Raw genomic sequence first — 129,347 nt, forward strand, 5'->3', positions numbered from 1 at the left:
TCCCGGTCTCCTCCTGTCCCCCAGGCCCCACCCTAGTCCAAACTACAGGAGGAAGAGGCGGGACAGCGGACCCTCCCTACAGCCCCAGAGGCCCAGGCTTACTCCTCCAGGAAACCTGCACTTCCCAAAGCAAGGTCTTGTGGCCGCAAAGGCAGCCCCTCTTTGTGGGTGGTCCTGGGCATCCTTCACGCTGCGCGGCAGCCTGGCTAGAGGTGCGACCATGGGCCCTGGGCTCAAATCCCACCTGTGCCGTTTGCCTGCTCTGTGACCTACCTCGACAAGTCAAGCTCTCTAAGCCCCCAATTTCCTTACAAGATTGTTGCAAAACTTATTAATAACAATAGCAAAGAGAAGGGAGGGAGGGAGGAAAAGGAAAAGAGGATGCACATGAATGGGAGCTGTCTGACAACCAGCTATTTCTAGGATCGTTCGTCCCCATTTTCTGGGCCAGGTAACTGAGGCTCAGGTTAACTGCCCTTCTGGGAATCCCGCAGCTAGAAGCAGATGCTGTGCATAGAGCTGCATCTTGGAGCGCTCATTTCCCTCCCCCAATACTCAGGCTGCACCTGGCATCTGGACCAGGAGTGTGCCCTGCCCTTGTTTCTTCCCGCTCCTCCCAAGACTCTCCCTTAATCCTGACTGCTTTGGCCCCGGTCGGGTGAGGTGGCTCAAGATCTGAGGTCCAGAGGAAGGGCTGGGGAGGTGCTAGGTCAAGTGCCTCAGCCTGCCTCACTGAGATGAGGGGCAGGCAGGGGGCTGAGCCCCTCGCCTCTACTGGCAAGAGAAGCGGGAGACCCCACTGTAAACCTGGATGAACCTTGAGGAAGACCAGGCTTACTGTCTGTGTCCATTTCCTATGGCTGCTGCAACAAATTACCACAAATTCGGTAGCTGAACAATACAAATTAATTATGGTTCTGGAGGTCAGTCAGAATTCCAACTTGGATCTCTCACTGGGCTGAAGTCAAAGAGTCAGCAGGGCTGTGTTCCTTTTAGGAGGCTCTGGGGGAGAATCCATCTCCTTGCCTTTTCCAGCTTCTAGAGCCCTGCCCCCTCCACCTCCTTTGGCCTAGAGCCCGCTTCCTCCAGTCTCAAAGTCAACAATGTTGCTTCCCTCTGATCCTTCTTCATAGTCATGTCTGCCTCTGACCACTGCTGGGAAAGGTTCTCTTCCTTTAAGGATTCGTGTGATTAGATCTGGCCCACTTGGATAATCCACGATGATCTCCTCATCTCAAATTCCTTACCCGTATCACACCTGCAAAGTTCAATTTGCCCAGTTCACACCTTTCAAGGATTAGGACATGGGCATCTTTAGTGGGCCATTATTCTGCCTAGCACAGAGAGGTTAAGCAACCTGTCCCAAATCACACAGCTTAGAAACAGAAGAGTCAGGATTTGAACCCAAGCCCCCAATTGCAGTGACCTCTCCCACCATGCTTCTCTGCCATTCTGGTTCTAACTTCTGTTGAGTGGGTAAGGGTTCACTTGAAGGTTGCAGGAAACTTCTACATTAATAAATCATTTTACAAACCAAGATATCTCAGTAGGTACTTTATAGATATGTTTAGTTAGAGGACAGAAATGCCAAAGATAGGATGGAGAAGTTGGACTACACAAGTGTCACTGCTGCCCACAGAAAGTCTGTCTTTCTCCCAGGGTTGGCCAAAAGACAGGCATTTGTTTGTGAAGGAGGTGTGGCTCCTTTCAGATGGAAGTGGGGAGACGGGCTGGCTTCAGCCAGTGTCCTCCACTGCAGGTGCTTTAGCTCCACCTCCACACTTACCCAGCAGACTTTGGGGCTTCACCCCAGACTTGCATTTGGGGGTATAACCTTGAGGTCATTAATTAGCAAAATCATGGAGAAGTGGCAATATGATGGTGCTTGAGGATGAGTAGCCAGCCCCACTTCCTGCTCTCCTAAAATCTACTCTAATAATAAGTGGGGTCATGAGACCCCTATTAAAACAATCACTGTATTTATCATCATGACCTTGTTGAAACTTTATATTTGTGAGGATGCTTTTCAACAGATACAAGTTGTGGAAAACCCAACTCAACTAATAAAGGGGACAGATTGGCTCATGGTACTGAAAAGCCAGCAGCAGGGTGGCCTTCAGGTACAGCTTGATCCAGCAGCTCATAGCTGCTCAGTTTTGTAGCCTCGATATTAGCTCCATCCTCAGTCAGACTCTCCTCTTGTGTTCCTAAGATAGCTGCAGGATTTGCAGCCTCAATATTAGCTCCATCCTCAGTCAGACTCTGCTCTTGTGTTCCTAAGATAGCTGCAGGAAGCTTCTGGGACTCTGCTTCTAGATTCAAATGCAGTAGAAAAGAAAAAGCTTACCTTATATCTTGAAAAAGTTCTGGAATGGAGTCTTGTTGGATCTGAGTGGCCTGCCTTGGCGCAACCGTCCATTTCCAAATCAATAACTGTGGCCAGGAGGATGGGACATGCCGATTTGCTTCAGCCAATTGGTGCCTGCCTCTGAAGCAGAGGGTGGGTCAGTTTCTCCCAAAGCACGAGGTCGGGGTCCTGTTAAGAAGGAGGATTGAGTGCAGGGGAGTCTCTGGCATTGTCCTTCCAGTCACCATTCACATTCCTTTTGTGAGGACACACAGCTTTACTCTTTCTGAGCAATGGGCATGTTTTGCTGACCATGACTCTCATACAGTGTGTGTATATGTATGGGGAGGGACATAGAAATTAAAGTCACAAACTTGTACTTTGTCTCTGCCTCTCTGAGCCTTAGTTCCCTTACCTATAAAATGGAGATGCTAATCTCAGCATCATGAAAGTAAATAAGAGGAGGTTTATAAAAGTTTGTGTAAATAAAAAGAGCCATTCAATCACTCAACAATCATTTATTAAGCACCCACTATGTGCCAGGCCCTGTGCTGGGGATCTAATGATGGGCAAGACAGACATGATCCCTGATCCAAAGGGACCAGAGGTTTCCGAGTACAAGAAGCTATTGTCATTATTATTAAAAGATGTTAAAGCCAGAGGGGCCTCCGCAACCAGTCATGGATGGGTAGTTCCCAAGGCCACGTGGTGGTGGGGTTGGGACTTGCAGAATCTTCCAGCTCTCTCTGCTGCATCTCACGGCCCCCGCCCTCCCCACACAGTAGCTGCCTCCTGGTTAATGGGCCAGACTTCCCTGTGGCACACTTAGGAATCGTGTTTGATGTTGCTCTTCCTGGTTTCAGGAGGGAACAGGCCCTTCCCAAATGACTGCTGGCAATTAGGGTGGAGAATTAATCACAGCTCTGTGGTTCCACTTTCCCCAGTGGCAGCCCTGCACTGCTGCCCAGAGAGGGAGGCAGAGCATGAGAGCCAGGTAATGATTTTTGAGTTCTGGGATGAAGCCACAGGGAGGAGGTCAGGCCAACTCTGCTCTGTGTACACACATGCCTGGGTGCACAGGCACATTTGGGTGAGCACTTGTGAGTGTGGGGGCAGGGGGTCTGTGAGTGTCGGGAGTATTGCTGGACAGGGTGGGGCCCACCCAAGAGGAGACCTTGGTCTAGACCTTGTTCCATCATCCCTAGCTGAGTCACTAAGGACAAATCATCTCTCCCCTCTGGGCCTCAGTTTCCTTCACTCTAAAATAGAGGTAATCCTTGCCCCACTCCTTGCCTTTCTTATGAGATGTCTATGAACATCAAATAAGACCATGAGGACAAAACTGTAAAGGGCAGGACACCCCACAGAGGCAGAACTGCCTTGTGGTTAGGGTGTAGGCACAGCTTCCCTGTTTATTTAGTTTCCTCATCTGTAAAATGGGGAGAATATTAGAAGCTCCCAAAGCTGATCAAATCTAAGAGTCCATCAATTGTCAGGATGCCAGAGCAGAGGGTCTGGGAGGCCCAATAGCTAGCCTCAGCCCGCCTTGTCCTCTTACCAGTGTCTGTCACAGGAAAGAATTCAAGAGCAGGGTCACGGCAGAAAATGAAAACAGGTTTAATGTAACAGATAAGAGATACAGACTTCACAGAGAAAGACGGGCCTAGCTCCAGAGACTGAGCAGGTGCCACACCAAGTTTAACACAAAAGTAAGAAATACACACTTAAAATTCAGTACGGAGTGCAGGCTGGGTCAAGAGAGTGAGCAGCTGCTTGCTGAAAGTAAGCTTGACACACAAAAAAGAAATTTACACTCCACAGGCAGAGTGCGGGCTGGTCCCAGAGAGAGTGAGCCACAGCCCTGCCTGCTGCTGGGTTTAGCTTTTATAGTTTTGCTATCTAACACATAGTCATGATATCTAATGAATATTCAATGGGGGGGTGGTTCCCTGTTATGTCACATAGGCTTGCACATGCTCAGTCAGTCTCTTTTTGGAGCATGTTCATGTGTCAAATTCTATCACATGCACTGAACATATTTAAGAATATTCTGTGCTCTTTAGCACACTGGTGGAAGGTTATTCAAAGGATAAACTGTACTTTACTGAGCTTGCTTGGCTATTAGGGTGATATAATCTCTCTCTACTGAGCATGCTCAGCCACTGGATTTGCATAAGGCAACCCCTTATGGTCTCAATTTCCCCTGTTGGTGCCAAAAATAGGTCCAAAAAGCAACAGTAGCTCTTCCCTAGGGGAGGGCCTAAAGGAAGGGCTTGAGACCTTGGGGAGTGGCTTGAAACCCAGAGGCGTGTCCTGAAATCCAAACCCAGGGAAACTGAGCACCTCCTTTTGCAGTCAGACACCGATATTTTAAGTACCAGGAATAGAGAAGAAAGACTACCAATTGGCATCTTCTTAAGTTCTCTGATTTCAGATGGGGTGTAGAGAAGCTGTGACTTCCAAGGAAGGTATGCAGTGGTGCTGTGGGATCATGACAAGATGACACTGGGCCAAGTCAGCTGAGACCCCATAGCTGGGAACCAGGTACAGCTTCCTCAAAGGAAGGGTCACAAACCACATGCCATGATTCTATGTGAATGCCAGATGGCCCCAGCCTCAGTCAGCCTCATTGCGAAGCTATATTTAAATCATCAACTAGAACTTAAATGCTACTGGGAAAGGAGGAAGGGGTGGGGGACAGGGAGGAAAAACCCTCAATTGATGGAATTTGCCCTGGTTTTCTCAAAGGCAGACAAATTCTAATAGACTGAAATTAATCTGAAATGACCATGGTTGCTCATTGGCTGGTTCAAATTTCCACCACCAGGGAACAAGGAGCTTGAGACATAAACTACGTTTGGTTGCAGAAAAACAAAATTGTGTTTCTTGCCTACCTGTGTTTGTAAAATCCACTGCATATTCAAATGCACATGCCCTTATAAATAGATGAGCGTTCACGCATATATTGATATATGATATACCTAGAAAAAAGAATCAGACGAGAGACATCAAATGTTAACAGGTCCCTTCTTGGTGGGGCTCCCCTGGTTTGTATCAGTTGGCACACAGGTTTGGCTGCCATCGCAAAGGTCAGAACAGCAGTGGTTTTAACAAGAGGAGAGGAAAGGGAGGAATGTGTGCAGTTCAGGGCTGCCGAGGGAGCTGACTGATGTGGTGGGGACCCGGGTTCCTTCCGTCTTGTTGCTCCACACTCCGTAACACTTGGTTTCCACCTCATGATCTAAGCTGGCTGCCACAGGCCCCTCCATCACATGTGCATCCTACCTCTTGAGAGGGGAGAAAGAGGAAAAGGAGGGTAGGTTTCTTTCTCTTTTTTTTAAAGGACACAATGGAAACGTTGTGCTCACTGCTTCCCCTCCCATGACTTGGACATTTCCTGTTTATGTGGTCACACTGGCTGCAAGGGATGCTGGGAAATGAGTCTTTAGCTGGGCAGCCATGAGCCTCCATGCAGGACATCACTGAAGGATTTGAGCCCTGGAACCTCCTTGGCTTGGCTGAGGTCTTTGCTGGAGTCCACCACAGCCCAGCTCCTCTGTCCACCCCATCCAGTTCCCTCACCCTGCCCTCCAAGTGTTGATCCTGAGAACACAGATCAATTAATCCCCTGCGTGTGAATCTCCTTCTCAGAGCCTACTTCCCAGGGAATCCAACCTAAAACGCACTCTAAGCCAGTTTTCTCCGACTGTAAAATGGAAACAATATTGTCATAAGGATTAAATGTAATATTCTAAGTGGAACGTCCAGCACAGAGTAGGTGCTCAGTAAATAATGATAGTAGCGAACACCTGGGCAGACGGCACTGACTCTCTTCACACGTGTAACGTCATTTGCTCTTCACCTCAAGCCTCTGAGAGAGGTACTGCTATTGCCCCCATTTTACAGATGAGAACACTGAGGCTCAGAGAGCTTAAGAAACATGCTCCAGGCACCCAGATGTAGCAAAGATACCTGTCAGCTGGTGGATCAGGATGACGAAGCCAAGGCCAGGAGGACCCTGGGCCCTTGTGGCCTCCACTGAGAACCTCCATCCATGTCACTTCACGGTTCCTTTGGGGCTCCAGTGCGACCACAGAGGGAAGTGCTTTGTAAACTGTAGCGCTCAGAGCTCCTCTGAGGAGTGGCCATCTCTCGTGATTCTTTTGATAACGATGATAATAATGCCCATTTGAGGTGCACTCACCATGTGCCGGGCCCCGCATTAAACACCTGACAAACATTAGGTCACTGACTTCTCACCAGCCCCACGAGGCCGGCGGCTATCACTGCCTGGGCTTTATAGATGAGGTCACAGAGACTCTGGGAACATAAGTAAATTGCCTGAGGTCCCACGGCTGGCAACTTGTGAGACAGGACTCGAACCCAGGTCGGTGTGAGTCTGGAGGTTGTCCCTCACCTCAAGGCCTTCAGCAGGCTGAGGCCCTGAAGCAGCTGCCCTCAAAGAGCCACTTTTCACATTCTGTTTTACCGGCCAGCTTACCAGGGCCCAGGACAGAGGAAGCAGTGAGGGGCCGAGGAAGGGCAGCAGCTAGAGCGGGGAGTTGGCCGGAGGCCAAGGCTGGGGCCGTCTCTCCTACCTTTTCCCTCCCCCGTCTGCCTGGGCCTCCCTAACGAGCCTGTGAGTAACTGCCCTGCAGCTGAGCGGCCAGTCATGAAGATGTGATGCGGCCTCCTGAGAAAGCCACACAGGCCCTGGTGCGAGGGACCCGGTGACTCAGGAGCTACCCAGCAGGGTTGTACCCTGGGCCAGCTCTGCCATCCTCCCCTGCTGCCCTTGCCGTGTGGCCCCAGGCCACTCCTCCTCTGTGGGCCCTGGTTTCTCCATCTACTAATTGGGGGAATGGCCCTGGACAGTCTCTGTCCTTCCATGGCTCAGTCACCTTGGGCCACAGATCCACCAGAAGTGTCTGGGAAACACAGTCCTGAAGACCCGCCACCTCTGATTCCTGTCCTGGCTGACACCCTTCCTCATACCTTCTTAGCCCCGGGTCCCCCAGAGCTCCTTCTGAGGATGTCCTTGCTGCCAAAGCCAATGGTCAGCCCTTGACTGCACAGCTCTGGCTTCATGACCTCCCGGGGCTGGGTGGTGTGACAGGTTCCTGATTCCTCTATGTCACCTCCACCTCCCCCATCATGTTGGTGGGGTGCAGAAGATGGGGGGGCACTCAGCAAGATTCAGCTGTCCCTCTGTGAGATCAGCTCCCAGGGTGCACGTCCAGCTTCCCAGAGGGCTTTCCCTCTGGGGTGTCCCCAGGGCAACCCAACAGGATAAGTCATTGAGATGCTCCCTGCAGTTCCTGTGCTCTGCTCTGGGTGTGCTGAGTTATTTTTCCCTGCCCTACCCTCAGTAATTAGTGAGGCCTTTGTATCCCCGCCAGGGGTTCTTGGCTGGGAACCAAAGCCAGGCACTCCCCCCCCTGCCCCAAGAGAATGCTCTAAAGAGCTGGGATTGTGAATATCTCACACATTTTTGTACCCCAGTTCTGGGCTGCAGGCCTGGCACATAGTAGGTGTTCAATAAGTATTTGTAGACTCAGTGGGTGACTGGATGGTGGAATAAATGCTGGGTTCTTCTGGCCCTTGATTCAGATTCCTGCTCATGGCCTTTCAGATGAGTCCAGGCAAGCATCTGTCAGAGGAACTCAGAACCTCTGAAGTCTCAGCCCCGAGCCCCCGAGGAATTGTGGGGCCACTCAGATGCCAGTGTTGTGTTGGCCGTAACTGCGATGGCAGCCATCGACCCTTCAAGAGGGTCCTGTCTGAAAGAACAGAGCCAAGGCAGGACAGCACACAGAGGGTGACTTCTGGGGCTGGACCAGTGTTTGGCTCAGTCTTGGCGTTTCTACTGAGCACCTGCTGTGTGCCTCACCTGGGATCTGGGTAAGGGAGGAGAGGCAACTGCTTACAGAGTTTGGAGTCAGGCAGCTGTAAAGCCAAATCCTAACTGGGTGACTGTGGAGAAATACCTTCACTTCTCTGAGGCTCAGTTTCCTCAAGTTGCAAGATGGCCACGAGGACTAAGGGAGGTGACGCACACTGGAGCCCAGAGACATAGGAATGGTCACGTTGCCAGGCACAGGAGTAGCATCCAGAAAACAGCACCTTTCACACTTAATTGTAGGGTGCAGCCTTGGCCTGTAAGGACCGTCCATTCCAGCTGAGGAGGTGGGACTGGTGAGATGAAAGCTTGTCATTTCCTCCATCATGTGGGTCGCAAGTGATGTGTGACTGGAAAGAGCCCAGATGGACGCTTGTCTGGGTTTCGAGTGACCACGGAGGCCTTTCTGGAGGAGGGAATCCCTGAGCCATGCCCATGTGGACAGGTGGATGGGAGAACAGAGGGCATGTGGGCGTGGGGACAAGGTGCAGGGGGTGTGGCAGTAGGACAGAACCCATATGCTGAACCTGGGTACAGTTTTAAGGGGTGGCAATGGGGTGGCCAGAGGGCTGCCAAGGACAATTTGGGGTATGACAAAAACGGGGTGGGAGGCAGGGCCCACAGTCCACCAAGGAGAAGGTGGGGGCTGCTGTGTGGGTCTGATTTAAGGAAGGTTTATCTCTTCAGCAGCCAGCAGGGTTGACAGCAAGTCTTGGCATTTCTGGGGAGAGATGAGGGGGCTACAGCTTCCATTGCCTTCAGGATAATGTCCAGGACCCTCAGCCTGACCCACAGGGCCCTTTGGGATGTGGCCACCTCTCTGGCCTGAGTGTTCTCACTCCAACCCTATAGCCATGCTGAACCATGTCCAGTTCCCTAAACACGCCTCTGGGTCTTTGCTCCACTGATCCTTCTTCCTGGAATGTCCTTTCCCTCGTGCCCACCTGGCAAACCCCTGCTAATCCCTTACGACTTGTTTTAAAGTCACCTCCTCCACGACATCTCCCTTGATCTGCCCAGGAGAATGGACTCCTTCCTCCTCCGTGTCCCACAGCACTTGCTATCTACATCCAACAAAGCCAATGCATTTTGCTCTGCTAACTGCTGTGTGACCTTGGGCAAGTTGTTAAACTTCTCTGTGCCTCAGTTTCTTCATCTGTAAAATAGGGGCAATAATAGTACCTGCCTTAAATGAGTTAACACTTGCAAAGCACTTAGAAGAGTGCCTGACACTTAGTAAGTGCTAAATGTTACTTATTAAAATAATTACTCTTACCTCATAGGGATGTTATGAGGATTAGATGTCAAGTACTTGGTACCTTGCTTAACACATAATGAGCCCTCAACAAATGGGAGCTATGATCCCCACCCTCCCCACCCTCCCCACTGCCATCCCCACCACCTCCACCAACCCCACCATGACCATCTGTTTGCCCATCTGCCTCCCCCAAACTGTGAGCCCCTGCGGCACAGCTGTGCCTTGGCCATCTTTGATCCCAGTGGCCAGCTAGAAGCAGGCACATAGTGGGTGATCAGTAAGTGTTTTGTTTTCAGAGAATGAAGGAAGCAGGACCCTGGCCTGGGGGAAGTTGAGGGGAGAGATGTGAGTGAGGTTTTAGAGGGAGAGTTGTCAGGACTGGGCCTCGGTGGCTGCAGGTGGGGACAGGGGAGAAGTCTGGCACTAATCTGGGAGCAGCCAGGACTAGGAGGCTCCATCCTCTGCAAAAGGACTCAAAACCCCTTTGGATCCAGAGCTGCAGCCTCTGTTGCAGAAGGAGGGCATTAGAGAGATTTGGGGAAAAACAGGTCCCTTCTAAAGTCAGCTCCCTCTAAGCCTCTGGTCTCAGGGACTGTCCCCAGCCTTGTACTTTACCCTCAGCTATAGCTGTCGATCTATAGTTGTGAGGGGTGGCTCTGGGTGACAAGAGTGTGCATAGCTCCAGGAGAGTCTTCTCGATAACCAGAGATATGGATTGGGGAAAGGGGGGACCGGGGTGCAGGCTGAGGGGTAGGAGAATTAAGGAGGGCTTCCTGGGAGAGGTGTTTGGAGCTAGAAAATAAATTCAGAGAAGGCATGGGTGGCACCAGGGGACAGCAGAGAGTTAGAGAAGAATGAGCCCTGGATCCTCAGGAGCCCAAGAAGAGTCCCCCTCTTGCCACCTCACTGCCTTTGCTCTGGTCCTGGCTCCCATCAGCCCTCCCTCACCTTCCTGGCCACAGAGGTCACCTTGCACATCCCTAAACCCTCAGAATAGTTTTCCACCCCAGGGCGTTTGCACAAGCTCTTCCGCCCATCTGGAACATCTATTCCTGACAACGTCTGGCGCCTTCTCATCCCTGAGGTTTCAGCTTAAATGTTGCTTCATCTGTGAGGCTTTCTCAGACCTCTGTATTTGCTTTCTTCATATTCCTAATCACAATGAATTAATTAACTTTGCTGTTTTAAAACCTGTTTATTATCCCTCCCCTCTGCTAGAATGTCAGGTCCACGAGAACAGTGCCCTGCCTTCACTGCCGCATTCCCAGAGCATCTGGCAGCACCTGGCATCTAGCAGGCCCTCAATAAACGAAGTGGAATTCTGTGCTGTGGGACGAGGAAGGCGGGGGAATCAAGGAAGGCTTCTTGGAGGAGGTGTTTAGAGCTGTGAACCAAATACAGAGAAGGGAATGGGTAGTTAACAGTGAGGACAAGGGTACAGGTGCTCAGAGCTGGGTGGAATGGGTTCAGGGGAGCCACTTTGCCCTCCTTAGAATATTTTGAGTCCTCTCTGAGGCCTGGAAACTTCTGTCTAAGTTTGGCCTTGCTCCAGGTGGGCCATTCTGTGAAGCTTTAGAATGAGGCATGCCTAATTTTGTAATCTAGTAGCTGTGTGACTGCGGACGAGTCCCTTAACAGCACTGGGCCTCAGTTACTTCATCTGTTAAATGGAGGTGAGAATGGCCAGCATTTGTTGAGTGGCAGAGATGGTGCTAAGTGCTTTGCACATTGTAACTAACTGAATTCTCACAGCTGCCCCATGAGACAGGTACTATTAAAGCAGAGATCCAGGGAGGATTCCAGGTGGTCAATCAGGCTGGTAAAGGGCTTGGTTCCATGTCTGGTTCCAGTGAGCACTCAGCACTAGGAGTTGCCAGTGAAATAGATGCTCTGGGGATTTGTTTCCCTTGTGGAGGGAGTACATGCCCTGAGTCCCTCTGGATGCTGACTAGGACTGAGTCCCTTTGGATGCTGACTGGGTCAGAGTCCCTGACCCTACATCTGTGGATCTGCAGGTCTCTCTGGGAGCCTGTTCTGGCTCCCTGTCCCTCTGGACCTGCCCTGCTGTTGCCCAGAGCAGTGTTGTGAGTCACACAGTGCCGCCTCCCTGGCTGTGAGCCCAGCCAGCTGCCTCTTGTGCATCACATTTTTATGCCAGTTAATTACAGCCATTACCATCATTATGAAAAAGTTATGTGATCCCAGACAGGTCCAGGAAGCCCTGAATTGCCTGGGGGAGCGGCTATCCATGGATGTTTGGGAGGAAGCTCCCGCTTGCCTACCTGTTCTATCTTTCTCCATTGGACTAAGACCCTTTGAGGTTAACGATGGTGTTTACCTCATTAGGCTGGAGCTCTGGACAAAAGCTCTAGAAGAACCTTTTAAAAATGCATTATTGAGGGGCTGGCTGGTTAGCGCAGTTGGTTAGAGCGCCGTGTTACAACAACAGGGTCAAGGGTTCAGATCGCCGTCCCAGCCAGCTGCCAAAAAAACAAAAACAAAAACAAAAACAAAAACAAAAACACCCTAAAAAACTACAACTAAGCTGGCAAGAAAGTAGAGAAAGCACCCAAAAGCAAAACTAAATAAACAAAAATAAAAAAGGAATGTGTACACAAATCAGGAGAGCCCTGAACTAGCAGCGGCCTTAAGAGATTCCTCTGAACTAGAGCTCTGTTGTTTTTTAAAATTGTGGTCAAATTTACATAGAGTCACATTCACTCTTTTTCGTGTAAAGTTCTTTGAGTTTTGACAAATGCATGTAGTGGTGTCCCCACGAACACAATCTAGGTATAGAACCGTTTCATCCTCCTGTGATTTCCCTGGGTCCCTTTGTAGTCAACTCCTTTCCTTGTCTTTGGCCCCTGGCAAACTCTCATCTGTTTTCTCTCCCTGTCTGTTTGCCTTTCCCAGGATGTCGCATAAATGGAGTCACATCGTGTGTCACCTTTGGGGTCTGTTTTCACTTAGCATAACGCATTGGAGATTCATCCATGCTGTGTGTTTAAGTGCGTGTTGGTATTACTTGCATGCGGTACAGTTGATCCATTCACTTGCTGAAGAATAGCTGGGTTGTCTTACATATGAACAAAGACGCTACAAACATTCGTGCACAGGTTGTGGTATACATGTAGGTTTTTATTTCACTGGGGTAAATAGGTAGGGGTAAGATTGCTGGGTTTTATGGTTAGGGTTTGTTTGACTTGATTAGAAACTGCCAAACGGTTTTCCAAAGTGGTTGTACCATTTTGTCCCTCTCCTCCCACTACAAGGCAAAGCTTTGCTTTTAACAGATGCATGTGAGACAGGAGACCCGACCAAGTAGAAAGTGGGACCTGAGATCCTGCATAAAGTCAAAACCTCTGCAGGCATCATCTTTAGTGAAAGGGCAAACCTGAGAAATATCTAGAGATAGCAAGAAAAATGGTTGGCCTTGGCTTTGACTCAGAATAGAGGGAGAAATAAACTCTTCCCTGAGCCATCCCTCAGGTGACAGCATAGCACAAATTCCTACTTCTTGCTTGGTCCAGAAACATCCAGTTGAGAATTTGATTTAAAGGAGTCCATGGTGAGTAATACTCCCAGGTGTCCAGCAAAAACACTAAAATCCTTTCTAGAAAAAATCATAGCCATTCAGACCTCATAAAATTCCTACAGTTAGAGTCCTAATGATCATGAATTCACAGTGAAACATTTTAAAAACACACAAAAACCAAGATTTTGTGAACAAGTTTTAATAGAGACCACAGCAGCAGAAGGAGACCGGCAAACACTTCAGGTATTGGAATCAGAGTATTCATTTTCAGAAATAAGGGTGCTAAGTAATCTAAATAACTAAAAGAAAGTATCAAAAGTTTGAGCACAGAAAAAGAAACTATTTAAAAATGACTAGGCACTGTATCTTACAAAATTAAACATACATTTACTATATGAGCAACACCTAGATATTTTCCAAAGAGAAATGGAAACGTGTCCGTGAAAAGGTTTGTAACGCATAGGAAAGCTTATAAAAGTTTATAATAGCCCAAAACTGGAAACAACATGAATGTCCATCAACAGTGAATGGATAAGAAAATTCTAGTGTATAACAGAATACTACTTAAATTAAAAAAAATGAACTATGGATACTTTCCACAACATGGATTAATCTCAAAAACATTATGTGGAGAGAAAGAAGTTAGGTACAAAACAGTACAAACCTTATGATTTCATTTGTATTAACCTATGGAGAAGGCAAAAACTAGTCTACAGTGACAGAATACAGATTAGTGTTTGCTTGGGGCCAAGGGTTGAGAAAGGGATTAACTGCAAAGGGACAGAAATTTGGGGGGGGGGGAATGAAAAAGTTACATATCTTGATTGTGGTGTTGGTTACATGAGTGTATTCATTTGTCAAAACTCATCAAACCGTATGCTTAAAATGGATGCTTTTATTGTATGTAAATTATATACAATATGGAAATTATACCTGAGTAAAGTTAATTTTAAAACTAAAAAGACAAAAAAAAAAAATCTAAAAAGGCAATTATCAGGTTGGGAGGTCTGGCTGGGGTCAATTTTTAGGCCTTTGTCTTTCACAGCTGACCCTGCCCCTTCTTGAGACACTTTCTCTTCTGGGACACTCCACTCTCTCTTGGTTTTCCTTCTACCTCCCTGGCTGTTCTTTCTCAGGCTCCTTTCCAACCTCTAAACATTGGGGGACACCAGGGCTCAGTCCTGGGGCCTCATTTCTCTTCTACCTACACTCCCTCCCCAGGAGATCTCATCCAGTCTTCTGGCTTTGAAATTGCCTGTTGAGTCCCACGTTCATCTCTCCAGCGCAGACCTTGTGTCTGATATCCAGTGGGATTATCCAGTCCTGTCCCATGCATCACCTCTTGAAGGTCTGATAGGTACTTCAGTCTTAACAACCGCTAAACCATCCTCCTGACATCCATTCCATAAACCCGCCCCTCCCCAAGACTTCCCCATCTCAGTCATGGTGGTTCCGTGCTTCCGGGAGCTTACACCAAAACCTTGGAGTCATTGTTGACTCCTCTGTTTCTCTCACACCCCACATTTGATCTATCAGTGAACCTTGTTGGATCTGCGTCTGTGGGGAAAATAGGATAATTTAGTCAGGCTCCTTGGACATTTCTTGTAAACAAGCTGTGTGTGGGTGGAGTTAGTGCCCATGTGCACCCATGTATCTTTTTAGTTAATTGCTATTGTGGGTTCTTGAGTTTGTGAAGCAGAGCTGGCCAGCAGAGCTTGTGTCTAAAGATAGAGCACGTTTGCTCTGCCGGCAGCTGCTCAGTTTTTCTTTGGACTTTGCAGGTAGCAGTTGAGTTTCTGAGTTTCTCTTGGTACTGCCTAGCTCCTAGACATGTGTGTGCTGAATAAAGACTATTCCTACTTCAGCCAAGGCTCCAAGGACTGTTTTGTCCAGTTACCTAGCTCAGAGACCTGCGTGTAAAGGGTTTGTGAACGAGCTTGAGGGGTCTGTGAGCTCCAGACCCTAGCTCTAGCTCTACAGCATCCAAAACATAGTCTCTCTGTGATCACTTGTTACCTGCTCCACCACTTCCTCCCTGGTCCAAGCCACCATTGTTTCTCGCAAGGATTATCATCGCGTCTCTGACCAGTCTCTCTGCTTCTAGCCTTGCCTCCCTATAATCTGTGGTTGTGAAGTTATGTCTCTCCTTTGCTTTAACCCTTCAAATGATTCCTCATATCACTCAAAGTAAACATTCCTACTCTCATGGTGCCAGTAGAGGCCATATAGGGAGGAGTAGCAAAGGATCCCTGTCCCTCCAAGCCTGATGGGGAGCCTGAGCTCCCATTTCCATCCAGCAGTAATCAGCAAGCCCTCCCACCCAAGTGTTAATGGAAAGTGAATGGGCAACTTAGGTTTCCACTCCCACCTGACAGCAACAAGGTGGCACCCCTCTGTCCCCACTAGAGCAGTGTCAGAGGAGGCCTGCTAGAACATAAGATTTAAATAAGATCCAGAGTTTCATAACACACCCAAATGTCCAGGTTTCAAAAGAAAAACATTTGTTATAACAGGAGCTAGGAAAAATTCCAACTTTTTTTTCAAGGTGGTGGAGGCAGAGAGAGCAGAGCTCAAAAAAATCGCAACTTGAATGAGAAAAGAACATCAACAGACACCAACACTGAGATGAAACAAATGGTAGCATTATCTGATAAAGACTTTAAAGCAGCCATTATAAAAATGCTTCAAAGAGCAATTGCAAACACTCTTGAAATAAATGGAAAAGTAGAAAGACTCGGTAAAGAAGTAAAAGATATACAGAAGAACCAAATGGAAATTTTAGAACTTAAGATACAATAGCTGAAATAAAAACTTAGTGCATGGGCTCAACAGCAGAATGGAGAAGACACAGGAAAGAATCAGTGAACTTGAAGATAGTACGATGTAAAGTACCCAATCGGAACAACAGAGAGCAAGAGACTGAAAAAAAGTGAACAGAACTTCAGGGACCTGTGGTTAATAATAAAACAGACCTAACATTCAGTCACTGGAATTTCAGAAGAAAAGGAGAAAGAGGGTGGAGCAGAAAAAGTACTCAAAGAAATAATGAAAAAAATCCTCCAAATTTGGCAAAGACATAAACCTCTAAATTTAAAAGCTGAGTAAACCCTAAACAGGATAAACCCAAAGAAATCTATTCTAAGACATGGCATAGTCAAACTTCTTTTTTTTTTTTTTTTTTGTCTTTTAGGTGACCGGTACTCAGCCAGAGAGTGCACTGGCCATTCCTATATAGGATCCGAACCTGTGGCGGGAGTGTCGCTGCGCTCCCAGCGCCGCACTCTCCCGAGCGTGTCACAGGCTCGGCCCCAAACTTCTGAAAAATAAACAAAGAAAAAAATCTTTTCTTTTTTAAATTAAAAAAAAAATTATTTTACCATTATACAATGTAAACGTTTTTTGTGGCCCTTTACCAATTTCTCCCTAACTCTCCCTTCCCCTCCCCCTTTCCTACCATTGTTGTTCTCAATTCTGTTTTCTCCTTTTGAGAGTTCAAGGAATTATTGTGATTGCTGTGTCTTTCTTTCTTTTTATTTTTCAGCTCCCACTTATGAGTGAGGACGAGCAGTATTTCTCTTTCTGTGCCTGGCTTACTTCACTTTCCATAATTTTCTCTAAGTTCATCCATGTTGCTGTGAATGGCAGAGTTTCATTCCTTTTTATCACAGAGTAGTATTCCATTGTGTATATATACTCATTTTCCTTATCCACTTGTCCATCCGTGGACATTTGGGTTGGTTCCATATTTTGGCTATTGTAAACAGAGCTGCAATAAACATGGGAGGGCAGGTATCCCTTTGACATGATGATTTCCATTCCTTTGGGTATACACCCAGCAGCAGGATTGCTGGATCATATGGCAGGACTATCTGCAGTTGTTTGATTCAGAAACTCCATACTGTTTTCCATAATAGCTGCACTATTTTACAGTCCCACCAACAGTGCAAGAGTGTTCCACTTTCTCGACATCTTGCCAGAATTTGTTATTCTCTGTCTTTTTGATACTGGCCAGTGTAACTGGTATGAAATAACATCTCAGTGTGGCTTTGATTTGCATTTCTCTGATGCTTACTGATGCTGAGCATTTTTTCATGTATCTATTGGCCATTTGTATGCCTTCCTTTGAGAAATGCCTATTCAGTTCCTTTGTCCATTTTTTAGTTGGTTACTTGTTTTTTTTTTGTTTTTTTTTTTTTACTGTTAAGTTGTGTTCCTTGTACATTCTGGATATTAATCCCTAGTCGGATGCATAGTTTGCAAATATTTTCTCCCATTTTGTAGGCTGTCTTTTTAGTCTGTTAATTGTTTCTTTTGCTATGCTGAAGGTTTTTAGTTTGATATAATCCCATTTGTTTATTTTTCCTTTGGTTGTCTGTGCTTTTGGAGTCTTGTTCTTAAAGTCTTTGCCAGTCCTACTTTCTGAAGTGTTTCCCCTGTTTCTTTTAGAAGTTTTATAGTTTCAGAACTTTAATCCATTTTGAGTTGATTTTGTTATATAGTGAGAAGTACAGGTCTAGTTTCATTCTTCTACATATGGATGCCCAGTTTTCCCAGAACCACTTATTGAAGAGGCTGTCCTTTCCCTAATATCTGCTCCTGTTGTCCTTGTGAAAGACCAGTTGGCTGTAAGTATGTTGGTTGATTTCTGGATTCTCTATTCTGTTCCATTGGTCCCGTTGTTTTTATGCCAGTACCATGCTTTTCTGGTTACTATAGCTTTGTAGTATAATTAGAAGTCAGGTAGTATAATGCTTCCATTTTAATTTTCTTGCTCAGGATTGCTTTGGGTCTTTTGTTGTTCCATATGACTGTTAGGATTGTTTTTTCTATTTCCATGAAGAATGTCATTGGTATTTTGATGGGGATTGCATTGAATCTGTAGATTGCTTTGGGTATATGGACATTTTCACAATGTTAATTCTTCCAGTCCAAGAGCATGGAATGTTTTTCTATCTTTTTGTGTCCTCTTTAATTTCTTTCAGCAGTGATTTGTAGTTCTCATTGTAGAGATCTTTCACCTCCTTGATTAAATTGATTCCTAGGTATTTTTATTTTTATTTTTTTGGTGGCTATTGTAAATGGGCTTGCTTTCTTGATTTCTTTTTTCTGCTAGTTTGTTGTTAGAGAAAAAATCTTGAGCATAGCAAAGGAGAAATGATATCTCACCTACTGAGAAAACCATTTGAATGGCAACAGATTTGTCATCAGAAACCATAGAAGCCAGAGGATGTGGCACAACATTTTTCAAGTGCTGAAAGAAAAAAACTGTTAATGCAGAATTCTATATACAGCAAAAATACCTTTCAGGAATGAAGAAGAAATCAAAACACTCTCGGATGAGAGAAAACTAAGAATTTGTCACCAGCAGACCTACCCTAAAAGACATTTTCTAAATATAAAGGAAATGATAAAAGAAGAAAGTTTGGAATATTAGGAAGGAAGAAAGAATAATAGAAAGAGCAAAATTATAATGAATATAATAGACTTTCTTTCTCCTCTTGAGTTTTCTAAATTATGTCTGAAGGTTGAAGCAAAAATTGTAATTGTCTGATATGATTCTCAATGTATGTAGATAAAATATTTAAGAAATTATAAATGGAGAGAATAAAGAGATGTAAAGCGAGGTAGGGCTTCTATACTTCACCCAAACAGGTAAAATAATGACACCAGTAGACTGTGATCAGTTATGTATATATAATATAATACCTAGAGCAACCACTAAAAAAATTTATACACGGACAAGTGTAATATGGTTAAATTAAAATTGAATTCTAAAAAATGTTCAGGTAACCCACAGGAAGGCAGGAAAAGAAAACAGAGAAAGTAAAGTAGCAGACCTAAGCCCTAACATATCAATAATTACATTAAATATAAATGGTGTATATAGACCAGTTACAACATAGAAATTGATGGAGTGGATAAACTCATGAACCAACTTTATGCTGTCTATAAGATACTCATGTCAAATATAATGATATAAGTAAGTTGAAAATAAAAGGATGGAGGTTCCAGTCAAGATGGTAGAATAGACAGTCCCCAGTGTCACTCTCACCTACAAATCAACCAATTTACAACTATAAAAATGTAACATCAGCCAAGCTGGGGCCACTGGAGCTCAGGGGAAGAGGAGGAGAGACCTACAGAGTTCATGAAGGTGGAAGAAACCACAATGAGAGAAAGAAAAAACTGCCTTGAGTGTTTTGGGCTGTAGCCACTTTAATGCTGGAACTGCTGAGTGCATGGAGCAGGAGCCAGCAGAAGCTGCAGCTGTGCCCTTCAGATGGAGTTACTTAGAGGTGGCAGGGGAGAAGAGGACCTTATTGGCCCCCAGGACAGCAAGACCACTAATAGGGTTCCCATGGACCCATGCAGGAGAGAGGAGCCAGAACAGCTGAAAAAGGGGAGCCATTCAGAGGCCAGTGAGTCAACGCAAGGACCGGCACAGGGCCTGTCCCATGGGAAGTGTTTGGAGCATGGGTGGTGGGGGAGACAAACTCACCAGGAGAACACTGCGGCACAGCAAGGACAGCCAATCTGTCCCCCAATCAGTGCAGGAGCACTCAGAGGAGACTGGTTGGGAATGCAGAATTGCATGGGTGCAGTTTGATGAAAAAACTGAGGCCCAGATCAGAGTTTCTACACAACCCAGGTGCACCAAGTCTCTGGAGAGCTGGAAGTACTTATAAGGTCAACCATTAAACCCTGAGCTGCACAGAAAGCCTTCCCTAGGGAAATAGCAGCAAAGCAGCAATTTAGTTCAACCACATGGCTCAAGTGCTGGTTCCTACAGGAAGTTCCCCTGTGTTAGAAGTAAGCAAAGGACAAAAAATTATTTCCGGCACAGGCACAACACCAGCGCCTTGGGGCCTGCCAGGAGACAGGAGGCATGGAGCTAGGGACAGGACCCCAGCCCACAATCACTCACACCGCCAGCACCTCGGGGCCTACCCAAGGACCCCAGGTATGGAGCCAGGGACTGGACCTCCCTCCCATAACCAGGCATACCATGCCGGCGCCTCAGGGCCCACCCAGGGACCCGAGGCATGGAGAAGAGGACCGGACCTCCCTCCCACAACCAGGCACACCATGCCAGCACCTTGGGGCCCACCTGGGGACCTGAGGATGGAGCTGGGGACCGGGCACTCCCCACAACCAGGCACACCGACAGCACCAAGGAGCATGCCAAAAACATCACCTCCATGTGGGTGGCCCACTATAGCCACCACAATAACCATGGCTGCTGCAAAAGCAGCTAGACGCCACATTCACCATGCAGATGGTCCGCCAGCCACTGGAGTGCATTGACACAAGGAGAGTCACCAGCAGAGATAAAGAAAAGAAGAGGATGTCTCTCTCCACAAAGCCCATTTCAGAGTGACAGAAGAAGCATCTGCTCTATGATAATAGTGGGGGACCTGATCACACGTCTCAGCACTGGACAGATCATCTAGGCAACAAATCAACAGAGTAACCATTATTCTTTTGAGAGAAGAAATCTAGGGCAATTGGCTGGGGGGAGTGGGAGGGGGATGGGGAGAGATTGGACAAGGGGCATAAAGAATAATTATGATTTGTAACAATACATATGCTAGTAATATTGATTTGATCAAGGTTTCTCAATGTTGAACCCCCAAAATATGTACAATCAATTTTGATTTAATAAAAATTAAAAAAATAATAGAAAAAAAAAAGAAAAGGGTGAAAAATGATATACCATCCCCACATTAAGCAAAATGAAGCAGGAGTGGCTATATTAATATCAGACAACATAGCCTTCAGAGCAAGGAAATTACAAGGGACAGAGAGAGCCATTACATAACAATAAGAGTCAGTTCACCGAAGAGACACAGAAATTCTGACTGTGTGTGCACCAAACAATGGAGCTAAAAATATACAAAGCAAAAACTGCTGGAACTGAAAAGAGAAATAGACAAATCCATAATTATGGTTGAAAAATTTGATACTCTCTCAATGATCGATAGAGCAACTAGACAGAAATCAGCAAAGTTGTAGAAAAACTCAATAGCACCTTCAACCAACAATGTCTAATCTATTTATAGAATACCCCACCCAACCACAGCAGAATACACATTCTTTTTCAAGGACCTATGGGACATAAACCAAGATAAAATATATCCTGGGTCATAAAACAAATCTCAAAAAATTAAAAAGAAATAAGATCATACAGAGTGTGCTCTCTGACCACAATGGAATTAAAATAAAAATCAGTAAGATAACAGAAAAATATCCAGATGCTTGGAAACTAAGTAACACACTTCTGAATAATACATGGGTCAAAAAGTAAGTTTCAAAAGAAATTAAAAAATACTTTGAACTGAATGAAAAGTTAAATACAACATATCAAAATTTATAGGACATAGAAAAAGTATTGCCAAGAGAGAAATCATAGCACTCAATGCCTACAATAGAGAAGAAGAAACATTTCAAATCAATAATCTAAGCTCCATAGCACTCAATGCTTACAATAGAGAAGAAGAAACGTTTCAAATCAATAATCTAAGCTCCCACCTTAAGGAATCAGAAAAAGAAGAGCAAAAGAAACTCAAAGCAATTAGAAGGAAGGAAATAAGAAAGATAGAGCAGAAATAAAGAAATTGAAAACAGAAAACTAAGAGAGAAAATCAATGAAACAAAAATCTGATTCTTTGCAAAGATTAATAGAATTTGCAAAAGTCTAGCAAGACTGACCAAAAAAAAAAAAAAAATGAGGACACAAATTACTGATACCAGGAATAAAACTGGATATATCTATACAGACCCTGTAGACATTAAAAAAGAGAAAGACAATACTACAAACAACTTTACAAACATAAATTTGACAACTTAGATAAAATGGACTACTTGAAAAACACAGCCCAAACTCACCCAATATGAAATAAGTAATTTGAACATCCCTATAGCTATTAAAGAAATTGAATTAATAATTTTAAAACTCCTGAAAAACAAATCTCCTGGCTCAGATGGTTTCACTGGAGAATCCTACCAAATTTTTTAAAGAATTAACACCAATTCTACACAATCTCTTCCAGAAAACAGAAAAGGATATTTTTCAATTCATATTATGAAGCTAGTATTACTCCAATATCAAAATGTATGAAGCTAAAATTGATTGAACTCCAAGAACTGGACAAATCTGCTAGTATGTGGAAGATTTTAACACATCTCAATAACTGATAAATAAAGCACACAAAAAAATCAGTAATCAATAGAAGATTTGCTTAACACAAACAAGCTCCATCCGTTCCACATATAGGTGACCCTGCATGAACCAGGGGCAAACACACATTCTTCTCAAGCACATGGAACATATATAAAAACTGACTTATCTGGGTACTGGCAAAAGCAAGTCTCAACAAAATTGAAATAAGTTGTATCATCCAGACCACAGCCTCTGATTATAAAGCAATTAACTTAGAACTCAGTAAGAATTAGAAGAAAACCTCATTCATTTGGAAAATTAAAAAAACAGTCTTAAAGAACTCATCGATCAAAGGAGATGTTGTGATGGAAATTATAAACTGAGTAATAGTAAAAAGACAACATACAAAAACTCATGAACTCAGCTAATGCTTATGGTAGAAAAGAAGAAAGGCAGAAAATTAATGAATTAAATACCCAATTTACGAAATTAAAAAAGTAGCAAGATTAACCCAAAGAAGGGAAAGACAAATGTAAATGTGGGAATTGGTATTAAAAGAAAAAAAGATTTAAAATATCCAAAAGCTGGTTCTTGGAAAAGGTTAATTAAACTGATGAACTTCTGGCAAGGTTCCTGGGAGAAAAGGGAAAAGGCATAAATAAAGGAACTTAAGGAGAGAAGGCACGGGAGAGTATAAAGATATACAATAGAAAGCCGAGGGAACCACCTTGGTGGTTCTCAGATCTGTTGGCTATAGAGGGACCCCAAGACAAAGGACACTCACCCCCTGCCATGTTTTGGGGGAGCCAAGCTTTTGTCTCAGGGAGCTTTGTGCTTCCACCTGCAAACACACAGAGCCCAGCCTCCAGAGAAGTGGCAGCGTCCTTCCAGAAGGAAGCCCCCAGGGCAGCAGCCCTTTCCTTTTACACCCTCCTCTTGAGAGGTAGAAAAGCTGTCAAACCCCCACAGCAGCCAGTGCTCCAAAGTGGCTGCGCCACCGGACGTTTCCCATCAGCAGTGGACGAGGGTTCCAGCTTCTCTGCGTCCTTGCCAATACGTGTGGTCATCTGTCTTTTTGACGATCCTAGTGGGTGGGAGGTGGTATCTCATTGTGGTTTTGATTTGCATTTCCCTACTGACTAATGATATCGAGCATATTTCATGTGCTTATTGGACATTTGTATCTCTTCTTTGGGGAAATGTCTATTCAGATCTTTTGTCCGTTTTTTTAACTGGGTTGTCCTTTTATTGCTGAGTTGTAAGAGTTCTTTACATATTCTTAATATTAGACGCTTATCAGATATATGATTTGCAAATATTTTCTCCCTATCTGGAGGGTGTCTTTTCACTTTCTCAATATTGTGCTTTGAAACACAAAAGTTCTTAATTTTGATGAAGTCCAATTTATGTATTTTTTCTTCAGCTGCTAAAATTAAATTTAAATTTAAAAAAATATGCTGACAAATGTGAAAACTTAGATAAATGTACTAGAAAAATGTAACTTATCCAGACAACCAGTGATGTTTCAGTAAATGTTTAACAATTCCAAACCAAACAACCAAACACACACAAAAATAAAACCCCCTTATGATTGTTTACCAATTTCCGTGGTGTAAATATTCCCAATGTGGCCAGTTTCAAGCTACCAATGTGACATTACTGGGTGTGGAGTTGGGAGAAGTTGCGCACAAGCAGCTTTCCAGAGCCACAAGAAATGGAGAACCCAAGCAATTCTATAACACAAGATGAGCTGAATCCGTGGTCCAGTCGTCTTGTCTTGCAGCGCATGAACTTCAGGACCTGCATGTCTTTCTGCAAAAGAGGCACCACCCTGGTGGAGTCACTGACACTGCAGCTAATGATGGATGCCATTGGCAGAGTCCCACCAGAGAGGCACATCCCAGGAGGTCCTGCCTGCTCCTGGCTCAGCTCCCTTCCCTCTTCTTCCCTCCTCCCTGAGCAAATGTCCTGCCTGACCCTTTGGAATAATGTGGTACATGCAGATTCATGAATCATAGGATGTCAGTGACCAGCTCCTGACAACTGAGGCTCAGAGAGGACCAGCAATGAGCCCAAGGTCACAGAGCAGGGCATGGCAAAGTTCAGCTGGAGCCCAAGCCACTGACCTTCCATCCCAGCCTTGGAACCTTACACACTTGAGTCTGGCTTATGAATCCTCTTCAATGGAGTCCTCTTCCCTGGCCCCTTGTGCAGCCCTGAGCTAGCCTGGGAATCTCAATGGGCTCCAAAGTACCCCAAGGCCAAGTCTGGCTATGTCTGCTCCATTGCTTCTCCTCTGGCAGCTGGGGGAGCCCCACAGCCAGGGCTACAGCTGGAGGATGGGGGCAGCAAGGCTAGCCCTGAGCCAATGGCAGAGGCCAGTCCCCGCAGGACCAGGTCAGTAGGCTGAGGTGACAGGATGCTCCAGGTACTCCCTAGAGGAGGTGGGCATCCCCTGGGGCCATTCCAGAGGCTGTGGGTACAATGGAGAAACAAAGCATGGGCTTTGGAAGCAGACAGAGCCGGCTGGTCTTCTAGCTCCTGACACGGGTGCTGCGTGACCTTGGGCAAAGCAGCTCAACTTCTTCGAACCTCTGTTTCCTCTCATAAAGGTGCCCGGACACATGGCGGTCGTGAGACTTGAATGGGGTAATGTTACACGCCAGCACTCTGCCCTGGGCAGGCACGGAGGTGCTCAATAAACAGTAAGTTCCTCTCCTTCCCCAAGGCCGGGCAGCTTGGCTGACTCAGCAGGGTCTTTCCCCTATTTAGGGGATCTTGGAGGCTGATAGCGGTGTGGGTGGGGAGAAGGGGTGATGTGACCCTCTATGCCCCATGAACCCCATCTTGGCAAATTTGCACCATGGCCAGGTCATGGGTTGGTCCTCTTGGGGGATGCTCGGTAGTAAGCGGGGGGATGCAGAGCCAGGAGTACAGCCCCACAAAAGGAAAACCTCCAAATATCCCCAACATAGAAGATCTTTCTGACATCTTGAGCTGGCCCCACAAGGACATCTTGGGGTGAAGAGCTAGCCCCACTGCTGATAAAACCCCTGGCTGGAAGTCAGGGGGCCAGCATCTGGTCCAAGCTCTGCTGCTGGTGTGCTGTGTGACTGTGGGTAAGTCACTGCCCTTCTCTGGTCCCTTCTGTAAAAGACAGGGTTTGGGTCAACTCATCCCTGGGGTCCCTTTTGGCTTTGATCATTGGGGACTTTCAGCCCCTTCCCAGCCTTGATTTTCAGAGAATTGTGATCTGTGCCAGGGCTGCACCTCCATATATGTTTCCTTTGGCTCTCGCAGAAGCTGTGCCCTGGGCTCCCTGGGTCAGACCAATAAACCAGACTCATAAATGCCTGGCGCGGCAGTAGACCTCCCTCAAATAAAAGCGTTTTCCAGGCAGGATTCAGAAAGACCAGCTCCAGGCAGCCCTAAGACAGGCCATCCTAGGGGCACTGGGGCAGAGGGTAACTGGCTACCTAAGCCTTCCCGGGCTAAGGGCATGGGGAACCAGCTCCCTTAGTCATCCACCCTTCCTCCTCACCTTCCTTCCTTCCCTCCTACCCTCTGGAGATAAACCTGGGCTCTAGTCCTGACTTGCTGTGTGGCCTGGGTCTTGTCACTTCTTCTGGGCCTCAGTTTCCCCATCTACCAAACAGGGAGCCCAGTCTCTGGCTGGCCTGGCTCCTGGTCTGTGAAGAGGCTCATGGGAGAGGGCGTGTAAAAGTACTTTGCCAGAAGTGAGCAAGTGTGTAGTTTAAGCGTGACCCTCGGTCCCTGAGAATACCCTCTCCACCCCAGCCTCTCATCTCTGCTCTGGTCTCCTACCCTGCCCCATACCCCATGCCCAGAGGGAGCCTTGCACACATGGGCAGGGGAGGCCCCGGGACCTGGTTGCTGTGTGTGCTGCCTCCCCCATCAGACAGGGAGGGGCTTCGTCCTCAGAATCAGACTGGAGGCCTCCCGGGGAGCAGAGATGCATCTCATGCTTCAGACCAGGAGCCCTGGGGGCAGCAGGGGCTTTGTCTCCACCATGAGGAAGAGGTGGGTCTTGAAGGCAGCAATGGGTCCCTTCCACCACCAGGAAAAAGTTTCCTGAGGGTTCCTCCATCAAACTGGGGACTCCAGGACAGGCTGTGTCTCCCCCATCAGACTAGGTGATCCGTGTGGTCAGGGGCTATGCCTCCCTATCAGATTGGAAGCCTCCAAGGGCCAGGGCCACGCCTCCCCCATCAGACAGGAGACTGCTGAGGAATGGCAGTTTGTACATTCAGTCTGGGGGCCCCACTGAGCACAGGCTGTACCTCCTCCTTCAGACTGGGGGTCCCCCACTGTCCTTCAGAGCCAGCACCCAGGAGGACTGTGCTGTGGGCAGCTGCTGTGTGTGTGGCTGGCATGTGGGGACCAGTGCAGGGTGTCTGGGAGGAAGGAGGACACACATGGACTCACGGGGAAGTGGAGCAGGAAGCATGCATTAGGGCACAGCAGTGGCTTGGAACAAGGTGTCCACCCTGCCAGGCTACGCTGGCACCTCGAGCTCCCGGGGCAGAGGGCCAGGGTCAGGCTGGGTGATTCAGGCCTGCATTGGGGCTAGTTGGCTCTCAGAATCAGCCCAACCCTGACTGGTCTCACTGTGGGACCCTTAGGGGTTGGGGGCACTGAGGCTGGGGGCACTGGGATACTGTTGGGGAGATGGTGAGGGAAGGGGCTGTAGGAAGTGTGAACCTCACCCAGTCTCACTGAGTCAGAGCTGGACAGGCCTCTGAGCATCAGCTACCCAGTCCCCTGTTTGCAGATGCAGAGACTGCAGCCATGGAGAGGGTGCCCGAAGTCACTCAGCCAGGCTGCAGGGTGTTAGGACTGGGACCCCGGGCTCCTGACTCCTGCTCCTTCCAGTCTGCCTGGCTACCTTTTGGGGAGACCTAGGTGCGCTCTTAGGGAGCCTCCCTCCCATCTGATGGTAGATAGAACACCCCTGGCCACCCAACTGTTAGCACTGAGCCCAGATAACCCAAGGGGCAGGGCGGGGGCCTGTCTGGGAGGGCTTCCTTCTCCTGTATCCTTTTTTCTGGCATAATTCATCTTCTTCCTTTTACCACTCTCCTCTGGCTCTGCAAGACCGCCTCTCGTACCAAGGGCACTTTCCATGAGACTTTCCATAATTTAAGGTCTGGTAAAGGCATGAGTGGATACATTCTCTAGAGGAGCCCAGGGGTGGCAGTCAGGGAAGCTGGCTGTAAGCACAGGACCTCCTTGAAGGCTCCTGCTTAGTATCTGTGCACATGTGAGTTTTGAGTTCCACTCCACGATACAGGGCTGCTGCGAATGGTTGAGTAGGTTGTCCGCTGCACATGGACATCCAAGGAGAAGTTGGAGCTGACTTCCTGTCTGAGCCTGTGCCGTGTCTGAGCCTTCCTTGCCAAGATTTGTGCCCTGATGTGGGGCTGCGTCTGTCCGAAGGAAGGGGCACTTTCCCCCCTACTTTGCACAAAGGTGCCTCATGGGACTGCTTTGGGGTATGTTTTCACTAAATATTTGTTTATTGAAGTATCACATACACTCAATAAAGTATAAAAATTTTAAATATATTGCACAATGTATGTTCACATATAATTACAGCAGTATAACCATCACTGTGATCAAGACATAGAACATTTCCTATACCCCAGAAGGCTTGCTTCTTCATGCCTATTGCTAGTCAGTACCATCCCCAAAAGGTAAGTACTTTTCTGACCTCCATCACTATAGACTAGTTTTACCTGTTCTTGAATTCATGTAAACGGAATCACGTATAGCCGTCTTTTGTGTCTGGGTTCTGCTCATTATGCCTGTGAGATTTATTCCTGCTGCTGCAGGGAGCTGTGCTGTGTTCTTTTTCATTGCTCTATAGTATTTTATTGTATGAACATACTACGATTTATGAATCCATTTCTCTGTTGATGGACATTTGGGTTGTTTCCAATCTGTAGTTGCTATAAGTAACGTTTCTCTGAAAGTTTCTTGTACAGATCTTTTGGTAAAAAATGCTCCCATTCTTCTGGAATGTTTAGGAGTGGAAAAGTATGTGTTTTGCTCTAACAGATACTGCCAGTTTTCCTGCATTTACAATTTACATTCTCATGAGCGGTTTGAGAGCTTTAGTTGCTCACGGTCCTTGATATTGTCAGACTTTTTTTTTTTGGTGGCTGGTGGGGAAAGAGGATCCAAACCCTTGGCCTTGGGGTTATTAGTACCACATTCTAACCAAGTGAGCTAACTGGCCAGCGCTTGTCAGACTTTTTAACTTTAGCCATTCTGGTGAAAGTGTAGTGGAGTCTCCTTTTGGTTTTAATTCCCATTTCCCTGGTAACTAGGTAAGCTGAGCATCTTTTCATATGTTTATTGGCCATCTGGGTATCTTCTTTTTTTTTTTTTTTTTCCTTAAATGAAGTGTCTGTTCATTTTTTTTGCTCATTAAAAAAATCAGGAGGTGTGTCTTTTTCATGCTGATTTGTAGGCATTCCTGATAAATTCCGGACGTGAGTCCTTTGTCAGATGTTTGGATTATGAGGATCTCCTCCATATGGAAATGGAGCACATCTGTTCATTCCAAGAGCATCAATTATGAATGGGCCAGGCCCTGCCCCGAGTGCTGGAGGTACTGAAATGCATGTAATATGGGCCTTGTCCTTAAAGAGAGCTGCCTGTGGTGGAGGAGACAGGCATTTAGAATGAGCGAGGAATAAAGGTGGTTGTTAAGGGACCAGCTCCCCTCCTCGAGCTAACGTAATTTACTTTACACAAGTTTTCTTAAGGAGTTTTCTTCAGAACCCAAGGAAGGTGAAAAGCAAGGTTTTCTTATGTTTGTTTTCTGCACTGGATCTTTAAATCCCTTGCAGCGTGTGCTGCTTCTAGAAGTTTCCTTGACTCCACAAGCCTCACCAGCTGAACGTGTGTTCACCTGCTGACTTCACTCTTGGTTTCCGCCCTGGTTTTCGGGATGTTAGGCTGGACTCATGAAGACACGGTCAAATTCTCGGCCCCAGAACCTGGTTCCTTGTGCTCGGTGGAGGTGAGTCAGGGAGGGAGGAGGCTTTGGCAGGTCTCGGAGGTGGGGTTGGCCTGGGGAACGCTGCAAACCTGGGTCCAGTGTAGAAGTCCTCACCTGTCCTGGGCAAACCTGCCTGTCAGGCAAAGCCAGACTCCCCCTCCTACCCCTCGAGCTGCCAACCCTGAAGGGGACTCAGGTGGCTGTGTGCAGGACGGGGGACAGAGGCCAACACGTTGGAGGGAAGGGGCCTTGCTGAGGCCAGATGGGATGGGCCTGCATCAGCCAGTGAGTGCATGGATAGTGAAGGCTGGTTTGGCAGGCTTGGGGGGCAACACGTCCAGGAGTCTGAGATCGGGCAATTCAGAGGGTGCTGGGCAGGGAGAAGGGCCTTGGGTTCTAGCTTGGGCCCAGCTCCTGGCCTGCCATGTTCCAAGTCCCTTTTCAGGACCTCAGTTTTCTGAGTGGCCTCCTCAGTGGCCCACGTGTCATTTAAGGCCGGGACAGCTCTGACATTCTCTGTGGCTCATCTAGGAAAGAAGCCCACAGGGACGACAGGGAAGGAGGGACATGCTTGACCTGGGGGCCTCAAATCCAGTCCCTCCCTTATGCTCCTGCTCCAGGGTCACCTCCTAGAGGAAGGCTCCCGAGCCCAGGCTGGACCTGGAGCCCGTGTTATTTGGGGGCCTCTTTTTATGCTTGTCTGTGATGAGCCGTCTTGTAATCTCTGCATCTGATTAGACTCCCCCAGCTCTGGGAGGACACGGACCGTGTCTCACCCCAGCTATAGCATGAGGTGTGGGGGGCAGCAATGTGGGGACATGTGACGCAGCTGTGAGCAGCCCCTGGGCTCCTAGGGCAGGGGGCTGGGGCAGGGGGCCAGGTAGAGCACAGCACCCATTCCTGGACACCCTCTTTCATGGGCACTGTCCCCCAGAGGCTCTGGAAGCCTGGGATCAGCCTAGGAGGCGTCACAGCCATCTTGGAGGGTGGAAAGGAGGACCACCCCCCGAGGGAATTCGGGCAGGGTCCGGTTCCTGTACCTTGTGAGATGCAAGAGACCACGGGAGCTAAGGCATGTGCTAAGAGCTGCTTAGAGCTGCCCTTCTGAATGGCCACCCTCCCTCCCTTCCTCCAGGGGGGCCTAGGACTTTAGGGGGAGCCTGAGGACATGCTTTGCTGATGCCACAGTTGGGAATGTACTAACGGCCACATGCCTCTTGTCAGTTCTGCGTGGGAGTCCAGGTTGAGGGCAGGGGGTGGGGAGGTGGAGATGCCATGGGCAGGGGCCTGGCTCCCAGGACGGAGGACGAGTTTGAGCAGTCTCAGGGCTGCCCTTCCTGGAAAAGAGAGCGGGAAGTGGGAGGCAGGCAAGGAGCATGTGGTGGGGGTGTTGACAGCTTCTAGAGTGTTGCCACAGCCCGTCTGATAAGGCCCGGAGGCTCGTTGCCAAAGACTTAAAGAGATTTACTTTGTTTTCTTTGGAGCCAGGCGAGGTGCCAGAGAAGCTGGCTTCCAGCCCTGGGCTCCGCAGCTGGCTGCTGCTCCAGCCACTGCTCCTCTCTGGCCCTCGGTCTCCCTAGCCACGACCTTCTTGGCAGGACCCTAGCAGTGGGGGATCCAGTTTAATTGTCTGAGTCACCTGATGACTCCCAGCCTCAGGTTCTTCATCTGTGCAGTGGGGATAAGCACAGACTCCCGCCTGGGAGGTGTCAAGGGGGCGTGGCCCTAGTATCCAGGCCAGGCAGAAAGTGGGTGATCGGTACCAGTCCCCCCAGCCCTGCCTGAGTGCTGGGAGCAGGAGGCTGGGGAAGGGGAGACTCAGGGAAGTAGGACGTGGGGAGGGGACCGCACAGGCTCTGGGGCCTCATGGAGCTCCTGGGCTCTGTCCTGCCTTGCCTGTGGGGCTCTCTCCTGCTCTCCCTCACACAGTGTCTCCGTCTCTGTTTCTGTCCCTCCCTCAGTCTCTCAGCTTGTCTCTTTACATCTCATTCTCTAGCTGTCTCTGTCGCTGCCCTTCTCTCTGTCTCCCTTCTTTTCTCACACTCTATTTTCTGTTTGGGGCTTTCTTTGTCTCTGTTTTTCAGCCTGTTTCTTTCTGTGTCTGTTTCTCCACGTGCCTCTGTTCCTCCTCTCTCTCTCCTTTCTCTCTCTGCTCTCTCGTGACTCTTCTGGCTTCATTGAGCCCAGGTAGGGATGGAGAAAAAGCAGCAGCTCTGCTCCCGGCTGAAGCTGAGCTCCCCGAGGCTGCCAGCCAAGCGCCCCAGTCAAGGAGATGAAGCCAGACGGACTAAGAGCTCTGTCGAGGGGCAGCTGAAACCTCTTCCTGGGGAGCATGGGGGCTACTGACCAGCTGTGGGATGGAGGGCCGAGAGCTCTTGTACCACTAGGAGTCTAGACTTTTTTCACTTAGGCCAGCTTCCTGAACCCCCCAGAGCTGAAGGCCTGGATGGTCCTTGTCCCTGTCCCTCTGGAATGTGCAGTCTTGCCAGAGTGACAAGGGGAATGGGCTGAAGCCAATAGTTTCTTAGGGCAGAGGTTGTGGGGCCGCTTAGAGAACAAAACACTCCCTGGGAGCCAGAGCCATCTGGAAGGGCTTCCTGGAGCAGGTGGACCGTGAGGGATCAGGAGGGGGACTAACATGCACTGAGTGCCCCCCTGCGGCCTGGCCCGTGCTGGATGCTTTATAAACATTTGCAGAGAAGGGATAAGCACAGCTACCTCCCTGGGAGGTGTCAAGAGGAGCATGTTGTAAAGCCCCAGCACCTGGACCAGGTGTGCAGTAGGTGCTCATAAGAAGCCCCACTGTGCAGATGAACCCTCAGCAGCCCCAGAGGTGTAAAGCAGCTGCCCGTGGTCACCCAGCCAATGAGTGGCAGAGCCAGGGTCGGGCCAGCCCCCTGCGCCCAGGCTCTGTCCCCTGTTGACACGGCCTGCCCAACTACTGACCGTCATTCCTCCCTCCATCCTGCTGCCTGTTCCTCCCTCCCTGGGAATGGGGGAAAGAGAATGGGCTGTGTGGCCTTGGATCAATCGCTGGCCCACTTTGGGCCTCCTCAGTGGTGACAAATCAGGCTGGTGGGTTTCAGAGAGGATCTGTGGGGCCCCAGGCTCCTACACAGGGCTACAGGGACTGCTGGAGGGGGAAGGGTGGTCAGGTGGGCTTTGAATCCCTACGCTACTTGGTCCTGAGAATGTCTTTTATCTGTTTTAAATGGGAAGCACCTGAACTTCTTGGTTATCGCTAAAGCTCCCTCTTCTGATTTTCTCTGTGTGCGCCCCCTACTCCCCCACCCCAGACATCCCTCTCTGAGCGAGGCGTTTTTCCTGCTCCCAGGCTGGCCCCCTGACCCCTGACTCAGGCCAGGCCAAGGTCGGCAGGGACTAGAAGGCCTGGGCCCACATCCTAGGAGGCTCCAGGGCTCCAAGGGATGCTGGAGTGATGGAATGGGACAGCTGGTGCCCCAAGGACCTTAATGATGTGAGACAGCTGGGGATTGGGTGTATCTTGAACCCTCCTGCTAGCAGGCCCCTGGCACAGGAGAGTCACGCCTTTCACATGGCTGAAGCTGGGGGTGTGTGTGGTGCAACAGGAGGGGCTGAGGCCATTGGGCCCTGCAGCCTATAAGTGCCAATAACACACAAGGTGCCGCAAGAGCCCCCTGGCTTTGTCCGCTTTGGAGCCAGCGGAGTGTAGTAATTAAAACGCAAGCTCCGGAGTCCCGTGGACTGGAGTTGCATCTCTGCTTCTGTCCTCATTAGTGGGGGAGCTTGGACACAGTGCTTAAACTCTCTGAGACTGGATTTTCCCCCTCTGTAAAGCAGAGACAATAGCACAGCTCCCCTCCTGGGCTTGTTGCAAGGATTAAGGATTACGTCTGCAAAGTTGCTTCACAGAGCTAGCATACTAAAAGTGCTCAATAAATGCTGGCTCCCATTATTATCATCCCTTCCCTCCATGCATGAGTCCCTGGCCCTCAGCACAGCCCTTTATTATGGCACTTACAAAACTTCCTGGTAACAATGCAGTCACACCCCCACATTCCCCATAAACCATGTGCTCCTACAAGACAGGCTGCAACCAGCTCTTTTTCGTCTGCTGATTGTGTGGCCTGTCGTGGGTGCCTAAGAAATGTCTGTGAGTGATTTGGGGAAAGGTGCTGAACCCTTGTATACAATGAGGGTCTTGAGAGATGATGACTCACCGGCAACGTAGATAGAACAGCAGTCAGACAGGCCAGACCTAGATGCAGGGTCTCCGTGGGGCAGAGCTGCCCCAGTGGAACAAAGAGAAAAATTTTCCAAGGAACCATAGCAGGTGACCCAAGAATCCAAGTCTTTTTTACCTGGCATTGTCTCTACCTGGCTGTGTGTTTTAAGGCCAGTCACTCCCCCTCTCTGTTTCCATGTGTTCAACAAAGCAGGTGGACCAAGCTTTAGGGAAGGGCCCCTGAGATGTGAAGCCCTGTGTTAGGTGATGTCCAGGAGAGAGACTGTCCTCCACCCCCTTTCTGGGAATGATTCCCTAGCTCTGAGTGACTCGGTAGTAGCTGTTGGACCCGGCTGATTCTCTCAATGGGATCTCAAGTCTAACCCCAAGTTGGCTGTCATTAGAAGACATTAGGTCTCTGCTCCAGCAGCTGCAAGGAAGAGCCAACATTAAGAGGGAACCCCCAAATTCTCTGCCACTCGCTGTTTAATCAAAAGTTTGGTTAAAACAAACAATTCTCATGAAAGAAAGTCTGACGGATACAAAGCACATATTTCTATAGAGACCTCACCCCCAAATAAACCTGTGGATCAAGCCAGACCCAACTATAAGGACGCCATGGACCACGTGGTTTGATGTCCCACCCTCGCTCCATTTATTAAACCCCACCCAGCGGCGGGGAGAGGGGAGGATTTTCCCCAGTTCTCAGGGCGTGGGAGAGCTGGGCTTCTCTTCCTCGACCTGTTTGGTAATATCTTGTGAGCACCATGATTTATAAAATCAATTTATTTCCCTTTTTTCCTGGGCCACTAGGAAACTCACAGCTAAATCTACCAATCAGATAGGATGCCTGTACCTGTCTTTTTCTTTCTTTCCTCTTTGACTTAATTTCTTCACTTGAAAAAAAAAAAATCTTATCTAGGGTGTATTTCGTAGACTGTCTCATATGCTTTTTTTTTTTAGGATGTGGGATATAAATCCATAAAAGCAGTGGAAGTGCTGAGTCTTCCTGTGGAGTGGGTGCTGGTGGGAGAGAGGTGGAAGTGCAGAAGGGGAGCGGAGAGCAGGGAGGCTGGTGATGGGCAGAGATTTACGGAGACCTCCAGGTCAGGGTGCGAGGCCTTAGTGGGGGCAGCAGGAGTGTCCAGAGGAATTTTGATCAGGGCAAGCATCAGGCACTGACTGAGGAGGGGTCGTCGGGGGCTCAGTCTTGGGGGCTTTGAATGCCAGGCTAACCCTTCTTTTCTTAAGCATCAGCTCTATGCCAGGCACTCTTCATATATATTCTTTCTAACATCTACATTATTCCAGATTTTACAGCTTAGGAGACTGAGCCTTGGAGAAATTAATTCATTTTCCCAGGGTCCTGAAATCAAAGAAATGGCCAAGCCCTGATTGGATCCCCAGGCGGTAGGGCCCCAAAGTCTGGGCTTTTTTCACTTGGCCACGCTTCTCTATTCTGGGGGCCATGGGGAGCTGGGGAAGGCTTTTCAGCAGGGGAATGACATGGTCAGATGTGTGTTCCAGACAGATCACTGCTTCCTATGGCATGGAATGTGGTGAGCCTGGGGCCAGGGAGCCCGGGAGCTGCTGAGGTCTCAGCTGAGAGAGAGGGTGGTGACTGGGACCAGCGTGGTGGTGGTGGTGTGAGGGTGGGCGAAGAGGAAGGGTTGGGGCCAAGAGCTGTTTGGGAGGCAGAGCTGGGGTGTCACGAGGTGTGACTGGATTCTGGGGGTGAGGGAGAGGCAAGACCGAAGAGGTTGCCTGGGTTATGGGCTTGGGCGACTAGGGTGGAGGCAGCACCCTCTGCTGAGATGGAGAAAAGGCAGCTGGGGGCAGGGAAGGTGCCGATGTGCTTGGGAGGCTGCTGAGTCAGCCCAGCTGACCACGAGCCCCCCAGGGCCGAGTCCACGTGCCTGCTCAGCTGGGGCCTGTACCGTGCCCTGCCCTGCCCCAAGAACAGTGTCATTAGCGCTACTGATGCTGCTGCATGGAACCTTGGATTTCCCCAGAGCCGAGGAGGGAGTTGTTGATTTCTGCAGGTCCACAGTGCCCAGCAGAGACCCGGGTCTGGGTTTTGGTCTCTGAGGGGACAGTGTGGATTGACTTGGGTGATTCATGGTCCTCATCACTTCCTGCCATTACAGCCACTGGCCTCAGGCTTTCTGGGTCTGTGTGAATTGGTGGGTACCCTGCTTTCTCATGATGGCCAAATCAGAGCCCCTGAGATTCCGTCTCCACCCACCGGGAGGTCCGGGATCCTGCTCTGGGTACCAGGGGCACAGGAAGGGTTTGGAGTTAGCTGGGGAGACCCAAGAAGCACAACTCAATATAAGGAGCTGAGAAGACTCAGTAGGTGTCTAGAACTCTGACTTCTAGAACGCCACCTGTATGCAGAAAGTTCCTAATAGACGTTTGTTGAATGAATGAATGAATGAATGAATGAATGAATAATGAGTGAAAATTTTGGATCCAAGCTTGGCTTTCTGTGACTTTACTGTGTCACCTTGGGTCAGTAATTGCTCCTCTCCGAGCCTTGGTTTATCCAGCTGGAAAATGAAGGGGCTGAACTGATGGTCTCTGAGGGCCCTTTCAGCTTGAAGTTGGAGGATTCTGGAGAGCAGGTGGGACTGTCCCTATGGGGCCCACAGGTGCTGGGAGTGGAGAATGGCCACAGAGCAGGAGGTCCAGAGAACTGGGCTCTGCTGATCCTTCCTACCTTCCTCCATGGCTGTCTTAGGTAAGCTGAGGCACAGGCAGTGGGGGTGTGTGTGTGTGTGTGTGTTGGAAGGGGGTTCTCCCAGAATGGAAGAGCCCACAACTGGTGTCACAGGAACAGCCCCAGAACCCACTCTGACTGGTCACAAGGCCTAAGGCAGGTGACTTCCATGGCTCGATGGTGCCAAGGCTTACCTGGGCCCAAGTAGCTCATTCTCATGTGCATTAAATAACTTCCCCAATCAGAGTTAGTCCCTTCCCCACCCTCCTTCCCCACCAGTCCATAATAATCATGCTGGGGTCTCAAACTAAAGGCCCAAGGGCTAGGGCTAGACTAGAGATGGGTTTTGTTTGTTCTTAAAACAGTGTTCTGTTTTTAAGAAACGTTGATTTCAGTGCATTAGCCAAAGCAAGCTCTACTCCCTTTGCCACAGTTGCCACCCCTCCCTATTGTCTCACACACGGCAGCTTCAAACATGTGTATTATCTGCCTGGCCCCTGAAGGCATCTAAATTTGGAAACTGATCTGCTCAGTACCCCATTTTGTGAATAGGGAGACTTGGGGGTAGGGGACACCTAGGATAATGGGATCCTAGATTATCTGAGGTTAGAAGAGCCCTTGAGATCACCAAGGTTTTGAGATCTCTGTTTCAACATCACTTCTTCGGACAGGCTTTGTCTGGTCACCCTACTTAAAACAGCACCCCCATCCACCCTTCCCCATTTTCTTATCTGTCCTCATCCCTTCCTGACATCGTAGTCTCTATCCTGCCAGTTTCTTACCTGTCTCTCTTGCTACTCTGCATACCCCATGAGGGCAGGCGCTTGGTTTGTCTTATTCACGGTTGAATCCCAAAGGCCAAGAATAATGCCTGGCACATGGCAGGTGCTCCAAAGAATTGTTGAAGAAGGGGGAAAATGAAGCCCAAGATATTGTAGCCCCAGCACCAGATGCCCTGCCTCCTACAGTTTCCCTGGGTTGTTTTAGGGACATCCTGGAGTTGTGTTAGAGTCCCACAGTCACTGGGCAGCTGGGCACCTGCCCCTGCACGGGGCTGCGTTTCAGGCTAGCTGGGGTGGGCCTCCCAGTCGTATGTTCGACCTGCCAAAGCGGAGAGGGGCAGTGATGTCATACAGCTCCCCCACCCCATCCTCCCAAATCTGACCGGAATCCCAAGTTCAAACAGACCACAGCATGGGTGTGCAGGATGTGCCCTGTGCTGGTTGTGGCAGGGCAGGAACTCAGGCTAGTCACGGTGACTTTAAAGAAATATTCTTGGTGCTGAAAAAAAGAGGTGGGAGGCAGGAGAGAATAGCAGAGGGGTGGACAGAGAGGTGGAGAGGAGGAAACACTTCTTGTTTTTTCTCAGATAATAAGGGTGACTTTGTTTTTTCCAATAGTAAAAATATTGTTTGCTCTCGAAAGCTATTTAAACAATAACACCCAAGTATGAGGAAGAAGGTGAAAAAGACCTGTGTCCTACCTCCCAGGGATCTAGTTGCCAGCAAGCTCACCTAGGGTCGCCGAGGAGCCTGGACTTGGATCCTAACTGGACCAATTTCTAGCCCCGAACCTTGGGAGGGTCCCTTGTCTTCTCTGTGCCTCAGTTTCTTCAACTATAAAATGAGATGTACCAATCCTCCTCTCGGCCTCTCTGCCCACCCCTCTGCTACTACCTGTCTGCCTCCCTGCTTCTTTCCTCCAGCTCTAAGAGCATTTCTTTGAAGATGCCATGACCTGCCCGGGCCCCTGCCTTGCCCACATCCCACAAAGGGCACGTCCTGCACACTCATGTGGTCTGTTTGAACTTGGGATTCCAGGCTTGATCGGTATCCACCACCTGGTATTGTTGTGAGGATTAAATAAATGAATATATGGAAGGGTCTTAGAGCAGTGACTGGCACATGACGAGGGCTGTGTACGTGTTCGCTAGCATCATTGTCATCGTCGTCATCGTCGTCCCATCACCATCATCTTTGCAACAGCTCTTTGTGCACCTACCTGTTTTCCTTCCTTCCTCCTTGCCATCACTCTGTTCATCCATGCATGTGTTCACCCATCCATCCATCCATTTAATCTTCTCTAATGGGAACACACCCATGTGCTTTTTACACCGCATGTTACATTCCATATGAAATAGACATGTTTGTGTCAATAAATGTTGTTTAAAAAAAATGGCTCGGGTCCTGATTACTCGGGGTTTCAGGTGGGGGTGATGGAAAACCATCCCTAAAGTGCTGTTTGCTGGGTTCTGTATCCATGGGGTAAACCTAGACTTTGTCTTAGTGCCTTTGGGTGTAATGAACTTTGCAGATCAGTTATATTTGCAATTAGATGTGTTGGTGATAAGAAAGATCGTTCCCAAAAGATCTTCAAAATCAAAAGTAGCCAAATAAAGGTTTATGCTATTTTTTATATGGCCTGTTTCCCTAGCCAGGCTGGGGGTTCCTGGACTCAGGGACCAAGCGTTCCCCACCCCTCTTGTCAGACCGGCGGTTCCCCAGGCAAGGGGTGTCACCTCTGTCTTTGCTGCCCTCCCACCCCAGGCCTGTGGACGGGGCAGTTCTGGTCTGTGTGTCCTTGTTCCAGTGTGTACAGCAGCTGCCAGGAGCGGCTCAGGAGGGATGTCCTGTGATTCCAGGGAGCCACCCTTCTCATCGCCCCTGATGCCCACTGTGAGGGGAAAGGTCACCTTGCAATTCGCCATCTCTACTCAAAGGTCTAACAGACATCTCATCAGACAACAAGTTCAGCACAGAATGGCCGACCCCCTGCCCAACTCGCTCACCCCCAGCCTTCCCCATCTCTCTGATGCCAACTCTCTCCTTCTGGTTGCTCGGCCCCCAAACACTCTGGTTATCCCTGAGCATTCTTTCTCACACCTGCATCCAATTCATCAGCAAATCTTGTCAGCTCTATGTTCAAGATACATTCTGAGGCCACCACTCTCACCACCCTCACTGTCACCCCTAGGACCAAGCCGCCATCATCTCCCGCCTGGGTGATGGGAAGAGCCTTGCGACACCGTCTAACGTTATGCACGTTTTACTTAACTTTGCTTATTGTCCATCTCCCCTGGAATATAAATGTCATCAGAGCAGGGATCACGGTCTGTTTTGTTCATAGTTGTATCGCCACTGCCTAAAGGAGTGCCTAACACATAGGAGCTGCTCAAGAAACACTTGCCAAATGAATAAAAGAAATGCCAAACATCCTCAGGACAGGTTGGAGCTGGAACTTGCAGTTCTGAGCTGAAAGGAGAGGGATGTTCAGAAACAAATCAGAGCTCTCCAGCCCATTGCTCTGAGCACCTTTTCAAGTTCTCTTTCCTTTGGCTGGCCGATAATGCTCACACAGAGTGGCTTCTGCCATCTCTGGAGTCTGGGCACAAGGGCATAACTTTACTTGTTGTGGGGTGGTATAGTGTGCTGAGTCCAGCGGACCTGCATGCAGGTTACAGCTCTACCACTCGCCAGCAGCGTGACCTGCAGCCATGGTTTTCTTACTTGCAAGATGAGGACACGAGTAATAGTTGCTAGCATTTTTTTTTAGTAAATGCTAGGCACCAGGTACTGTGCTAAACCTCTACACATAGCTCATGTCATCCCCACATCAACCCAATGGAACGGGTACTATTGTGACAGCTGCCATCTTGCACACGGGGAAATGGAGCTACAGGAAAGTAATTTAACAACGACCATAGGTGGTGAGAAGCGGAGCCAGGATTTGAACCCAGGCAGTCTGACCCCACTGTGCTTTAGATGCCACCTGATCTCTGAGCACATAAGATTTGCAAACTGCTTAGCTGGTACCTGGCACATAGTCAGCCCTCAGAAACACTGACTTTGTTACAGTATGGGTTCAGGCACCAAGAGTCTGGGGACAGGGGTAGACTGGAAGAGGGGAGGGCAGGGGCTGCTGGGGAGTTCTATAGTGTCTCCTGTTGGCAGGTGAGTCCTGCTCCACCAGGGCCCCCAGCTGAATGTCCCCTTCTCTATTTCCCAGAGGGACCTCAGGTGCCTCCTTCCCTGGCCTCCTAGATTGACAGTCCATCTGAGAAGGACTGGGCGTGGAGCCAGGAGGTGGGGACCAGGCTCAGGCAGGCTAATCAGGTTGCGGGATGAAATTAAAAGGGAGGAGGACAGCATCAGCCCATCAGAATTCGTGCTCCTTCCTGGCGACAAAGTGCCCAGGAGAGGAGCTGGGGAGCCAGGGTGAGTGGCCACCGGGGTGCTGGAGCTGATCTTGGAGGTCAGGAGCCTGGGGACAGGATGGCCCCACAGAGAACTGTGCAGCTGTCCCTGAAGAAGCCCACCTATGCTGTGTGCGTGGTGGGAGTTGAGACACTTGTGGATGTTCACAGGTGAGAGCTGGGAGACACCCACCTGGCTGCAGAGAGCTGGACTAGCGTGGAGGACTCCAAGGCAGTGGGGTGGGGGCCTGGTGGACAGCTTGGGCACATTGGAGGAGGCTGGTAGGAAGTTGTTTTGACAGCCAAGAAGGTGCAGTTGGCTGCAGAGCCTGGGAGGGAGAGACTAGGGTCTGGTCAGTCACCCTAGTCACCCTGGGACTTTGGCTCCTGGGCTTCAGGGTCAGGACATTGTCAAGCCCTTGGATAAGAAAGAGTCTGGCCTCAGGATTCTAACTCTGAGCCCTGGGGCCAGGCTTTGGGGTTCGGGCTCTGGATCCTGACCTCTGAGCAGAACTTGTGTGTAACAGCGGAACGAATTGTTGGTCAAGATGAAGAAAGGTCTTCGCCTCCCCTCCCTCAATTTCTTGCCCACCCCCCATCTCTCTGAGGTGGAGAGATGTGTGTGGCAGCTTGGTCCTTGGAGGCCAGCCAACAACTAGGGTGATTGGGATCAGGAGGGAGTGGTTAGGGGATGACTCAACGAGTTAAAATTAAGAAGAGAACCTGGAGCAAGGCCTGGGTCTTGTGTTTGCCATGAGATGATGATGTTGATGGTGATGATGATAATGATGATGATGGCAGTGAGGGTGGCCGTGATGGGTGGCAATGATGGCATCTGAGAGGGCAGCAGTAGCATCAACTTCTCCTCTTGGCCCAAATCCTCCCTGTCCTGGCTCTGCCCAGGTGGGGACCCACGGACTTGGCCCAGCCTCAGTTTCCCCACCTGGTCACTGAAGGAGTTGGACTTGGTGATCTTGGGGGGCATTTCCATCTCTGACAGACTGTCTATGGACTCCACCCCTGCTGGACCAGGTGGTGCTGGACTGCTGCAGATGGGGTGCCCAGGGTGGGAGTTCTCTTCAAAGAGGAGCTGGAAAAAGAGGGGCTGCTATGAGGTGGGATCTGAGCTCCCACCACCCTCTTGGGTCTCAGCACCTGTGCTTGCCCAGGCTGGTTACTGTATGCTAAACCCAGCTGCCCCCCTGGCCTCAGGTGATCCTCTGCCCCAGAGGCCCTCCCTGCTGCTCTCTTGGGCAGTAGCCTGGGCTCCAGTGGCATGGCAGGACAGGAAGAGCCAGGAGCCCTGGAGGCCAGACCTTGACTCTGAATCTCTGCTGGGAACCTGAAGTGGGGTTTGGTTCTCTTGGATCTAGGTGGCCAGTGGATACCCTATTTTCTCCTGCCCTTTTAACATAGAGTTGCTAGACTTAGCAAACAAAAATACAGGATGCCCAATCAAGTTTGAATTTCAGATAAACAACAAACCATTTTTTTAGTATATTGCATGGGACATGCTTATATTTTAAAAGCCTGCCATTTAGCTGAAATCCAAATTTAGCTAGGCATCCTATATTTTATGTGGCAATCATACTTTAACACCGAGATCAGAGAAGAGGCCCCTAGTGGGCCCCCTTCCTGTTTCCAGGCCCCTGCTCTCATCCAACGGCATGACTAAGGCCGGAAGCATTTGATGGGGAGCCAGGAGACCTGGGTCTGGTGTTAGCTCTGCTGTAGACTTAGTGCCTGGTGGGAGCCAAGTCACTGGCCCTCTCTGGGCTTCATTTCCTCATCTGAGCCCTGACGAGTTGAGCCGAATCCCTTCTACAGTTCCCCGTAGAGGTAAAGTGCCCAGATCTTGGAGCTGGACAGATGGGTTTTCATGCTGGCTCTGTCTGTGGCTGTGTGACCCGAGGCAAGCTGCTGCCCTTCTGAGCCTGAGTTTCTGCACCTGAGAAGTGGGGAAACAAGAACACCCACCTTAATGGGTCTGGGGGGAGGATAAATGAGACCACGTGTGTACTGGGCCCTTGCTCGGAGCGTGCCCTGACTATGGGAGGTGCTCACATCTCTCAGCTCTGTGGGCTCCCTTTTCTCCTGTATCAGTTCTCCCTATCACATCTCAGAGGGTGGGAGGAGGAAAGCACAGACCTGGGCGTGTGTGCTGGGAGCATAGACAGTGCTGTCTGCAAAGCTCCTTTGGGAACACTAAGTGCCTTAGAATCCTCCAGTGCGGGCCCGGCCCAGCTGGGGGCAGGAGGAAGCTTCCAGGCTTCTTCCAGCTGCTGTCCTCTGGCTGATTCTGGGAGGGAGAGGCTGCTTTGGGGTCCTGAAGTGAGCACACGGGAGACCTCCACCCAGAAACCCTTCAGGAACTTTCATCCCAGGCGTCTGTGGTGATGAGGTCTCTAAACTAGAACACAGAAGTTTACTCTGTAACAGTGACAAAGAACTTCCTGCTGGCGAGGTCTGCAAAAGGCAGAGGAAGGGGGGCATGGAATTGTCAAGCTGGGAAGGTTTTTAAGTGGAGCCTGTAGCTCACTCCGGGGGCTGAGCAGGCCGGGAGGAAAGGCTACCCCTGATAATGAAGGATGAACTTGGGGCTCCCTCTGGCTCCAGCTGAGGCCAAGCAATGGGTTTCTTGCTGGAAGGAGAGGGAAGACCCCCAGAAGATGAGGCATGCCAGTCACCTGAGCTGCCCAGAGTTGGAGCCCTCCAGGAGATGGGTGTGTAGTGGTGAATCACGGGAAGTGATTAATGCCCGTAGGGGCTGCATGGACTGGTTATTTGGAGAAATATTTGTGTTTGGGGTAATTGTGTGCCTCGGGGTGTCTCAGCCTGAGGAAGCCTTAGCAATCCCCCAACTCAGCATGTACTGCAGATCCTACCCTTACACCCCAGTGGGCTAGCTTACTACCCTGACCCTCGTACCTCCGTGGGCTAGCTCACTGTCCTGATTCCCACAGTGCAGTGGGTCAGATCACCACCCTGACCCCTGTACCCCAGCGGGCTAGCTCACCACTCTGACTCACTGGAACTGGCCAGACTTCCCTGGCTGTTCTTGTCTTTGCCTGGGAACTTGAGGTGGCTCCCATGCCAATATGGGAGGGCTCATGCCAATAGAGAGGGGGTGGGCAGCATGGGGAATCCATTAGTGGTCCAGCACAGCCCTCCTTGTCTTCAGAGGCCAGAATCAGAGTCCCACACTGGAGGCCATAATGAACGTTTATTCTTTGGGACGGAGAAGACTGGCTGGGCAGGGGACGGGGACCTTCTCCTGGACTTTCCTCTAGCCTTCCCCACCCATTTTGCTTTAAAGCCTTAAAGCAAAAGAGCCTCTTCAGATGAGAGAGTGGTAGCATTTGAGGAGTACACGGAGGAGGGATGCTGTGGGCCTCTCACATGCATTTTCTGGGGTTCCCAGTATTTCAGAAAATGAACATGCCAAAACAGAGCTATACACCTTGTCGTATACTTAATGTTGGCACCTAGTCAATGAGTGCTTTTAACTTTGCAGAAGAACAATGGAGCATAATTGTGCTCCTATCAGGTAATTACAGGATTGGTATGACAGTAGCTCACAGCGGCTGCCAGGCTGTGGGCGCCGGGCTGGGACACCTGCCCCTCCTTGCTTGTCGCCACGGCAGCAGGACACCCTTAATTGGAAGTGACATGAAAAGTTTGAGAGTTCCTGGAGAATATGAGGCTGGGTTCCTCCGTCAGTTCCATGGGGCCCTGACAGGCCCAGCAGTTGCAGGATCCGGACTTGGAACGGTAGAGTGTGGGCATTCTCGAAACGTTAAATAGTGGCATCAGAAAGGGTCTTGGCCACCCCTCAGTTCTACTGACATCCCTGCTTTCTTGGGTCCCTGCTGCCACCTGCCATTCTGAGACTGGCTGGGAATCCCTCCCTGTGACCCCGGCCCCCTCGGGCCCCCGCTTTCTACCTCTCTGCCCCTTTCTGTCATCTCTTGGGTTCCAGTCCTGGAATCTCCCCTCATTCTGCACCTTCTCCTCTCCCCTTCTCAGCTCCTGTCACTTTCAACCTCCAGGTCCTCTTCTCTTCCCTGGTCCCCACCCTTCCCCTCTGTGGACAAGGGGCTGGCAGGAGCTGGGAGCAGCCAAGATAAGCCCAATGCAGGGCCCGTTCTGAGCCGGTGGACCTTGAGAGACGATTCCAGATGCAAGGAATCGTGTTGGGGGGGTGTTCACTTGTAGGTTGTAGATTCCTCCTTGACCCCCCAAAATGCTTTCCCTTCAAGCCGTTGTCCTCTCCTTTGCTCTGTTCAGAGAAGCTTCACCCTCATCTCTGTGGTTCTAAGCAGCTACTCAGCTCTATCAAGTGGTCCCATTCCTTGAGGGGACAGGGGGTGGGATGTGGGGCTGGAAGGAACTGGAAAATTCACACCCAGCTGAGGACAGCAGCCACCTGGGGAGGCCCAGGATGTGGTGAGCTTCAGCTATGAGATGGAAAGGCCAGGGGATTTCAAATGCTTCCATCCAGGTGGGCAACCAGGCCCTCAGGGCTGGTGCTGAGGAAGCTGGGACCTGCAGGGTCTTGGCTGGAGCCTTCCCTCTCACGTGGTAGAGACCTATAAAAACGGGACCTCCAGATGTGCCCTGAGCCCCAGAACAGAGAACCCCATCACCCTGCATTTGAGTCCAAGGCCACCTGAAGCCCTGCCAAGGGCTTCTCCATCACGGCTTCCCAGCCACACTTATGACCCTGGCTGCCCCCACCTGGGTCCCAGGCATCATGCTGGGAGAGGTGGGCAGAGCGAAGGTCAAAAACTCCACAGTGGGATCCTGCAGAGGGTGCAGCTGGTGTGGTCTGAGCCAGGCTGGGTGCCAAGGCTGCTGGACATAGGGAAGAGTGGGCTGGGACTTCTGGACTCGAGGAGAAGGAGGGCTGTGCCCCTCAACCCAGAGGCACCATCTTGACTGGGCTCCATAGAAGGAAGCCCCACGGGGGTGGGGCCATCTGAGAGCCAAGTCAGTGACTGCTGAGAAGGGGATGGCAGGAAGTCATGACCATTGCTGGGGGGCAGGCTGGTCATTGCAGGTTGTGTGACCTTGGGCCAGTCACTCAGCCTCTCTGAGCCTGTTTCCTCCCATGTCAGGTGGGAATGATATCACTTATTGTTTGTATCTGTGACATCGGCAACTTTATTGTTCCCATTTTACAGATGGGGAATTCCATAACCCACAGAGTGCAGGCACGTTTTGGGGAGGGGAGAAGTGGCTCATGACCCTGACTCTAAATTCAGGGCCTTTCTCTCAGGGACATTCTGGTCCCCAGCCCCTGGCTGCCTCTACTGGGAAGACCAGTGACTGAAAGCTCCCCCCATCTCCAGCCCCCATTCCTGGGTGGGCAGGGGTCCACTTGAGAGAGGGCCTGTCCAGCCAGGCCCCTCCTCCTGGGCTCTCTGGGTGTGCCCCCCTGACCCCCAGCAATGACAAGGCGTAAGGAACCCGGGAAGGAGGGAAAGGAGAGGACATAGCCATGCCACGTGTGATTCTAGACTTCCAAGAAAATGCCTGAGCATGGTGTGGGGTCTGTAGGGTCAGCTGTAGCCTGTGTCAGCCACGGCCAGCCCTGCGGAAAGGTCAAGGGGAAAGTCAAAGCCAGAGGTGGGGGCCTGGAGGGGGTTGTCTGAGCTGCCCTCTCACTGCCTAGCACCCACACCTCCCCATTTCAAAGACCTTCCTGTGGTTTCACCCAACTGCAGTCGTTTGATAAATGCTCCTGGGCACCTGCTCTGTGCCTGGCTGTGTTGGTCTGGGCACTTGAGGGTGGTATGGCCCATGCCCACCTGTGAGGAGCCCCCATCTGTCAGGGAGCTAAGCAAATTTCAGGATGCGGGTTTTAACAATCGCACACTGAATCCGTTTTCTTGATCAGGTAGGAGAGTGAAGAAGGTGCAGGAGTCCTCTTATCCACAAGCCCCCATGTCCTCTCCTCCCCAGGTCTGTTCACGCCTCCACACCTTTCAGACGCCCTTTGCGACAGTAATGACGATAGTCACACCGTGTGACTGTGATGTGCTCACTGCACTATCTCACTTAAATCTCACAAAAAGCCTGGGAGGTAGGGACAACGCTGATCCCCGTTTTGCAAACAATGAAATTGAGACACAGAGAAGTCGAGAGACTTTTCTGAAGTCACGCAGCTCACAAATGCCAGATCTGGGACTCGAGCCCAGGTCTGCCTAATTCTGAATTCTGTGAGCTCAATCTGAGACTGCCCATAACCTGGGAATCTTCTAAGTTGCTGGGTCAGTGTGAGGGGTGGAGTGGGGCAGGGCAGTCAATGAATTTTGTAGACAGACCCTAGGGAGGTCAAATCCCAGCTCTGCTACTGTCATCCTCTGTGTGACCTCTCTCTGTATTTCAGTTCATCTTCTGTAAAATGGGCAGAAGAATAACTTCCCTGCCCAGCATGAAGGGGCCGGGGGGATGGAGTCAGAGAATGGACACTTTGTAGTCCTGGTGTTCCTGCCCTGTGTGGACCCCATGAGGGCAGGGCCAGGGGTGAGTCATCTCCACTTTCCTGGTGCCGGGCGTGGAGCCTGACGCACCCAGTAGGTTCTCAGGACGGTGTGTTGAGGCAGAGTCGCTGGCAGCCATCAGAGCTCCATGTGCGCCTGGGGAGCAGCTGGCCTTTAGCACTGGAGCCCGTGCGGGGCCAGCCAGTGCTGTGGGGCTCTCAGCTGTGCAGCCAGATCCTCTGTTCCCTGCAGAACCACCCATGGAGTGGCTGCACCAGAGGTGCAGGTCCTGCCGGCTGGGCTATGGCATTTCTTGCGGTTTCAGTCCCTGAAAGTTCAAGTCCAGGACACCTGAGGGTTGGTGCTTCTGGGGCTCCTGGTGGGCGGGGCCTGGCCAGGTGTGCTGGGAGCCATAGGCTTGGCAGGCCTGGTCTGCTTGAGGGTCGCCCTCTGAGTACTCTTTAGCATTTTCATCTGATTCAGCATAATTCTCCTCTTCATGCCCTGCCACTCACCCAGCACAGTGTTGGGACAACCTCCAAGGACACAGTGGTCCCTACATCCCTGCCCATCCAGCTCCTGTCCCCAGGAGCTGCTGACATCGGAGCTGCATGGTAGGGTGGATGGATGGCATGGGAAGGATTTCTCTGTGACTGCTGTTTCTTCTCTCCCTAGAGACCAGGTGGCAAACTTCCGAGTTGTTGAGATAAGGTGTGGTCTGTGGAGCCCCAGTAGGTGGAAGCTTCTGGGAGGCAGGTTGTAGCCAAGCAAAAGGAAATACTTTCTAATTACCCGAGCTGTCAAAGCAGAGAGGTGTGTGAGGTAATGAGCCATCTGTCACGGGAAGTGTCCCCAGCACGCAGTCCTGCACTGGGCAGGGGGCTGGCCAGGATGACCCCCCTCTGACCCAGGGCCTATGCACATGCTCTCCAGTCTCGCCATCCTAGGACAGAAAATCCTTCCGGTCTGTACCGACCTCGCCCCTGCAAGGTTTGGTGCATGGGTGGGGACGGGTAGGGAGATGGCTTTCCTGCCTCTGTGCCACCAACCTGCCTTAGGCTCCTGAGGAACGACATTGAAGAGCTTGTGTTGCAAAGTTTCCACACTTTCCTGTTTCCTTCTTACATCCTCCTGACTGTCTCCTCCTCCAGTCCATGATAAGAGCATGCTCAGGGCACACACTCTCATATTAGTGTCAGCCAGGACAGCACAGGAGAGAAGACAAACCTGTTGCTCCCTCCTCCCTTTGCCATCTGTGTGACCCGAGGAAAGTTACTTAACCTCTCTGAGAAGATATCTTCATCTGCTAATGGAAACAGCAACACCTCCCTGGGGAGCTGTTGTGAAGTGTAGATGAGATCATGGGTATGGAAATCTCAGCGTGTGCCTGGCATGTAGCAGGTGCTTGAAACTGGGGGCTCTTTCTTCACCCCAATATTACCTATGAGACATGCTACCCTGACACTGTGACCAGTGGGTGGGTGCATACCTGGCCAAGCAAGCAGACACGGCTGGGGATGACCCGTGGGCTTTGCTCTGCTCATCCTGCCTTCTGCACCTCCTTTTGTGAGTGTCCCTAAGGGTTTGCCCCATTCTCCTTGTAGCCTTTCTATTGAACCTGGTGCAACTGGCCCTGCTCTGGGCAAGGGGTGGGGACGTCACAGGGTGAGTCAGGCTGATGCTTCCTGGTGGCACAGATGGAATGTGAAGGGGCCCCAAAGAAGGTCTGCACCAGTGCCGTAGGGGACACAGGTTCTGGCCAGAGTGGGCTGTGTTGTTGGGGGGCTCTGAGAAGACTGATAGCGACGGACATGACAGCGTTGAACACTAAGTGTTACTCTTTAAATATGTCCGCTCACGGAATCCCCCCAACGGCCCCAGGAAGTAGCTCTTTGGATTATGTCCATTTTACAGAAGAGGAAAATGGAGGCTGAGAGCAGTTGAGTGACAAGATTTGAGGCCACACTGCACACAGAGCCCACACTCTGCTCTATGGAAGACGTGGCATTTGAAGTAGGTCTTGAAGAATACAAATGATTGTCCCCTCCCACTCCTGCTCCTGCTCCTGTTCCTGTCCCAGCAGAGACTGGTGCAGACGCATCAGCATTACAGTGGAAATGAGGCTGAAGATAACAATGATGACAAGGACACTGATGGGGTGACTCCTGCAGTACTAATGATTATGGTCCCTTTCATTGAAAGGGGTGCTTTCAAGCCCATTAGTTCACCTGACTGTGAGTTTGGGGACACTCTAGGACTGCAGACCTGAGGTTTGGTTGGTCTGGGGGCTGCACCATGAGTCAAATCCCACTGCCTGGGGCCTGGAGCTCACTCCAACTTGCACATCTGCCTGTCACACCTTCCAAGAGCAACCCTTAATCCATGGCCACGCCATGGATCTGGGAACCTGAGAGATGAGGAAAGGCAGTTCGAGCCCCATGTCTGAGGGGCAGGAGTGGGGGTGGCATGCCAAAAGAATGAGGATCTGTGGCAGCCAAGCACCTGCCTGCCATAACCTACCTGCCCCCTCCCCCACCCCCTATCTATCGTCTTCAAAGCTCCTGCTGGGACACCCATAGCTCTCCTGCACCTGAGACCTACCTGGATGGGGGTGATGGTGAACCCAGTTTTGAAGACAGAGGGGTCTGGACTAGGACAGACCTCTCCCAGACCCCTCCCAGGTGAGGAGACCTGCAGGGTGGCCCTGGGCCTCAGGCTGCCCAGCATGTGCCTTCTGCAGGAAGTCACATTTTCCCCAAGGCCCTCCCCTTGAAGGCACTGTCCACTCACCTGGCACCTGCAGGGGAGCGAGAAGCTGAGACCAGGAGCCCAGCACCCAGAGAGGGGCAAAGTGAGGCGTGAGTTACTGAGCAAGTTTGGGGTGGGGAGGAGGCAGGTCTAGACTGTGCAGGATGCCACACTGGGCTCAGAAGGCTCTGACAGCACCAGAGGAACTGTCCTACGTCCTTTCTTCTCCCTTCTTTCATTATTATTTTTATTATTATATTTCCTACCAAGACTCCAAATAGGGGATTGTGTGGCCAGGGCTGTGACTCAAAGATGTCAACGTTTGCCCAAAGCTGGGGATTGGCTCCGTGGAGCCATGTTCCCCTTGAAAGGGCTGCATCTGGCAGTGGCAGTCCCTGGGTGGGGGAAGCTGGGATCTCTCATGAGCTGGAAATCCTGACACTAGCTGGGTGTTCTGGGCTCATGTCTACTTGCTTACTGGATGCATGGGCCAGGGCTTTGGGGCCAGGCAGACAGGATTCATCCCAGCTCAGCTACTGCCCAGCTGGGCAGTCCCGAGAAAGCCACTCTACGGCTCTGGTTTGCTGTCCTCATCCATAATGCGTGTGTTGTGCTCCTGGTCCACACCTGGCTGAGCTGGACGCTGAGATAACAGCAGTGTGGCCAAGAGAATAAACCAGAAAAAGGCCCTGCATTCTAGAGGGAGAGATGGGCAATGAGCAGATATGTAATGTGTCGGGTGACAGGTGCCATGGCTGGAATGAACCTGGGGTTAGGGGGCATGGGTCACAGTGTCATTCATGTCACACTGTCTGCAATAGGGTGGTCAAGGAAGACCCCTCTGAGAAGGAAATGAGGGGCTGGGTGTACAGTGGGTATCTGGGAGCACAACATTCCGGACAAAGAACTGCAGGCTTGAGGAAGAGCAAGGACCTGAGCGTGAGGGAGTGAATGGGGTCTGGAAGGTGGCTTGGGCAGACCACACAGGCTCCGTGAAACGTTCTGGGCAGGAGGGGTCCCTGTGGCTGCTGTGTTGAGGACAGACTGTGGGAAGTAAAGAGAGGAAGTGGGGAGACCAGCTTCTTGTAAAAATCCACAGGAAAGAAATCTGTGGCTTGGCGCAGGGTGTGAGCCACGGTGGAGGGGAGGGGTCGGCCTCCGGAGCTGCTGTGGAGGTGGGGCTGATGGGATTCATGGAGGGACTGGCTGTGAGAGTGAAGGAAGGCGGGAGACAAGGATGACTCTGGGGATGGAGTTGCTGTGGACTGACTTGGGGAGGGCCGGGGCAGGTGCATGTCTGGACGGGGAGGGGCAGGGAGCAGGAGTTTGGTTTTGGACGTGTGAAATGTAAAATGCCTGGAAGTCACCAGGGAGATATTCACAAGACAGCTCTAAGAGTCTTGGGGTGGAGGTCTGGGATTGCTAAGCATATGGATGTGGCAGGTGGAAGTCACCAAGGGGTGGGTGTCAACAGAGAAGAGAAGAGGACCAAGGACTGAGCCCTGGGGCCAGGCAGGCTGGCCAGCTACCTCCCAAGAATAGCAATGCGGGGACTCTGCCAGTTGCTGAATGTGCCTATTCCAATTATGCATCCTGGAACTGGAGGAAGAAACCACTGGATGGGTTCAGGGACCCCCTGGACCCACTGTGAGACAGATTTGAGCTAAAATTACATTGATCGCCTGACTTCCATAAGCCCCTTCTCTGAGTGGTGGGCCTCAGCGACGTTTTGACCTGGACCAGTTCAGGGTCAATGTCTAGTAAAACGGGAAAAGTCTGATTCATTCCTTTTCCCCTGTGCATAGTCACCCTGGTGAAAGGTTGTCAGTCCTTTTGGGGAGGGCTGGGAGAAAGATTAAAAGTCTAAATTTGTGGCAGTGTGCTAGGATTCTTCAAGGAGACCTGATTGTTTTTTTAGGAAGTTTACAAGCCTGTTGTTAAACACAGCCATTATTTAAAATTATATACACTTGCAATTAAATAAACCATATTAAAAATGGAGGTACTAAATACTGAAAACTCATTGCTTTCTAATTATTTTGCTACATTCTACGTGTGTAGGGTAGAAACAGCTATGTAACGGGGTGCTACTGTGCATTTCTTTGAAACTCCGCATTCAATGACGTTGGGCTTGTAATTTGAAATTGGCCATAGTGGGAGTATTTACACCACAGAAATCAGCAAAGCCTACCCATCAGGACTTCATTTGCCCTTTCATTGATTGCCAGACTCAAAAAAGTGATGGAGAAAGGTTAATAACCCAGATTAAACATAACCATTACATCATGATTAACACCAAAAATTGAGCAAGTATTTTCCGATTCAGCCAAGAAGTTGCTCATGCCATTGAAGAAAGTGACATGCATCTTTGTTTCACTTTCAGCAAAAACAAAAATATCAACCAACATTCATGTCATATATCAGATTTAACGACAATAAATTTATTCGGGAAAGAATTAGCAGATTGGAATTCGATCACATATGTCAAATCATGGTCAAAATGCAACCACAGGTTGGCTATAGTTACAAGAGATGCTTCTGTAAGAATCAAAGGGCTGTATAGAATTTACAACACATTTTACAATAATAAGTAATATATATTGTATTATTGTTTGTACATCATGTGATATGCACCTATTGTATCAGCAAATGTATAATAAATTTATCTATACGCATAAGAGTCCCCCACCCCCTGACGAGGGCAGGTTGTTAGAGATTTGCTAACACACCACTGCCTGGAGTTAGGAGGTCGGGCAAGTGAGAGGGAAATAGCAAAGGAAACAGAGGAGAGGCTGGGAGGGAAGTGACAGGGAGCAGAGCCTTTGTCCCAGCGGCCAAGTGGGAAAGAGTTTCAAGGATCATCTGGGCCAAGTGCCTCTGACAGGTCAACAAGAGAAAAAAGAGAAAGGATGCTTGGATTTGGCAACAGAGCAGTTTCTATGGCATGGTGGAGAGGCAAGCCTGATTCAAGGCAGGTTGCAGGGGCAATGGCAAGAAAGGATGGGGTGCCATGAGCACACACACACCTCCTGGGGAGCTTTCCTGCAACGGGAGCTGAAGCAATGAGGGGCCGAGGTGGGGCTGATTTCTAGAATGGGAGATTTTCTAGCATATCTGCATGCTCAGTGTGTGTGTGTGTGTGTGTGTGTGTGTGTGTGTGTGTGTGTGAGAGAGAGAGAGAGAGAGAGAGAGAAAGGGCAAAGCTGGGGCATGCCCTTGAGTAGGGGTCATGCACGCAGGGAGGGTTGGTCTTGGGCATGAACCCAAGACGGGACATCCCTTGTCCCAGGAGGATAGGCGTGGTGTGACTCAAAGGCAGGTGGGCTAGGAGATCAGGTGATGGGAGGAGTGAGGTTATCTGCTCTGAGGGAGGTGGGGGAGGAGGGGAGGGACATTTCTGGAGAAAGGAATGGCTTTCTAGGACACCGAAAGAGATAAGAGCCTCGAAAGAGATAAGAGCCTCAACAGATGTTGCAGAACTTCCAGGCAGTGCCAAAGGTCACTCAAGGTCAGCAGTCAGGAATCTAAGCCATGTCAGCTGCATGGGTGCAGGTGCAAAGGGGCAGAGATTGCATGTGATCGTAGCTGGGGCTTTGCTGGGCAGCATGACGGAGGGACAGATGAGCAAAAGGGACAGGAGCAGAGCGAGGGAGTGACCACACCAGGGACTTTGGAATCTAAGCCAGGTGAAAGGAAGAGAGAACACAAAAGTGGAGGGATGGTGAGAAGAGGGTAGAGAGGGCTCAGCTTCGTAGGGTCACAGGTCCCAGTGGGCTTGAAGGCTTGGTGGCACTGGTGTAGTGAAAGGAGTGAGCTGGAAGGTCAGGAGGTGATGTCGGAGAGGGTTGCTGACAGGGGAGTTTGTAGGAGTGCAGTTCTTGGTAGTGACACAGTATAGGGTCTGCCCACAGGAGGGAGTGGCTGAGGTCAGGTGGGGGACAGGACTACTGGAGGAGAGGAGGTCAAGGGACTGAGGGGCCAGGGTGCCAGCACACCACATGTGGCTATTGAAATAAAAACTGGTGACAGCAGGTTAGAGACAGTGGCAGGAGCTGGCAACCTCAAGGAGCAAGAACAGAGTGGCGGTGGGGCAGTGTGGGGGTCTCTGTAGATAGGTGGTGTGGTCTGAAAAATTCAATTTGAGGCTGAGGGTTTATGGAGCAAAGAAAGATGATCTGGAAGGGACAGTGAGGAGCAAGGAGGAACCCTGACCTGGTCCGAGCCCAGGGGTGGGAGGAGCGAGGGAGAAACAGCCAGGACTGAGAGGGCTGCAGGGGAGAGCAGGTTTCTGTCAGTCTGAAGGTCACGTGCTCTGTGACTGAGCGTCTTGTGCGGAGGACGGTGCATGAGATTGGAAGGGCACTGGGCAGGATGCGAGATGGGGCCAGATTAGAGGATGAGGGGCTGGGCGACTGGGGGTTTCTATGGTGACTGATGTAAACAACGATGAAGAGTGTGTGGGGTGAGAGGCCTCCTGAAGGTATCGTGGCATGTCGTGATGGTCAGGCCATGGGTGTGGGTGGGCAGAGGAAGTTCTTGCCCGCAGCCTGCGGGGCTCTGGGGGACCCTCTCCCCTCCTGCCTTGTCTGTAAAGTGGGGATAATAATATTTGCTTTGAGGGGCCGTGGTGAGCATTTGGGAGCATTGAGTAGGACTTGTGATTGTCAGGATTATGACCATCGTCACCATTGTCAATGGAAGCAGTTGTTTCATGGGGACAGAGTGAACATGGCAGGTGTCGTGGGGGATTTGATTTCTCCACAAGGTTTAATATTTGAGTGGGTTTCTTAGGGGTCCAGGAAAGGATGGAGGCAGGAGGATATGTAAAAGGGCCCCTCCAGGGGAATCTCTGTAGTCGGGTGAATGCCTGTGAGTGGACTTGACCTCGGGTGGTAGTCTTGAGGCTGACCTTGACCTTAAGGCATTGGAGAGCCCTGTGGTTGAGAGCAGCTGGTGGAATGAGGAGCAGGGTGGAGGCCTGGTGGATGAATGCTCCATGCCGGGACCCAGGAAGACTGAGGGCTTCTCCACCCCCCTCTCCAGAGTCCAGATCTCTGGGGTATCAGGTGGATGTGGTGTATCAAGTGGATGGGGAGAAGTCACACTGGGTACTGGCGTCAGTCAAGTTTATAACTGCACACATGTGCAAACGGGGCTGAGAACCCCCTGCAGAGTAGCAGAACGTGAGAATCCATTTGTCTCAGTCCGTTTTCTATTGCTGTAACAGAATACCATAGACTAGGTAATGTATAAAGAAAAGAAATTCATTTCTTACACTTCTAGAGGTTGGGATGTCCGAGAGCATGGCCCTGGCATCTGGTGAGGGTCTTTTTCTGTTGTAACATAGCGGAGAGCGTCACATGGTGAGAGGGCAAGAGTGTGTCAGTTCAGGTCTCTCTTCCTCCTCTTATAAAGCCACCAATCCCCTCATAGGGGCCCCACCCTGAGGACCTTATCTAATCCTAACTATGTCCTGAAGGCCCCACCTCCCAATACATACCATCAGCATATAAATTACGTTTCCAACACATAAAATTTGGAGGACACATTCAAACCATAGCACCATTCGTTCATTAACAAGTGTTTATTGAGCACCTACTGCATGCCAGGCACTGTCATAAGTGCTGAGGTTACAGGAGTGAGCAAAACAGACAAAACTCTTGTCCTTGTGGAGCTGAACTTTTAGCAGGAGAGTTGGATAGAAAACAGGCATAGTTACGAATCAGAACAGGGAAAAGAGAACAAGGAGGGCAGGGTGGGGAGAAGGTGGGGTGAGGTGCAGGGATTAAATGCAGTGATGGGGGAGGGGGCTCGTTGAGAAGATGACATTTGAGCAGAGCCCTGAAGAGTGTGAGGGAGTGAGCCTTGTGGATATCTGGAGGAAGAGCATTCTATGCAGAGCAAACAGCTAGTGCAAAGGCCCTGAGGCAGGACAGCCCGGGTCTTCATGGAACAGCAGGAAGACCAGTGGGGCTAGAGCAAAGTCAGTGACAGGGAGCGTGATAGGGAGGAGGAGTTGAGGGAGGTGGCAGTGGGCAGACCAGGAGGAGCCTTGTACGCCGTTGTGAGGACTTGGGCTTTTACTGAGTGCAGTGGGAGCCACTGCCTTTGAGGAAAGTGATGCCACGATCTGACTTAGATGTGCTGTGCGCAGAAGAGACCAAAGGGGCTGCGGTGGCACTGGGGAGACCAGGGAGCAGGCTGTCCAGCATCTCAGGCAGGCAGTGATGGTGGCTTGAACCTCGGCGATGGCAGTGCAGGTGGTGAGAGGTGGTTGGCCAAACAGATTTCCTGTTGGATTGTTGAATTCAAAAGTGTCAGATTGGGAAGAGGCTTGGGCATGGGGTGGGGTGTCCAGAGTTTTGCCATCTATGTCCCGGCTGCCTGATGCCCAGCCCAGGTTGGTCTCCTGGCTGGTGACCCTGTCCCCACCACTCCCCAGCCTGGCTATTCGGGGGTGCTGTTTGAACAGCCTGGCAGCCCAGCCCCCCAGACCTTGCAGCCTCTCTCCTGAGCCCCTAAATCTCGTCCTCTCTCCCTTTTCTGCCAGTGATGTGCCCAAGGGTGCCAAGACCTTTGGTGTCTCTGGGAGCTCTGGGGTGGAGCTCTTTGTGGTCTATGATCCCACACGGGTGACAGAGCCCACAGGCAAGGTCCGCTGGCCTCTGGACGCCAACGTGAATGTGGTCGTATCCGTGGACTCAGCCAGTAAGAACCTAAACGACCTCAAGGTAAGGGGCCACTTCCTCACAGTAAAGGGCTGGATCTCCCCCACCCCACATCCACCCAAGGTAAGAGCCCCTTCATAACATACCCCCATTCAGCCACCAACCAAATCCCACAGAGCTTCTTATGCCTGCGTCCACACAACATACCCTGAGACAACTCCACAGACGCCTAAAACACGTAAATCCGCCCCAACGCCCCCCATCCACAGGTGCACATGAAACCCTCACATTTACCCTGCATTCAACCTACACACAGACCCCCACCAGAAGCCCCCATCACTCGCGTGTAGACAGGACTCCAAAGCGACACCCCGTGTGCACGCGCACACACATGCTCACATCCACGCCTGTGTGTGTGTGTCTCCCACACCTAAGAGAGCCTTCCCTTTCATCGACTGCCCTAAGCTCAGGGGATACCCTCTGCACTCTCCCCATCTGCAGGCACCTGCCACACACAGTGACACACTGACTCAGCCTTTTCTCCCTGGCAGGAAAGGGCTAGGGCTGTGCAGTGTTGGGAGTAGGGCTCGGATCCTACCGCCCCTGCTTGCTGGCAGTGGGACTGCAGGCAGGATCCTGATGGCCTCCGTAGAAACAATTGTCCTCTCTTCTGGGACCATCCTGGGGGCTCACTGAGACAGCTGCCCCTTCCCTCCTTCTGCCTCCAGCCTCCCCTGAAGGTAGCCCCCACCCCTCCCAGCTCTCTGTCCTGCCCCCACTCCCTTACTCCCTCGACCAGCTCTGGGAGGCAGAGCAGTCGCCACAGCCTCTCGCCAGAGAAGGCAGCTCTGAATCCACGAGTGTTGGGACTTCAGCAGCCCCAGGGACCTCCACGCCCCCTCTGCCTCTAAGCAGGGCTGTCAGAAAGTGTCCTCCATTTCCCCTGCCACCGCCATCTCTGGAGGGTGTGGCTTTGCTGGCTTAGGGCTGACTATGTTCTCGCAGGTGAAGGTCTCCTACTTTGGGCAGCAGGAGGGCAGTGCCCTGGGCCACAGTGCGCTCTACCTCACTGGCGTCGGTAAGTGCCGTCTGCTGCTATCCACGTGTTCCCTCCAGGCTGGCTGTTTGAGGGTATTCAAGGAGTCTCAGAGCGGAAGGTCCATCCATGCCAGCTTCCTCCCCCATTGAGGAGCTGGCTTCCTCAGAGACCTCCCATCACTCTGGGACCATAGGATGGAGACCAGCAATCCTTAGGGTGCCAAGATTCTGGAAACTTCACTGCCCAGGAGCCAAAAGCTAGACTCATAATAGGCTCCTTCATGCAGAGTTCCATGTACACCCTTACTGGACCTCCGGGATCCAGTAGTAAGCTGTGGAGAGCCACGTGTCCCTTCAGCCAGAGCCCAGGGCAGCCAGCTCTGAGAACTGCAGGACCTGGCCCCTGGAATCGCAAGGCTGGTCCCCAGCTGCTGGCATTAAGGGCCACTAGTCTATGATCTAGAAGCCCATGGCCACCCAAGAGCTAGCAATTCAACATGCATAGACAAGCAAGTAATTCAAGGACCAAAGACTTAGGTTCCTCTAACACCCAGAACCATAGGACAAACCATGGGTCCTCCTAAGTGTTGGGTATCGTCCCTAAGGCAGGGCTTCCTGGTCCTCATGGGTATGGGGGCTGGGCAAAGCTTGCCTGAACTGGACATCACTGGTGTGAAGACAGGGCTGGGTGAGTCCCTGGCAGCCCCTCTCCATCCCTTTTCAGATGTTTCCCTCGATGTCGACACAGGCCGCACAGGTAAGGTGAAGAGGAGCCGAGGTGACAAGGTGAGACTCTTTCAGCTACTCCAAGGCAAGCCTGGGGATGGTCCCGGGGTGGAGTGGACCCTCACTCCGGAAGGGTGATGGATTCCCAGGGACTGTGGTATGCAACAGTACAGGGAACCCATCCAGGGGATGGCCAAATCGGCACAGGTGGGCATTAACTTACATCATGTAACCAATGTGCTGTGTGACTGTTGCAAAACAGCTTACCCTCTCTGGGTCTCTCTTGTGCCACCTTGGAATTGGGATTGGTTCTTTTGCTCTCTTCCTTTTCTATTTTGGAGGCTGTGTTTGGACCCCTAAACATGGAAGGTGCTTCCTACAAGGTTGTCGAGTAACTGAATCAAGGCAAGGAGAAGACAGGCCTTCTGGTAGACGAGGCCGTGGTGGTTAGCCCAAGTTAGACCCTGAAGGATGAGGAGGAGGATGAGGTGGGCTCAACACGTTACCCCACAGGAAGTATCTAGAAGCTGTCCTGAGAGGGGTAGAAGGTACAGTTGGCAGGGAAAGACTCCAGAGAGGCAGCCTGAGTCACAAGGCTTTGTGGACAAGGTAGGACAGGGCTGCCGTGGGTGGCCGTGCAGGTTGTCCACTGCACAAGGGTGCCTGGGCAAGGTGGTAGGTGGGGGAATCTGATATGAATTATGTCTTGGGCTCTGGTGCAGGGTGGCATCTACCCAGAAGGGTGGACAAGAGTGCCATATAGGTTAGCAGTAGCCCTGTGCAGTTCCAAAGACCTGGGTTTAAAAGGCCAGCTATGAGGCTTGGGGCTTACCTCCCAGAACCTCTCTTCCCTCTTCTGTGAAGTGGAGAAAATGAGCCTTGCCTTGTGGGTCTGGTGGGGACAAAGTGGAGACATGTCGAGGAGAGCAATGTCCACAGAGGCAGGCAGGGCTCCAGCCATCTTTCCCACCTCAGCCTGGACTTCATGTTGCAGGACCTGCAGGACCACAGGCGGATGCCAGGGACATCTGCGAGACAGGCCCCAGGAGAGTGCTGGGATAGGGAGGGTCTCCCAGGGATGCTCCAGTACCCCCCCTTCCATCAAGATCAGGGTGGGGCAGCCTCTGTTCCCCAGGCAGGGCCAAAGCCTGGTCAACTTTTGAGGGCCATTTCTAGCAACATCACCCTTGCTCCTCCAGTGCGATGGCTGGACAGAGGCACTGCGTATGGTTGTGTAGGTTGTTCATTGTACAGGAGTGGGGTGGCTCTGGATCTAGAGCCTTACCTGGAGCTCCAGTCCCCAAATATATAATCCCTCTTTAAATCTTTAAGCAAGCCCAGAATACGAAAGTCTCCAAGCTAACAAACCAGCCAGCCCTGGCCATATCCAGAACCCCTTCTTGGAGGCTCCTGGGTCCCCTTGATCCCAAGGCATCTTGCTTTGTCACAGAAAACCTGGCGCTGGGGCCCTGCTGGCTATGGGGCTGTCCTGCTGGTGAACTGTGACCGGGACACTCACAGATCCAGGGAGATCGACCTTGCCAACAGCCAGCTGACCTCACTGGACGGTGAGTGACAGAGGGATTGCCTGGGGTGGCGGAGTAGGGGGATGGGAGAGTATCTTGTTGGTGGGTTGGAGGAAGGGTTGTTCAAGGGGGCTGCTCTCCCCAGACCTGCAGGACATGTCCCCAATGGTGCTGAGCTGTGAGGGTCCTGATGAACTCTTCAACAGCCACAAGCTGGTCTTGAACATACCCTTGTCTGATTCCAAAAGAGTGGGGGTCTTCTGCGCTCGGGGTGAGTGGCCTGGTGGGGCTCTTCCTTCCCTGCTTCAACCATTTCTTTTCTCTCCTCCCCCATCTCTCTCCTCCTTCCCTGTCCTTTTCATAACTCTCACTACGGCTTACAATAGCCGACTCCATCCATGCACTGCGTGGTACCTAAGAAGGAAGCTCAACAACTAGTCCCATTTTACAGAGAGGAAAACTGAGGCTCAGCTGCATGGACTCACTGTCATACAGCAACTGGGGGTAGAACAGGCATTTCAATCCAGCTGTCTTGGGTGCCAGAGCCCCTCTTCTTTCCACTGCCCGGACCCCATCTCCTCTGGTGGTCAGTCAGTGCAGACTGAACTTTCCCCGCACACCAAGCACTGTCTATGCAGGGCAGGGAAGGGTGAGAACCAGCGAGGCTGAGGCCCAGACCCTGCCCCCGAACCTGGCTGTTCTGCCAGCGTTTTTATTAATTAAAGTCTGTAGCTTTAAAAAATATACCAATCCTTAACTCCGAGGCGCCTTACTTGTGTTAATAAATAGCAAGATCCTCTCCTGTTTCTTCCTTCTTCCCCTGGCCCTTTTTCTGTTCACACTGACCCAGAACTTTTTCTCCAGCTAATGAGCCTGTTCCTTGGCATGCACCGGTGGTGGACATTTAGGCAGAGGCCCGGCTTCAAAACACTGTGTGATGCCAGCACATAAGCAAAGTCTCAATAAGTGAATTGACAACTTCTTCTGCTGTGAACACAGCTCACCAGGGTGACTCTGCCTAGGCGACCCTCAGGGGAGGAGAGGAGGGCGCAGAGGCAGAACCACTCTAGGCCGGGCACTTTCTTTTTAACCAAAATGAAATTCACATAACATAATAGTAATCACTTTGAAGTGAACAATTCAGTGGCACTTAGTACATTCTCGGGGTTGTGCAACCACCTCTACCTAGTCCCAAGACGGCTTCATCACCCCAGATAAAAACCCACACCCACCCCGCGCCCCGCGGCAACCACTCATCTGCTTTCTGTCTCTATGGATTCACCTATCTGGATGTTCCATGTTAGTGGAATTATACAATATGTGACCTTTTGTAACTAGCTTCTGTCCCTTAGCATAATGTCTTCAAGCATGATTCCGAACCTTGTTACTTTTTAATGGATGGATAATATTCCACTCTATGGATATATCACGTTTTGTTTATTTTGTTTATCCATTTATCGATGGACGGACACTGGGTTGCTTTTACTTTTCGTGCCAGGTGCTTTTATCTCTTTATTTGGTTTAAAGTTTACATTGGCCTCATGAGAAATGTAATGTTAGTCCATTTTACAGATGAGGAACTGAGGCTCAGAGAGGTTGAGTAATTGAGCCAAAGTCACACAGCTTGTGCATGGCAGAGCTGGAGAGGAGCCCGCGCAGATCTCACCACAAAGGCGGCTCTGCCCCTGGATTCCCGGCCAACTCCCATCCTCACAGCCCCACACTCCTGACCCAGCACTGGCCCTCTGACTCTGGTCTTCCCTAGGTGGGAATTCCCTCGCAGACTACAAGCAGGTGCTGGGGCCCCAGCACCTGTCCTATGAAGTCGAGCGGCAGCCAGGGGAGCGGGAGATCAGATTCTATGTGGAGGGGCTCACCTTCCCTGACGCTGACTTCTTGGGGCTGGTTTCCCTCAGCGTCAGCCTAGTGGACAAAGGGGTATGTACAGTGTGGGGGGGATGGGCATGGGGGCTGGGGATTGGGGGACCAGTCTGGAGGCTCTGGGGCTGGGCAGGCTGAGAGCTGGGGAATCTTGCAGCCTGATGGGGCTTGGGCAGGCTAAGGGTCCCTGCGTGGCCCACTGGGTCCTCTTTTCTTCCCAGACACTGCCCAAGGTGACCCTCTTCACAGACACTGTGGCCTTCCGCATGGCCCCCTGGATCATGACCCCCAACACCCAGCCTCCCCTGGAGTTGTATGTGTGCAGGTGAGGCCCCCACCCCTCCTGTAGCTCTCCCAGCAGATCTGGACGTGTAGAAGTAGGAGTAGATTGCGGTGTTGGGCCTAGCTCCTCACTCAGACCAACAAATTCATTGAGAACACCCGCGGGGGTGGAGCTGGGTACAGGACAGCAGCAGGTGGGCTTGCCTGTTGGCTCCACCCTGCCCAGAGCAGATAAGGCCCCGGACAAGGTCACTGACTCCAGCTCCAGCATCCCTGCCCCCATCCCGTCCTGCCACAGCAGCGCTGGCACATCTTGGATTTAGTCTGGGAAGTGGGGCCAGGCCTTGCTCAGGCTGCTGGAAGCCATAGGAGACCCAACCTTGCTGTGAGGTGGCAACACTCCTGTGCCTGCTGAAGACATGGGAACCCAGCCTCTGGGGTCCACTGTGAGCCTGACCCAGTCCAGGTCCCTGGTCCTGCTGCCTTCTGTCTGAATCCTGGTCATGTCCCTTGATTGGAGGGGTGAGCCTGCATCAGCAAGGCCCCACCAGGACTCTGTGTCAGAGGTCGGACAGTGGAAAGAGCCACAGCTGAGCAGGACGTAAATCAAAAGGCTGAGAAGGGTGTGGCCAAACAGGTTTGCTGTGCTTACCTGGGTCAGGTGTATTCAGGTGTTCAGAGGGAATCCTTTCCTCCTGTTTGTTCACCAACCCCGCCCTGACCCGTTTGCTTAGGCCAATGTGTAGAACAGGAGTAGATGGGGCTACCTGCCCCCCTCATTACTACCTTAACCAATAAGATTCAGCCCCAGGTCACCTCCATGGTAGCCTCCTGGACTGCCTGTGCTGGCCTAGGTGCCCTGCCTCTAGGATCCACAGCGTGGGCTACCCTTCACATTGCACTTGTCACCTGACATGATCTGGGGACATTATGTCTCCCACATTAGCCCACGAGCCTCTCTCTCTAGGACGGGGTCTGTTTCTGGAGCCCTGTACCCTAGGGCTGCACAGCGCCCAGTATAGACTGAGTCAAGGCCACCTCCTGCCTTGGCCACAGTTGAGAGGTCACTTACACTCCCCTCTCCCCATCTTTTACAGCGTAGTAGACTCTCATGGCCCAAATGAGAAATTTCTGAATGACATGTCTCACTTGGCATTGAAAGCCAACTGCAAGCTGATCATCTGCCCTCAGATTGAAAATCGAAATGACCGCTGGATCCAGGTGGGTGCAGAAGCAGATTCTAGAAAAGAGCCGGGGGCAGCCTGGGAGGCCTGAGTGCTCCCGTCCACCCGCTAGGCTTGCAGGAAGGGGAGCCGGCTCAGGTTCCTAACCGGCCTTGCTCTCTCTAGAAAAGCCAGACCACCTGTGTGCCAGGACTCTGGAGGAAAGGGCCTTCCCCCTGCCCGCGTCAGCCCCAGCCTCTCCTGCTTCCTTCCAAATGCTCGCGTCCCAGGCCACAATCCTCTCCTACTGGGGCCCCAAGAGGCCTCAGCTCTGTCTCTGCCCCCTCCCAGGTCTTGGGGAGAGTCTGCTGCCCCACCCTGCCCCAGGCCTGGTGGGGATCTATCTCCCTGTGTGAAAACTACCACCAGGAGGTCACTGGGGCTTTTTCTTTTCTCCCCTCCCAGGATGAGATGGAGTTTGGCTACATTGAGGCCCCTCACAAATCCTTCCCTGTGGTCTTTGACTCCCCCCGTAACAGAGGCCTGAGGGATTTTCCCTATAAGAAGATCCTGGTATGTGGCACAGGGCAGAGCGGGGAACCCTTGAGTAGTTCCCCCTATAGGAGCCCCTCATGAAGTCTCATCTGGATCTGGTCCTTTAGGGCCCAGAGACCAGGAAGATTGGGGCAAAAGGCGAGAGGAGGTGGGATGTCAGCATACTGGGGAGTCAGGGGGAGGTTCAGGCAGGAGATGCAAATGATATGCAAATCACATGCAAAGCAGGCAATTGCCCCTGTTCTGGGAGGGGCAAGACAGCACTTTTCCTAGATATAGGGGCCTGTTCTTCAACAGGGAATCAACAGAAGGATCTGCTGTAGGGGGACCAACCTGCCTTCTGAAGGGAACGCACACTTAGTGAGCCCTTACAACTCTCATTTTAAGAGCTAGGGCTTCTCTTCACGTAACAAATGTTTCCTGAACACCTACTTTGTGCCAGGCACTGTGCTACCTCCTGTGCACAGGATGGCAACAGCAGCACCTGCCATCATGTATTGAGTTCCAAGCACTGTCCCCTGGCTTTCCACGGGTTACCTCATTTAATCCACAGGGAAATCCTATAAATACGTGCTATTATTATTCCCTCTTTATGGATGAAGAAACTGAGGCTCAGAAAGGTTAAGTAACTTGCCCAAGGCCATGCAGCAAGTTAGTGGCGGCTCAAGATGCCAAACCAGAGGGGCTGCCTCATAGCTTGCGCACTTAACCACTAGGCTGCCCTGCCTTTTGAGGTGGGCCCATACTCTCTGCCTGCTTCCCTGCTCCCAGTCCCCCACCACCGTCCCCCATCGGTGGGACAGTGCCAGTCCACATGGGAGCTCTGATGGGGAAGGCTTGGAGCCTGTGGGCACACAGAGGAGGGACGTTCACCCCAGCCTGGAGGGGTCAGGTGACAATGAGCCCTGCAAGGTGAGGCGTCAACCAGGGGCAGTGTGCTGTTTGGGGACCTGACTGACCCCAAGCCTCAGGCTTAACCGTAGGTGCTGGAGGATTTTTCACTGATTTCTGCTTTTATCTTTTTCATTTCTCACCTACTTCCTCCGGGTTTAGTTTGCTGTTCTTCTCATAGCTTGACAAGGGAGCTAAGATTTTTCAAACTTTTCTCTTCCTAGCACATGTGTTTAGAGCACTAGCAACTCCGTCATAGAGCTGTGTCCCCACTGTCCCACGGGCTTTAACATGCCATGTTTTAATTACTTTTCACTTCAAAATATTGTCTAATTTTCACTTTGATTTATTCTTTGACCCCTGGGTTGTTCAGACATGTTTCCTTAATTTCCAAACATTTGGGAATTGTCTACATATCTTTCACTTATCGACTTGCACTTTAATTGCACAGTGCTCAGAGTAATTAGTAAAAAGTGGAAAGAGGTGGTTTTTCAGGCATGAGGAGCCAGGAAGTGGGAGCCCCCAGCCTCATCCCCCCTTCCAGAGTTGCCTCTTTCTGTCCTAACTGACCCCTCCTTCTTGGGGCGGGGTCTTGCTGGTCCCTCCCTAGGGTCCTGACTTCGGATACGTAACCCGGGAGATCCCGTTCTCGGGCCCCTCCAGCCTTGACTCCTTTGGCAACCTGGACGTCAGCCCACCCGTCACGGTGGGTGGCACTGAGTACCCCCTGGGCCGGATCCTTATTGGCAGCAGCTTCCCCAGGTGAGAGGCTGGGGCAGGAGGGTGGCGGGACGAGGGACCCACCGCGGCATCCACACTCTGGGTCCCCTCATCACGAATACAATTCCCTAGTCTGAAGAGTGGTCTTCATTTCCTGCGTGGAAGCCTAGAATCAGACTCAGAGTTCTAGAATCTACCATTTAACAGGTCGCAGCATCTTGGGAGAAAACTCACAAACTAGTGGCCTGCAGTCTTTTGACCTACCTAATTTTATGAGCTTCATTAGTCACCCACATTAAATATATGTATCAGGAGGCCTCATATAAAAAGCCAGACTTCTGGCTTCTCTTGAAAAATCGGAGGATCTAGGGAGTGATGTGTAATCTGGCACAGAGGCAGGGGAATGGACTTCTTGACTTCTCCCAGTAGGAAGTCAAAATAGCTGCTGCCCCAACAATGGCTGGAAAGGGCCCAGAGGTCACCGAGTTCCCAGGGCAGGTGGCTGCAGGTGAGTGAGTGACTGGCCAGGATACCAGCGTGACAGAAGTGACCTGGTGGGTCCCGCCCTGGACAGCCATGATGGGCAGGAAACAAGGTATTTAGGGCTTAGTGCTCCAAAAGGTGACAGTATCTGCTAAATCCTCTGAATGGGTCCACACCCTGCCTGCAGGTACCTGAGGAGTTAGGTGGGCAGCGTAGGATTCTGGTGGGGACCCCTGCCTCCTGCTTGGACATTACACATGCCACAAGGCCCGGAGGTCACCTTCCCATTTGTGGGGGGTTAGCATGGAGCCCAGGTGTGCTCCAACTTGACCCTCAGACCCTGGCTGACCATCTCGTCTCAGGCCCAGAGGAGTCAGGCAATGCTAAGAAGGTCACAAGCCTCACATGGTAAAGCTGGCAGCCTCAGGACTCTGGATCAGGTGAGGCCAGGCTTTCAGGCAGCAACCCAGGCACATAGCTGGGTATGCAGGCTTGGTGCCTGGGGCTGAGGTTGACCAGGGCAAGAGGAGTGTGCTCACCCTGCAGTGACTCATGCCAGACACTACTGTGGGGGCGGATCCTGCCCACAACCCTGGGAGCTGAAGGGCGGTGAGGCCTCAAGGCAGTCTTTCTGTGACTGGGAGACACCCAGGAGGAAGGAGCACAGGCTTTGGAATCAGGTGGACTTGGGTTCTAGTCCTGGACTTGCCACTTACCAGCCATGTGACTTCGGGTATGTCACCTAACCAGTGTTAACTAACCTTGGTGCCTAGCACACAGTAGGTGCTCAATTAATTCGTTTAAAAATATTTATTGCATGTTAGGCATCATCAGAGGTTCTAGGGGTATACCAGTGGACAAGACAGACACATTTTAAGTGAACAAATTATTTTATATTCCATGCCTCAAGTTCCTCATCTGTAAAATGGGTCTGATAAAATCCCTGTCCTAGCTATATAATCAGCATTACTGGGTATAAAGAATTCACATTAAACCACCTTCTGTCTGAATGCTTAGATATTGTTCAACTGGCCCCCTGCAGTGGATCTGCTATGAAGCGGGTTGGAACTCACAGGACAAAATTTGTTGATCACCTACTATGTGCCACATACATAACGCTTTTCCCAGGTTACCTCATTTATTCCTTATGACAACTCTAGAGATTGGGACTATTATTATTCCCATTTTACAGATGAGGAAGCTGAGGCCCAGGAAAGTTACGTGCACTCGTTCATGCATTCATTTACCAATTCAATAAATATTTATTGAGACTTTCTCTATGCCAGGCCTGGGGCCCCATGCTGGGGATATAGAAATGACCAAGGAACTAGCCCTCAAGCATTTATAGTCTGCTGAGGGAGGCAGGCAAGCAGGCAAGCCATTATACCCCAGTGGGATCACATATGGTCCAATGTGGGGTGTCAAGGAAGGCTTCTTAGGGGCAGCAATGACACAGATGAGTAATGATAAAGGATGAACAGACTTTAGCAGGTGAAGAAAGGAGCAAGGCAGATGGAGTGAGCCAATGTTCTGGGCAGAGGGAACAGCACAGGCGAAAGGCTGGAGTCCAGGGAAAGTGTGGCTCCAGGGAAGAGCTTTGGAAAGAGGCAGTACAGGGGGCGGGTAGGTGGGCAGGGTGCACTGGTCACATCTCAGGCAGGAGGGGCTTGTGCAGGTCCAGGTAGGGGAGGGTGTGGGAGCCTGCAAGCGTTCTGCTCAGATGCCTCGTGATGTTGTTCTCCCCACCAGCAGCCTGGGAACTGGGTCTCAGGGGCAAAGGGCTCAGAGAATGCAGGCTCAGGAAGGGAAAGGGACTCTCTTCCCCAAGTGCTTGGTTCTTTTCTCTGGCCCGGGCTCCTGCCCCAAGACACTGCAACACAGGTACACCCTTACTGCATCCCCCACCCACCCCACCAGCTTCACCAACTAGCGGGTCAAACTGGGAACCTCCTCTCAGCTCAAGGCTACGGGGGCCTGTTCTGAGAACTCCCAGGCACAGATCAAGAAGCCCGGCTGGGAAAGAGAGAGGTCTCTAGTGTGGGCCTCCTGCCTGCTGCCATTGGCTGTGTTCAAGATCAGGAATAAGACTTTCGGCGGACGGATGGAACCCTGAGGTTCAGAGAGGGACAGCTACTTGCCTAGGACTACACAGCAAGCTAGTGGTACAGTCAATCTAGGTCTTTCTCCTTGGGCCCCAAACTAAAATTTAGCACTTCAGGCTGCTGTCCTGTGTTCCTGCCTTGGCTTCTGACCTCAGCAGTGAGTAAAAGCTACATGCATTCTAGCAGGGAGAAACAGTAAGCAAACGTAGCAAGCACATCAATCGTACATGTGATGGAGGGAGCCTCAGTCAGATGTGACATTTAAACAAAGCCTTGAAGGAGATAAGGGAGTTAGAGATGTGGCTTTTTAGGAGGAGAATGTTCCAGGGAGTGGAAACAGCCTGTGCAAAGGCCCTGAGGCAGGATCCTGCCCAGAGACATTAGAGGAACAGCAAGGAGGCCGGTGGGGCTGGAGCAGAGGGAGTGCGGAGAGGCGTGGTGGGGAGCAAGGTCAGAGAGCTCGGCAGAGTGGACTTCGGGTAACCTGGAGCTGCAATCTGTATGTATATTATACAGTTAACACGAGGACTGAACAAAGTATTTAATGGAAGGAGCCTGAGGCAGGCACACAGTAGGTGCCCAGCAGATGCCTGATCTGTCTCTGCACCCTCTGCGCTCCACATTTAAAACGTTCTTGGAGCAATTCTGCCCTCTGGTGGCAGCTTTGATGATGACTTAGGGACCAGGTCCGATGCCTCCCAGGGCGGGAGTCATCTCGTCCATCCACCGCTTCCCAAGGAGGGACTCTGCCCCGAACCCAACCTTATAGCTGGTTGTGTTCCTGCTGCTTTCTTCTCGTGAACAACTTCTGAAGTCTAACTCTTCTCCCCACCCTCTCACTGTTTTTAAAGAAATGCTTTAAAATTGCCAGCACTACATTAAAATAACAAAAATACAAGAAAAGCATTTCCCATGGTCCCATTGCGAAAATTGAAATCAGCGTTGAATTTGGTCGCTGCTTGCCAAGTCACCCTTCTCGTCTTCGTGTGTGGCATAGTCACGTGTACGTAGACTGCAGACTATTTACACAGCAGTTCACAATTTTTTTTGAGCATCTATGATGTGCAAGGAGCTGGGGGTACAGCAGTGAACTACTTAGACAAAAATCCCTGCCCTCATGGAGTTTACACTCTAGTGGGATGTGAGACGATAAACCAATAAGATATAGATATACTGGGGGTGCCAGATGCTGTAGAGAAAAATAAAGCTGGGGTGGGTGTTGGGAGTTATTGCAATTTTCAAAGGCCTCATAGAGAAAGAAGGGGAGAGTTGAGGGGAACTTGAAGGAAGTGAGGGAATGAGCCATGGGGCCAGTGGAGTGAGTCCTGGTAGAGAGAAGAATCCACATAGAACATTCCAGGCAGAGAGAAGAGCTGGAATGTGCTTGGTGTGTTCAAGGGACAGCAGGAGGCCAGCAGGGCTGGAGCAAAGGAAGAGGAGAGAGGCGGGTTGGGGGAGAGAGGGCAGAGGGGTCATGGGGCTGGTAGGGGTTGTGCAGGTCAGTGTAAAAACTTTGCTTTTACTGTGAGTGAAATGGGAGTGATGTCAGGGTTTTGACCAGAGGAGGGATATGATCTGATGTATTTAAAGCCTCCCTCTGGTTAGACTGGGAGGGAGCAAGGGTGAAATTGGAGAGAGACTGGGAAAGGAACAGGCCACTGATTATCCAGCTGTCAGGAGGACCTTCCTGGCCTTGAGGAGGGTGTTTGGGGTGAGGGAAGAGTGGACAGTCTGGGAAGGCCAGGATAGACGGCGTGTTACTGGGAGCACCCGGGGGCTGTGCGGGTCCTGGCCTGCACCTGACATGAACCCACCCACCACACCCTGCCTTGGGCAGTGCTGTGGCAGTGGCACAGTGAGCAGAGGGCACCCCCTGGGCTGGCACAGGCCTGACCTGTGGCGTGTCAACCCCATCTCCTCTTGGGGCATGACTACCCTAGCCCCACTGATGCCCCTGGCCTTGGCTTGGGCTTGGAATTGCTGGGCTTGGAATCAGAAAGGTTTAGCCCTGACACTTTTCAGCTCTCTGAGCCTCAGTTTCCCCCTCTGGGAAGAGGACCAACTCAGGGTTTTCATGAGGCCTGTGGGGGTGCACGTGAAGTGCCTGCAGGATGCCCACACACAGTAGGCAGAAGGTGACTGCCTGCCGTCCCTCTCTGGCCAGGTCCGGTGGGCGGCAGATGGCCAAGGTGGTACGGAACTTCTTGCAGGCCCAGCAGGTGCAGGCGCCCGTGGAGCTGTACTCAGACTGGCTCTCTGTGGGCCACGTGGATGAGTTTATGAGCTTTGTGCCCACCTCTGACCAAAAGGTACGTCCCCTTCCCACCTGAGCCACCTCTGCCCCTACCTGGTTTGATGGGATGAGCCAGGGCAAAGCTACCTGGAATCAGCTCAATCCTGAGTCCAGGGTGAGCTCTGGGTCGGGGCACCCTTGGGGCCATGTTAATCAGGGAAGGCTTCTTGGAGGAGGCCAGAGACTCAGGCCAGGAAGGCACTCATTTGCTCACTACTCAGACACTCATCCTCACACTTACTGGGCGTTTGCTTGGACCCAAGTCCCTCAGCCAAGAGCCAGGAATGACATTGATAACAATTGGTAATATTTACTGAGCACCTACCATGTGCTAAACACTCCACATGTTTTAATTCATTTAACCCTCCAACAAGTCCATGAGGTGGGTGTTATTATTATTGCCCCCATTTTACAGGTGAGGAAACTGAGGCTCAGAGGGCCATTAACTCACCCAAGCTCACACAGCCTGCAGGTGGCAGGGTAGGACTCAAATCCAGATGTGGGCTCTGGGCCTCCACGTTCACCACTCAGCTCCACCGCCTTGCAGTGGTGACCAGGGAGGGCATGGCCCTCAGGCCACAAGCAGCCCAGGAGGTGAGGCCTCTCAGTGCCCAGTGGTTATAGCCCCGAACAGTGAGAGCTCTGCCAGGGGCAGGTACAGGGTGCAGTCGGAGTATCTGCAAAGCTCTCCCTCTGTCAGTGATGGAGGAGACACCGGAAGTGGGTCTTGAAGGGAGAAATCGGAGTTCCCTGGTGGGCAAAGTGAGGAAGGGCCTGCAGGCAGGGAGAGGAGCAGGGATAGAGGCCCAGAGGTGGGAACCAGCTCGGAGGACTGAGAGAATCACAGCAGTTCTCTGTGGCTTGTGGGTGAGGTTGAGAGGAGAGCGGAGTCCTGGGCATGACCTGGCTCTTGAATTCAGGCCCCTCCTGAGTTTGGGGTCTCCTGCATATCCGGGGAACCTGTCCACTGAGCCATTTTCCCTCCCTCTGTGCCAGGGCTTCCGGCTGCTCCTGGCCAGCCCCAGCGCTTGCCTCAAACTCTTCCAAGAGAAGAGAAAGGAGGGTTACGGGGAGGCGGCCCAGTTTGATGGTGAGTGCCAATGACCCGGTCACCCCCCGGGGACCCTGCCCTGTCATCACCAGCCCTGGGCACGGTGGATACCTTTTGTGGCTGGGCCCTTGGGTATAGCCCCTCCATCTGCAGATCTCTTGGCTGGCTCAGAGCCCGACACCCCCATGAGGGGGTTAAGACAAGGGCTCTCCCCTTCTTGGGAAGCCAAGCGTTCAGCGGATTGCCGCAGGCCCTCTGATGGGTGGGCTGCTTCCTGGGCCATACCCCGAAAGAGGAGAGGAACACGAAGCCATGAGCGCCCACATGCCAGACTGTGCCAGGCACGTTCACATTCTGGCCCACCTGATCTCCCATCCCCCTTCTTTATCCCTTCTCACAGAGGAGGAAACTGAGGCTCAGAGAGGAGAAGTGGTTTGCCCAGAGCTATGCGGCCAGGGAGAAGCAGGGCCGGGGTCTCGGCGTGAGAGGAGAAGCCAGGTGTGGTGGCCAGGGACCCTAGGCAGGACCTCCTTTGGGAACTGACAGACCTCTCCCTGCCACAGGCCTCAGTGTTGCCACCTGAGGAATGAGCATCGGAAGGGATATGGTGCAGTCTTCCAAATGGATAGGCCTGGGCTCAAACCCTGGTCTTGCCACTTGCTGGCTGTGGGATCAGCCAAGGGTGTGTTCTGAACCTCTCAGTGCCTAAGTTTCCTCTTCTCTGAATTGGAGGTGATAATTAACCCCTTCTAGGATTGTTTTAAAGATGAATAATAAATTAAGCAGGGTGCCCAGAGCATGGTGGGTGTTCAATAATGGTAGCTGTGCCATAATTATTAGGCCCTGAGTTCGGGAGTCCCTTCCCAAGGGGTTTTTGATCCATCACTGGGTTTTACCTGCAGCCAGAGCCTGCTCCCATCAGGGTTTCCAGTCTCTGGCTTTCTCCATCCCAGCTTCAGACCTTGGCACTGAGGTGGGAGGAAAACCCTGGCCTGGATTATGCAGCCCCAGGCCCGAGGTGGCCCCCAGGCAGTACTCCCTGGGCCCATTTACTGTCTTTCTCTTGCAGGGTTAAGACACAAGGCAAAGAGAACCATTAATGAGATGCTAGCGGACAGACGCCTCCAGAATGACAGTCTCCATGTACAGGTGAGGGGCAGGACCATCGGCTGCTCTAAGGGGTCCTCCACCTTCCAGGGAGAAGCAGCCCCAGGAGCTGCTGGGGTGGGTGGGAGATTCTACCCTGGGCCTCTGATTGCCCTGGGGCTGCTGGGATGTGTGGGTAGGACAGAGCCTCTGCCTTCGGGGGAACCCACAATCTGATGGAAGAAACAGAGCCATTCCCTCAGTGAGCTCCCAGTCCGATGAGGGAGACATGGCCCTGCTCTGTGGAGATGACTTGTTTCTATGGAAGCAAGTCTGAGTTCTCATCCTAAAAGTCTGGTGAAATGAGAGAGATGTGGTGGAGAAATGGGCCCCTGTGGGGATGAGGGGTAGGGTGGATGGGAGTTAGAGGGATCCAGAGAGGAGAGCAGCTGGAACGGGGTCTCAGGAAGGGGCAGGGCTTGCCCCAAGGTCAGCACCTACCACATGCATGGTGCAGGGCCTGGCACAGAGTTGGTGCTCAGTAAATGGGACGAGGCCCTTTTGTCTTCCCCAGTGGTGCCCAGCACTTTCCCCTAAACTGCTGAGATGGGGCAGGAGCGTAAGCCTCTCTGTAGCTATGGCTGGGACAGTGTGTTGTAGTGACAAGGACTTTTGGAAACAGAAACTGCCTGGGTCCAAACCCCAGCTCTGTTGCTTCCTAGCTCTGTGTCATTGGGCTGGTCACTTGAGCCTCAGTTTCCCCATCTAGAAATAGCAATGGCTCCTATTGTACTAATCTGTTGTAAGGCTCAAAGGAGCTGGAGGGCACAGAGGGCTCTGCACGGGCCCAGCAGCACACAGTAGGCACTTGGCCAGCATTAGATCCTTCCTCGTCCTGGGCGGGCCGCTGCCTCTCCTCCTGCCCCCAGAAATGCATCGACTGGAACCGTGATGTGCTGAAGCGGGAGCTGGGCCTGGCCGAGAGTGACATTGTGGACATCCCCCAGCTCTTCTCCATGAAGGGTGCCTACGCAGAAGCCTTCTTCCCCGACATGGTGAGAGTCCCTTGGGCAGGGTCCTGCTGGGGGTCCCCTGGGGTCAGAGGAGAAGCACTCCCTGTCCAAGGGCAGGGCCTGTGGACCTCCCCAGTGTTTGTTTTGTGCACCCCTGGTCCTCAACCAGGGGTGATTTTGCCCCCTGGGGCACTTATTGCCACAGTGAGGTGGGTGCTGCTGGCATCTAGGGGGCAGAGGCCAGGGTGTTGCTAAACACCCTACGGTGCAGAGGACAGACCCCCCAACCAAGGGCTCTTATGTTTTTTCACCCAAATGGAAAAAGAAAGTGTAGTTTAGTTCCAGGTGTTTGAGGCTTCTGTGTCTGGGCCTCAGCTGCCTGCTCTGTCCCCAACCCTGGCCCGCTTGCTGCTCTTTGGGGGGGTGGGGGGGGTGGGGGGCTCCTGAATCAGGCAGGTGCAGCAGGCGGTGTCCTCTTGGGCTGTCATTAACCAGGCAGCTGACAGGCAGATGAGCAGATATGATCTCACCTGCGTGTCACCTGGGAGGGGCCTTTGCGATGCTATCACTGCAGGCCTGGCCAAGGTGCCCATTATCCCCCTGGGAAAAGATGCTGGGGGTAGACTCTCCCTCTTCAGATAGGGTCTTTAGCTTGAATCCCTCTTGTGGGACAAGCCAAGGGTTGGAAGTGAATCCTGGGATCAGGTGTGGAGGACATGCATTTGTTTCCAGCTTCTCACTGTGGGATTCCAAACTCTAGATCCTGGTAGGGACTGTGAGAGCAGAATCTCTCAACTCTGTAGCTCTATTGCTCTTTTGGGCTGTAGAAACCTCTGTTGCAGTGCTGTCCTGCACACTGTCAGATGTTTAGAGGCATCCCTGTCCTCTACCCACTAGATGCCAGTAGGAGCCCCCCAGCATGACAATCAAAAATGCCCTGGGGCACAAAATTGCCCCTGATTGAGATCACTGCTCAAAGGCAACGTTGTCTGTTAGAATTTTCTGTGATAATGAAAATGTTCTGTACCTACACAATATAGTATGGTAACCACTGAGCCGCATGTGACTACGGGTCACTTGAAATGTGGCTAATGTGGATGAAGAACAGACATTTTAATTTTATTTCAATTTAATTTTAATTTAGATCGCCACGTGTGCCTAGTGGCTGCATTACTAAATGGCAAAACTCTAAGGGACTCCCTGGCTCTGGTTCTGGCTGGGAGTGGAGGAAGGGCCTAGGCTGGAGCCCATGACCTCAGTCAGCCCTCCTTGGGCTGTGGCCTGGCCTCCACCTGCTGGAAGGATGGGAATTTCCTAGCTTCAGTCCAGGCTTTGCTAAAAGATCCCAGTATGCCCTCACTAAGAAGGGCCCTTAGGGAACATTCAGTTATCCCCCACATCTGTCAGATGGGGAAACTGAGGCCCTCATAAGGAGAGTGGGTGATTGCCTGAGGTTACACAGTGAGTGAGTGGCAGAGCTGGGACCAGCCCCCCAACCTCCTGACTCCTCATTCAGGAGGAAGCAGAGACCCGGCTGGTTGTGGTCCTGAGTCCGGCTCCTGCTCCTCTCCCTGACCTGGTCCCCCTGCATGCCCCACCCCCACCCCAGCATGTCCTGACCCATTAGTGGGCAACTAGGTAGTTCAGGGCCAAGGCCATGGGACTGAGCCCATGGGACCCTCCAGCTTCATGTTGGTCCTGGCCGTGGACAGTCCTGTGGGGCAGACTTGAGGGCGGGGGGCCAGGGAACAGAGAGTTTGAGGACACAGAGTCCAAGACAGCTCACTCAACACTGAGACTATCCAGGACCACCTTCTATATAGCAGCTCCTTATGACCTCTTGCCATCAATCTGAGGCTGACATTTCCTCTAAGAAACCTCTGTACCCCTGCATCAAGAGTAATAACCTTTTCCAGCATTAGGGCACCAAGCCCAGGTCCACAACTAAGGGAAGCAGAGATGCCATTGGAGATACACTCAGGTGTCCTCACGGGCTCCCAGCCCCTTCCCAACTCCTCAACCCCACAGGTGGCCAGAGTGTGACACTCTGGCAAGGTGTAAAGAGCATGGGGTTTGGCATGAGTCAGATCCAAGTTCAAATTTTAGTCTTACCATTCTCTAGCTGTGTGACCTTGATTATGTTACTTAACCTGTCCAAGTCGCAGCCTCAAAGGGAGACTGTGAGATTTAGTGATGATATCTCTAGCACATAGAAGATGTTCAATAAATGGTAACAATTATCAAGGCTGCCAAGGACAGTTGAGCAAGCTGCGTACTGAACAAGCACACCACACTTGTGAAGACATTCACACCGCAGGCCTTGTAGATGTGCATATTTGTTGTATAAATTTCCAGCAGATGACAGTAAAATCTCTTATTCTAACAAAATTGTTATTATGACAATTTTGTGACAGATGGAAGAAAATGTTGATTGGAGGAAGGGGCGATCTGATTCATATGAAGTTACTGTGTATGTTACTGACAGCCCTGGCTGTTGTTAATTCTCCTTCCGATGGCAAATCGGTTTCTGGCGAATCTGTTTCTTCTCTGTTTTCATAGATCCCAGTTCTTGAGCGAGTCTCAGTCCTGGTGGCCCAGGACTGCTGGGGAGGACGGACAGGCCCTGCGGATGGGTTGGCAGTAGCCAGAGCCCACACGGGGCCCCGTGTATAGACCATTTACAATCCAGCCTCCGTCTTGCCTTCTCTCTTTTGTAGGTCAACATGGTGGTCTTGGGCAAGTACCTGGGCATCCCCAAGCCCTTTGGGCCCATCATCAACGGCCGCTGCTGCTTGGAGGACAAAGTGCGGTCCCTGCTGGAGCCGCTGGGCCTCCACTGTGTCTTCATTGATGATTACTTGTTCTACCACGAGCTGCTTGGGGAGATCCACTGCGGCACCAACGTGCGCCGGAAGCCTTTTCCCTTCAAGTGGTGGAACATGGTGCACTGAGCCCGCTCCCAGCCACTGTCCTCTCTGCCCTCCTACTGGGGAACCCTGCCAGAGTGAGGGAAAGGAACATCCTCCTGGCCTCCATCCTCTTGAGGGAGCCTTGGCACTCCCCCCACCTCCCAGTGCCTGCAAACGTGCTGGCCACTGTGGGCACCGGGACACGGGGATTGATGTCACCCATCCTCATCCAAGAAGGCCTGACCTCCTTCTTCCCTCTCCTCTTCCTACCCACGGTCCCCAGAGGTTCTGGAAACAGTCACAGCCTTAGCAAGTTCAAGAATGGCTGTGAGTGGCCTTGGTGGGCAGACGCCACTTCCTCTCTCCTGAAACCTCCCTGGAGCATGAGGATGCTGGCTTTGTGTCTGCACCAGGAATGGGGCCTGATGGCCTGCGCCGTGCGTGAGGGCCCGAGTTCCAGGCTGCCTCTGGCTCTCGTAGACTAGGAAGGGGGATCAGAGACACCTTCTTTCCTCTACCAGCTACCTTCTCCCAAAGGGGACCCCAGGCTGGGACCCTTAGCACCCTTCAGCTGTATGTAGCCAAACAAGGACAGGAAAACCCAGCATCCGAGGGCCTATTTCAAAAAGAAAAAAAAAAAAAAAAAAAAAAAACCCTTTAATACCTGACTTGGTCCTCAGAAGCGTGCTTGTTACCTACTTGAAAGGGCTTTAATTATGAGAGCTGGCTGCTTCCGGCTTGAAAATGCTGAGAGGCCAATGTGAGGCCTGAGGACACACAAAGGATGACTGGGCAGGAGGGGACAAGGTCAGGATGGCAGAGAAGGCTGAATGCACACCGCTGGATCTCAGGGCCTAGGGCCTTCTGTGTCCCGGGCTTCCTGGGCTCTGGATTGTGGACTCTGGGTTTGAAGGAAGCAGGCTGTTCCAGATGTAGCGGGGGGGCCCAGATGTTGGAGGGGGACCATTAGGTTATCTCTGAAGGTGGGGTTTAATTTCCTTTAATAGTCTTTAATTAGTCCCCTTCCTTCTGCAGGCGGTGGGAGGGGAAGGCTCTCCTGGTCTCTCCCAGCAGCCTGGGGACCCTGAACGGAGCTTGGGTTTCACCTGTGAGTAAACCCCCATGGCAGGCCCGTGTCCCCTCCCACAGCAGGGAAGACAGAGCTGTCATGGGAGGTTAATAGCCCTGGGTGAGGTCACCAGGACAAACACAAGCAGACAGGCTTGGCTGGGCTGCAGCCTTGGGCAGGAGGGAGCCAGCCTGCCCACCTTCCCCCACTGCCTGTGGGGCCATCCTGGGGCTGTTGGCACCTGGGCCTCTGCCTGTCTGGGTTTTTGGTGGCCTCTCGTGAGACCTGAGATTGAGCCAGCCACTGTCACTCTTTTAGCCATGGGACACTTAGCAAACAAAGGAACTTCTATGGTTAAAGGGGGTGGGTAGAAACCTGATCTCCCCTTTCAGAAGGTCCTGGGAACCCCATTTGCCAGCTCCTGCTCTAACCTGAGCCCCCTCTGCTTATGTTAATGGCTCAGCCAAGGAAGAGAAGGAAACTCTGCTGGGGTTGGGATTCCCCAGGTCGAGGGCTGCGGGAGGGAGGGGAGCAGGACTGCAGAGAGAGCAAGACTTCCAGAGCCACGCTGAGTGTGGGAAGCTCTGGAATTGCTGCTGGGGCCGTTGGAGGGCCCAGGTGTCCACTTTGAGAATGTTCTTGGTGACCAGTCACCTCCTTTCTGATCAATAAATATGTCATCATGCATTTCTTCAAGCAGCTGCCTCCTTAGCCTCTGTCGGGCTGTGGGGACAAGGGGACGGATAGGAGGGGCCCTGCTTCCGGCTTGTCTCACCACGCCACTAGCTCCTTGGCTCAGCTTCTGCAAGGCACAGCAGCCCCTGCCTGGCTAGGAGAGCCCTCTCGTACCAAGGCCAGTGCCTGGCAGGCAGGGTGACTCAGGGTGACTGGCACATGCCCGTTGTCTTGGGGCCAGCTGCCCTGCTGAGATGAAGATCGGGGAGGAACAGGCCCCACCTTTTCCTCTCTTCTCCCTTGGCTGGACCATCTCCTCCATGAATTAAGGAAGCCGCAAGGGGTCGGGGGGAGGTGGGCTGGGCCCTGTTGGCAGAGGTGGGAGATTCACCAGCAGGACTCGTGCCCAGGGCCACAGGCCACTACAATCCCCTTTTATTTCTGCCTCTAAAGCTTCTAAGTTACCCAGCCTCAGTGGTTTGATTTCAGGGGCCTGAAAACATCACCCCTTTCATCCTACACACTCACTGCTGCCCCAGTTACCTCCTTTGTTTTGACACTCATCCAATTTATTTTAGCTTTTGTTGTGGACTAAGGGACAAACAGTCACTGCCCATCAGTCATTGACACTTTAGTCTAAATGAACCACAGACCTGTTTCTAAAAGCTGATGTTCACCGGGGAGAAATGAAGACTTGGGTCTACTTCCAAAGAGATACAGGGCTCTGAGCAGGAGGCAGGTCCTGCCCCTAGTACAGGGGGCCAGTGCCCCCAGGGGAAGCCTCTACTTTCTGCATCTATTTGCCAGCTGTGCTCACACCAGGCTAGGGAGACTTCTGAGGCTTCCTCCTGAGCTCTAACTCTTACCCAGAGCTGAGTCGGCCACCAAGCCATTTTATAGCTGAAGGAAGTGAAGCTGTTACCAGACCCAGCGGCCCTGCAGCTCTCCATGGAAAGAATGACCTTCCTAGAAACTAGAATATAGGAGTGACAATCTTAGGACCCCACTGAGATCCTTGAACTGGTGCATATGCACCAGTTGGGGCTCTGGGGAGCGGGTCCAGGTCCCCGCCCTGTCTCAGACTGTCAGTGCCACCAGGGAGAACGGAGAAAACCTCTATTCAGCATCTTCTGAGCCTCCACCAGGCAGGTTGCATCCCGGCTATTATCTCTGCCGGGGCTGGTGATTAGCCACATTTTCTACAGATGAGGAAACCGAGGTTTCGAGAGAGGGGCTGTAAACCCCAAAGGCCACATAGCTGGTGCGTGGTGGGGCCTGGATCCAAAACCAAGACTCCTTTCCCCAGAGTCCTTGCTCCTGCTGTTCCAGGTGCCTGAATGTCCCCACTGGCCTCAGTTTCCCCACCTGACAAGCAAACCTTCCTACTCTGACATTCTAAGCTCCCCCTGGCTGGAAAGGGTTTTCACCCTCATCATCTACCCCATTTCAGAGGTTTTTGGCATTCGATATTAATAACAAAAATAGTAATAAAATAATGCCAAGCTCCATACTAGAGCTGTACCAACGCTGGCCCATTTAAATCTCATAGCAGCCATTTTTCAGATGGGAAAAGTGAGGCACAGAGAATTAAGTGACTTGCCCAAGGTCACATAGCCAGAAAGTGGCTGAGGCAGGGCTGAAACCCAGTCTTGCCTCTAAAATCCATGCTCTTAAGAAAGTCTGGTGTTTCTTGAAGTGCATCAGAATGCTTTGGGGTGCTTATAAAAAACCTGTATGCCATGCTGCACCCCTAATGTGCAAAATCAGACTGGGTGCTGGGCCCACGAGTCTGCATTTCCACCAACTCCCCTGGCAGGGTACAGAAGCTCCCCACTAAACTATAGTGTCTTTGAAAATGCAGAGAAAGGGGGCGAGGGGACCAGGAAGCATCCAAGAGCAATACCACACATCTCTGAATGCTCTCGTCCCCTGCCCCCAATAGTCCCTGGTGCCCTGGCCAGGTACCTGTGGGAACTTGCTCCCCTTAGAGTGAGAAAATTAACTCCCTGGGTGCCTGGGTGGGGGCAACAAATTCATATGCAAATATTGAGTCCCTTCTAGCCAATCCTGAGCTCTCAGCTCTGGGAAAGAGCTGGGCTTTTAGAACTAGAGCCAATGAGCTAGCACCCTGGGCTGGAGGGGCAGGGCCAAGGACTTTTAAATCACTTTCCAAGGGGCCTCTGGGGCAGTGTTGGGTTTGTGGCTATCGCCTAGTCCAAGCAGAGCATGCCCCTGCAAAGGATCGTGCGTGTGTCCCTGGAGCATCCCACCAGTGCCGTGTGCGTGGCTGGCATAGAGACCCTTGTGGACATTTATGGGTAAGAGCCAGAAGTCTGGGGGTTTGTGGGCCCTTGGTGTTAAGACTCTCGGGCCTTCCTCCCTGCAAGCTGGGCAGGGCTTCCTCAGTGCTCAGGCCTGGCTTGGCTGCCCATTCCCCAGCCTTGACCTTGGAACAGCAGCCAGTCAGGGGACCTTGGGTCCTCACCTTTCTCAGATGGGTTTCTTTAAGACCCCAGCCAGGGGACTTAAAGTGTCAGAGGCTGAGGGAGTGCGTAGAAGAGGATTGCAGTGGATGAGTCAGTTTCAGGGCTTGTAGGGTACTGGTGTCGGGGGGCTGGTCACTTTTCCCTGCCCAGAGGATCCTGCAGGCTGGGCTGGGGGTCGGTCTGGGACACACAGATTAGGAAGAGGGATACATCCTCACCCCCATCCCAAGCCTATGAGCCTGAAATCAATGTCAATCATTTTTTAAAAATCACTTATGCTTATATAACACTATGTGCAGGCACTGTTTTAAGAAATTGACAAGCCTCTTGATTTTAACCCTTACAACCCAGTGATCTAGGTTCATTATCAGCATCGTCTCGTTTTACAGACAAGAAAAGTGAGGCGCAGAGAGGGCATTTGCTCAAGTCACACAGCTATTCAGTGATAAAGCCAGAACTGAAACCCACTCATGGTCTTTCTTGAGGGTCCTGTGCTTTTGGCTGCTCTGCCACTTGAGGTGGAGGGATTTGGGGATCTGGTTTCCTCTAGCCGTTCAACACCCATGCATTATGCCCCTACTGTGTGCAAGGTTCTGGCTTTAAGGCTCACGGTGTCAGGAGTAGGGCCCCACCTCTCTCTCCCAGGAAGAAAAGGAGGGGATGGGTAGGGTTTTAGGAGCTGGGCTCTGGGAACCACCAGGGATCTGGCTTATTAGGCTTTTGAGGAGTCTCTGGGGTCCCAGCTTCAAGGCCGAGCTGGGGACAGGTAATCAGGGTGTTGGGAGGGGAGGGTGCAGAACCGTGTGGCTGTGTCCATCTCTCAGGTCTCCCATTCCTCTCCTCAGACCAGGTTTCTCAACCTCAGCCCTACTGACATGACAGTTCCTCGTCGTGGGGGCTGTCCTATGTGCTGTAAGATGTTGAAGAGCCTCCCCAGCCACTATTTTCTAGTTGTCAGTGGCACACCCCCCACCCATGACAACCAAAAATGTCTCCAGACATGCCCTAGGGGGCAAAATCGCCCACCTGCTGAGAACAAGTGCCCCAGACTAAGACTTTAAAAATCAGAGTGAACTTAATTGGAAGCAGAAATGGGGTTGGTCCCAGGGCATTGGAGGAGAGGGGTGAGGAGCTGGTCATGGGAGGGAACCGAGTCTGGAGCAGGCCCAGTCCAGCCAGGTACCAGGAGCTAAAGGCTGGCAGAGGGTGGGTGGGCGGAGAGGAGTGGGAAGGCGGAGCACTGGCTCCTCAAGGAGGGGGCAGTCACAGAGGCTGTGCCAGGAGGGGTGATGAGGAAGGAGGGGTCCCATGCCACCTGGCGCCACTGTCTGCTCCAGGACTGCGTGCCCATAGGGTGACTCACCTGCCCCAGCTGCCTCGTGCCCATTGGGCAGATGTGTCTCCAGTTTGACCTGCCCCAGGAAGCCTGGGGCTGGCTCCTCCCCTGCAGAGCTTCCTCTGCTGAGGGATCGAAGGACACAGTAGGGCAGTGAGAGGCAAGGGCAGCAGCGCAGCAGCGTCTTGGGGTAACGTGAGTGAGTGGGCCACGTTGGAGGTTCGCAGAGGAAGTTGTGAGTAGGACAGCCACAAGGTGAGGGGTGGAAACTCCAGCACCTTCTTACGAGGGATTTTGGGTCCCCAATGACCAAACCACCCTGCAGGTGATGGAGACCTCCTGGTTTGTTCATTCATACGTTCATTAAGTATTTCTTTTGTGTCTACAGTGTGCCAGGCACTGGGGACACACACAGTGGGGCATGAGCAGGCTTGGTCCCTGTCCTCTGAGAACCCTACCCTTGGGAGTTTGAGCAGAGGCTGGACCACCTTCTTGCAGAGCTGCTGTAGAAAGGACTCCTGTCTTAGGAGGAGAGCAGGACTGGGTGGGTTCTAAGGCCCCTTCTGGTTTGGCAATGCAATCATTTAACAATCCTGGTGCTCAGCCTGTGGGCCAAGAGAAAGGGCAGGAGTGTGGTGGTTCAGTCCTGGCTCTGTGACTCCCCAGTTGTCTGACCTTGGGAAAATCCTTCAACGTCCCTGAGTCTCCGTTTCTTCATCTGTAGAATGAAGATGATGAAAATATCAGTGATGATACTTAACACCTGCTCCATAGCAGTCACTGTCTGAAGCACTTTCCATATGTGAGCTAATTCCCACGACAATTCTAAGAGTACTATCATCAGGCCCATTTTATAGATGAAGAAACTGAGACACAGAGATGTTAAATAACTTGCCCAAGGTCTCATAGCCAGTGAGTGCAGAGCCAGGATGCAACCCAAACAGTTTGGTCTTTACTTCAAAGGGTATTTGGGAGGATTAAATGACACTGTGCACGCAGAACATGTAGCTAATGCCTGGCTTGTGGCGAACATTCAATTATGGTAAATGTCACCATTATCATCATCATCATCATCATTTTAAGGCTCCATCCTGGGCCTGTGGACAGCCTCAAGCATCCCAATTCCTGCTACACACAAGATGGCTGGAACAGCCTCTGAACCATCCTAGAGAAGGAGGAGTTGACAAATGAGAAATGAGTGTAGGCTGAGCAGTCAGGGCAGGCTTCCTGGAGGAGGGGCACCAACCCGACCTTTTAATGATGAGCACAGAGAAGGTGTTGGGTCTATCTGTGGCAGTGGCTTCAACCTTGTCTTCCTGACTTCTGATGAATTGGAGGTGGCCCAGGCTTGGTGCAGGGGCTTTTCTTTCCTGAGCAGTGAGTCTTGGGACAAGGGAGAGGAAAGGAAGAGTAACACACTGGTGCCCCAAGACACACTCAGGGCTTCTGGTGTCTCATCTACTCCTTGCTGCAACTGCAGTTAGATATTACAGTCTCTACTTTACAGATGCAAGAGCGGAGATTCAGAGGGATGGCAGTCTGACAAGTGCTGCTTGCCAGCTGGGCACCGCTGGGATTCAAACCCAGATCTCATCAAGTTCCAAAGCCCAGGTGGTTTCCTCCTTTACGCATAGGTCTTTCTCAATGCTTGAATATCGGCATTGAGATGGGATCCTTGGACTTTAGCACAAAGTCTTGGATTGGGAGGAAATTTGGTTTGTTTCTTACTGGGCAACATCAAAATCCCAGGATGACCTCTGGTGGAGGGATTCACCCCAGGGCCACAGTCACTGGCCAAATGACAAGAGTGGTAGATGGACTGGACCATTCCCACTAGGCGTTCCCATAACACGGGGAAACACTTCTTGGAATCTGTCAGGTCGTGGTTGCTCATGTGGCTAAGGAGGCCCTCAAAGCTGGTCACCTTTGGGGTTTGTCACAAGGTGGGTTTAGAGAGCAGTCCCCAGGCTAGTTCAATGGAAGCATTTGTGGGGTCTTACCCACCCCTTCATTTTCTACATGAGGAAACTGAGGCCCAGAATGTGAAGTGATTTGCCCAGGGTTATACAGTGAGTTAGGGATCGAGCTAAAACTGGAAATCAAGTTTTCCAATTCAAACAAATGAGCCATGACTATTGGTGAAGGGGAAACTGAGTCACAGAGGCATTGAGACTCTCCTGGGTTAGGGGTTCTGGTGGTGTTTGTGGAGCCTCTGTGCTGGCAGATTTTGCTGTAAGGGCTCTGGAGACCCAGGTGTTCCCAGATGCACAGCTGTGTAGGCCCCACATTAGGGAAGCCCCAGAAGTGGCAGGTCTGATCTGCACGGCTGCAGAGGGGCCTGGAACGCATAGCAGCTTGGAGGGCAGCAGTGTCTTCCTGAGCCCCTTCCTGATGGTGGCCCAGACATCTCCAAGAGAGGCAACCTTGACCTTGAGATGCCCCAACATCTCATCCACCGCAGAACAACCCCAAGTAGACACACTTGGAAAAGACAGAAGGCAGGGAATCCCACCACTGACTACATTGGGCAGGTCTTAAGTGGGTGGCTGCCACCTGGCTCCCTTTGATAAGGATCCTATTTCCTGTTAGCAGGTGTTTCTTAAAGGGCCACACGTGGCGATGAGCCATCACTCTCCTGCTTTCTCCAGTTCAGAGGTTTGCAACACTGGCTGCACATCTGAATCACCTGGGCACCTAAAAAAACTGATGCCTGGGCCCCACATTGGCAGGCCTGATTCAACTCATCTGTCCAGGGGCCCCAGCACAGTGGTTTCTTCACTATCCACTGGGGCTGAATGTGCGGCCAGGGTGGAGAACCACTGCAAAAGACTCCTGTCACCCCTTGCTCAGCACAGCCCGCCTCGTGGAGCCAGGAACCCTAAATTTTGGCCCTAGTTCTGTCTCCATTGGCTGTGTCATCTTGAGCAACTTTCTGCTCCTCCCTGGACTTCAGTTTCCCCATATGAACCCTAAAGGGGTTGGCATAGAATAGCGGGTTTCAAGCTCTTGCATGGAGGCCTCTGAGCCCCTCTCTGATTTGACAAAGTAGCTGCCCTTTTGTCTGCGCTGGATTTTATTGGATGAGGAGCTCTGATCTGCCTGTGCAGAGAGCTGGGCCCTGGGAGGCTGGTGCATCTCCAGCTTTCTGTTTGGGGTTTGCAAAAAGGGTTTGTGCAGCTGCCATTTTTCAGGGGCAGGGGTAAGGGGTAGGCATAGAACTAAGGTGGGGCAGTGATTTCCTGACCCTGGTTCTGTTGGAGAGGCTGGCAGAGTTGGGGATCTGGGAGCCTCACTGACTGGGGAGGGGCAGTTGGCTGTCTGGGCCTTGGTCTCCTCTGCCCCATGGGCCAGCTCGATGGGGACCTTGTTGATCATCTTGTCAGCCTTCCTGTTATCAACCATGGGATCTTTCCCATCAGTTTCTTGGCCCCTGAAATATTTGGTTTTGGTCTTCCAGAAGCTGAGGTCCTGATCCCGTGAAGGGAGAGGACAGTTCTGGGTTCACAGGGGAGTGGGGACAGAGCTGGCTGTGAGTCCTGGCTCTGTCACCAATCAGCTGTGTGACTTTGGGCAAGTCACCTGCCATCTCTGAGCCTCAGTTTCCTCATCTGTAAAGTGGGGATAATAGTGCACACGTCACACAGCTGTGGGAACTGCCTGCATCAGCGTTGTCACTTGTCACCATCCTCCTCACCATCGAAGGTCGATTTCTACAAGAGCATAAAGCATAGCCTGACTTGGCTCGGTTCCAGGAGGGGGATGGGCTCACATTCAGCCACCTCCACACTCCCCAGGGACATGGGGGTTCCACATTTCTGAGACAGCCCACTCCAGCCTTGGTTCTCAGATGTCAGTGGGCATCAGAATGGTTGAGAATGGTTTGAAATGCAGAATCCAGGGCCCTGCCTGCAGCACTTCTGGTTCTGGGAATCTGCCTTTTTAATAAGGTGAGTCTGAGGTCAGCTACTTTTAAGGTGACCAACTCTCCTGGTTTTCCTGGGCTCTTCCAGGTTTTAGCACTGGAAATTCTGCATTCTGAATTGCCTCAGTTCTAGCAAACCAGAACTGTTGGTCACCCTACCACATTTTACCCCCACTCACCACTCTTCGGCTGGGCCACAGGAGCAGGTGGGCCCTCGGGCTGACTGGGATGGTGTGAGGCTGAGGAGGGCCTTGGACAGTCCTGTGCATGGACAGCCTCAGTGAGGGAGAACCCGAGGCCCTGAGCCGTGTGCTGCTCCAGGGCTGGGCTAGGAGCACTGTCTACAGCAGCCCAGACACCAGGAGGCGAGGACTCAGCCACGCTGGCAGCTCGCGGTGGTCTGGCTAGAAGAACTTTGTCCAGGTGAGGCTGTGGGTGCTTATTCTGTCCTCCAGGAAATCCAGACCCTCCCATACCTGAGGCAGATCCCCCTCCCAGCAGCCGCTCCTTAGATCTTCCTAACACACAGCTTCCATGACGGGGCATGAGCACTGAACTGGGAGTCTGCAGCCCTACCTTCTAGTTGTTTCTCTTCTGGGCCTCAGTGTCCCCAGCAGTGAAGTAAGGGCATGACTTTGGCTCATTCTGAGTGCTTTACACGCACCTGCTCCTTTAGTCTTCATCCCCACCAGCTGGATGATGACGCTGAGGCTGGGGGAGGCTGTCAGTCTCTCGAGGTCACACACCTACTGAGTGGTGGGGCCGGGACTGGAACCCAGGCTGTCTGGCCCCAGGGTCCACAGGCTCAACTTCCTTGCCGTGGCTCCATGGTGTTGTGCCCCCGCCATCAAGAACCATCACTAGCTCCCCATTATATAGAGATGGAATGAAAACAAGCTCGTTACAGCCTGAGTCTAAACTTGACCTCCTAAGGCTCCACAGTGAAAACACCTTCCCCTCACGTGTCTCTTCCTTGGGCCTTCCTCTGAGAAGCTTCCCCAGTCACCCAGCCACTCTCGACCTGCCTCCATCCACCCATTTCCTGCACCCTAATTTACTTTAACCACCCCTTTCCCCATCCTGGGTGGTGGCGTTCCAGGCCTTTCCTATCTATTATCACGCTTCAGCCTCATGACTGCCTGTGAGGTTGGCCAACTAGGTGTCATGATCCCACTTTATAGGTGAGATTACTGAGTCCACAGAGACTATATGATTTAGTCAAGGTCACATGATGTGTGAGCCAGGCTGGTCTAGAACCTGACTCGTGACTCTGGTCTTGGCTTCTGCGGCCTCTCTCCAACCTCACACCTAGCTTGTCCACCTTCTGTGTGAAGGAAGCCCTTGTTTGGGCTACTGCCCTGCGGCTGCTCCATCTTCATCCAGGACCCCTCTGCATCTCACACAGGGCCTGGTCCAGGGAGGTGCAGGGGAGCTGGGCTGGAATACTCCAAACCTAGGGGCTGGGGCTTGGAACAGAGTGGGGTTTTCTTACCAGAAGGACCGTAACAGCACTTAGCCCTAGCTAATGGGTCCTGGGGCCCAGGGAACAGCTTTGGGCTGGGAGAATTCCATAAAAAGTTTACGAGCTTCCTAGGGAGCTGGAAGTCAGGGAACTTGGGAGTGGGGCCTTGGGAGGGGCTGAGGGGGTGCCCTCCCACCTGGTCTATCTCCATGTGTCTCTGTCTTTCTGACTCCTGTCTCTGGCTCTCCATCCCTCTGGGTCTCTCACATCTCTTTGTCTCCATCTGTCTGTCTCTCTACGTCACTGTATCCCCAACACCTCTCCATCCGGCTCCTCCATGTCCCCTATCAGAGGCTGGCCCACACACTTAAGGCAGAACAGGCTAAAGGCCACCACCAGCCCTAGAAATTACAGACTTTGGGAGTATTGTTGCCAGATCAAATAAAAGATGCCTAGTTAAATTTGAAATCCAGATAATCACAGTAGCAGCCCCTTATCCACAGTTTCACTCTCTGCAATTTCAGTTACCTGCAGTCTGTAAATATTAAATGAAAAATTCTAGAAATAAACAATTCTAAGTTTTAAATGGCATGCTGTTCGGAGTAGTGTGGTGAAATCTTGCACCATCCCGCTGTTTCTTCATCGCAAGAGGAGGATGTGTATGGTACAAGAAAATATTTTCAGAGGGAGAGAGAGCATGCTTACCAAGCTTTTATTACACTATATTGTTATAATTGTTCTCCTTTATGATTAGTTATTGTTGATAATCTCTTGCTGTGGCTAATTTATAAATTACACTTTATCGTAGGTGTATATGTATGTATGTATAGGAAAAAACGTAGTATGTATAGGGTTCGGTACTATCCGCAGTTTCAGGCATCCAAAGGGTGTCTTGGAACAAATCCTACTGTGCGAGGGTGCTTCAGAAAGTTTGCGGAAAAATAGAATCAAAAGATAATACAAATCTTTCCACAAACTCTTTGAAGTACACATAATAATTTTTAAAATATAAGGGTGTCCCAAATATTGCATGGGATATACTTATACTAAAATGATTCTTTGTTGTTTATCTGAAATTCAAGTCCAACTGAGCATTCTGTATTTTTATTTGCTAAATCTGGCAGCCCTGCTTGGGAGGAGAAACAGATGTGCCAGCCCCTCCCACCTGGTGAGGACACCTGGCTGGCCCATGCACTGGAGTGGGACCCGTCTGATGGACTGGAGCTTGTTTTATTTTGCTTTTTATAAAAAAGCCGCATTAAGAAGTATCAGAATTGGGGCCGGCCCGTGGCTCACTTGGGAGAGTGTGGTGCTGATAACACCAAGGCCACGGGTTCGGATTCCGTATAGGGTTGGCCGGTTGGCTCACTTGGGAGAGCGTGGTGCTGACAACACCAAGTCAAGGGTTAAGATCCCTTTGCCTGTCATCTTTTGAAAAAAAAAAAGTATCAGAATCATGCTGGAGGAGGAGTAAAGAGGTTGCTTTGGGGGAAGTCTGCCTTCCTCCAAAGGGAGACAGAAATGGAAAGGGCCTGGGGTGGAGTTGCCTGCTGTGCAACCTCTGGGGGTCACTTGCCCATCCTGAGCCTCAGTTTCCCTGAGTGTAAATGGGGATAGTAATCCCTTCCTCCTGAGGCTTTGATGAGAATCAGATGAGCCAATGTGTGGAAAGGCTTAGCCAGGCCTGCCATAGTAAGTGGGCAGGGGATGAGGTCCTCGGTATTATGATTATTGTGTTGTTATTACTCCCGGGGAGGTGGTGGGCAAGAGTGTGAACTCAGGAACCAGACGGCCTGGGTTTGGATCCCAGCCCTGCCACTTACTAGCTTCATGACATGGGACAGCTTACTTGACCTTGGTTTCCTCATCTGTAAAATGGGACAATAGCGGTACCTACCTCCTAGGTTATGGAGAGGATTACATGACATAATACACATAAAGAAACTCAAACAGGGCTGGCACATAGCAAGAGCTCAGCACGTGTCAGCTACTGTCATCGCCAGGGGCGTGTGTGCTCTTCTTCCTCCGGGAAGCTTTCTGGGCCCTTCCAACTCACAGTAGCCTCTCCCTACTTGGCTCTCTCCCTCTCCCCATGGCCCCGAGCCCCATCTGGCTGCCCTGGGCAGTGCTGGTCCTCCTCTCCCTGGCAGGATCTAGGCTCTGGGGCAGTGGGGAGAGCAGTGGGTGTACCCGTCTCAGCCCAGCAGTAACTGCATGCACAGCGGGCACCCCACAATCAGAGGATGGACAGGCTGGTTTCCAAGCAGGACTCCCAGACCAGCAGGAATGGGGGAAATGCAGTCTCAGGGCCCGATGACATCACAAGGTTTTAAACCTACAATTGACACCTGGTTGTCTGACCAAATTTGGCCAAGTTTCCCAAGCAACACGCAGTGCTGTGGAAACGTGTGGGCTTGGAGTTGGACAGACCTGAGTGCAAACCTGGCTTTCCAATAGATGCTATATGACTGCTTGTTACTTGTTCTCTCTGAGCCTCAGTTTCTCACCTGTCAAATGGGAATGATTCCGCTCATCTCGCAGACTTGTAAAAGAAGCTAGTAAATGGAAGGAGCCTGGCACACAGTGGGCACTCAATAAAATTTAATACATTTCCCTAGGACAGACCCCAAGAATATCTTGTCACCTGCTGTAGTAGACTGAATTATGTCCCTCCAAAACTCACTGAAGCTTGAATTGTGTCCCCCAAGTTTTATGTGTTAGAAACTTGGTCCCCACTGTGACTGGTAAGAGGGTGGTAAATCCTATTATGGTGATTGAAAGGTGGGGCCTTGAAGAGGTAATTGGACTGTAGAACCATGCAGTAGTGAATGGATTAAAAATGGGGGTCAGGGATGTGGTTCTGAGGGCTTTAAAAGAAGAGGAGAGTGTGTCTCTCTGCTCTCTCTGCTTCCACCATATTGCAATGTGAGACCCCTGGGTCACTGTTGCCACCACCAGATGGACTTTGGACTTCCCAGCCTCAGAAACTGTAAGCGAAAATTTCGTTTTCTTTATAAATCACCCAGTTCCAGGTATTTTGTTATAAGCAACAGAAATGGACTAATACACCCACTAAGGAGGCATGGGATGGAACTTGGGGTGAGAACTGCTCTTCTTGAAGCTACAGTCTCAGAACTGCCAGGGGCCCCCTTGCTGGCTGCTGGCTGGTGTACCCTGAGCTCATTGTACCCATGTCTGCCTCGGGGGTTATAAAGCACACACTGGGTTCTCACATCGAGGAGCCTGCGGTTCTGTTGGGAGGTAAAGAAACTCACAAGGGAAATGCTAATGAACACAGAGGCTTGGAATGGGAGAATGTGTGTACTTTTGTGTAGGTTCCAGGAGCATACCGTGAGGATCTGCGAGGCCCGGGGTGGTCAGGGAAGAAGCAGGGCTGAGCCGAATCTCACGCATCGGAACAAGTGCCTTCTGCAGCACTTCCCAGGCTTGCTGTTCTTCCCAGGTCGGTACCTGAGGGCACAGAGATGTTCGAGGTCTATGGGTCCCCTGGCGTGGACGTCTACATCTCTCCCAACTTGGAAAGGAGCCGGGAGCGAGCAGACACCAGGCGGTGGCACTTTGATGAGAGCTCAGAGATCATCGTGGTCATGAACTCCCCTAGCAACGACCTCAATGACAGTCATGTGAGCTGGTCCCCTGGTCTGGGGGTGGGGATGGGGGGGAGGCAGTGATCAACCTCCAGGAGGGCCCAACATCCTCTCTTTCTCCAGAGTGCAGAGTAACATGTGAGTACATGCCTGGCCCTGGAGCCAGACTGCTGGGGTCCGAATCCCGGCTCTGCAACTTATAGGGACAAACTGTGTGTCCTTGGGCAAGTCACATCACCCCTCTGAGCCTCTGTTTGCCCATCTGTAAAATGGGGATAAGTGTAACACCTTCCTCCTCGTGTTATTGGGGGGAACACGAGCCAGCATTTGTTCCTTCTCTTGCTTCCCAAGACCCCTTGTGGAGGGAGGAGCTGTTCCAGTTTTGCTGTGTTGGGCCTCAGTTTCCCCATCTGTAGGCCAAGGGTTGATTAGGTGGTCTCTGGCACTATGAATGAAGGAGAGAAAGGAAGGATGACGGAGGGACACCCCTGCCTGGGGACACCCCCTTCCTAGGTGACATTTTTCCAAGGTGCCTTGCTTTTTCCTAATCCACTCTCTTCCTGACCCATTTTGCAAGGTAGGGGGACATTTATTTATTTATTTATTTTTATTTTTATTTTTAAATTTATTTATTTATTTATTTATTTATTTATTTTTAAATTCTATTTTGTCGATATACATTGTAGCTGATTAATGCTCCCCATCACCAAAACCTCCCTCCCTTCTCCCTCCCCCCCTCCCCCCCAACAATGTCCTTTCTGTTTGCTTGTTGTATCAACTTCAAATAATTGTGGTTGTTATATCTTCTTCCCCCCCCCCCCCGGTTTGTGTGTGTGTATGTGTGTGTGTGAATTTATATATTAATGTTTAGCTCCCTCCAATAAGTGAGAACATGTGGTATTTCTCTTTCTGTGCCTGACTTGTTTCACTTAATATAAAAACTGCCATTTGCAACAACATGGATGGACCTTGGTAGGGGGACATTTAAAACATGGAATAAATGGGTGGCCTTTGAGCTTGGCAGAGGTGATGCCTTCTTGAAGGCTGACAGACCAAGACTCAGCTTGTGGGAGTAGCAGGTTCCCACTCGATGACAGGAATGACGTTTCGGAAACCCGCCCTTTAAGGAGCACAGGCCATATGCCATCTGGCCCTCCCAACAGCCCCAAGAGGCAGGGGACTGATCCCCATGTCACAGGTGGGGCAGCTGAGATTCAGAGTAACTGTTGAGAGTAACTGAGACCCACAGCTAATGGGCAAGAGAGCTAGAATTCAGCACAGATCTGCATGACACCTGGGGACAGGCTCCTGCCATCACCCTACCTCTGTTCCCACCCACGTATCTGAATTGAGCCTCTCCATTGAGCTCTGTGAGGCCTGGGGGGCAGGACTCAATGAATTCATTTTATAGACAAGGAAACTGAGACCAAGAAGGGACGTGGCTTACCTGAAGTCACGTGATCCAGTGAGTAGCAGAGTGGGGGAGGGTCGGAACAGAGTCCCCAGGGCAGGGCAAGAGGACCAGTCTTGAGGGACCCCTCCTAGGTGCTCTGCCAAACTGGGAGCTGTGTGGGTGGCTCCCCACCCTGAGTTCCTTGGCCCCAGTGGCCACTGGGATTGAAGAAAGTCAGAATGTGCCCCCCCCCAACTTTGGCCATGACCCTGGTAATTGTATGTCTGAGGTGAGTACCATAGCCGAGGCTTGATACACGGGGGTCAGCAGCTGCAGGATTTAGGGGCTCACAGGACTGAGGGGTGAATGGCTTTTGCAAGATCCTGACCCTCTGGCTGAGATGAGGACATCAGAGCCAGAGTTGAGGGATCTGCATCAGGAGGGAATATCCCAGGGGACGTCCAAGGGGGACTCTGATGTGTCTGCCTCCAGCCGCTTTATCATCATCACCATCTTCAGCCTCACCCTTTAACAGTTATTGGGTGCTCTCTGCATGCAGGCACCATGCTGAGCATGCCACAGGCATTACCCCTTCAATCCTCACAGCCTATCATCGATCCTATGGGGTAGGAACTATTATTATCCCCACTTTACAGTTAAGGAAATTGAGACCCAGAGAAGATCAGTAACTTTTCCCAGGATATCCACAAGTTGTGGACCCAGAATCTGAGCCCAGGATGTCTGACTCCAGAGCTCTGCACTTAACCTTCACGAGAGGCTGATAACATCCTACTGATAACAATAGCTGGAATTTCTTGGGCACTTCCTATGGGCTCAGTCTTTCACACATATTGTTTTTAAGCTGCACTACAATCCTCTGAGGTAGGGACCTGTATGGGCCCCATTTTGCAGATGAGAAAACTGAGGCAACTCAGAGAGGTGAAGGGCCTTGGCCAGGGTCACAGAGGCCAGAGGTGCCAAGCTCAAGCCCAGGCCTGTCTGAATCCCACAGATAAGAACGTTGGCTTGGAGAATGTCCCTAAACCCTGCCCAATCCAATCTCATTTTACAAATGGCAAAACTGAGACCCAAAGGGGAACAGGGCCTTGGCAAAATCACACAGTAGGTTGTTGGCAGGACTGGGACCCAGGTCTCCATAGAATCTCACAAATAGTTCCCATTTTACAGATGGGGCAACAGAGGCATGGAAAAGTAAACAGCACATAGAAGGCTAAAGGAAGAGCCGGGTTGGTGCACAGGCATTCCTGAGACTCCCTCTCCACCTCACCAGATCCCCCAAGTCCTACCTTTTGGGGTGGGGGCTCTTGGCTACAGCCAGCATGACTCTGGGCCTATCTCTCCTCAGGTTCAGATTTTCTACCACTCCAGCTGTGAGTCTTTGCCCCTGGCCTATGCAGTGCTCTATCTCACCTGTGTTGGTAAGTTGGGGGCCATGCTGAGGTTGTGGCCAAGGGGCCCCAGCCAAGGTCAGGGGTGGTGGTGAGAAATGACACTGAACAAGGGTCTTAAAAAATTAATGTTATTTTAAAAATTAAAGTAAAATGTGCACATTTAAAAAAATTCAAACAGTTCAAAAATGTACACAAAACCTCCCTCCCCGCAACCCAAGACTTCCAGTTCCCCAAATCCAGAATCCTTCTAGAAATATGCTGTGCTTATACAAGCAGAACCACATATACCTGATATCTCCCTTTTTGTAAACAAATGGAAGCATACAATAGACATGGAACTGAACCTTGCTTTTCACTCCTTAAATTTTTTCTAATAATTGTCCACACGTTGGTATATAAACTCCATGCAAGATGAGTCAGATGTCAGAATTATCAGACAGGGAGTGTAAAGTAACCATGATTGATATATTAAAGGCTTTAGAAGAAAAGGTGGACAACATACATGAACGGATGGGGAATTTCAGTAGAGATGAATACTATAATGCTCAACATCACTCAGCATCCGGGAAATGCAAATCAAAACCACATTGAGATACCATCTAACCCCAGTTAGGATGGCTAAAATCCAAAAGACTCTGAACGATAAATGCTGGCGAGGTTGCAGAGAAAAAGGAACTCTCATACATTGTTGGTGGGACTGCAAAATGGTGCAGCCTCTATGGAAAATGGCATGGAGGTTCCTCAAACAACTGCAGATAGATCTACCATACGACCCAGCTATCCCACTGTTGGGAATATACCCAGAGGAATGGAAATCATCAAGTCGAAGGTATACCTGTTCCCCAATGTTCATCGCAGCACTCTTTACAATAGCCAAGAGTTGGAACCAGTCCAAATGTCCATCATCAGATGAGTGGATACGGAAAATGTGGTACATCTACACAATGGAATACTACTCAGCTATAAAAACGAATGAAATACTGCCATTTGCAACAACATGGATGGACCTCGAGAGAATTATATTAAGTGAAACAAGTCAGGCACAGAAAGAGAAATACCACACGTTCTCACTTATTTGAGGGAGCTAAAAATTAATATATAAATTCACACACACACACACACACAAAAACGGGGGGGGAAGAAGATATAACAACCACAATTACTTGAAGTTGATACGACAAGCAAACAGAAAGGACATTGTTGGGGGGGAGGGGGGGAGGGAGAAGGGAGGGAGGTTTTGGTGATGGGGAGCAATAACCAGCCACAACGTATATCGACAAAATAAAATTTAAAAAAAAAAAAATGAAAGGAAGACTGCTCTGAACTTTAGCTAATGACCTATATTAAAAGGCCCTAGCTCTGCATGGAAAGATTGATGACTGGATGTTTATTTCAGTGTTGTAAGTTACAATAAAATGTTGAAGATAAAAAAAAAAAAGAGAGAGATGAATACTATAAGAAAGAGGAAAATGTAAGCGCTAGAAATAAAAATCATAGAAACAGAGATGAGAAATGCTGTTGATAGTTTCATCAACAGACTCAAAATAGTTGAAGAAAGAATTGGTGAACTTGAAGATTGGTCAAAAGAAGTTACCAAAACTGAAACAGAAAGAGAGAGAGAAGAAAAAGGTGAAACAAACAAACAAAATAGTGATCCAAGAGTTCTGGGAAGTATCAGATGGCCTAAACTCAATAAAATCTCCATCAAAATCCCAACGTGGATTTTTAATAGAATTTTGGAGAGCTGATCTAATACTCACATGGAAGAGAAAAAGGCAAGAATAGCCAAGACAATTTTGAGAAAGAACAAGGTGAAGGGATTCACAGTCCCAGATATCAAGACTCTTTTTCAAGCTATAGTACTTGAGGCAGTATGAAATTGGTGCAAGGTTAAATATACAGACCAGTGGAACAAGTAGAGAACCCGGAGACAGACTCACGCTTATGTGGTTATCACATGGGAACAAATGAACTTGGATCCCTACCTCACACCATACTCAAAAATAAATTTCTGGTGGGTTAAAAATCTGAAGGTGAAAATAAAAATATTAAAGCTTTTAGGAAATAATATCTTTGTAACCCCAAAGTAGCAAATGTTTTCTTTAACAAGGAAAAACAAATACACAGACAATAAGGGGGAAGATTGATAAATTAGACTGTATTAACATTTACAGCTTCTACACAACAGAGGACAAGTAAAAAGTCAAACTCTAGATTGGCAGAAAAAACTTGCAATGTATATAGCTCATTTGGTGCATATAGAACATGGAGAACACTGATCAATAAGAAAAAGACAAACAAATGAATAGAAATGGGCAAAAATACGAATAAGCAACTCACAGAAGAAAAAGCCCCAGTGATCAAAATCCAAATAAGAAGATGCTTCACTGACTTAGTGCTGCCAAGGACGTGGAGCTGGGGAACTCCTTACGTAGGAGTGAATGGGAGTTTGCATTGCTACAGCAAGAAAACTGAGAATGCTTTATCTGTAGGAGGCATTTGTAGAAGCAGAACTTCTGGGTTATAGATCACCTCTATTTTAAATTTTCATAGACATCGCCTAATTGCTCTGCAGAAAGACCATACCATTATGTTTGCCTGCCAACGGCATGTGGGAGTGCCTCGCCAACACTGTGCATTGTCAACTTTTTCCGTTATGCCAATCTGAGAGGTCGGCATCTCACTGTTGCTTTAATTTGCCTTTCTTTAGTTAGCAGTGCGGTTGGGCATTCACCCTCCATGCCCCCAGCGTCTTCCCCCACATGTTCATTGGCAAATACACAGAAAAGTACATAAAGCTTTATATATATATACACATACACACACATTAATGAAAAATTACAAAGCCAACACTGGCACAGTCATCGCCCATGTCAAGAAATAGAACAAGACCAGCAGCCCACAGCCCCCCAACCCCATGCCCCTCTCTGATCATAACTCCCTCCATCCCCTACAGGTGACCACTGTCTTGTGATGAGTATTTCCTTGCTTTTCCTTATGGTTTTATCACCTGAATGTGCATACCCAAATAACACAGCCTAGTTTTATCTGTCTTTGATTTTCTATGGCTGGAATCATATCATACATCCTCTTTTATGTTGGGCTGCTTTTTCCCCACATTACGTTTGTGAGGTTTATCCATTTGCTGCACGGTGTTTGGGTATCTTTGCACGTGTTTAAGAATCATTTCAAATTCATTCTTTCTTCCTCCCTTCCACCCTTCCTCCCTCCTTCAGTCCTTCCCTCTCTCTTTCTTCACTAAGAACCAAGAGGACTTTTTTCAGCGCAGAAAGATTGATTCTGACCCCTTGAATGCTCCATTTGTATTGTGAGATCTCCCCAGCTTCCAGGGAGAAAACATTAAGACAGTGGGGTGGGGGTAGGACCTGGGGGTGTGAGCATCTAATGGAGCTGAGGCTCGGAGAGGCCACACAGCTGGATTCACAGCCACGTGTCTGTCTTTGACACCAAAGTCCAGGCTCGCCGCCCCATCCCAAGGAGATGAAGGAGCTTCATACAGATCAAGAATGTCCTGGGCGACCCCGGCTCTGTGCAGGGGGTGCCCCAGACAGGATCGATGTAGGGATGCAGAGGAGGGAGGGGTCAGGGAAGGCTTCCCGCAGGGGACAGCCTTTGGCCTGGGCCTTTGCTCTGACCCTGCTTCCGCCCTAAGGCCTCTCTCCCCAGCCCCATCTGGAGGGAGGCTCCGGATGCCCGCACCCCTGGATTGTGCCTTCTTGGAAATGACTTACATTTGCCCAGCCCCAGACAGGCCCTCAGATCAGGCTCCTGGGAACCTGGTGGTTACTTCTGCACTGCCTCCCCCTTGCAGACATCGCTCTGGACTGTGACCTGAACTGTGAGGGCAGGCAGGACAGGAACTTTGTGGACAAGGTAGGTATCTCTGCCTTGGCACAGAAAGGGGAGTGGGGTTTGGAGCTGCTGTAGATGGGATTAAGAGGGGCGAGGTCTTTACAGGTATCTCTTTCCTCCCAGCTGATTCTGAGGTCACTGGGGCCAAACGGGAACCTGGCATGACTGGGAACCTCCTTTCAGAAGGAGGAAAATTATCACCATGAATTATCAGGCATGGATGTGCTTCGCCCTGGGCTAGTCCTTTGTTGGGGGAAAGGACTTATAATCTCGGACAGGGGTTGGCAAACTTTCCACAAAAGCCAGATAATAAATATTTTAGGCTTTGTGGGCCATACTGTCTCTGTTGCTGCTGCTCAATTCTGCCCTTGTAGTGTGGAAGCAGCCACAGTCAATACATAAACTGATGGATGAGACTGTGTTCCAATAAAACTTTATCGACAAAAACAGATCGTGGGTGTGAGTTGGTTCGTAGGCCCTGATGTGCTGACCCCCTGATCTAGGTGAAAAGGGGAATCTGCCAAGTATGAAACTATTAAAGAACTATGGACTTTGGGCCTTCAGAGCAGGAGGGAGGGCATTCCAGGTGGAGGAAACAGCAGGCGCAAAGGCAAGGAGGCAGGACGGAGGAGCGTGTGGCCTGAGGCGCATGGGTGCAATCAGGAAGCTGCCCCTCGAGAAAGAGGACATTGGCTGGAGGCACATCATAGACAGCTCCGTGCCTTGGACTTGGTGGTGCTGGCAGTAGGGAACCATCGCTGTTTCTTGAGCAGGAGGTGTTTCAATGAAAGTGAACGGAGTAGGGTGAAGGGTTAGGAGGCCGGTCAGGAGGTTGCTGGGGAGGGAAGCGCAGGTCTGGTCTGAGCCCCCATCACCAGCTGTGTTTTGCCATCGGCAGCGGCAGTGGGTCTGGGGGCCCAGTGGGTATGGAGCCATCTTACTGGTGAACTGTGACCGGGATGATCTGAGCTGCGATGACCAAGACAACTGTGACCAGCATGTGCGCTGCCTGCAAGGTGAGGGGGCTGGGGCAGCCCAGGTCCCTGGGTGTCCAGGGTCACTGTTCAGTTACCCTACTGGAGTTCCAACACATGGGCAGGGCTCTGAAGGCAGAGCTCAGGGCCAGAGTTCCAGCCTCCAGACATACCTTGTTGTTTCTCAAAACCTATCTCCGATTGGCCGCTGCCCCTCCTCAGTGTCCCCAGTGCCAGCGGGCACTCCCATACGGGGGCAGAAACTCTGGAAATGAGCTGCCTCACCATTCTGTTCCTCCAGGGGAGCGGAGGGAGCTAACACTGTCTGAGCACCTACCGTGTGCCAGGCCCTTTCCCCCAATTCTCATTTAATCATCCAAATGGGAGGGTATCCTCACCCCAATTTAGCGATGAGGATACTGAAGCTCAGAGGTCAGGAGGCTCCCCAAAGTCGCACAGCCAGTCTGTGGCTGATTCAAGGCTTCCTCTTCCAACCCCAAATCTGGGCCTCCTCCTGCTGCGCCTCTGGCCTGCGTTTCTGTGACGTCCCCCCCCACTTCTACTAAGTCCATCTGCACCACAGATGACAGCCCTGTGAAGAATGAGCAGCTGTACCTGGGGGATGTGGCACAGGAGATGCTCACGGCCACCTTGCAAAGGGGACACAATTTGGAGATAGGAGCACTGAGGCTCTGGAAGGGAGGGGCTTGCCCATTGTCACAGCGAGCGAAGCTGGGACAGAGACTAGACCCCTCACCTGCGTGACACCCGGGTGGCCTTCGCACTCCACACACGCCTCTCGAGCCCCTGTCACGTGGTAGGCACTGGGAGGGCCCCTCCACGCCTCATGTTTCTCTGGCAGATGAGGAAACATGAGCCTAGGAAGCAGCTCAACCTGTCACGCACGTGCTTTTGTCTTTGTGCTTAGCTCTAGATGGTTTCTGGTGTGTTCACAGAGCTGGGGCTGGGAGACCCAGGTCTCGATACCAACTGCTGTGGGCAGGGGACTGGGCTGGACGAGGAAGAGGTGCCAGGACTCCTCTGAGTCACCGCCCCTCTGTCTGGCTTCACAGACCTGGAAGACATGTCTGTCATGGTCCTGCGGACCCAGGGCCCCGCGGCTTTCTTTGATGACCACAAACTTGTCCTCCACACCTCCAGCTATGATGCCAAGCGGACACAGGTCTTCCATGCCTGCGGTGAGTTCATGCCATCCCCCGTAGCAGCCTGCACCCCGCAGCCAGATGCCCAGCCGGGGAGCCTGGCTCCCTGCCTTGGGCCCCTGGGTAGGCCCTCCTTGGGCTCCGGGAGATGCCTTGGGGGTCACAGTAAGAACAGTCAGAGGTGGGAGCTTCAGAACTGATCCGCTGGTGTCCCCAGCACAGCACCTGGCCTGAGGTCTTTTATTGCATGAATGAATTTGAAAAATATATTTTAAGGATGTTTAGAAATTCTTATTATCAAAAATTTTAAATATGCACAAAGTCGTGAACCCCTGTACACCTATCACTCAGATTCAACAGTTATTAGTGTTTTATCTGTCTTCCTCTTTATCTACCCTTTCTGTTTGCTGCAGTATTATAAGGCCAATCCCAGACACCATGGATTTTACCCCCACATGATTCAGTTAGCTTCTCCCCCCCCCAAAAAATATGGCCATCATTTTACTTTGCCACAATGTCATAATTGCCACAAATACAAATAAGCATCTAAATACCTTTGAAAAATGAAATCATATGCAAGTGATAAAATACTCTTCTTATTGAAACATAGTTGATTGTATGTATCTGGTGGGTACAGTGATGAATATCAATACTCGTATGCAACATGTGATGCTCAAATCAGGATAATTAGTATATTCAACCTTTCACATTGTAATTATTTTTGTTTCCCTTTAGCAATTTAAGATGCTCATTTTTAAAATGACCAAACAATACAGAAGTATAGAAAGCAAAACATGAGAATCCTCTACCCCTACACCTAAATCTGACTGTGAAAAACATGTTCACTATCAACAATTTAGTACATGTTCTTCCTGAGTTTTTCTACATGCACTCAAGTGTGTGTGTGTGTGTGTGTGTGTGTGTGTGTACACGTTCTGCTTTCTGACCTGTTTCTTTCACTGGATAATATATCCTACACATCTTTCTGTGTATTTATTTAGCTCTGCTTTATTCTTTTCCGCAGCTGCATAATATTCCAAGGCTCGAAGGTGTTGGAACTTATCTGGTTCCCTGAACATACAGTTGTTTATGGTGTTTTGATTTTACAATGACATCAGTTCCTTGAAGGCAGAGAGCTTGCTCACAGCTGTATCCCGAGTCCAGAACCATGCCCCGCAGGTGCACTGTCGGTGCTCAGTAAATATTAGTTCGGTGAATGAAGAGCCAGAGAATACTCTTGTACAGATATTTATGTAAATGTACACATGTATTTTTGTAGGAAAGATATCTAGAAGTGGAGCTGGTGGGTTAGGAGTAAACATTACTTTGTTGGATGCCACCCAATTGCCCTCCAAAAAGGCTTGCACCCCAGTCTTGGAAAGGAATGCCCTCTTCCCAGCCGTGCCCACACTGGCTATTACACAGCCTTCTCTCCTTTGCCAGTGGGAGGTGGGAGGGAGAGTTGTCAGACTTGCAATTTTTGGTGAAACTATGCAGCTCTCCCTGCACCCCTCATGCTCCCTGGGCCTGCCTGGGATTCACAGCCACCCCTCCGCTCCCCTCCCAGGTCCGGAAGACTCGTGTGAGGCTTACAGGCACGTGCTTGGCCAGGACAAGGTGTCATACGAGGTATCCCGTTTCCATGGGGACGAAGAGCGTTTCTTCGTGGAAGGCCTCTCCTTCCCCGATGCTGGCTTCACGGGGCTTGTCTCCTTCCACGTCACTCTGCTGGACGACTCCAACGAGGTAGGGAGTGACCAGGGCAGAGAGGATCAAAAAGGGCTCCATTCCTGGTAGACATGGCACTGCTGGTGTGAAAGACCCCAGACTCTGGATCACTCCAGAAACTAAAAGACACAGAGAAGCAAGGAGCTTTCCTAAGGACCACGGTGGTGGAACCAGAGCTCCCTCCCAGAACCCTGGACTCCACATCCAGTGCTCTTTCCCTTCCGGCCCTCCCCTGCAGGATTTCTCCCAATCCCCGATCTTCACCGACACCGTGGTGTTCCGCGTGGCACCCTGGATCATGACGCCCAGCACCCTGCTGCCCCTGGAGGTGTATGTGTGCCGGTGAGTCTAGGGGCAGTGGGTGGCTCCTCTGGCCTCAGGCCCTGTTCCTGTCCTTAGCCGCTCTCCCCGGGCTTGTCCACAGGGTGCAGAACAACACGTGTTTTGTGGATGCGGTGGCAAAGCTGGCCAGGAAGGCAGGCTGCAAGCTGACCATCTGCCCACAGGCCGAGAACCGTAATGACCGCTGGATCCAGGTAACCGTGGCCACTGGGCAGGGCCAGCCAGGACACCATCCTGGAGGGAGGGGCTGGCCTGCCCTAATCACGGGACTGCCAAGAAATATCCAGGAGGGCCTGGGTGCTCCCCAGGGTACCTACTGCTCTTTCTGGTTCAAGACCTAGAGACTTCTCTCCAGAACTTTCTGGAGACCCAGGCACACACTGATGCTGGATTCAATGACCATTCGCCCACCAGATCTAGGCTAGGCACTGGGCTGGGCCTGAAGGGGATGGCAGACGTGCGGGGCACACACTCCCTGCCCTCTATAGCCGAGACCAGTGGTTCTCAACAAGAGGTGATTTTGTTCCCTAAGGGACATTTGGAAGTATCTGGAGATGTTCATGGTTGTCACACTGGGGCTGGTGGTGCTACCGACCTCTAGTGGGTAGAGTCCAGGGATGCCACTAAGCCTCCTACAAGGCACAGGACTAACCCTCACAACAAGGAATGTTCCAGTCCAGCAGGTCAGTAGTACTGAGTCTGAGGAGCCCCAGTGTGCATGACTGGGACAAAAATCCCTACTCCTGCAATCTAAGATGTAGTGGGGGTGCAGCAAAGCACCAACAGGGTTTGGAGGAGACGGCATCACCTCTGCCAGGGGATCAGTGAAGACCTCCGGGAGGAAGGGCATCTGAGCTGGGCCAGATACAGCAGATGGGTGGGGTGGGTAATATCTCCTGCCCTCTATCAAGTGTTTGCCGTAGGCCATGCGTAGTGTTGCTTCATCTCCTGACACCCCCCTGCAATTACCCCCGTAATTATTAAGGAGCTCTCAGGGAAGCACAGGCCTAGACCACAGAGCTGGTCAGGGCAGTGCTGGGACTCAGGCTCCCCACCCCCAGGCTGCACAGGATGGGGGTCCTGACAGAGGACCAGCATGTGCCAAGGCCCAGAGAGGGGAGGCATGAGAGAGAGCGAAGCTCATGTGTTGTCTTGGGCCAGGGCAATGGTTCTGTGAAGGGCAAGAGTTGCGGTGGGGAGCCTTGAATGCCAAACTAGGGAGCTTTTGTTTCAGTGGGAGGCTAGTCCAGTGAGGGGGGTCGGAGCAGGACTCTGGAGTGAGATGGGCTGGGTTTGGGTCCTGGCTGTGCTGCTGACTAGCTGTGTGCCCTTGGACAAACAATTAGATCTTTCAGTTCCCCATTTTTCTCATCTGTCACATGGAGTAATTACAGAGCTTCTGCATAGGCGTGTTGTGAGGATTCATGGAGCTAATATCTATAAAGAGCTAAGGGCAGGGCCAGCGATGCTGGGCCATCTTTGCCTCCAGAGCCAGAGGGGTCAGGACTGACCTAGGCACATTTATGGGTCTGAGGATGAGGCACATTTGTACCCCCTGGGGTACCCCTGTCCCTGTTTAGCTGTCAACACCTTATGACATGTGTAGGCCACAGGTGCTGGCTGGTGCCCAGCAGCTTTGGCCAACTTAGGCCACACCGAAGCCCTCTCTGTATCTACGCTGCCCTGGCACAGCACGGGGACACCTCCAAGGTCATGTCCATGTTCTCGTTTACTCCCAGCCTCTGTCTTGCTGTGTGACCCTAGGCAAGTGCATTCCTTCTCTGAGCCTCCAGCCCCCCCTCCAGTTAGCAGGACGGACTGTCCCGATTGCTGTCCTTTCCACCATCAAGGGCAAAACAGGCCTGAGCCAGAGAACTCACAGGAGGAACCCGCCCCAAAGTGCTCAGAGCTGAGCCAGCGGGGAGAGCTGTGGCCACAGCTCAGTGTCTCTCTCCTCATTTGCAGGATGAGATGGAGCTGGGCTACGTCCAGGCCCCACACAAGACCTTCCCGGTGGTCTTTGACTCCCCAAGAAACGGGGAGCTGCAGGACTTCCCTTACAAAAGAATCCTGGTGAGTGGTCCCAACCGCAGCCCAGCCCTGAGAGCCGAGGGCCACTATTTCGAGGGCCACGCCAGGGTGTGGAGTACAGGCGGCAGCACCAGGAACCTCATTGTTTGGGGTAAGGGTCTTTTAGGGTTGCCAGATAAAACACTGGAGATGCCCAGTTAAATTTGAATTTCAGATAAGCAACTAGTAACTTTCTGATATAAGTATGTCCCAAAATATTGCATGGGACGTACTTATACTAAAAGAAAAAAATTCTTGTTTATCTGAAATTCAGATTTAACTGGGCATCTAGTATTTTCGTTCACTAAATCTGGCAGCCCGGGATGGGAGTGGCAGGATGATGCAGCTGCTAGGAACGTGGGCTTGAGTCAGAACACCCCAGCAATGTCACTCACAGGCAGTGTGACGTTGTGTGAGTTGCTTCCCTTCTCTCAGCCTCACTATCCTCATCAGTAAAGATGATATGTTAGCCCCAGCCTCACAGGTGTTGGTGCAGCTTTTCATTGTCACCATGCCAGCACGCAGGGAGCATGCAGCACTGTTCGCTGGTGTGACTGTTGGTAATGAAAAGGATAACAGCGAAGATGATGGTGGCCGACCAGGACCCCTGGAGGAAAGAAGGGAGACCCGTTGGGTGCCATAGAGAACAGGAAACCCCTCTTACCCACCACTGGATCACACAGGTGTTAGGAGCTCTCGCCTGGCCCTCAATATTAAGTTCCTTCTGAAACATGACACTGGAGAGGTCCCCTTTTCCAGAGTGTAGACTGAGGCTCAGAGGGCCATCACCAGCCTCTGGGTTCCCAGGGACAGTCCACTTGGGCTGATAGTTGCCCTTGGGCTAGACTTGCCAGGAAGGCCGTGCAGGGTAAGGGGGTGGGTGGCTGTGACCTTGGGCTCCAGGTCTGATGGAGAGTGCAGGAGCAACCAGAGCCTTCCTGTGACCAGGGGGAATTACACTGTCCCGAAAGGCAACAGGGCAGAGGGTCCCAGTGTTCCCCAACTTTGGCTTTTATGTATGATAAAGTATTGACGAGGTCAGATCCCTGTCGTTGACTCAGTATTTCCATCTGAAGAAAGGGTAGCCACTCCCTCCCTGTCTCTAAGGAGCTCAGAACCCTGCAAGTTGGTTCAAAGTTTTTCTGGTGCCCCTGCCCCTGCCTGACTCAGTTTCCCCCACCAGGGTCCAGATTTTGGCTATGTGACTCGGGAACCACGAGACAGGTCTGTGAGCGGTCTGGACTCCTTCGGGAACCTGGAAGTCAGCCCCCCGGTGGTGGCTAATGGAAAAGAGTACCCCCTGGGGAGGATCCTGATTGGGGGCAACCTGCCCGGGTGAGAGAGGGCAGAAGGAGGACTTCCTGCGGGCGAGACTGTGGGTGGGGTCAGTGATGATCGTGGGGAGTGGGGAGGGACCGTGCCACCCTGGAAGAGAATCAGAAGGAAGGAGGGATGAAACTGTAGTCCTAGATGTGGTGGTGGCGGGGGGGCTGTTCACCAGACACTGTCCACATTACCTCGGAAAGTTTGGGAAGGCGGGAGCAAACAGTGACCTAAGAGATCACTCAGTCTAACCCTTTTATATTACAAGTGGGCCCAGGGAGAGTAAATGAGCCACACAGAAGGCAAATTTATGATTAGACTCGAATCTTCTGATTCTGAAAATAGGTAGATGATGTTAATAAAAGAGTCTATCAGTTAATAGTAATAGGGAAAAAAAAGTTTCAATTCTCAATAGTTCTGGGAGAAAATGCATTTAAGTCGAAGCTTGTTCATACTATGATGTAAATGACTACTATCAGATCTTTTCCTGAGTGCAGGAGAAGGGAGGCATAGAACATGAAAAGCATGATGTCAGTAACACAGAGTGAGAGTAGCAAATTATATGTTATTCAACATGTAACACAGGAGTGCTGATGGAAAGAAAAGAGTTATCTCGTAATGGTTATTTGCTATGGAATAGACGAAGACATTGAGCCAACCAAATTCAGCAAAGCTGTTGGAACAGACATGGAATCAAATGATAGATGACTCCAGAGGGGACTAACCGCCCTCAAATACATGATCCCGCAGAAGGAGGAAGTTTGGGCCATGCCATTAGCTACTTTTTCAGAAGGCAAAAAGAATGGTGTTTAAATTCATAATCATAAAATGCTGGGACTGTGAGGCCTCTCGGGGTGATCCTGTCACGTCTCTCCCCACTGAGTCCAGGAAGGTGAGGCTGCAGCAAGAGAGACGTAAGTTAAACTCAAGGAAGAACCGCCCAGCTATGGGGGACTGAATATGGCGGCAATATTGGTCTCGTGGGGAAATGTGAGAGCAGGGTCTGAGCATGGCTCTGATGTGCCTGGATAGTGAGACCTAGAGGGTCATTGCCCACATGTGATTGACCTGTTCTGAGGCTGCCTCATCCAGAACACACCTTGAGTGGAATTTTAAATACATGTTTATTGTCTTTCTTGCGTATGTTTTTTTAAAAAATCAGATATTGCAGAAACCTTAACATGGGATGATGTTGTCATCCCATTTATGCATGGTATTTTTTTTAAGTTAAGCACCTTTTTTTTTTAACCCCATGGGCCCCAGGTCGAGTGGCCGCAGGGTCACCCAGGTCGTGCGAGACTTCCTCCATGCCCAGAAGGTGCAACCCCCGGTGGAGCTCTTTGTGGATTGGTTGGCCGTGGGACACGTGGATGAGTTTCTGAGCTTTGTCCCTGCCCCCGATAGGAAGGTAAAGATGGGTGACATGCCTTTCCCTGGCACCTGGGGCAGAGGCTGCACTCTGGGGGCCACGCTGAGGCAAAGAGCTCAGCCAAGTCTGTTCTCTGCACACAGGGCTTCCGGATGCTCCTGGCCAGCCCGGGTGCTTGCTTCAAGCTCTTCCAGGAAAAGCGGAAGTGGGGCCACGGCAGGGCCCTCCTGTTCCAGGGAGTTGTTGGTGGGTAACATCACCGTGTCCTTCATCACAGCTTGCCTGCCCCGTCACCTAAATTAAGACACACCATGGCTTGAGGGAGGAATTGCAAATTTTAAAGCAGGGCTGTCCCCACAAACTTAGGACACCTTACCCCTGCCACAGCAGGCCTGCTTCACCAGCCACCACTGCCCGTGGCTGGGGCAGACTGGGGCAGGCAGCAGGGTGGTAGGCGTAGACAGAGTGAGGACGTGGCCGGCTTCTCGGGCATATGACCAGTGCTGTTGCACCAGGACCTCTGCTGAGACGGGCCTGGAGCTTGGGTTTAATGTTCTGCACTGTTCAGTCACTGTCTTGAAATGTGAGTAATTCGTGTTTTGTGAGTGAAGTCTGATGGATCACTGGAGCATCTCCTGGGGGCTTGGAGCCTCTGCTCATGAACAGTCCTGCCTCCCACCGCCTCCCTGCCTCCCTGGGATGGGTTCTCTGCAGCCCACTCCAGCCCCTCTGTAGGCTCCCTGCCAGGCCTCCCCCTCCCTGTCACTGTTCAGCGACGCTACAACACTCTGCCCCCAGCGGGACCCTGGCATGGGGAGGGTTGGGGTTGGGCGCACGTGCCCCTCAGCATCTCAGGATGGGTGTGGTGTCAGTTGCCCCCACTCTGCAGGGACACCCCTGCTCTGGCATCCAGCATCCAGGTACGGAGGCTGCAGTACCCTGGAGAGCACCCATTCCCACAGCTTGGGGTGGTGGCTGGTGGTTAGGAGAGATGCCTGCCTCGATAGGCCCACCCCACGCCAGGGCGCAGCACATGGGTTTCACGCTTGTATGCACGCGCCAAGTCGTGGGCGGGGCACCAGGGGCCTGCGAGGGTCTGCAATGCCTCACTTGTGTCCCCCAACCCCAGGAACGGTGACATCAGATAACAAAAACAAACAAACAAAAACTACCATAACAGGTAAAGAGAGAGACTGTGGAAGAAAGAAAGAGCTTTATATTTTAGTACCTTTAATGGTACTTTTTTCTGGTTTTTGAGCAAGGGGCCTGCATTTTCATTTTGTGCTGGAGGAATTCCTAGAGGGACAGCTGCCTGGGGCTGGAGTCGGCGGGCAAGCTTGCTGGAAAGGCAAATCCACTCCCTTTCCGTCCCCACCCAGACTGTGTGACTTCCAGAGGGTCCTTCTGCTCTTACTGGGACCCCTGGGGTCTCAGGGCAAAGATCCTTTGGTCTTGGATTGTGGGTTTTCTTGATCCTGTGGCCTAATGGGAGGCAGATTGTGCCCTGGAGCAAAACTGCTTCAGAGAGAAAAGCTTCTACGGAATTTGGAAGCTCCCAAATGTAATCACTTCCCAAGTCCCCTTGCTCTCTGCCTGCTAATGTTACCTTCTTCCCAACAGAATACTGGAGCCCCAGCGATAACGTGGAAGAAATACAGTCTTCCCCAACCCTGCTGCTCCCAAAGGGACCATGACTAGATGCCTTTAAACCTAGAAAACTAAACTAAAGACTAATCCTTAAAAACTCTCAAATCCTAATTGTGTAGCAGACAGAGGCAAAGGCCACTTCCATCTTCCCTGGGAGAACTGTGTTTACAGTGAGCGAGGCCAGGAATAGGTTGAGCAAGGTTATTCCAACCTGCCCAGCTGGGAGCGAGAGTGGGAGAATTCACAGACATCAGGCCACATGCAGCCACCCCACCCTGGAGAGCTGATGCACGAGGCAGTGGCCATGGCGTCATACAGACAGAGGCCAGTGCGCCTCATTAGGCACCTAGGTGTGCCAGGCCCCGTACTGTGTGCTTCATGGGTATTGTCCCATGTGATCCTAAAGGAAGCCGGTGTGCCAGGCCCTGTGCTGTGTGTTTCACGCGTATTATCCCATGTGATCCTAAAGGAAGCCGGTGAGGATGACCGTCATGCCTCTCAGTACCCAAGAATGCGAGGCTCAGAGAGAGGAAGTCACTGGCTCAGTGCCCTCAGCAGGAATGCAGTGGAGTGGACCCCAACTGTCTGCCTCCAACTGGGGTGGAGGGGACGTTGAACCTCCAGATGTGCAGGTGGCTCCAGGGAGCCCTTGCCTTTCCCTTGGTCAAGGCTTGAGGCCGTTCATGAGCACTGGGCATGGGTTTGAATCGCAACCCCTCACGTCCTAGCTGTACGTCCTTGGGCAAGTTATTCAACCTCTCCGAGCTTCCGTTTCCTGATCTGTAAAGTGGGGACAATAATGCATACCTTGTGGGGTTGCAGTGAGGGTTACGTGAGACGCTGGATGTAGAGCCCTTCACTCAGGGCCCACTCATGGTTAGTGCTTAACAAATGACAGCTGGGAAGATTGTGAGTGTTGACTCTAGCCTCCCTTTCCTGTTTCCATGGGCACCCCATCAGGCAGGCTGGAAGGCTGGATCTCTGGGAACCCTTTTGCTACGTAGTCACCTCCCAGAGGGCAGGGGCAGGGTCCCGTGGTGTCCAGCCAGTTCGCTGCTCAGCGAACCTATAAAGCCCGGCCCTGGCAGGTGGGTGTGCGGACAACTGACCCGGCTCCCCCACTAGCCAGCGGAAGAGGAGTCATCAGCCTGTGCCCTCGGGTGGTTGTAAATTTCCAGTTAAAGGCGTTACCACTTCCAGTGAACTCAAATAAAGATCTAAAGTTCATTGCACTGTGGCAACCAGACCTTCCCACTCCTCACACCCCCAGGCTTGCACAGTGGCCAGGACGAGCTCTGACAGGTGGTGCCTACGGGAAGCCCAGGAAAGTCAGAGGGCTGCTGACTCGGCAAGACCAGTAGCTGTGAACTTGGCCTCTGTTTGTCTGCTTCCCAGAGCAAGAGGCCCTCACGTTGGTGTTGCTCCTGCCCTGCCTCTATGTCTCTCTTTCTCCTTTACAGGCAATCAGCAGGTCGAGACCATCTCCATCAACCAGGTCCTCTCCAATGAAAACCTCATCAGCTTTAATAAGTTTGTGCAGGTACAAGGGCCGTGGGCTATGAGTGGAGGGTGGACAGGACTGGTGACAGAGATGGGAGACAGAAATCTGAAGCTCACAGTTCCTGAAAGCTCAGGTTGGAACAGACCCAGACAGAGGGACACCAACCCCTCCTTTGACCTGGGAGAAGTGAGGGGGACAAGCATTACAGGCAGAAGGAACAGCATAGTTGATGGCCCTGAGGTAGGACAAATGGGCCTGGCGTATTTGAGGACAAGCCAGGAGGCTGATGTGGAGTAAGAAGAGGCCAGATCACATCATGTGAGGCCTCGTAGGGCATTGCAAGAACTGTGGCTGTGACTCTGAGTGAGACTTGAGGCCACTAGGGGATTTCAGCAGAGGAGGGACCTAATCTGACTTATGCTTTAAAAGGATCTCTCTACTGCTGTGTTGAGAATATATTAATGTATCATGGGGTGGGGGTGACAGTAGGTCCCAGCAGGAAACACATGGCACCTCGAACTGGATAACTATGGAAAAGCTTAATAAAGGGAATATTTCCAAAGGCACAAGCAGGGTTTGAGGAAATCCACAAGGGTCCATGCAGTATCCCCAGGCTAGGAAGAGTGGGGGAGCTGTCACCTCCCCCAGACTTGAAGGAATGAGGGAAGGGAGCTGTTCATGGAACCTGGAGAGGCCACTATGAAAAGAGCCTGCGAGACAGGAGGTGTGACCTTCACGGCCAACCCACAGTGACCTGGCAGGGAGGGAGCTGGGGAGACCAATACCCCAACTGCCCTCTCCTCCTGCCCTGCCCCCAGTCTCCTACCAGTGCCCCCATTGGCTGAACCCAGCCCGGCGCCAGAGGGCACGGGAGCCTCCCAGGGCACAGAGCAGAGGAAAAGGGTATATAGAGAGTCCAGAAGGGCAAACAGAGAATTCCCAGCACAGGGATTGTGTGAGTCCAAATCCTCCAAGAAGCACATGCCAAGATGCAATAAACATGTCAGGATTTTATTAGGGAAAATGTCTTTGTGAGGAAATGGGGAGGACACAGAGAAGATGGGGAGAGGTGTCAGGCTGAGTCAGACCCCGAGTGAAAGAGAGAGGGAAGGAAGGTTGGCTGGGCGCATGCTGTGTTGCCAGGTGGTCTAAGGAGGGTTCACAAAGCTGTGGGGGACCTTGCAAGGCAAGGCCAGCTACGTTCAGAGATGGGTCTGCCTGGCTGTGCTTGTAGCCCTCAGCCAGGGGCTGGGAGCAGCCGTAGGAGGTATGGCCTCGGTTGCAGACCCAGGAAGGGGAGGCAAGAGCCCTTGGCCACTTACGCTCTGAAGCTAGAGGTCTTCCAGGAGTGCTCTCACGGCCGCCACGTGGAGCAATAGCAGGAGGAGGCACTGCAGCCAACCAGGCTGGAGGGGTGGCCTGCAGACCAGGTGGGAGCAGTGCAGGCGGTGGGAAGGGGGAAGACGGGGACAGATTTTAAATGTAGCGCCCACAGGACTTGCTGATGGTTGGATATGGAGTGGCAGGAGAGGAGACACGGAGGAGGACAGCAGGCCTTGTGACTCCAACAGCTGGGTGAACAGTGGTTACACGTATGAAGCTTAACAGTGGGCAAGGAGCAGGTTTGGGGGGGTAGAAATCAAGTTTATCTTTGGATACATCATGTTTGATGTGCCTAGTAGACACCCAAGTAAAGAAGCAAAGTAGGTGGTTGTTTATACTGACAAGTCTGAGCTCAGGAAAGAGACTGGGCTTTATAAGGAGGCGGGAGATATAAATTTGAGGGTTGTCAATGTATAGATAGTGCTTTGAACCATGAGAGTGAATGAGATTCCCTAAGGAGTAAGGGATCTAGAGAAGAGGATCAAGGATGGAACACTCTGGAACACTCTCATTTTAAGCCCATCTAATGGAATAGGACTACGGGGGGTGGGACACAGTACAGGTGTACTTTGACAAAGGGGCACAAAGGTAAGCTCGGTGTGGACAGTTGATCTATGGGCACTTGGGCATTCTGCCTTTCCCCAACCAGACTTGACCCCTTGGGTCCCCCCAACACATGGTGGCAAGGTCTCCTCCACTGCCTGTCCCCCTCACCCCCAGAGCTGCATCGACTGGAACCGGGAGGTGCTGAAGCGGGAGCTGGGCCTGACTGACCGTGACATCATCGACATCCCACAGCTATTCAAGACTGAGAAGAAAAAGGCGGTGGCCTTCTTCCCTGACTTGGTAAGACCACCACCCATGACTTAAGGTGTCATCAAATTAGGCTGCAAGCCTCCGGTTCCCAGAGGGACAGGACTTTTGATTGCAGTCATGTTTGGGATTGTGGTGGCTGGTAGGGGTGATGGGGAGAGTCGGGGTCTCATGGTGCCCAACAGAAAGGCTTCTAATTGCCTGACCACCATGGTCCCCATGGAGTGCTCACTGGCCAACCCCTGGCTCAAGGGCCACCAGGAGAGGGACTCACTTGACATTGGTGGAGTGAATGAATGATTGCATGAGGTCAGGTGTGCAAAGCACATGGCATAGGCTGGGAACTTGAGTGCCCATTCTCCTCCTTCCTCTCAGCTCGCGGCTGTCCATCCATCCCACATGTACTTAGGTGCCCTGTGGGAGATACTGAGGTGATTAAGGATGGTCCCTGCTCTCAAGGAGCTTCCAATCTAATCTGGTGAGGGGGAAAATCTTCACCTCTCTGAGGACACATCCCAGTGGTCTATTTTGTATGGTAAAATGATGTGACAGTTTAGAGGTGGGACAAAACACTTCGGAGTCCTAAGAAGCAGGACTGGAGATCCAAGAAGTCTTCGTGGAAGAGGTGGCCTTTGCTTGAGCCTTGAGGGCTTTGCCTCCGGTGATTCTAAAACTTGTGCTTGCATCTGAAACACCTGGACAGGTGGGGCCCCACCCAGGGGTCCTGATTCAGCAGGTCTCAGGTGGGGCCCAGGACACTGCTGCCCCTCTAACAAGCACCCATGTGGCGCCAGTGCTGCCTGCCCCAGGACCACAGTCTGAGCAGCACTGCTGGATGTCACCCAGCTCCCCATCCCCCCCTCCCCTGCCTTCCTCCCACAGCGGAACTCAACTCGCCCATCATCAGAGCCTTGTGGGGAGCCTGTGCACACCACCATTGCCTCATTTCCCTTCCCTTCTCTGGCTGACTTTTTGCTCCCCACTTGCAAAGCCTCTTATCATTCTCCACCTCTTCTCCATGTTTGAGGCAGCCTTGTAATTATGCATGTGCCCCCAGAAGCTTGTGCAATGGTTCGGGTTCTTGTGTTTGCAAGAAACAGAGGCCCACCTAAGCCAGCTTCAGCCAGAGGAAGATTTGATATAAGAGCATCGTGAAACCCGAGGGCAGGGACAGCTGCAGCGGGGCCTTGGGAGGGCCGGAACCATCTCTTGTGTCTCGGTCTGCATCATTCATTCTCTCTCTCTCCCTCCAGCTTGACTTCTTTTGCTGCTCTGTCCTTGGGGACAAATGTGAACATGACCATACATTATGGATACTGACACAGGCAGAGACTGAGTGGACTCTCCCAGTGTCAACTTCGAATTCCCTGGAGAGGGAATCTGAATGGTCCCTCATGGGTCAGCTGTCCACACTGGTCCAATCAACTATGGCCTAGGAGGTTGGGCTTCTATAGCACAAACACGGCAGCTGCTACAATCCACCAGTAAAGAGAGCTGCTGCCAGAGACAGTCGTCATAGTGAGGTCAGTAGATGCTCCCAAAGGCATCTGGCTGAACGGCTCCTACCAGCCCACGTTCCCCTCCCACTGCACAGGAAAGGGCGAGTAGCTGTTTTCGAGGCCGCCTAGAAGACAAAGCCAGGGCCTGCCAGGTAGAGTGCAGGTGCTGGGTGGGGCCCCCTGATGACGTGCTGCCTCCCCTTGCTCTGCAGGTGAACATGCTGGTGCTGGGGAAGTACCTGGGCATCCCCAAGCCCTTCGGGCCCATCATCAACGGCCGCTGCTGCCTGGAGGACAAGGTGCAGTCCTTGCTGGAGCCGCTGGGCCTCCACTGCAGCTTCATCGACGACTTCACCCCGTACCACATGCTGCACGGGGAGGTGCACTGTGGCACCAACGTGCGCCGGCAGCCCTTCTCCTTCAAGTGGTGGAACATGGTGCCCTGAGCCGCTCCCACCCACTGTCCTCCCCCCTGGCGTCGGGCATCAGCCACGGTGATGGAGACTGAGATAGGCCCATGAAAAAAAAAAGCATCAAGAGACCCCAGGGTTCCAGATGGATCACCAACAGTGACCCGTTCCTCTCAGAAGCCTTTTACCTAGAAGCGTCCATGCCTCACCTACCTACCCATTTGGTTCTCAGACTTGAATCCTCTTGGCCTCCCAAAAAGGAGCTCATTTCTTGTAACCTCTCATGTGGATCAACATGACCCATGGGGACTCCCCAAAACATCCCCTTCCACCCCCCCCCCATTTCTCCATTTGGAGGAAAATGCACGTTGGGGTCTAGAAACATCCATGCATCTCATCAGCCATCTGGGTCTGTGCATCCTAATGGAGGAAGGACTCATGATTCTGCTTTGGTCTGATTACCTCCCGCTCTGCAGGGAACAATCCTGAAGTCAGACCACTCTACACAGGACAGGAGAGATTCCACCTAAAGCCTCTGTATTAGTCTGTTTTTGTTACTTATAACAAAATACTTGGAACTGGGTAATTTATAAAGCAAATGAAATTTATTGCTTACAGTTTCTGAGGCTGGGAAGTCCAAAGTCCAACTGGTGGTCGTGACAGTGACCCAGAGGTCTCACATTGCAAGGTGGTGAAAGCAGAGAGAGCAAGAGAGAGAGAGAAAGACAGACCCCCCCCTCTTCTTTTAAAGCCTTCAGAACCACGCCCCTGGCCACCATTTTTAATCCGTTCACTACTGCACGGTCCTACAATCCAATCACCTCTTCAAGGCTCCCACCTTTCAATTACCATAATAGGATTTCCCACCCTCTTCACAGTCACAGTGGGGGCTGTTTCTAATACATAAAACGTGGGGGACACAATTCAAGCTTCAGTGAGTTTTGGGGGGACATAATTCAATCCACTACAGCCTCACCCATAGAAAAGGAGCTGGGGGATCTTTTACATCAAGGCAGGACCACCGTTTCCACTGCTGAGCTCCTGGCCAGATGTTGAATCCTGCCCAACATGAGCTTTCACGCAGTAGATGCTTCTAGATGCCTGTTGAAGGAATGATAGCTGTCTGTTAGCCTTATAAACTCCCTATCATCTGACATTCAGAAATCCGGCTTTGTCTACAATCCTCCTGGAGTTTCTTGGAAATGAAAGTATCTGGAGGCTTTTTGGATATTGGGAAGACTGGGCACAAGGGTGAAAAGTATCTTTCTTAATGTGCAAAGTTGACCCTGGTGATCCCACCTTCTGGAGAAAATTGCTTTGTTGGCCCTGGGACCTCTCTTTGCAGGAGGGGAGACCCATGGATGAATTGGTCCTAAGCCTCTGTTGACCTCTGGTCAGTGTTTCCACATCCTGCAGGGCTGCAGGAGAGGGGGCCTACAGCGGCCAGATCCACAGAGACAGTTCCAAAGGGACAATACTGGAAGTGAATGCCTCTGAGTGCAGGGCCGGAGGGGCGGGGGCAGTGTCTCAAGCGGTGTGGCAGCTACGTGTGTGTTTTGTATGGGTCCAGCTGTGTGTCCATCACTGGCTAATAAATCGACAGAGACACAAATGCGTTGGGTCTGATTTGGGCCCTCCTTGGGGCTTAGAATGAGACAGCAAGGGTTGAAGAGTTTTTGCAGCAAAAGCCTTCCCTTGCCTAGACTGTCAAGAATTTGGGGCTGACAAGCCCAAATTTTGGTGAGACTGTGAGGTGGTTCCATGTTGGCCACAGGGCTGCTACAGGTAGTTGTGTGATGTGGATGCATACAAAACAAGCCGGGGACAGCACACCAGGCTGCCAGGACCAGGGGCTGGGCTGGGCTGGAGGCCACTCTGTGGGCGGGTGGGCACGTGCGGAGCCCTGCTGCACGCCTTGACATCCTCCAAGGGAAGCCGAGGCAAGTGAGGATGCTGAGAAAATAATATTTTTTGAAAGGATTTGGGGTGGGGAATGTGACTCTCTAAAAGGCAAGTGCCTAAAATTAGGAGGACAGGGATGAGTTTCCAAGCAGGCTTTTCTCACCCCCGATGCCCTCAGACTGGCCACAGGGCTCTGGAGGGACCCAGCAGAAAGCGCTGGAAACCTCTTGCCTCTCAAGTTTGCCTCCTGGGCTCCAGGTTGTGGGGGACAGGGGGTGGGGACAACAGGGCAAAGAGAAACCTCACCCCAAGGCAGAGGGAAAGCAAAATCTGAAAATGGTATCCACCATCCACACAGCCAAGAGCACGGTCAGCGTGTGACTTTCCTGTGGCTGCTGTAACAAATCACCACAAACCTAGTGGCTGAAAACAACACGGATTTTTTTTTTTTATCTTACAGTTTGGAGGTCAGAAATCTGACATGTGTCTCCCTGAGCTAAAGTCAACGTATCAGGAGGGCTGGTTCCTCTGGAGGCTGTAAAGGAGAATCTGCTTCCTTGCCTTTTCCAGCTTTTAGAGGCTGCCTGCACTCCTTGGCTGTCGATCTCTTCCTCCATCTTCAGAGCCAACAGTGTAGCATTTTCAAATTTTCCTCTGACTCGGACCCTCCTACCTCCCCCTTTCAGTTACAAGGACCCTTGTGATTACACTGGGCCCACCAGGACGAGGCAGGCTGCTCTGCCACCTCTAGGTGAGCTGACTAGCAACCTCTACTCCTTGTGCAACCTTAATTCTCCTTTGCCATGAAGGGAATGTATTCTCAGGTTTTGGGAATTAGGACACAGACATCTTTGGGAGGCCATTATTCTGCCCACTATAGTCAACCAGGCCCGACTTGCTCCCCCGGCCTCCAGGAGTTGGCCTACACGTGGACCCCCTGAAATCCAGCCTGGGCCCTTTACAAGTTTCATGCAGTTAGATGGACCAAGATGCAATCAGTGGACCCTCCCTCCAGGGCTGGTGTTCAGTCTTGCTGGGCTGAGATCTGGGATCCCATGGGAGCAGCCTGGGTGGCTCCTAAAAGCACTGGGAGCTGCCTTATCTAGCCTGGGGACTAGGGTTGCTTCTACTGGCCACTGCCTTTCCAAAGAGCTGCTGGTGCCACACTGCCTGGTGCCTTCCAGGGCCTGGTTCACAGTCCCGAAAACTCCAGGGAGACTAGGACAAGACCTTGGTTCTTGTGGAAGAATTTCCTCCCATTCCCACCCCCACCCCACTGTGGTTCCTCTAACAGCCTTGACCAGACCTGAGGATAAGTGATGATACCTGACCAACCCTCCCGCCCCACCCAGCTGGCTGCCTGGAACCTCTCAGAGCTGGACCATCAGATGCTGAACTGGTATTTCCTAGCTGTGCACTTTAACCTCTGTTGGCCTCAGTTTTCTCCTCTGTAAAATGGGCATAATACCTGCCTGCCTCATAGAGCTTGCACGGGGATAAGTAAGGTAAGTCATGAGAGTGGTTAGTAGCACATTGCATGACACATGGTAAGTGCTCAATAAATGATGTTATGTAACATCCCCCAGGCCCGCCTCAAGCAACTGCTGTGTAGATACACTCCTAATTCCTGCATTCTAATAGAGGACAAAGACCCTTTGAGACCACAGGTCAGACTTGGGAGTTAAGGAAGGGAGGGCTGTCCTGGCAACTCTCTGATCCTATCCTGCTGGTCTCAGCTGCATGGGACTGACCCAAGAGGAGGCTCCAGCCCAGACGGGAAGAGAGGACCTGTCTTTTTATGGGAATCTACATCTCTGGGAGACCCTGACTCATGCTACATTCAGAATTAGGAATAAGTAACTGCAGGACTTTGGCAGGAGGTTGTCCGACCCTGTGGCCTCCTGTGGCTTCCAGTAGCCCCAGAGAGAGGGATCGTCAGGTTTTTGGGGCTGGGGTTCTAGGTGAGGATGGCTGGGAAGGAATTCTGGATGACTGGACAGAGTCAATAGAAATCATAATTTCCTCCAAAGTCAATGTCATCCCGAGTCCCGTAACGCATAATGATGGCTAGTGCAAGCGACGTGCGGGGATGCGCTGAACACTTTACAAGCATCATTGCATTTACTCTTCACGACACGCCGACAGAGGAGGAAACTGAGGCACAGAGAAATGAAAGAACTTGCCCGGGCCACAGAGCAATTAAGTGGGAGAGACAAGTTTGAGCTTAGACAGGTGACTTCTATATCCTGGATTCTTAACCAACCACACCAGTGGCTCTCAACCCGCCTGCACATTAGAACTGCCTAGAAGGCTTTTAAAAACTAGCAGGGCTGGGCCGCCACTCTCAGAGACTCTGTCTGGGCACTGGATGTTGCACAAGGTTGCCCAGTGATTCCTACCTGCAGCCAGGGTAGAGCAGCAGTGGTGCTCTCAGGAAGACATTGTCCTCCTAAGCATCTCTAGCTCCCTCGTCCTCTGCTGATTTCCTCCCCGAAACCCCAACTTAGAATAGCAATTTCAGGGGGCCACGATCTCCTTTTTCTGGTGGTTGCTTGGGCTGTGGTGGCAACAACTAAACTGTTCCATTTACTTTCAAATTTTCTTTCTGGGCCAGTGGTTCTTAAACACAGCACACACAAGATTTCCTTGAAGAGGGCATTAAAAATGGATTTCTGGACCCCATCTCCAGCCAGGCCTCCTAAGGCCAAATCCCTGGGTCTGGGTGTCTGCATATTATAAAGCTTCCTGATGGTTCTTGTGCCCACCTCGGTTAAACATCCCAACTCTTTCTTTTCCTTTCTTTTTTTTAACTGAAGTGGAACCCAGGATTGCCTTATTATTAATTAATTAATTTATTTATTGACAGTTTTTTTATTGAAAGATAATAGATCGTATATATTTGTGGGGAACAGAATTGAATATCAATACGTATGTACATAAGTAGTGATCAAATCAAGATAATGAGTATACTCCTGTTTATAAAACATAATTAATTTCTGTGACCCTTAACTAGTTTCTCACCACCCCCCTCCCCCTCCCCCTTTTCCCACCTCTAAAAACCACAGTTCTGTTCTCTCTTTTTTTTAAGTTTAATGTATTATTATGACACTTTCTTTCTCCTTCCTTCCTTCCTTCCTTCCTTCCTTCCTTCCTTCCTTCCTTCCTTCCTTCCTTCCTTCCTTCCTTTGATATTTCTCTTTCTCTTTTAGCTTATTTCACTTAACATAATTTTCTCTCAGTTCATCCATGTTGCTGTAAATGGCAGAATTTCATTCTTTTTCATGGCGGAGTAGTATTCCATTGTGTAGATATACCACATTTTCCTTATCCAGTTGTCTGTCAATGGACATTTAGATTGGTTCCAACTCTTGGCTACTGTAAATAGAGCTGCAACAAACCTCTCATACCAACTATTTCTTGTTTGTTGTGGCAAAAATATCTGGAAACAGATAAAGTGTTTGAACACATTATCATATGTTCCACACCTTGGACTATTACACTATCATTTAAAAAGAACAAATAGAAAATATCCCAATTGGCTTGGAGGAATTTCCACAAGGTATTGTTGAGTGAGAAACACAAGACACAGAATAGTGTGTACAATGATGTCAGCAAGGTCACCATGACCTCAAAGTCACCACCCATACCCCGCGTGAGTGTGTGTGCACGCGCGTGTGTGTGTACGTGCATGGGCGCATGTGTGTGAGCGTGTGTGTGTGTGTGAATTTAAGATTATATAACCATGGAGGAAAATGTGGACAGATGCACAGTAGATTGTTAACATGGGTATGGCAGGGAGGAACAAGGAGCTAAAATAAAAGGAGGATGTAACTGATCACATGTTGTTATAATTGCATACGGTATACATAGTTATAAAAGCCTTTTTAAAACAAAAAACACACAAAAAAGGACCTATGCGTTGGGCCAAAGGCTGTGGCCACCCTTGGAAGTCAAAGAACAGGTGCAAGTTGAAGTTTCGGAGCTAGTGCAAAGGACAAAGTAACCCTTATTATAATGGAGACCACCACAGAGGCCCCTTCCTCGAGCCAGTGGTCTAGCATATAAGGCAGACCATGAGTTAACCCGGCCTCAAGTAGCACTCAGATCGTGAAGAGCACCATGGAGGAAACAAACAGGGGATGTGGCTGGGAGCCCCCAGGGACCCACCCTGGACATGTCATCAGGGAGGCCTTCCGTGGAGGTGACACCTAAGACTGGCTGGAGGACTGGAAGGAGCCGGGTGAGAGGGAGCTGCTGGTGCCAAAGTCCAGAGTGGGGCTTGGCTTGGCGTGTTGTAGAACCCAGCCAAGGGCCTCTGGGACGGGAGTGTGGGGCTCTAGGGGGCGTGACATTGGATGGTGATGGAATGGAGGCAAGTCCCCACCTCTGGGATCTGGACGGCCCCAGTGACGAGCTCGGCTGCCATTCAATGCAGTGGAAGCCTCTGTGCAGGGCATGACCTGATTTGGTCTACATTTTAAAAAAATGCTCTATGGAGAGTTTTGGGGTGGGGGATGGGATGGGAGCAAGCAGACAAGTCAGAAGGAGGCGTACGAGTCAGCCAGAGAGAAACCACTGCTCAGTTCTGCTTGGGTGAAACCAGAAGCAGCAGGCTGGCCGCTGGACAGCAGGTGGACCGTCGGGGAACAGCAGGGTCAAGGGCGCCTCCCAGGTTTCCAGACTTAGTTACTTACTGGTTTATTACAAAGTCGAACATGGACCCAAAATTATTTTTTTTTAAATGTCTCTGAATAGTTTAAAGAATAGCTGTGAAATGAAAACCTGTGTACTCAGCCTAAGCACCATTCTCTTTAAAAAAGGGAGCATTCCAAACTCCTCCGCAGTCCTGCGGGTGGCCCGTCCCACGTCCTCCCACACCCAGGGTTCTCACTAACCTGAAGTTTGTGGTCTTCTGCTCCTCTTTATAATTTTATCACTGTGGAAGTATCTCTGAACTACCTACTGTTTAGGGTTACCTGTTGTTCGAATTTATACACACAGACACATGTTAACAGTGTCGTTCTGTGACTTGCTTTTTTCATTCGACACGGCGTTGGTGAGTTTCATTCAGGTTGCACGTCACCATGATTCATTCCTTTTCACTGCTATGTAGTATTCCATTTTATGGATGGAATTTATTACACATAATTTATTTATACATTTTTCTGTCAACGGATGGATGGGTTGTTTTTATTTTTCGCTATAACAAACAACACTACTATCAACATTCTGAGAGATGGTTCCTGTTGTACACATTCATGGATGTCTCTAGAATACATATCTAGAAGGTTTCTGGCTTTATGAACAGGGGGAATGGTGATGTCCTGGAGAAAAAGGGGGAGAGAGCAGTCTGGAGGGAAGTGTTCACTCAGGTAGGCTAGTTATTCTAACAGACTAGAAAATGTATAATGTCTCAGCCACAATAATAAATGCTTATTTCTTGCTCACGTCGATAGTCTAAATACGTGTGTGTGTCAGGGTGGGGTGGGAGAGCTCCACTCCACAAGGTCACTCAGGGTCCCAGGCTGACGGAGGCTCTGATATCTTCCAAGTGTGTCTTCCAAGATCACCCTTGGCTTTGACCCCGAGCCAGCAGGAAGGAGAAGAGAGAAGGTGGAGAGAAGAAATATGAGTCTCAACCACCTTGGTCCAGAAGTCCATCTGCAAGAACTCAGTGGCTACATCTGGATGCAAGGAACTCTGGGAAATGCGGTCCTCGTCTGGGCAGCCACCCCCCCAGAGTCAAGTGCACACTACAGAAGAGGGGGAAGGAATTCTTTGCTGGCCTGGAGGAGAAAAAGAGTGGGCCAGGATAAAAATCTCTTTCACCAAGGGAGGCATCCCAGGTCCCAGTCTTTAGTGTCATTTCTATTCATTTCAGGTTATCCTATCCTCAGGGATTTAGAATCGGCCTTCCTCTTATAGCTGTGGCTGGACAGAGCCAGGCTCAGCCCGTGAATTCCTCTTTGCTGTTCCTCCCACTCCTGGCCCATTGACGCTGCGGTTCTGCGCTGACCGGCTGATCCACAGCCATGGCAGGTTGTTCCTGGAGAGAGATCAGTGAGTCAAGGGTTTCTCCAGTGCAAGCAGAGACAAAAGGCCTTCATTAAGGGCCTGGCGGCTGATGAAGACATCGAGGGAAGTGTCTCTGTCTTTCCTACTTCCCTGTTTATGGAAATGAGGCAACTGGCATGCCATGTGGAAACAGGTTGAGGTTTATTGCCAACCTGTAGCTGCCCATTGCTCATGAGGGAGAGCTTTGCAGATGGGGGGTGGAACCAGGAGCCAGCTCTCAACTACACTTTCATTTAGGTCATTAGAGGTTTACCGAGCACGTGTTATGTACCCAGACAATAGTGGAAATTGCTGTAGCACAGTTCAGAGCATGGGCCAAGCCGCCAGGGTGTGCACATGTCCTGGCTTTGCCACCTGCCAGCTGTATGACCTTGGGCAGGTTACTTAACCTCCCTGAACTTTACTTTCCTTGTTGGTAAGGCAGGGATGGTAATAGTACCTATTTTGGGGGATTGCTGTGAGCAGTGTAAGAGATTGTTCAGGTAGGTGCTTGGCATAGTGCCTGGCACTAAGTAAGCCACAGCTATGTGACGGGCGAGGATATGACTTGAAGTAACTTGCCCAAGTAAGCTAAAAAGACAGGTGTGTTTGGCTCTGAAGGCTCAATTTTTCTGCATTCCCACCCAAGGAGTCTCTTACTCATTTTTTCCTGGTGATAAACCTTTTTTTTTTTTTTTAAGTTTTAGCTGGACACATAAGAAGTCTGGCTACAGCAAAGCTTTGATTAACAAGGCAGGTATGTGTGTCCCCTGTTTGTCCACCACGATGTGCCAGCAGCCACTCCCCTAGCACTCAAAAATGAGGCAAGCAGTGGGCAAGTTTTCAACAGGCCCTGGGCAGGAGAAGAGCTGGGCTCCCTTTTTCCCCAAGTGTGTGACCCCAATTCTGAGCCCCAGGCCTGGTCTCCTGGTTTCCAGCATTTTATTGTTATGTGGGGAGAAGATTCCTGGGCGTCAGGGGGCAAGAGGCACCCTCAGAGTTCCTAGAAAGGAATGCAAACTCAGAAAACCCAGGCTGAGCATTGTTGGTGGCATGGACAGTCAAAAACTGTGTATGTCCTGAGCCAGGCAATGAAGAGAAACAGCAGCTAAGCCAACCCTCTGAAGCAATGCTCTTTGAAGAGCATAAGTCCAACACTGGGCCAACATTAAAACTAGTTCCATAATTTCTTTTTTTGAGTTTTGCTTGGATCTTTAAAGGAGTCTCAGCATCCTGAGAAACTGCTTCTCAGTGTTAATTAACTTAATCCAAAACATCTCAATCATGGAAATTATAGCTGCCCCAGGCAGTTCCCAGGGCTCCAGCAAGCAGAGACCTGCACAGGGCTGGGCAGAACATCAGTCAGAAATAAGTTCTTATGTGAGTAACACTACCCAAGAGGGTACTGGACAGCTCAGTCATTATATTTACTTCTTTTCTATTTATTTAATTTTTTATTCCTTTGACACATTCCTCAAGGGATTTGAGGCAACTTATAATAAGGATAATTCAGCAAATTGATGATTTAAAAATAGAGAAAAATAAAGGGACTAAAGTGGGAGAAAATCCACGAAATAAAGTCCATGGGAAAGGACAAACAAATACATGACCATGAAGACCAAACTATCACATGCAGTTAATTAGGATCTGAGCTTCCCAGCAGTCCATGCAAGAAGAGAACCAGAGCCAGCCATCTACTTCTCAGTATCGGAAGGAAGGCAGTATGTCAAAAGGATTCTCACCATACCTGGACCTTTATGAAAGGACATGGAGTGGTCAGTGTCCTTAACTGCCTGACCTGAGTGGTTGTCCTCAAACAGGCTGAGTCCCTGTTTGCTCCTCTGTAAAATGGGAATGATGCTTATCTTCTTGAATTGTTTGAAGGCTAGAGCAGTACTTGGCAGACAGTAAGGACCCAACAAATGTGCATTTCTTTATTTTCCGTCCCCTATGGAATTATTGCCTTATTCATCCTCTCCAAGGAAGCTATTTAATCCTCACACCTATTTTCTATAAGCACAATTTTCCCTACTATGTGTCCAGCTCAGTGATAGATTCTGGGGATATAGCAGTAGGTGAGCAGATGTGGAGCTGCCTTTATGTAAAGAAGCAAGACAAACAAGCACTGGCAACATGGTATGATAAGTGCAATTACAGGGACATAATAATAACTACAATAGCGTCCATCTGTTAGTGCTTAATCTGAGCTAGTCACTGTGCTTGACAAGCATAGCATGAGGAAGAAAACCTATAGACATAGCAATAAACCCATAAATACAAAAATACTGGACAAAACTATTAGCAAACTCAATTCAAAAAAGATACAATATCACATTGTACAATATCAGATCAAATTAAATTGACCCCAGGAATGCAAGTTTCACCTTAGAAAATGAATTCAACAGATTAATAGATCAAAGAAAAAATTTACATGATCAACTCAATAAATCAGAAAAAAAAAATTGGTAAAATTGCCATTTATGGTTTTAAAATAAAACAAGTTAAAAATAGAAAGGAATTTCTTTAACCCAATAAAAAATATCTATCATAGTGGTTCTTAGAGCAAGGTCCCTGGACCAGCAGCATAGGTATTACCAGGGAATTTGTCCAGAATGAGGGTCCTCAGGCCTCACCCAGACCTTCTGAATCAGAAATTCTGGGGAGAGGTCTGTGTTTTAATAAGCCCTCCAGGTCACTCTAGTGCTGCTAAAGTTTGAGAACGACTGATGTACAAGAAACCCACATCAAAAATTATACTTAATGATAAAATGACCATTCCTTCCAGGATCAGAACAAGACATGAACACCCCTATCATCATTTTTATTCAGCATTGAACAGAAGGTTCTTGCCAGTGAGCTTCAAAACTAGAAACAAATTATTATATATATAGAAAATCCAAAAGAACCTACAAAATATAAGAATTAATAAGAGGGTTTAGTAAGGCTGTCACTATAAAAGCAATATACAAAAATCGATTGTATTTCCATATACTAACAAGAAAAAGAAAATGACAAATTGTAAATATACCATTTATAATAGCATCAAAAAGTAAAAAACAAAAAACAAAGAGCATATCTAACAAAAGATGTGCAAAACAAAACACCAGAGAAGATCTAATTAATGGAGAGATATACCATGTTCATAGAGTGGAATATTGAAAAGATGTCAATTCTCCCCCAGATCTATAAATTAATGTAAACCCAATCAGAATCTCTACTCTGTGTGTGTGTGTGTGTGTGTGTGTGTGTGAGAGAGAGAGAGAGAGAGAGAGAGAGAGAGAGAGAGAGAGAGAGAGACGGAAATGGTTATATGCTGATTCTAAAAGTTACATAGAAGTACAAAGAACCAAAAATAGCTAAATCACTCTTGAAGATAAAAGGGTCAGAGAACTTGTTCTAGCAGGTATCAAGACTCACTATAAAGCTATAGTAATGACGACAATGTAGAACTTATGCAGAGATAGTTTAACAGCAGGACCCCCCATAGTTGATCATATTTGATCCTTTTCCCCTGGGGCTGGAGCTGGCCTCAACCTTGGAGGAAGTTTGCAAGGCAAACTTGCTGCCTGTATTCCCCCAAATAGGAGTATGCTTGTCTAATAGAATATAAGATGAGCATAAAGGCTAGCTTAGCATGCATTTCTCTGAGTTCTCTCTTTTCCCATGGTTATTTGATATTTTGAAACTTTGTTACAGGGCAAGATGACATCATTTACATAAGTGTCGAGGTTTTTCCAGACAACCTGGAGCCATAGCCTTTATATGAGGCATGTCCTATTCAGACCCTGAAAAGCCATGGAAGACATCAGTCAAGCTATGCAGATTTCACCGTGAGCCAATCAAAATCCAACACGACTCCTGAGACACGCCCCCACCCTTAAATTTACCCTGTAAATGCATATGATGTTTGATAACAATAGACAAATAGACCAATTATATGAAACAGAGAGCCAGATATTTTATGATTGAATGATAGGAGTTGTTTATAAAACCTATATACTGGTCTGTCATCGTTTACATGTATTACAAATATATTTTCTCCCAGTTTGTGGCTTTTATTTTTACTCTATTTATCTGTCTTTTAATAAATAGAAGTTCTTAATTTTACCCATTCTTTTCCTTTATAATTTTGCTCTTTGTGAATCAGTTTGTAGGATATATAAACAGCTTCTACCATTCAACAAACATAAGAAAAAGAGAAACAATTTAACAGAAAAATAGGTCAAAACTTTGAATAGGCCTTCATGAAAAAAACACAGATTTCCAACAGACCAATAAAAAGATATTCAATCTCATTAGTTGTCCGAGAAATTCTCATTAAAACCACAATGGAATACTATTACCTGCTCACCAGATAGGCAAAAATAAATACTTAAAGTAGAGCTGTTAGCAAGGATGTGGAACACTGGAACCCTCATAATTGCTGACGATAATTAATTCAATAATTGGGGATGAAATTGGCACAACAACTGAAAAACTGTTTGTTGCTATCAGCTAAAACTGAAAATGCCCATACCCTATGCCAGAAATTTGACTCCTGGGAATATACCGAGGGAAACTCTTGTGACTGTGCCCCCAGGAGATGTGAATATTCGTTGCAACATTGGTCATATTATTCAAAAACCAGAAACGATGCCCTTCCCCAGTAGAAGGGCTAACTAAATTGTTACATATTCACACAATAGAATATTAGAGAGTAATATCGATGAGCAGTTTATGACTTACACATCCACAGGGAGAAATTTCACCAACAACAAAGTTGGGTAAAAGCAGCAAGTCACAAAAAAATTAATTGTGCTTCCATTTACATAAATACCACCAACAGGCAAAACCAAACAATAAAGTAAAAACCATAAAGAAAAGCAAGGGAATGTTGATCATGAAAGTTTGCATAATTGTTAGTTCAGGGGTGGGGGTGGTGGTATGCAATCAGGGAGGTGTCCCCAAACAGCTTCAAAGATGCTGAAGACTTCCTATTTCTTAACCTGGGTGGTGTTTACATGGTGTTCACTTTAGTATCATTCGTTAAAATGAATGTATGTTTCCACACTCCTCCGATGTATGATATTACTCATATTTTGCAATGTTAGGAGATGCACACAGATACAAAGGCAACCACGATTGCATATGTGAGCAGATCAAGTTACTCCACACGGCCCACACTGGCCGGACCAAGAGGAGATCCGGGCCCCAGAGGGCAGATAGCAGAGGACTGCAACCCACGGGAAGGGCTGCTGGGGCTGGGCTGGCAGGGGCCAGCTGCTTGAAGCTCAGGCAAGAGCAGAGTGCCATGCACTGGTGACCCAGCCATGTGATGGCTGAGCCACCTCTCTCCGGAAGAGCCTCTGAGCATGTGGGTGGAAGGCAGCTGTATTGTGAAACCTCGCTTACCTCCTGGTGAGGGCAGGGGGGCGGGCATGGAAAAGAGGAAAGACAAGCCACCAGAGGAAGATTCAAGCCAGAGGTCTTAAACTGGCGTTTCCAGGTGGGCTTCAGGGGTCCATGAACCCATCAAATTGTACACAGAATGTTCACTGTGCATTTTTCAGAGGGAGTGTGTTCCCAGCTGTCCTGGGCTGACAACGCCCCCCATCTTGTAGCAGATGCCATGAGTGTCCACTCACCCCCCCACGTCCCCTCCCTCAGTTCATGGAGACTCAGCCTCCAAGTGCCAGCACCTGCTCTCTTTGCCTGAGGCCTTCTCTGGCCACCCGAGCCCACTGACAAAGTGCCAGGGAATTAATGCTCTCCAAGAACAGCTCTCAACCAATGGCTGATGGGAGTGGGTGTATAAATGCCCCAGCTCCCTTGCTCCTTGGGTGGGCTTATCTTTAGGCTTTGGCTCCACCACTTTCCAGAGCACCCCAGCAGGTTCAGCTCCAGCTACCCACAGGAGATCAGCTCAGTAGCACACCCTTTACTGCCTTCTTCCCTTCCCTGACTCACTTTTCCACTCTCTACCAGCGTATCCTGCACCTCACCAATAAACCAACTGTACTCGAATCCATGCCTCAGAGTCTCCTTCTGGGGCCGCCCAAACTAAGAAACCCCCAGAAGATGAAGAACGTTAACAGGGAGTCGGGAGACGAGGCTCCCATCTCGGTTCTGCATCAACTTGCCGGTGGCCTTAGGCAAGTGACTAAGTCTCCCTGAGCCTGTTTCTCCATCTGCGACGCAAAGAAAGCCAAGAGTAAAAGGGTAAGTGAGCCCATAAGAGTTAAGACCTCTGCCTTCAACCATGTGTTCTGTGCTGGTTAATTTTATATGTCAACTTGGCTAGGCCACGATACCCAGATATTTGATCAAACATCTGTCTGCCTATTGCTGTGCAGGTGTTTTTTTTTTTTTTTTTTTTTAATGTATGATGAACATTTAAATCAGTAGACTTGAGTAAAGCAGATTACCCTCCATAATGTGGTGGGCCTCATTCAACCAGAGAAAAAAGACTGATGTCCCCCCAGGAAGAGGGAATTCTGCCAGCAGACTGCCTTTGGACTTGAGCTGCAACACCTCCTCTTCCCCGGGTCTCCAGCTTGTCCGCCACCTGCAGACTTGCACTTGCCAGCCTCCACAATCGAATAAATCTTCCTCTTTCTCTCTCTCTCTCTCCCCTTCCCCAGATATATGGATAGATAGTTATAGAGCTAGAGATAGGTATCTATCTATCCTGTCTGTCTCTATATCTCTCCTATTGCTTCTGTTTGTGCCCCCAGTGCCTGGCACAGAGGGGTGCTTAGCCAATGTCTCTTGAATGAATCTAAATGAGAAGGCCACGGGATTTGGGGGTCTTTTATTCCCCCACTCCTCCCTACCGCATTGGCTTTGCAATCAGTTAGATCTGGTTTTAAATCCTGGTTTCTTTTATGTGATCTTGATTGAGGAATTCAACCTCTTCAAGCCTCAGTTTCCTTGCCTACAACACAGGGCTGATAATCCCTTCCTCATGGGCTTGATGAGAGGATCGTGGGCCGGGGGGGTGGGGGGGGGTGCATGTCTGTGGCTCAGCCTGGAGCCTGCCCAGAGCTCGGTACACCATAGTCAGTGTTACTGGCTGGGAACACAGACGACAGCACTGAAACATTCCCTGCACAAGAGGAAGCACTCTGTTGGGGGAGCATATCTGAAATCAGAATATCCCAGAGAAATCGAGGCCCGGATTCTTTGAGGCCTGGGAAGAGGGCCTGGCACACAAGCATTCAATAAATTGAATGGAAGGGTGGCGCACAAATAGTGCGTGGCAGTCATTTGAGGCCTGGTCAATGGAAAGCAGGATGAGAGCACTAACATGAGAGGACATGTGGCAGCCCCATACCTAATCGTCCCCCACTGTGACTTCCAGGCCCTGGACTTTATAGGACCAAGAGGCATGTTCATCTAAACCCATAGGGCCCTTGAGCAGCTGCTGAAGACGACTGGGCCAACCTGATTAGTAAGGAGGGAAGCCTGGTGAGGTCTGGAGCACCTGGGAAGGGGAGCCTTGGAAGAGCCAGCCACCATGTGAGCAGGCAGCTCTGCCACCGCCCCTGCCACAGCGTGACCCAGCCCCGCCCTACGGCTTCCTGCTGGGTGTGAATCCACTGAGCAAATACAGCCGGGAAAAGAGAATCACCCAAGCCTGATTGAGGAGAATGTGAGGTGTCAGTGTTATTTTAAACCAGCCCTAGATTCCAGTTTGTACAGCAATGTTATTTAACATAGCTCCAGGTTCAACCTTCAAGTTGCTGGCAGAGAGATGCCGTCATCATCTTAACCAGAAAAAGCAAAGTGATAAATCTGTGAAGTCGCATCCTGCCTTCAGGGCTCCAGCTCGTTGGCTCTGGCCCTTTCCTACCCTAACATCTCTCTTGATCAATATCGCTCTAAAATAACAGCAAAAACAACATCAACAACTGGATGACTAGCATGTAGAACATTTGCTGATCTCATTAGGAACTGAATACACACAAAATAGCAAACTAGCACAAACAGA

The 129,347-nt window shown here is 50.7% G+C and overlaps 2 protein-coding genes across 2 annotated transcripts; both read left to right on the top strand.

Moving 5' to 3' along the window:
* Nucleotides 1–40,423: 40,423 nt before the first annotated feature.
* Nucleotides 40,424–76,006, top strand: PADI1 (peptidyl arginine deiminase 1). The gene is made up of 16 exons (XM_063105711.1): nt 40,424–40,515; nt 56,128–56,308; nt 57,251–57,323; nt 58,008–58,069; nt 59,460–59,577; nt 59,681–59,806; nt 61,301–61,473; nt 61,638–61,741; nt 62,796–62,919; nt 63,327–63,434; nt 64,918–65,069; nt 69,777–69,921; nt 70,902–70,995; nt 72,026–72,105; nt 72,972–73,097; nt 75,773–76,006. Exons 1-16 carry the CDS (start codon nt 40,424–40,426, stop codon nt 76,004–76,006), a joined length of 1,992 nt encoding a protein of 663 aa, XP_062961781.1.
* Nucleotides 76,007–79,934: 3,928 nt separating this feature from the next.
* On the top strand, nt 79,935–113,458 carry PADI3 (peptidyl arginine deiminase 3). The gene is made up of 16 exons (XM_063106329.1): nt 79,935–80,026; nt 90,378–90,558; nt 93,282–93,354; nt 97,160–97,221; nt 98,099–98,216; nt 99,248–99,373; nt 100,905–101,083; nt 101,304–101,407; nt 101,490–101,601; nt 103,373–103,480; nt 104,661–104,812; nt 106,064–106,208; nt 106,313–106,415; nt 109,277–109,356; nt 111,421–111,546; nt 113,225–113,458. The coding sequence occupies exons 1-16, from the start codon at nt 79,935–79,937 to the stop codon at nt 113,456–113,458; spliced, it is 1,995 nt and encodes a 664-aa protein (XP_062962399.1).
* Nucleotides 113,459–129,347: the final 15,889 nt, after the last annotated feature.

This window comes from Cynocephalus volans, chromosome 8 (assembly GCF_027409185.1).
Source record: "Cynocephalus volans isolate mCynVol1 chromosome 8, mCynVol1.pri, whole genome shotgun sequence".
Lineage (NCBI taxonomy): Eukaryota > Metazoa > Chordata > Mammalia > Dermoptera > Cynocephalidae > Cynocephalus > Cynocephalus volans.

What these genes read in the sequence shown, in the direction of transcription:
- PADI1 (XM_063105711.1), top strand. Translation starts at nt 40,424, where the DNA reads ATGGCCCCACAGAGAACTGTGCAGCTGTCCCTGAAGAAGCCCACCTAT. An exon ending in GGAGGCGGCCCAGTTTGATG is followed by an intron (nt 70,996 to 72,025) that starts GTGAGTGCCAAT and finishes TTTCTCTTGCAG; the next exon opens with GGTTAAGACACAAGGCAAAG. An exon ending in ATGACAGTCTCCATGTACAG is followed by an intron (nt 72,106 to 72,971) that starts GTGAGGGGCAGG and finishes TCCTGCCCCCAG; the next exon opens with AAATGCATCGACTGGAACCG.
- PADI3 (XM_063106329.1), top strand. Translation starts at nt 79,935, where the DNA reads ATGCCCCTGCAAAGGATCGTGCGTGTGTCCCTGGAGCATCCCACCAGT. An exon ending in CTGGAGGTGTATGTGTGCCG is followed by an intron (nt 101,408 to 101,489) that starts GTGAGTCTAGGG and finishes GCTTGTCCACAG; the next exon opens with GGTGCAGAACAACACGTGTT. An exon ending in TCCCTTACAAAAGAATCCTG is followed by an intron (nt 103,481 to 104,660) that starts GTGAGTGGTCCC and finishes TTCCCCCACCAG; the next exon opens with GGTCCAGATTTTGGCTATGT.